At 42.8% G+C, this 144,179-nt stretch overlaps 3 protein-coding genes and 2 non-coding genes across 5 annotated transcripts; 4 read left to right on the top strand and 1 right to left on the bottom strand.

The window, feature by feature from the left end:
* The first annotated feature begins 35,638 nt into the window (after positions 1 to 35,638).
* Positions 35,639 to 64,224, top strand: SRPK3 (SRSF protein kinase 3). Its single transcript, XM_075184825.1, has 16 exons — positions 35,639 to 35,927; positions 36,967 to 37,087; positions 44,831 to 44,967; positions 46,021 to 46,129; positions 47,408 to 47,495; positions 47,642 to 47,729; positions 47,897 to 48,003; positions 48,336 to 48,501; positions 52,828 to 52,859; positions 54,309 to 54,519; positions 56,369 to 56,626; positions 56,743 to 56,843; positions 57,155 to 57,262; positions 57,410 to 57,479; positions 59,619 to 59,711; positions 61,445 to 64,224. Exons 1-16 carry the CDS (start codon positions 35,912 to 35,914, stop codon positions 61,627 to 61,629), a joined length of 1,890 nt encoding a protein of 629 aa, XP_075040926.1. The 5' UTR covers positions 35,639 to 35,911; the 3' UTR covers positions 61,630 to 64,224.
* Positions 64,225 to 71,057: 6,833 nt separating this feature from the next.
* Positions 71,058 to 80,811, bottom strand: IDH3G (isocitrate dehydrogenase (NAD(+)) 3 non-catalytic subunit gamma). Its single transcript, XM_075184826.1, has 13 exons — positions 80,690 to 80,811; positions 79,026 to 79,079; positions 77,546 to 77,643; positions 77,355 to 77,470; positions 77,216 to 77,276; positions 75,986 to 76,118; positions 74,219 to 74,352; positions 73,806 to 73,908; positions 73,411 to 73,557; positions 72,994 to 73,088; positions 72,790 to 72,850; positions 71,658 to 71,762; positions 71,058 to 71,364 (listed from the first exon to the last, which is right to left on the bottom strand). Exons 1-12 carry the CDS (start codon positions 80,765 to 80,767, stop codon positions 71,661 to 71,663), a joined length of 1,182 nt encoding a protein of 393 aa, XP_075040927.1. The 5' UTR covers positions 80,768 to 80,811; the 3' UTR covers positions 71,058 to 71,364; positions 71,658 to 71,660.
* A 381-nt stretch (positions 80,812 to 81,192) lies between these two features.
* Positions 81,193 to 87,356, top strand: SSR4 (signal sequence receptor subunit 4). The gene is made up of 6 exons (XM_075184828.1): positions 81,193 to 81,321; positions 82,210 to 82,328; positions 83,952 to 84,026; positions 84,632 to 84,721; positions 84,804 to 84,869; positions 87,178 to 87,356. The coding sequence occupies exons 1-6, from the start codon at positions 81,264 to 81,266 to the stop codon at positions 87,280 to 87,282; spliced, it is 513 nt and encodes a 170-aa protein (XP_075040929.1). The 5' UTR covers positions 81,193 to 81,263; the 3' UTR covers positions 87,283 to 87,356.
* LOC142102655 (small nucleolar RNA SNORA42/SNORA80 family) lies at positions 81,601 to 81,737 on the top strand. The gene has a single exon (XR_012679309.1). It is a non-coding gene; the product is annotated as a small nucleolar RNA SNORA42/SNORA80 family (small nucleolar RNA).
* Positions 82,370 to 82,505, top strand: LOC142102654 (small nucleolar RNA SNORA42/SNORA80 family). Its single transcript, XR_012679308.1, has one exon. It is a non-coding gene; the product is annotated as a small nucleolar RNA SNORA42/SNORA80 family (small nucleolar RNA).
* Positions 87,357 to 144,179: the final 56,823 nt, after the last annotated feature.

Here is a 144,179-nt window from a genome sequence, read left to right on the forward strand (position 1 = left end):
GTCACAAGTCCATTACAAGCTGCCAGAGGTCCAGAGGGTTTCCAGATCCCATCCAGAGAGAATGTAATAGTGAGCCAGGTACCAAAAATTGTCAGGGGGTCCATAATTCGTATGGGCGGCCATGCCCACACTTGCTGGATTCACATAGTTTATTATTTCCTGCACATATATTTCTTAAGATAGTCTGTAATAATCCATCAGGTTTAAATTTTATGTGGCCACAAGATGTTGATGGATATCCCCAGGTTTATATGTGGGCTGATCTTCAATTACATTCTAAATACTCTTGCGAACAGCTAGCCTAGTTAGTCTACCATGGAGGCTTGACAAAATGATTTGTACATGTTTGTTCATTTCTGCAGCCCTGTTTAGCAAGTGAGAGTAGTGATTTCCCAAATGGGATTGCTAATTAGAGTGAAGGTGTGAGAATTTTTCACACATAAAAAGATTTACTAATTACAACCACCCCTCCCCAGCCCCCAAACTGAGCTTCTTCCAATAGCTCCCTCGAAAAACTATAAGTTGGTTTTATCACTGGCTAACGGATGAAGATGTTTCCGTTCTGGAATTATACTGGACTCATATTTGCTGTGTCATATGTGTCTCTACTCAGATTTCTGTATGCTGCTGTCCAGAAGACCGGATGACTGCCTGGATCCTGGAAGTCTGCCCAAAGGGTTCTGGGTAGTCTCAAAAGACAGGTATCAACTTACACCTGAGAAATTCCACCAACAATCTGTGGCAGCCTGCCAGAGTTTAGTGCAATACAGGATACAGCATTATTAGCCATTAGACTCCTAGCTGCTGTGAGAGCGATGGAGACAAAGATACAAGAATAGATAACTACCTATTATTGGTAGAGATGCTCAGGCTCGGTTCCCCGAGAACCGAACTCACCCGAACTTAGCAGGCTCGGCTCGGTACTTTTGCACGCCCTTGAAATTGAAAACTAAGCAAAACGGCATCGTTACATCGTCGGATCTCGCAAGTTTTGGATTCTATAAGTACCGAGCTCAACGCCGACATCCCTCCTCCTTTCCCAATGTCATGGCTTATGGAGTAAGCGTGGATGGCTTTTCGCTGCTCATGTAGCTGCTGCAATCTCCTACATGCTGTTGCCGAATGCCGGATATGTCCAGATATTTTACGTCCCACAGACAGCATCTCCTGCATGTCCCTGTCATTTTTTAATAAGCTCTGCACCACCAAGTTTATTGTGTGAGCAAAACAGGGAATGTGATGGAATTCACCCAGCTGTAATGCTCTTACAATATTGGTGGCGTTATCAGAAATCACATATCCTGAGGAGAGTCCAAGTGGGATAAGCCATGTTGCAATGACATCCCTTCGTTTTTGTAACAGATTGTCAGCTGTATGCCTCTTACTGAAGCCGCTGATACACAGTGCAGCCTGCCTCTGACAAAGGTGACATACTTGGATACATGCTGCTGCTGCTGTTCCTGCTGGTGAAGGCGAATCACCAACCCAGTGGGCTGTCACAGTCATATAATCTTTAGTTTGCCCAGTTCCGCTTGTCCACATATCTGTGGTTAAGTGTACAGTGGGTAGAATGGCATTTTGTAGCCCAATAAGTACAGTTTTACGAACCTTCTGGTAGAGGTGAGGAATAGCTTTTCTAGGGAAATGGTGTCGTGATGGAATTTGGAAACGGGGACACAAGACCTCAAGTAACTGTCTGAAACCAGTTGCATTAATAGTGGATATTGGACGCAGATCTAATATGAGCATAGTCGCCATGGCGTCTGTGATCCGCTTTGTGATTGAGTGACAGCTTTCATACTTGCGTCCTCTTGTAAAGGATTGTTTAACAGTCAATTATTGTAAACTACTAGTAGTCTTCTTCTTGGACTGCCTCTGGAATGAAGATCCACCCCCAGCAGCAACAGCAGTGGGACTAACGCTCAAAAATTCTTCTGAGGAATGCAGGATAGTGGAAGAGTCATCTAGCCTTACTAACTTGGATGCAGGACTAACTCCAATTGCTGCTGAGGATATTTCTGAGGATGGTGTTGTAGGTGTAGATTGCAGGTGTCGGGATCTAGCTGAGAGAAGGGAACTTGCTTTTTGCTGTGAATTACAATGGCTCTATTTAGTGCATTGTCAGGCACCCTGGATTAGCCTTGGTCTGATAAAAGCACGCATCCCGGGGGAGGTCAGTGCTCGTCGCCATGTATTAGCTGTAGAATTACCACAGTTATCCAAGGAACGGGGGGAGTGATCAAATGAACCAAAACTGATTTCATGATCCAAGGACAATTCCATCTTGCACCACTTTTCTTTTCTGCCACTGCTGTGTGGCAATGTTTCTTAGATGTGCTAGGAACTGCCGTGTGTTTGTGTCATTGCTCTGTCGCTTAGCATCCAGCCAGGTCCCTGCAGTATTTGTCCGAAAGTGTATGAAAATAATAGTGACCTGTGAGGTGGACAAAATTGACTGAAAATGACTCGAAATTAGTGTTATTGAGGTTAATAATAATGTAGGGGAAAAAAAGCAAAAGTATGTGATTTTAGCAAAAAAAATAGGGATTTTAGAAGAAAATAGGGATCCAAATCCAAAACCAAAACACGCAAGGGCGGTTTTGCCAAAACCAAATCCAAAACCAAAACACAAAGTTAATCCAGATCCAAAACCAAAACCAGAACACGGGGGTCAGTGAACATCTCTAATTATAGGCAGACACTAATAATGTGCTGCATATAGGCTATACTTGGTATCAGATATGGGTCTGTATATAAACCTTCAAACCAGATATTGCTTTACTATAAGGCGTGACGTCAGATTTGAGTCAGCATATTACACATGGCACTCAATATGACCTGCATGTTTGACTTGCACTAGATTTGGCTCCACATATTAGACTTAGCACTGGATATGACTGCATTAATTAGACATGGCATGTCATGTGACATGATACCAGATAAGGCTTACAATATTATACGTTGCACTAATATATACATTTGTGGGTGTGTTACAATTTTTTCAGCAGAGTAAAAATATTCCTCTTAACATTTTAAGTATTTCTATCCATAGAGAAGAATATATCATTATCAGTAATTCAAGTCGAGGTAAATTGCCATAAGATCGCAATTTAAGTAGGGGAGCATTGTTATAAGTTATTTCAATGCTTTTAACCAATCTTGCATTAATTCATTCATTAATGGCTGTAGCAAATGGTTTTGATGATAGTATATATTTAATTTTAGCTTTTCTTTCCTTAATCTGAACTTCCTCCATCCTGCTCTCATTTTACTGTAGCATGGTGTGCTCTTTATGTGCAGTGCAGTTCGGTCCAATTGTCCTTGTCACCCTTGCCTTGCAATACGCCCACCTCGTACACTGTGATTTTCCTTTACATACACACATTTTGTTTTACTTCACACTCTTAATCTTCTGTTCTAGCAACTTCATTATATTTCTCTTCTTACTACCCCCTTTTTCTACTCTCAACAGATCTTGTTCTGTGCTCAATCAATTTTGGCTGCTTTTCAGCTCTCCTATGGTACTAGCGCCTCCTCTGGGATTTGGGAAAATGGTGCCTGAAGTCTACAGGCTGCGCTGTGCAAACCCATTGAGAACTCAACTCAATAGAACAAACTTCTATTGTGGTATCTTGCTTTCTCCAAGCTGAGAAGATATAGCAGTATTTTAAGGGAATGGGAAGGAATTGACCCTCGTACCTACATCTTACCCAAAGTAAACCGTCCAAATCCATACCTCCCAACTGTTCCGATTTATGCAGAAAAGTCCTGATTTGATATTTGAAATGTCTATTCTGCTGTCCAGATAGTCAGGACAACTGCCAGGAATGTTTGGAGGTATCCTCCACTTGGCATGGTGAATGGGTGCTGTGATTATCTGTCACTAGTGCGAATGGAAGTGCAAGGGTCTATATGGAAGGGGAGAGGGGTTGGGGAATGAAGTGCTAGGCACTCTTCTGTCATCTTTCTCTGCACACGTCTTTTAAGGCGCCGGATGAAGGGGGCAGTAAATGATCACAAACACTGTGGAGGAATGCCTGGACTTGATCCAGCTGAGCTGATTTATGTGAACATGAGAAATGACAAACGCGTTAAGCACGCATCCAGGGAATTTTGGCTTGCCCCCATCATGACACGACCACGCCTCTTCCGTGACCTATCATGGTCCATAGTGTGGAGGCCATGCTGCTCTCTCTTTGTGTCCCGATACCAAAAATTGGAATGTTAAGAGGTATGAAAACGTACAGACTGAGTTCAATGCATTAAGTGCGTGGCCTCATCCTGGTTTTAGGAACTGCCCCAGGAAAATAAATGGTTGCCTACATTTGTAGAATGTAGGGTATGACTGGACATGGTGGAAAGAGTGAAAATATCACTTCAAATTCCTGCCTACTAACTCTTTAGGGTCACCTTCTTTAATTCATGGTTCAGTTTTCCTTCAAAAATCAGTGGTGGCAGTGGGGGTGTATACGGTGGTAGCCCTACCACCACTTCTCCTAATGTCTTCATTGTAACACTATCACATTCCATTTACTTACATTTCCATTACATTTTCCATACCGTCACTACTAAATTTTGGAATTGATGACAAATGATAGGACGCTATGATATTATCTCCCTTGACTAGCAATCAGCTCAGTTCCTTCCCAGCACCCTCTGACACCCTCTCTTCATTCGATCCCACAAATGAAGAGGAAATGGGACCTCCTTGATCCCATATCCTCACAAATTGGCAGGTCGCTGTCTCCTGTGCTCATTCCACCTCTAACTGAAATCTGTAATCTAGCTCTTTCTACTGGTATTTTACCATCACTGTACAAGCATGCAGTGATTACTCCTATTCTGAAAAAAAAAAAAAAATCTGACCCAAACTCTCTCTCAAATTACCGCCTTACCTCTCAGCTCCGACGCCCCTCCAAGCTTCTCGAGATAATTGCCTACACTCGTCCCACACGTTTCCTTTCTGCAAACTACCTATTGGATCCTCTTCAATCAGGCTTTCGCTCTCAACACTCCACAGAGAATGTGCTGACCAAGGTTGTCAATGATCTGATCACTGCTAAAACTAAGGGCCATTACTCTCTTCTAATTCTCCTGGATCTCTCTGCTGCATTTGACACTGTTGACCACTCTCTCCTCATACAGAAGCTGCAATCTCTAGGTCTGCAAGACACTGTCCTATCCTGGGGCCTGATTCATTAGTGATCTTATCTGCCGTTTTTTGCTTATCTTAAGCAAATCCACTCTATGCATGCTCAGAAAAGGGAGTTAAGAAGCTAAATCCGCTGCGTAAGTGAAGAATTTCTTAAGTTAAGATGAAAATCCATCTTAACTTCACTCTTATCTCCCCGTTTCATCTTAAAAATAAGCATCTTAACTTTTGCACAAGATAAGATCACTAATGAATCAGGCTCCTGGTTCTCATCCTACCTATAATCGCTATTATTTCAGTGCTAATTTCTCTGGAACAACCTCCACTCCGCTTCCTTAATCAGTTGGAGTATCACAGGGCTCAATCTTAAATCCTTTGCTATTCTCTATCTACACCACTTCTCTTGGAAAACTAAGAAGCTCCTTTGGATTTCAGTATCATCTCTATGCGGATGATACACAAATTCATCTATCCTCTCCTGATCTCTCACCATCTGTATTGTCTCTCGTTACTGACTGTCTTTCTGCCATTTCAGCTTGGATTTCCTTTTGCCAACTTAAATTCATCTTTCAAAAACAGAATTAATAATATTCCCACCCACCAATAGAAGCTTCCTGACTGACATTTCTATTTCTGTTGACAACATGACGATAAATTTCACCTTGTAAGCTCGCTGCTTATGTGTAATCCTTGACTCACAACTATCCTTTGTTTCATGAACTCTATATTTACATCATGCTGCATACATCTAAAAAACATTTCCAGAATGCACACATATCTCACACAAGACACTGCAAAAACTTTAATTCATGCACTCATTATCTCCCGCATCGACTATTACAATTCCCTTCTTACTAATCTTCCCAAAATCAGACTCGAACCCCTATAATCTATTTTGAATACAGCTCATAGATTGATTTTTCTTTGCAAATCATTCTTCCTCTGCTGAGTCACTCTGTCAGTCTCTACATTGGTTGCCTGTTTTTCAACAAATCCAACCAGCCATCAACAAAATTGCACCAACATACATTTCCTCACTTGTTCTCAAAATATCTCCCAACTCGACACCTCCGTTCTGCTCAAGATCTGTGTCTCTCTTCCCATCATCATCACCATTTATTTATATAGCGCCACTGATTCCGCAGTGCCGTACAGAGAACTCACTCACATCAGTCCCTGCCCCATTGGAGCTTACAGTCTAAATTCCCTAACACACACACACACACATAGACAGAGAGAGGCTAGAGTCAATTTTGATAGCAGCCAATTAACCTACTAGAATATTTTTTGGAATGTGGGAGGAAACCGGAGCACCCGGAGGAAACCCACGCAAACATGGGGAGAACAGAAAAGGCCATGGTCGGGAATTGAACTCATGACCCCAGGGCTGTGAGGCAGAAGTGCTAACTACTTAGTAACCATGCTACACATCCTCCTATTCCCAGTTGCAGGACTTTTTTTGGGCTGCACCCGCTTTATGGAATTCACTCCCTCGCACCACAAGAATTTCCTCTAGTATTCCAGCCTTCAAGCGTTCTCTGAAAACCCACCTCTTCAGACAAGCTTATTATAGTCCTCAACCAGCATCCTAATCTCCCTAGGTTACCCTATTACCACCCTCTATTCAGCTAACACAAAACAACAACCCTCTGACCAACTGACTGAACATACAGGCCACTAAATAATTTTTTACCTTTGCATTCTAGCTGGAGAATTATGCAATATGATGTAGCATTTACCCTTGTGTGTCAAACCATTATCCCATTGTAAGCTTGCGAGCAGGGCCGTCTTACCTCTATGTATTACCCAGTATTGTTGTATAACTGTTTGCTCCCAATTGTAAAGTGCTACAGAATCTGCTAGCACTATATAAATAAATGTTGATGATGATGATGACTGCTTTGCTCACATGCGATTGCTCTGTGTATGTGATTGATGAGCATCACCCGAAATTTCTATTTACCACATATGTTAATGTTGACTCTATTGCTCTTACATTCCTTTTTTTCTCATAATTATAGATACAAACTATAGTCTTACTTATGTTCTTAAACAACAGCACATAACCAATATCTACTGTATAGCTATTATATTACTTATTATAGACTTCTAGGGTACAGTTGTAATAGCACATGAGTCCCTGCTAGCATAGTCCATGTCTGACACACATGATTATAGATTTCTATCTGTCTTTATTATACCCTTATTATCAGGTCACTCATCTGAGCGTCAAAGGAGCATTTTTCAGTGTCACTAGCTAGTAATTTAAGACTAACATACAAGTCATCTCATATCTATTTTATCATTATTTGTAAGGAGCGGCAGCTCACCGCTGCCAGCTCCTAAACTTCTGGGTCTCTGACATCACAACGACGTGCAGACCTGATGTACGTTCCTCCAATCAGGCTTAATCATGGGAATTACTCGTCTGCTACCAGAATGGTGTTTCTGTAGCTAAAGTAACAAATCACCTTGTCTGCATTTTGATTGATATGTGTATTAGCCAATCATTACCCATTAATCAAAATCGCAAAGGGTCTCACCTGGTTTCTTTCATTATAAGACTTGGGAATGAAGAATACAAGGGGCATATTCAATTAAGCGTGAAGTGCCTCCGGAACGAACCCGAAGGCACTTTGTGTTACTGCAACATTGCGGATTTCCCTTCTGGCCCCCCCATAGGGTTGCGAAGGAAATTCTGCAACGTAGCGGTGCCGTATTAACAAAAAAATGCGCATCCGCATGTAGCCGCTATTTTCGGGCTTAATCGAATATGCCTGTAAGAGTCTTTTAGATAGTAAATGGTCTTCGCTTGTGAAGATATTGTTATAGATTGACTTTTATGAAGTCATTGATGGGTGCATTAACATTTCTGAAATCATCTATGTGGTGTTTCTGAATGTTCTGCATTGTCAGGTGTGATTCAGCCCTTTCAATGTTCATTATAAGACCTAGAACAGCTGGGCCTTTTGTTTCGGTGACACAGAACTTCAGTTTCTTTGTCCATTGTTTGTATGTGCATTTCAACATACAGCTGCTGTTATTCTGCGTCTGTCTCCTCCATATCCCAATAGTCTTGGTCCTTCTGTTTCATTAAGAGCATATTCTTTCTGTAGATGATTTTCATGTTTATAAATGTGCAGCGGTATCCAATTTCCTAATGCATCTGTATCAAGCTTTATATTCAATGATATTTGCTTTTTACCAACTTTTATTACACAATATTGTCCATCTTTGCTATCTCTTATTTTTCAACTGCTCCTATCAATGCCATAATTGGGCAAGCACAGTGGCTTAGTGATTAGCACTTCTGCCTCACAGCACTGGGGTCATGAGTTCGATTCCTGACCATGGCCTTATCTGTGTGGTGCTTGTATGTTCTCCCCGTGTTTGTGTGGGTTTCCTCCCACACTCCAAAAATACTCTAGTAGGTTGATTGGCTGCTGTTAAATCATACTTGCCAACTCTCCCGGGAAGTCCGGGAGACTCCAGAAATTCGGGTCAGGCTCCCGGGCGAGCTGGCATTTCTCCCGCATCCCAGGTTTCACCGAGAATCGCGTCATTTGACGCGATTCTCGGTGATTCACGCCATTTTGGAGAGCGGGAGGGGGCGGGGCGAGACCAAACACGTCATTTTGACCCTGCCCCCGCGGGGTGGGGGAAAAATGACGCGATTGGCCTCACCCCGTCCTCCAGTCACGCCCCCTCTCCCGGGAGTTGGCAAGTATGTGTTAAATTGGTCTTTAGTCTCTCTCGGTGCGTGTTAGGGAACTTAGACTGTAAGCTTCAATGGGGCAGGGACTGATGTGAGTTCTCTGTACAGCGCCACGTAATTAGTGGTGCTATATAAATAGATGATGATTGCTTTGTCTCTAACCTTGCATCTTCACATACCAGCAAAATGTCCGTCTTTGACTTTTGTGTATAACACAAAATATTGTATAACACAAAATAAATATTTGTGCCCACAATTTCTGCAGTGTGTGCTTTTTGCCCTCTATATGTATCTTTTCTGTGTACTCTGTGTATGTCTGTGTGCAACAACATGTAATTCTTCTGTTGCAATGCCCAGCATTTTAATTTTTTAGTTTTGATGCTTTAAAGTTTGAGATCTTGTTTTTAAAAATGTGTCTATTAATATGTTTGGTTTTCCTTTGCTACAGGCAGCTCTCCACCATGGTCTGTAAATATGACACCCTTTCTGCCCTACGCATATAAGTGTGTATGCTGTCTTTCTCTGAAATGTTTCCTGTATCTAGGTCCAGTGGAGCAATGTGTTTACCATATGTTGTCATACTTTCTTACTTATGTTGTGTGAACACCACTCCTAGCACCATGTAATGTTTTGTGAATGTTCACAGACTGCAGTGTGTCTCTCTGCACTGAGCAACTTTTATTCTCTCTGCATTACATCAGTGCTTCTTTGTCAGACATTCATAATACAGCAATTACTGGCAAACAAGATGGCTCTATATATGTACTACCAAACTACGGAAGCCCTAGAGGCTCATAATGTGAAAGAACGTTAGCAACATAACATAATGATAGTGAGCTACATTCAAATATATTCTTAACTCCCATCTTTGCCTTCGCAGATATGAAAGTTGTTGTGACCTAGGTGCTACGCTGCCACTTAACCCCTGCTTTCCAAACACCCATTCATTGCCTATCGAACCAGTGGCACCTATTAACTGCCAACTTGCTGCTATTGAATGGAAGATATTTCCCAAATTAGTGACTAGTGGGACAAATCAAGACAGTTGGGAGGTGTATATATAATACTTGCCGAATCTCCCTGAATGTCAGGGAGACTCCCTGAAATAGGATTGATCTCCCTCACTCCCTGAAGAGTCTCCCTGATGCTGAGCCAGTAAAAGACGTGGTTGGCTTCACCATCTGTGGCATGATGACATTGTTCAGAAATTGTGTCCTATGTCCATGTATTGATGCCTGTTACGGTTGGCTTATGGGAAATTGATCCCTATGCTCTGCTGGACATGGCTTAGCCCACCCACAGGTGCAGAGTCTAACAGGCAGGTGGTTTTCACCAGGAACCCCCGCAAGGAGGTATGGATTTAGCGGCACCAAACCTGCAGGTCGCGGTCCTGTGAGTGGGTGAACAGCAGAACGGTGTGGAGGAGCCAGGTAACACGGGTAGAGACAAATGAGGCACAAGGAGAATAGATGTCCTGTGGTACAACAAGGAAAAGCAGAGGCTGTCACAATGGTGTATCCAATGGTGATTGGTAGAGATACTGGAACAGCGCGAGTACAGCACTGGAGTATGCTGAGCACACACAGGAAAGCAGAGGTAGCTGAGGGAGAACAGCCAATGAGTCACCAAGGCAGTTGCGGCTCACAGTGATAGCGGTTAGAGAACTGGAGCTGTCACGATGAAGTACATCAGAGATGGTATAGAAGTACTAGAACAGCAATAGTTCAGTACAGCAGGAGACTGAGAGTAAACTGATGTGGTGAAGGTAACAGCCGATGAGTCACAGTAGTAGTAGCGGCTCTGAGTGGTGGCGGTGAGAGAACTGGAGCTGTCACGATGAAGTACAGTTGAGATGGTTATATCAGTACTAGAGCAGCGATAGTTCAACACAGCCGGAGACTGAGAGCAGACTGAAGTAACAGAGGTAACCCGTAGTAACAGCTGATGCATCACAATAGTAGCAACGGCTCTGAGTGGTAGCGATGAGAGAACTGAAGCTGTCGCGATGCAGTACACTGGAGATGATAGTAGCAGTACTGGAGCAGCAATAGTTCAACACAGCAGGAGACTGAGAGCAGACTGGAACACAGACAAACCACAAGGAGAACAGGAGTCAGAACCACAGGCTACAGGAAGTGAGCTTGAAGAACAGGCATCAGACAGGTGAATCCAGGAGGTTTAAATAGTGCTCTAGAAGTGCTTAGCCAATGAAAAAGAGGGAGGAGGTCCTGAAGTGCAATAGGCTTGCACCCGCACAGATCTGAATATAGCTGAATGAATGAATGAAGTTAGTCTGATGCTGGAACATGGCAGCTTCCAGATAAATGAAATGCGGGTAACGGGACAGGTACTACTTGTGGGACCAAAGCATAGAGACCAAGATTTAATGAAAGACTGGCAGGTAAGACAACATGGTTTCAGTAATAGAGACTGAAATGTAAAAGAAACATCAGTCTCTAGAGATTCATTAGCTTTTCTTTAACGCATAGTTGCCTACTCTCCCAGAATGTCCAGGAGACTGCCGCATTTCTGGGCGACCTCCTGGGAGAGCAGGGCCACCTCCCGGTTCTCGCCCCCGCAATAGATAAGTGGTGGGGCTTAATGACACAAACATTGCATCATCTTAGCCCCTGTAATTGCCCAATATTGTGACAATCATTTAGGGGGCAGGGCCAAAATGATGCAATTCATCAAGCCGCCAACGCACGCCCACCTCCCCCGGGATCTCGCTGAAACCAACCAGGGAAAGTTGGCAAGTATGGTATATATCAGTACCATATTTATCCTGAAATGTAATTATGTAGTTTTCCAAAGTACAGGAATGCCAAATATATAAATATACTTTTAATCATGGACTGAAGGAGTTTTAGGAACAGAAACAGGTATATGATATTATATGTTTTTCTTTTCACAATTTTTTTAACCAGGAAATGTTTAAGACTATAGGGGGTAAATGTATCAATGTCCGGATTCTTCAACTCCGGCGAGATCGGCGTCTTCAGCGCTTAAATTTAAAGCGGCGCTGCCTTGTAAAGGGACGTTTCCCTTTACAAGACGCCGATCTCACCGGAGTTGAAGAATCCGGACATTGATACATTTACCCCTATAGGTCTCCTCTCCTTTATTACTAATAGGTCCAATGCAAACTGGATCTATTGCTAACAACAATAGCAGGTACTACTGGATCAATTTCAGCATGGTTCAAATTGTAATATCTCGCACAAAATAGCTGATCCAGCTGTCCCAAGCAAGGGCCCAAACCTTCCCGACCGGAAGAAATCCCTAATGCTGTCATATAGTGACGGTACTGGAACTTCTTGTAACAATGTGGTAACACTCTAGTCAGTTGCGGCCTGTGCTGGTATGATATACTGGCACTTCTTTACTCCCCTTCCTTGCAGACAGCCAGGGCCGGCTGAATGCTTGTCCACTGGCCCGGTAAATACTCATTTGGAGCCTGCAGCTGAGCCCGGTGCCCTCCTTCCCTCTTGCTCACTGTCGGGCGTGACGTTATCATGTCCTGGCACTGTCAAGGAGGAGCAGCGCAGAGAGGGGCCAGCACACTGACGAAAATAAAACAGAAAAGAAATAGAATAAAACTGAAGAAAAGAAGATCTACTTCATTACACTGCTGCCCCTTTCATCACTGTGCCCCTTCATTACTTTATTGTCCCACTACATCACTGTGCCCCCATCATTACACTTCTGCTCCCTTCATTACTGTGCTCCCTTAATCACACTGATGCACCCTTAACCACACTGGTGCCCCCTCCGTTCATTACTTACCTTTCTATGATCGGCCATGATGTAATGAAGAAGAGGGCACAGCGTGATTTAGAAGTGGGCACAATGTGATTTAGAAGGGGGCACAGTGTGATGAAGGGGTAAAAGTGTGATGGAGGAGTGGGCACAGTGTTATGAAGGAGGGAAAACAGTGATAAAAAGGCAATAGTGTGATGAAGGATGGAGCACACTGACAAAGGATGGGGCACAGTGTGATGAAGCTGGGGGCACAGTGTGATGAATGAATATGCAGTGAGATGATGGAGGGGCAAATGTGTGAATTCCCTATTGAGAGGCAATAATAGGAGCAGAGATTGGGATAGATATAGAGGATCAAAGAGTAAGAGAGGAGCGAGATTTGCAGGATGTAAGGCATGGGGGATGGCAGGTACGGAAGGAGAAAGGGGGGGGATACCTGCAATGAAGATAGTGGCACATGGGAACGGAGAAAGGAAACAGATAGGGGAACGATAAAGAGTGACATGGAAGATATAAGGTAGACATGAGGGAAATGTGGAGGAAGACATGAGGGAGAATTGGAGGAAAGATAATTGGACACAGGAGAGGTGTGAGAGGAAGAGAGTGGCACAATTTCTAGCCATTTACAAACACGATAATTATTTGTGCCACTGAGTGAGTGTACATTTCAGGACTCGCTAACATCACATAGCACCTTTTTACTTTAAGAGTACAGTCATGGCCAAAAGATTTGAGAATGACACAAGTATTGGTTTTCACAAAGTTTGCTGCTTCAGTGTTTTTAGACCTTTTTGTCAGATGTTGCTATGGTATTGTGACGACTATGTAGTATATCTAATGACTGATTGTTACTTTCTGTTGAATTCATGTATGACAATGTATATTGTATGTAACATTGTAATGTAATCTCAATGTGTACTTTGCTACATGACATGAGTTTGAACTTATGCAAGTGTCATTAATCTGTTGAAAATAGCCAGACCAGGGAGAGATTGGAGGAGTTTGAAGCTCCAAAGTTGTAAACCATCTAGCCAACCAGAACGAACAATGGTGGGAAATCAGGTCCTGTTAACATTCCTATCTCAGGACATCCCTAGCTCACTTCGTAAGGTCTGTGACATTTGGGAGATCAATCTGTCCTTATTGACAGCTAAACTTCAAAGGTAGAGGGTGAAAGCTATGTGAAAAAGGGTGTGTGCATTCTCATGAGGAGGTCTATCAAGACTGAAATGTCCCATTTCCTCAACTGTTTTCCTTCACACTCCAAAAGCTAAATGTATCAAGGTCCCGATTTTTCCAGCGTTTTAAAATCACGGGTGATAACCCGTGATTTTAGTCCCCAAATTGCCAGATGTATTAAACTGCGATTTTTACTTTGATCTTAAAAATCGCTGGTCATCTCTGGTGATTTGCTGTAATGTCAAACACTCCCGTGTTTAGCTAACTCTCCTGTGTTGTCCTCATCTAGCAGAGTGTTTACTAAACACATCACTGTTACACTGTTACACTGCCCCTGTCTATAGAGCCACAGGCACCCGTGGCTATTTAAACCTAGATAAAAGTAAACAAAACAAAAAAAGTGTGGGGTCCCCCCACCCAACCACTATTAACCCTAGTGCTGCCAGCCTACTGCTGGTTGCATGAAAATCAGGGGACAATTTGCATGGGGTCCCCCCGATTTTCACATAACCATCACTTGGCAAACCAGCCGGGGTGGGTGGCACTATAGCAGGGAGACGCGCACCAGGGGTCCCCTGCCATAATGACACACCAACCCCAGGCTGTTCAGCACTGAGCTGGATTCCCTAGGGAGTGGGGTCCACCCAAAAAAACAAACGGTTCCCCCCCTCTAGGGACACCCAGTTCAGTGCTGAAAGCACTAGGGCTCTTCCTACACCCCTGGGTGGTGGGTGTAGGGTAATAAGGGCAAAAGTAATGTAAAAAAAAACAGACACCATTTTGTTTTGTGGAACTACAAGTCTCAGGCAGCCCGGGTTGCCATAAACAGTGTGGGCATGCTGATGCTTGAATAACTACAAGCGCCAGCATACCCATGGCAGCCAGGGCATGCTGGCACTTGGAGAACCACAAATGCCAACATACTCTGACACTCAGGGCTGGCTGAGACCTGTAGTTCCACAAAAAAAATGTTAAAAAAAAACAACATCCTGTTTACAACCACACACTTTAAAAAAAAAAATAATAAAACCCCAATAAAAACAATACACACACTCATTCATACCATATATATTTATTAAAAATAATAAAACCCTAAAATACTCACCAATCAGAATTTTTCTTTCGTCAGCAGCTTTTAATCCAAAAATGCTTGAAAACCAAGCCAAATAAGTTTGTATTCCAAAAGTCCCTGCTTGAAAAGTCCATAAATAAATTTGTATTCCAGGTCCCTGCTTGAAAAAATCTTCAGTTCTTCTGGCCAGGAGGGCACCCTTGTTGATTGCAGTCTTTTTTTAGTAAGCCCAGGAGGGGCCCCATATTTGTAATCCACTCCGGAACATGCGTGATTAAAAAATATAAAAATTTGATAGGTGCTGCCAAACAGCTTGTACAGTGTACAAGCTCCGATACGCAATGAACTTAGCTCAGCCGTAATAGGGGTTGGTGTGTCATTATGGCAGGGGGACTCCTGCCACGTGTCCCCCTGCTATAGTGCCACCCACCCGGCTGGTTTGCCTAGTGCTGGTTATGTGAAAATCGGGGGGACTCAACACAAATTTTTAAAACCGATTTTCATGTATCCAGCAGTAGGCTGGCAGCATCAGGGTTAATAGTGCTCGCATGGGGGGACCCCACGCATTTTTATTTTAAAACCTTTATCTATTTTTAAACTTTTGTCAGCTGCTGGACCTCGGGCTGTATAGACAGTGTAACAGTGATGTGTTCACTAAGCACGCTGCTAGGATGCAGCATGTTGTATCTGGCGATTTTTGCAGCCAACTCAGGAGAGTTTGCTTAATCGCAGCTTCATACATTTGAGACTTGTATAGCTAGAGTGGCAAACAGTCGGGACATTGACCTCTATTGATTTTGGAAATGGCAGTTTTGACAGAAACACATCTCTGGCGATTTTACATGAAATCTCAGCGTCATCAGCGAGTTTCAACTCTTCTGAGAAAATCTCTAGATTTGCAAAATCGCACCTTGATATATTTACTCCTAGGTCTTAACTAGCGGTAACTAGTAGTAATTCTGATTTTATCTCCTATTTTATTTTCTGATACTTATTTGTGCAAATTTATTGTATGTCTTGTTATTAACTTGTTTTTGTAATTAAACCTTGGAAACATTTTTCAGATTAAATAAATTTAATTTAGTGTATTCTCCATGATTCTTTGTGGACTTACGAAGCCCAGGGAGGCTCATGCTACATGTGTATGTGATTTAAATGTGAAACATTAATAAGTGGTTTTGGTGAAAGTAAGGGCACCATAATAAATCTTTTGTGGTGGCAGAAAAGGTGCATTCATTGCTAAGTGACTAAGGTGACGCCAGTCACCGCCAGCTGTTTAGATTGCTGTATCTGGGACAGGCTGGGCGTTCGTGACAAACTGGTGGCAGCTTGGTGGGATTGATAATATTTTACATTTTATCATAGGAACTTAAGGGAATTATTCAGTCAGCATCCTAATTGACCGGAGATTACGCTCAAGGATTACAAAATTTTAAAAGAATTACTGCGCAAATAGTTTCTGTTCCCCCCTTTCTTGTTTTCCTACTATTTTTTATTTGGTGGAAGTGTGAGGTCCAGGATGGCCACTGACTATAAACAGATGAAAAAGGATGAGCTTTTGGCTTTGTGTGTCGAAAGAGGAATTGCTGTTGTCCCCGGCAGGAACCAAGAGCAACTGATTCAAGCGCTTATGGAGGCTGATCAGAAACTATGAGCCAGAGGAGACAGTGGTGAAAACCTCTCTGCTTCAGGAGAGCAGTCAGCACTGGACATTACCACAAATACCTCTGTTCAATCAAGTGAGGAGTCTACCCTAGACAGTTACCTTCATACTGCTCTCAAACAGCTGAAGGATGCTGACCCTGCAACCTTGCTGCAGCTGATCCAAAGACTGCCGAACGCCACGTTGCTGTAGACCGGGAGGCTGCCGAACGCCGCACAGACCGGGAAGCTGCAGAGAGACAAGCCACTGCAGACAGGGAGGTGGCAGAGCGACAATCTGAACTAGAACACCAGCTGGAGTTCGCCAGGCTCAGCAGCCTGTCGGTGGACCGAGGTTCGAGTAGGAAAAAACCCAGGCCCGACCAATTCCCTGTATTGGAAAACGATGGCAACCTTGATGCGTCCCTGAGGGGATTTGAAAGGACTTGCCTACAGTTTGAACTGGACCCCAGTGAGTGGGCCAGCTATTTAACCCCTGGACTGAGAGGGAAAACTTTGGAAGCGTTTGCAAACCTTCCCTGGGAACTGGACGTCGATTATGTCGCAATTAAGAAAGCTTTGCTAGTTCATTTCAACATAACTCCTGAGGCTTACCGGCGGAAATTCCAAGACTCAAGGTGCGGTCCCTCTGATAACTATGCCGGACTGTTAGTGCAATTATTATCCATGATGCATTAATGGATTGAGCGATTGCAGGTGCTGGACTATGATAAGCTAAAGGATCTTATTCCCCAGGAGTAGTTCCTCACACTATGCCCAGCTGAGATGAGGGAAAGGGTTGTGGATCGTGACCCTAAGACAGCGCAAGCGGCTGCTAGTCTGGGCGACAAGTACACAGTTACCAGGGCTCCTGTAACGAAGAAGAGTTGGCAAGTGCCAGGGCAAACCACCTGGAAAGAGAGGCAACCTGCCGAATCACCCCTGAGTTCCCCCATCAACCAAACCAGCTGTTGTTGCACCTTTTGGGGGGGGGGGGGAACCTGTTTTGGCATCAGGTGTTTTAGATGTGATGAAGTGGGGCACATCAGTGTCAATTGCCCCAGAAAGAAGAAAACAACTCCTTCTCCTTTGGGGGGGCCCAGCAGGAAAGCCAGTGCCGGCCGTCCTGTGTGTAGAAGAACCCCAAGAACACCCCAGAGACAATCTGCAGGCGGTTAAGGTAGGACACCAATTCGCACTTGGGTTGTTAGACTCTGGCCCAGACCTGACTTACATCCAGCTCTAGTGAACCCAGAGAACATTATTCCTGGAAAAGCAATTGCTGTGCGAGGAGTGGGAGGCCTACATTCTGCAGTACCCCTAGCCAGAGTGTATCTAGATTGGGGATCTGGCAATGGAATACGAGACGTTGGGGTGCTAGATAATCTGCCTGCCACGGTACTGTTGGGGACTGATATTGGAAGGATGGACGCTGCTTATATAAATGAAGGTGAGGTCATTTCTGATGAACTGGTGCAAACTAACCTTAATCTTTAACAGGTGAACTCTGCTGACCAGCATAAAATCAGTGCAAAAATATGTAATACAATTTCATGTACTGCTGAGAATACTCATGCAGATTTGCAGGTACCGGTGATGCAGAGAGAAGGCTTATGTGCCAATGTGTTTGATGATAATGCTCTTGTTGGAGAGACTAACACGTTAAATCCCCTTGGTTGTGAATCTGCTCAGGGCAAAATGTGTGAAATTATGCCTAAATATCATACCATGTCTGCTAATGTTCTAGGTAGTCAGATCGAGTTATATGTGCCCAGTTCTGAAGGTGACCCAGAGTGTGAAAATGTATCCAATGTTTTAGCAGTAGTGACCCGGAGAGCAGCACAGAGGGGATGTGCATTAACCCCTGAAAGTAGAGGGATGTTCACTAGAAACTAATCCCCCTCCACCTCCCTCCTTCACTGTAGGAGCTGCAGATTCGGGCAGTGATTTGAATTAACAACCACATGCTGTGTGCAACACTGACAAGCTCGGCAGTAACACTTTTAAAACAGAACAAAACACTGATCCCAGTTTATTGACAGTAAGGGGGAGGGTCAGTCAGGCCTGTCTGGAAAGTAAGGAAGATTTTTTGGGGAAAATGGCCTTTTGTACAGAGAGAAAATTGTCACGAGTATGCATCCAGATGTAATTGCTGACAGGCAACTAGTTGTACCTCAAACCTATAGGGAAGGGTGGCTGAGAGTAGACCATGAGATACTCCTAGCAGGACATTTGGGTGTTGCCAGAACTAAAGCTCGTTTGGTGCATAATTTTTACTGGCATGCTGACATAGCCAAGTACTGCCGCTCATGCCATGTGTGCCAGGTGATTGGGAAGTCTGATGATGTGGGGAGCGGGTTGCTGTGGCTATTGTGGGTCCCCTAGCCATCCCCAGTAGCTCAGGCATAGGGTACATTCTGACAGCAGTGGATTATGCTACCCAGAAGCAGTAGCTCTTTCCTCCATTCGCTCAGACAAAGTAGCAGATGCCCTTATAACTATTTTCTCCAGTGTGAGGTTCCCAAAAGAAATGTTTGCTGATCAAGGTGCCCAGTTCATGTCTAACCTCACGCAGAGTCTTTGAAAAAAAATCATTTAATAACTTCCCTGTATCACCCGCAGGCCAAGGGGCTGTGTAAACGCCTCAATGGCACCCTACAACAAATGCTTAGGCCTTTTGTGGAGTCGCAGGGAAGAGACTGGGAGAGGTTCCTGCCGCACCTCCTCTTTGCATCCTGTGAGGTACTACAGGAATCCCCTGGCTTCTCACCCTTTGAATTCTTGTACGGGTGCCGGGTGCTCGGCCCATTAGATTTGATTAGGGAAGAGTGGGAAGGGAAATTGATCACCCCAGGAAAGTCAGTGGTACAATAATTAGTGCAGTTCAGGGAAAAATTGCAGTCCTTAATGGGGATGGCACAGAGCAACCTGAAAGCTGCGCAGGTGAGAAGCTGTGGTATGACCGCTGTGAGGAAACAGGGTGCTACTGGACTGAGAACTTTGTGTTCATTACCCATTTCTCACAGTTTAATGTACTTTTTAAACCTTGGCCCAGTCAAAGTATATACACCAGAGCATCGGTGTATTATGTGCATTATTATTTCATGTTATTAAATTACCTGCAATATTGTATGTAGTAGAAATATAGAGAATATTGCCATACTGTGTGAAAATAACAGGTAAGCAGAAGTCATTTTACTTGTGTTAGCTAATGAAATTACCATTTGTCTCAAAAGTCCATTGCTATGAGGTGCGGCTTAGATTTGATTTGTAATCAGAACAATGTTTGAGTTAACTAGCTGGCAGCCCATGTTAATTAGCTAGGTCAACAGGTAATCTGAGAGGTAATTAGGTCATACTTGCCAACTCTCCCGGAATGTCCGGGAGACTCCCGAAATTCGGGTCGGTCTCCTGGGCTCCCAGGAGAGCTGGCAAATCTCCCGCATCCCGCTGCAGCCACCGCTAAATGACACAATTCAGCCAGAATCGCGGCATTTTGGCCCCGCCCCCGTGATGAAAATGATGCTTTGTCACGGGGGAGGGGCCAAAATGCCGCGATTTGTCTTGCCCTGCCCCCTCCCGCCCTCTAGTCACGCCCATCTCCCAGAAACAGAATACAGAAAGTAGGTAAGTATGAATTAGGTTAGAACTTATAGATGATATGCAATGTGCCTCCACAGTAATATACTGGCTGAAATAGCATTGGGAAATGTATCAAAATAAATGTTATTGTATCAAAATGTATCAGACTCAGCTGGCGTAACACTGCTGGTACGATTTATCAAAGTCTTGTTTCATGTAAGCGTGCAGTGTCATTCCCTGATGTAATATAGTAACCCCATGTTTAGTGTATGCAGTCAAAATAGCTAATTGAGTCAAACCATTCCATTGTGTAATCAAGGTAACAGGGACAGTATGTCTAGCATCTAAAGTGTCCACTGAGAGACCCCTGCTGTAAGGGGGAGGTTTGAGACATTTGACCCTACTTCCTGTGTATACGGCGAAGAATATAGGGAGAGGAGAATACCAAGGGATGTAGTCTAGCTTGGTGGATCCTGGTGTACAAGAGATTAGTGAAAAGGACTCTGGGCCAGGCATTGTGGTGAAGCTGGAGGAAACCCTAGCAGGACAGGGTCTGTGTGAGCCAGTAACCCAGGCTGAGCGACACCATAACGGTTTTGCTAATCGGTAGTGGTAATATTGCGGGAAGATAAGACTTTGAAAGAGACAGAGATTATTACTTTGGAGTGCTGTCTGCAAGAGGCTGCTGGAGGATACATGCTACCATTTACCCTGTAACTTGTGAATGCCTTGTGGTGTTGTGCTGTTGCAATAAAGTTGTATTTTGGATATATTCTGGTCTACATTGTTTGATGCTTATCCTATGCCTAGGATAGATGAACTACTAGATTAGCTTACCCAGGCACGCAACATCACTATCATGGATCTCAGTAGGGGGTACTGGCAGATCCCATTGTTACCCGAGGCACGTGAGCGCTCCGTATTTATCACACCATTTGGGCTTTTTGAGTTTTTGGTCATTCCCTTTGGAATGAAAAATACCTCTGCGTCCTTCCAGCACCTGGTCAATGACCAGCTAGAGCAGGGGTGTCCAACCTTTTAGCTTCCCTGGGCCACATTGGAAGACGACGAGTTGGTTTGGGCCGCACATAAGATACACTAACAATAACGATAGCTGATCATCCAAAAAAACCATACAAAACATAGTTAACATATATATATATATATATGAGAAAAAAAGTGATATATATATATATATATATATATATATATATATATATATATATATCACTTTTTTTTTTAAATCCCCCAATCTTTCAATCGCCCTGTTCAAAAAATCCTCTTTAGTTATTATACTATAATCACTTTTTGTATTGTTTCGATGCAATATCAAGTGCATTTAAGCCAGGCATTGTATATCAGGGTGCCCTGACCAGGCCTGCGGTACCTAACATTTACACCACTGTGACCCCAAAATGTGACCTGTTTTGTAAATTACACCTCTATGTTAGTTAAGGGATAACAACTTATAATGGACCAAAGAGAATAATATATAATGCCCCATTAGTATTACACGTAGAAGTAGCAGGGAGATAAGGTCCATGATGCTCCAGGACCAGGTGACTTTTATTCACTGGTCAGCGTCCCTTGAAATAATAAAAAAAATCCCCCTTAATTTACCTTTTAATCGGCTTGTTCTCCTGTCCTCTTCTCTTCTTTCCTCCAATTCTGTGCTGCTGATTGCTCTTCTTGCGCGGGTGACTCCTCTGTGCTGCGCTCCGCAATGGATGTTGGGCGTGATGACATCACGCCCGACATTCACTGCGAGCACCGCACGGAGGAGGAGACAAGGGAGGGAGCCGGAGTACCAGCTGACGTGACCGCAAGGTAAGTATTTTCTTTTCTTTTTGCAGGATTTTTTTTTCCATTAACAGTGCTGCCCCCTTGCCACAACCAAAACTCCTTCTGGGCCACATTTACAGGCGTGCTGGGCCGCATGCGGCCCGCGGGCCGCGGGTTGGACAACCCTGAGCTAGAGGGCTAGGAGGGACATGCAGTTGCCTACATGGACGACATTGCGGTGTTCAGCCAGACCTGGGAGGAGCACTTGATCCTTCTGAATAGTGTGTTACGCCGTATTACAGAGGCAGGTCTAACTATCAAGCCATAGAAATGCCAGCTTGGCATGTGTGAAGTGCAGTACTTGGGGCACCGTGTAGGGGGAGGTACCCTCCGCTCAGAGCCAGGCAGGCTATCACGGTGTGGCCGACACCTACTACAAAAAAAACAGGTCATGTCTTTCTTAGGTACAGCTGGGAATTATCGAATATTCGTGCCCCATTATAGCATTTTTCAGCATTTTCGTTCCCAGGTGTGCATTTTCATGAGGGGGGTCTATCAAGACTGAAATGTCTCATTTTCCTCAATTGTGTTCCCTCACACACCAGTTCTTAACTAGTAAGTAGTAATTCTGATTTTATTTTCTGATACTTATTTGTGCAAATGTATTGTATGTCAGCAGACAGTGCTGGGCGTTCGTGACAGGTATACTAAAATAAAATTACAAGCATTTCATAAGTGACAAAGGCTTTTATTGACAATTACATTAAGTTTATGCAAAGAGTCAATAATTGCAGTGTTGACCATTCTTTTTATGGATCTCTGCAATTTACCTTGGCATGCTGTCAATCAACTTCTGGGCCACATACTGACTGATGGCCGCCCATTCTTGCCTAATAAATGCTTGGAGTTTGTCAACAGAGGAAGAACAATGATTTCAAGCACCACCCTCCTTTTAAAGCTTCCGGACTGTTATTCTAACTCAGCATGACAGAGTGATCTCCAGCCTTGTCCGCGTCAACACTCTCACCTGTGTTAACAAGAGAATCACTGACCTGATGTCAGCTGGTCCCTTTGTGGCAGGGCTGAAATGCAGGGGAAACATTGTTTTGGGGATAATGTTCATTGTCATGGCAAAGAGGGACTTTGAAATTAATTGCAATTCATCTGATCACTCTTCATTCAGGAGTATATGTAAATTGCCATCATACAAACTGAGGCAGCAGACTTTAAAAAATAATATTTGTGTCATTCTCAAAACTTTTGGCCATGTCTGAATGTCAGTTATGGATGCAGCATATTTACCAACATTTTATGATCAATCCAGTCTTAGCATGTTTGGTATGATGCACCAAAGTATTGCATAACACTACACCATCCTATCACAATGATATAACCTGAATATTGCGTAGCAAAATCCTTGAGTGACATCCTTCTGTGCAAGCTATGTAAGAAATCCTTTTGGAAAGGCTTTATTGACTATTTAGTGTGAGTGCCAGTCTTCATGGGGGAGATTCAATTAGCCATTTTTACCGTTACAATGGTAAATTCTCTGCTGATTTTTTCCTCACACCTCTATGGTGTACGAGGAAAAAATTCCACGGCCACGATGTTCCTCAGAATATCGCGGCTAATTTAATCTCCCCCCAAATGATATATCATCATCATCATTTATTTATATAGCGCCAGCAAATTCCGTAGCGCTTTACAATTGGGAACATTAAAAAAACAATACCGGGTAATACAGACAGAGAGGTAAAAGAACCCTGCTCGCAAGCTTACAATCTATATATATATAGATATATATATATATATATATTCCTCCCACATTCCAAAAACCTATTAGTAGGTTAATTGGCTGCTATCAAATTGACCCTAGTCTCTCTGTCTCTCTGTGTCTGTGTGTGTGTGTGTGTGTGTGTGTGTGTCAGGGAATTTACACTGTAAGCTCCAATGGGGCAGGGACTGATGAGAGTGAGTTCTCTGTACAGTGCTGCGAAATTAGTGGCGTTATATGAATAGCTGATGATGATAATCTGGAGCATATTACACCATATTTGATTTCTACTCTGAGTTTCTAGCAGTGTTTGGATGGAAATCCTATGATTCAGAAAATATATTCAGGAAGACTGCCTTCATCATATGTATCAGATAAACACATCATTGGCACGGGTCCATTTGGCACTTATAATGTTACGATGAGTGGGACATAGATTTACACTACGTGTGGCACTCCTACTTTTATTGGAATATATATATCTATAATATAAAAGCCTAGTGGCGTGTGTTAGTCTGTGTGTGTGTGAAAAAATAAAACCAATCTGCAGCGCCACCTGCTGGGTGGAGTTATACACTGACTTACTAAATTCTTAGTGTGTGTGGGAAAAAAAAACTCAGAAAGGGCTGAAATTTGGTATACTAAGATGTTTTTAATTTGTTAATTTAATTTGTTAATTGTTAAAGATTTTTAAAAAAAATATATCTATTTCTTGAAGGAGAAGTGACAGTTGGGAGTGGTTGGTGGTTGCCGGGGTTGACAGTGGGGAGTGGTTGGTGGTTGAGGCCTGGGCTATGGCCCAAATGCATGGCAAGAACCTTTTTAACACCTTAAGCAGCTTGATTTGACTAGAATGCATGAGTATCATGCACGGGTTAACTTGTATGTATATATATATATATATATATAGTGGTGTTAAATATCTTCGTGTCAAAAAAGACAAAAGTATTATAGGAGTGATACCTTTATTGGCTAACCAAAAGAAATTATTATTATTATATTTGCTAGCTTTCAGAGCACAGAGACCCCTTCATCAGGCAAATGAATGACTTAGAAAACGGCACAACATTTAAGAGCTGTTACATCAAGAAATTTATACAGGGGGGGGGGGGGGTGTCATCCTGATGAAGGGGCCTCTGTGAACTGAAAGCTAGCAAATATAATCATTTCTTTTGGTTAGCCAATAAAGGTATCACTCCTATAATACTTTTATCTTTTTTGACACACAAGTATTTAACGTCACATAGATTTTTATGGTCAACACGGTATTGCAATAATAATAAAAATATATTTTTTTGATACACATTTTTTATATCTAGTGGTAGAAGTGGGCTGGCATATGTTGGTATTGCATACTTGCCAACTCTCCCGGAATGTCCAGGAGACTCCCGAAATTCAGGTAGGTCTCCCGGGATCCCAGGCAAATATCCCGCATATGGCATCTTGCTCCTCAAAATGACGTGCTTCGTGGTGAATCGCGTCATTTTGAGAAGCAAGATCCTCATCATGTACTGCAGCTGGCCCCCGCGACAAAAGCGGCATTTTGTCCCGGGGCGGAGCCAAAATGATACAAATTACCGCGTCCCCCCCTGCCTTGGATCTCCCGGAATTAACTTACCAAAGGTTGGCAAGTATGTGGTATTGTGGTTGTAAATTCCATTCACTTACATTTTCCATATTTTCTTTATAAATGCCGTGCCGACATTTCTAGATTTACACTTTGACCACTGTGTATTTATAGATTTTATAGATAGATAGATATGGGTAAATATAGATAGATCTATGGATATATATATATATATATAGTTAAATGCGTATTGTCGCTAACCAATAACGATTGTCGAACCTCGATTTGTGTTTCCAAAGCACAAAGATTTATTCGCAAAAAGTAGTATAATATATTCAAGCGAAGTGATAATAAGTACAGCCGTTACTTATCGCAGGCGCTCTGGATCCAGTGTGCAGTCATTCAATCCTGAAGTCTGGGGACAAGATGTCTGAACACTAGATGTGAAGCTGCTGCTTATATGCACATAGGAATACAGTAATACAATGGAGATGGTATAGCTTGCTTCTATTGGTCCAGGTTTCAGGAAGGTCCAAGGGGTTGTCAATCATTGGCTAGTTCATCCTAAAGAATCCAAAGGAGGGGGTCATCTCTCCAGGGGCTATGCTCTGCTCTTCCCGCCAAGATTCCTTAGTCTCAAGTAGTTTATAATTCCCTATCATTCATAACTTGCGTATGCACTCTGCGATTCCTTCGCAGAGTGAACCGAACAGTAGCAAATGTTAAGAGGTTTATTATGATACCACACATGATATGATTCCTTCAACCTGTTCCATATATTTCACTAATATGCATATAACTTTAATATAAAACATAAATACTACTATATTTCGACATAAATGACTATGTGTTGCAACTACCATTAATGTGTACTATTTTACAAGTGAGCGTGTTTGTGCGAATGTATGTAAAAAGACTAAATTCTGTGGGTGCCACGTGTTGTGGCTGCGTACGCCCTTTTACGTTGTAACGTGCCCTTTTACGCCGTAGCGTACCGTACGCATCTTTTCAGACAAAGACAACCAAGTTTGCTCGATTTTAATTGAAATGACTTTCTCCAATTTGCTGACTTCGACAGCTCCACCCTTTGATAACAAACTATCACCCAATCACCGTTTCAAGTTCAGGATTATACAATACTTCTTCACAGACCATGATCTCGGTATCTGGTACCACCCTTTCAGTCTCTTTCTCAGTGTTACTCCTATGAGACCTTTTTCCACACTTCAACACAGTAGGAACACATTTGACAACTAAACCAATTGCTAAGATGACACCCAGTATAAGGAGAAGGAGCTTACCTACACTAGCAACCATTTCCTGTACCCATTCCCCCAGACCAGAGAACCATTTCACAGGGTTCAACCATGAGAACCAACCTGCCACCTTTTCCCCGACCTAATATAATGAAGAATTATGGTTCTTTCGAAATTCCCATTTCAGTTGCAAAATTTCATCCATCTTCCGGTCTATAACCTCTTTAGGGTCATCCGTATTATTGGTGATGTACGTGCAACATTTGACACCGAACTGGGTGGCCAGTGTCACACAGTACCCACCAGTAATAGAGGTGAGATAATTTAGTACCAGCCTATGTTGCACCAACTCCTTCTTGTACGCTTGTAGCTCCCTTCCAGTATACCTGAAAGTGTCATCATACATCTCGGTGATATTATCTATTAATTTAGCTAGGTCTTGGATATATTTAAAGTTTAATGTTCCCCGAGCGGTCCTGGTGAGATCTAGAGCAACCATAACTTGAAAACCAGCAGTTTCACTAATCAATTTTGTAGCTATGGGTTCCTCACCAGGAATCATATTTCTCTTGCCACGGTGTTCATACTGTGTGTGTATGTATGGTGGTGATGTAGTCTTGTGAATACCAACCATTTCTTCATGAGTAATAGTCATGATTTCAGGAACCAGTTTAGCTAAGAAGCACAAGCCCTTGGAACTCGGAGTCACCCAGGAATAAGCTTTCCTTCCACAAACAAAATACACATCATCAGGGAGAACATAAGGAACAGTATGCCCATGAATTATATCACACAGAGTTTTGATAAAACTACCCATGCCTAGTGTCTCCATTTGCTCCAGACATGTGTCGGCATGGATGACATTCTTACAATTATCTATAGAGACTTTTCCAATGGCTACTTTCTTATGTTTGGTTATACGCCCTAGTTTGTGACTTCCATCAACATTCCTGCCTATTGGTGACCTTGTGAGTCTCCCTCTAAAATGAGTGTGGCGAGCCATTGTCTGATCTGATGGGTCAGCTTCCCAATTCTCCAGACGTTTTGCATGAGAGATATTTAGACACAGCAAAGATCTGTCTATGGAGTATTGTCGAAGCGTCAGACTAGGGGACCTAGTGTTATTGTACCTCCCGTCTATGGGCCTCCCACCCCTCAATTTGAGTACTTTGGATATGTTTAGAGGGAATGGCACTAGTCCTATATTATGCTGCCCTTGCGGCACGTGAGAGCACACCCAACACTCGGTTTGGTTTAGCACCTTACCCACCAGGGAGTGATAATCCTCCAAAGGATGCCTGCCTATATTCAGAGTACTGGGGGACTGGCATCGTTGGATGCATCTCTCTTCAACTAGGGAGTCGCAGAACTTGCAGATACAATACTCATCAGACAATAGCCCCTCACACTGCCTCCGATTTCCTGAGCTAGCAGACCTTTTCATAACCCCCGGACCAAGCTTGATAATGGGCTGCTCTGAGTATTCTAATAACTTTTCCTCTGCCTCCATCTCATCCGTATCACTACCAGAACTCTCCTCTGTCCTCCATCCTCCTTCACAAAAATAGAATGTCCTAGAAAGAGTAAAAACAAGGAAAATCGTGGAACAAAAGAAAAACAAAAACCGCCACTCCATCGCTGGAAAGATAGTTCTGGGTCAACGTCTCTGGTTCAGGTGTCTCGACTGCAGGCTTTAGGTCTCCCGGAACAGACTCACAAGTGACAGATCTATGTCGTCGGTCTCAGTTTTATCTTGCACTTTCTCCGGATTATGGACTCTCCTGCAGTGGGTGGAATGGACCCAAGTGTCTCTCTCTGCAACCTTCAGTGATGTAGTACTGGTCAGCAGCACTTGGTACGGGCCTTCCCAACGGTCTGTTAAACAACCTGAACGTAAGAAATTGCGGATCATAACATAGTCTCCAGGTTCAACATCATGACAGTTCGTTTCTGGCATACCAGGTGACAGCATTTTTAGTTTTTGTTGCTGTTGCTTTAGCTGTCTACTCATTCTTATAAGATATTGTACAGTCACTTTATTATTACACTTCAAGTCGTCTTGTGGACTCACGATCAAATGAGGTTGTCGTCTGAACAGTATCTCAAAGGGGGACAGATTAAGAGGAGGTCTAGGAGTGGTTCGAATGCTATGGAGGACCAATGGCAAAGCCTCTGGCCATGCCAACCCAGTTTCACCCATTACCTTACCCAGCTTGTTCTTTATAGTACCGTTTACTCTCTCCACCTTACCACTGGCTTGTGGTCGGTAAGAGGTGTGAAGTCTGCTACCGATTCCCATGAGTTTACACATATTTTGGAAGATATCACCAGTAAAGTGGGTACCTCTATCACTTTCAATGATTCTAGGGATACCACACCTACATACAAAATCTTGTACAATTTTCTTTGCAGTGAACACAGCAGTATTAGTGGCTGCCGGATATGCTTCTACCCAACCGGAAAACACATCAATACAAACTAACACATACTTTAGATTCCTGCACGGTGGTAATTGGATATAGTCAATTTGTATTACCTGAAAAGGTCCGTCTGTAGGAGGGATGTGGGATGGCTCAGTTGGAATAGTTTTCCCGACATTTTTCCTCAAACAAGTAAGACATGACATTGCCTTCTTACCAGCCTGAGAGGAAAATCCGGGAGCACACCAGTATGCTCTCACCAGTTTGCACATACCTTCTTTACCCAGGTGAGTCAGGCCGTGTGCTGCTTCAGCCAGGCTTGGATAGTACGTTCGGGGAGCTACATGCTTACCTTGTCCATCCCTCCAGAGTCCTGAGGACTCTTGACCACATCCCTTCACCTTCCAGACGGCCTTTTCCTGCAGGGAACACAAATTTTGCATTTCAATTAATTTCTGCATGTCTAATGTCTGAAAAACCATCATAGTCTCGGTCGATACAGTCATAGGTTGCCCTGCTGCCCATTTAGCAGCTTTGTCCGCCCTGTTGTTGCCCAATGACACTGGGTCTTCTTCAAAGGTATGAGCTTTGCACTTTATGATGGCTACTGTTCTGGGTAACTGTATTGCTGTCAGAAGTCCTTTTATGTGTTGTGAGTGTGCCACTGGCGTACCTGCTGCTGTCGTAAAATTTCTAAGACGCCAAAGGGCCCCAAAATCGTGCACTACCCCGAAGGCGTACCTAGAGTCAGTATATATATTGGCTGATTTACCCTCTGCCAACTCACACGCTCTCCTTAATGCTACTAGTTCCGCCACCTGGGCTGAGTGAGGTGGACCAAGGGGTTCAGCTTCCACCACATCCTGATCGTCTAAAACAGCGTAACCAGTACATAGCTCTCCCGTCTCTGTCTGTCTATGACAACTCCCGTCTGTATAAAACGTAAAATCTACATTTTCTAAGGGGTGTCACGTATGTCGGGCCTTGCAGTAAAGGTCTGATTCAGGTGTTCCATACAGTCATGCGTGTCAGTATTCTTGCCTAACTCATCATCAACCAGGGTCTCCTCACCTCCCACCCTTTGTGTCTCTAGAGACACATATGGAAGGTATGTAGCTGGATTTAAGGTGCTACATCGTTTGATGGTGATGTTTGAGGGTGCCATCAGGGCTAGTTCCCACTTTGTGAATCTAGCTGAAGAAACATGTCTGGTTTGGGCTGAATTTAACAGAGCTGATACAGCATGGGGTGTATAGACAGTTGAAATATGTCCTAATACTACGTCCTCGCTCTTACTTACCAGAAGAGCAGTTGCTGCTACACTTCTGAGACATGTTGGGAGTGATCTTGCCACAGTGTCCAATTGTGCACTGTAGTATGCTACCGGTCTGCTAGCATCACCATGTTTCTGTGTGAGGACACCTGCTGCACAACCATCAGCTTCTGTACAGTATAGCTCAAAAGGCTTTTCATAATCAGGTATTCCCAATGCAGGTGCTCTAGTCAGACTATCTTTAAGATTAAAGATCGCTTGCTCTGACTTTTCTGTGTGTACGACACGTTCTGGTTTTGAAGAAGAGACTAGCTCCTGCAATGGTAATGCCAGAATAGAAAAACCTGGGATCCAGGATCTACAGTATCCACACATCCCCAGGAAAGTACGAATCTGCTTCTGGCTCTGCGGCAGAGTCATGTGTTGTATGGTCTCAATCCTGTCGGTTGTCAAGTGTCTTAGCCCCTTTGTGAGGCAGTGTCCTAAGTATTTGACCTTAGTCTGACATGGCTGTAATTTATCCTTTGCCACCTTGTGCCCTGTGTGTGAAAGATGAAGTAACAACAATTTAGTATCATGTAAACATGACATAAAAGAATCAGAGCACAGCAACAAATCGTCCACATATTGAATAAGAACAGACCCATTGTGGGGTTGAAAGGATTGCAAACAGTCATGTAAGGCTTGGGAGAAAATACTGGGACTGTCTATGAACCCCTGGGGCAGTCTGGTCCATGTGTATTGCACTCCCTGGTAGGAGAATGCAAAACCGTATTGGCAGTCAGGGTGAAGAGGGACTGAGAAGAAAGCAGAACATAGATCAATGACAGTAAAGTGACTAGCAGACGGTGGAATCTGCATGAGGATGACAGCTGGATTCGGCACTACGGGGAATTGGCTCTCAACAACTTTATTAATTCCCCTTAAGTCCTGGACTAATCTATAGCCCCTCCCCCCACTCTTCTTCACAGGGAAAATGGGACTATTTGCTGTACTGGCTGTACGAATTAAAATCCCTTGTTGTAACAGCCTCTCAATAACAGGATATACCCCTAGTTCCACCTCCGGTTTTAATGGATACTGTGGGATTTTTGGAGCTATCCTACCACTTTTTAGATTGACCATGACAGGGGCTACGTTTGCCATCAGTCCAGTGTCCTGTCCATCTCTGGTCTATAGTGAACCTGGTATTTCCAGCAACATCCCCCTTACTTGAGATGGACTTTGTTCTATAACAGGAGAGTGTAACATTAACCTTTGAGGGGTGTCCAATATATTCTGTACTTCATGTGCGACCTTCTCCGGTATATCTAAGACCACACCATCTGAAGTACAGTATATGACACATCCCATTTTACATAACAAGTCTCTTCCCAGCAAGTTAGTAGGAGCCGCCGCAGCCAAGAGAAACGAATGCTTGGTATGCAGGGGCCCGATAGTAACTTCAGCAGGTTTAGTTAGTGGATAATGTAACACTCTTCCCATTACTCCCATAGCTGGAATAGTTTTACTGGTCACCTGTAGATTGAAATGAGAGGTTATCACAGATCGGGCCGCCCCTGTATCTACAAGAAAGATTTGTTTCCTACCAGCTATGTCAACTATCATTGTTGGTTCTTCACTCTGACTCTCAGTTAACCTCACTGGCTGTAGATTACAGGTATGACCTGACCCCTAGCGCTGACTATCATTTTCCCACGCAATATTTGCTTTTATAATATGTGCGGGTAGATGTGAGTCTTCTATTCTATGTGAGTTCTTCCTTGGAGGATATCTATGTGTCCCACCTCTAGGGTTGTATTGGTCTTTTTTACAATCCCTCCTAACGTGTCCTTCTTCATTACAATTGAAACATCTGATCACTCTATGTTTCTTATTATGTGGGTTGTATACTGGTGGTCGTGTATGCATCCCCTCTAGAGCCTGTATACTCACCGTCATTAACCTATCACTTTTCTCCTCCTTCTTTCTAAAAAGGTTTTGTCATGCTCCACAGCAGACTCCCTGAGAGAATCTACTGTGATGCCTCTCCAATTAGGTAATGTGGTTTGTACTCTGGTTTTTAAATTTTCTCTAAGGCCATCCATTAATACTCCTACAGCTACTTCCCTATGATGTGGGTCCTCCCCTATGTTTGATATCCCAGTGAACCGTGCTATCGCTGCTATAGCTCTAATGAAGTAATCTGCTGCTGTCTCACTATCTTTCTGCTTGATGGTGAAAATTTTACTCCAATTCATTACTACTGGAAAATAGATGGCTAAGTGTTTAACAATTTGTTCTATATTCTCTTGGCTAATCTCATCCGTCAAGGTGTCATCTTCCTCCAACGAACAATCTTTGATGAATTGTTGTACGTTAGTATTGGGAGGAAGACACGCCCTCAACACTACCCGCCAATCCTTATCGGTTGGTTCGTGTGCATTTCCTAAGTCTTTAACAAACTTCTGACATTTAGCCAACTCTTTTCTAGGATCTGGGAATTCAGTCATAATGGAACGTAATTCTGATCTAGTCCAGGGACAATGCATTGTAACATTTCTTAAAGGAACTACACCATCCTTATCCGGTTTCCCATTGGGAACTGATATTGTGCGGACTGGGTACGCACCCACTGGTTCACTGTTTTCTGAAGTCACTACCGGATCCGCTGTTTCAAGATTTAGAACGCTATCACTCCTAGTGATCACACTACTCTCACCTATCTCAGCCATTGCTCCTTTCCCATACTTACGCTGAACCTCTAGCATATTAACAGCATGAGCAATGGCCGAAATCACAGTGGGTTCATCTTCATCTTCTGATACACTTGTTTTAAACTGGCTTAAAACAGGATACAATTTAGCAATTTCTCTTTTTTCAGTTTTAATAACGGCTGTACTTACGCCTCCCGCCACATAAGGTGGCGGGGGCGTGCTTGCGCTGAGTACATCACGCTTCTCGATGGCTACTTCCGCTCTGCGCGCGCTTTTCGCCACGCCTACTTCCGCTGTGCATTCGCTGCTCTGCCACGTGTTACCTTCCATTTGCCACAATTTTAAACAATCATTATGTCTATTTCTCTTTTTCGTTGACTTAATCAACCATACTTTATCTTTTACAGTATTTAGTACCTCTGCATTAAAACTCCCTATTGTTGGGAAAGGCCTATCACAATCTTTGGTCATCTTGACCCACGTGTAGCAATACGCAGTATGCACCATATTTCTTACACATGAGAAATCTCGCTGAACCAATAGGACCTTCCTTAGGCAGTACACTGGCCATCTCTAGCGTATGCTTAGCACCCATGTTGAACAACACCAATCTATGCAGAACACTTTCAACAATTTGCTACAAACACTCTACCGCTAGAGATCTCTTACTGGCCGTGGACGTATTTGCTCAAGCCGCGTCCACTCGCTTCCTCTTGTACTAAACAAGGACCCCTAACACAGACAATATCACTGTGGGACCCAAGGGCTATCAGCTCCTCGATACCCTGGCTAAACCACAAAAATCTGTTGAGTTTATTATAACTGGGAGAACAAAGTCGATACAATCAACCAGCCTTTCCAATATAATTCCTCCTAGCTGCTTCACCAATTCGCACTAACGGTTGTCGTGCGGTTAGATCGCACTGCCTACCAATACTAGTTATTAGCAAACCTTGCGATCTATTGGTAGCGCTTTGCGAAAACCCGGTTTTCGCCTTCGGTATACCTGCCCTGTGTACCGTCCTTCAGTTGGGCAACCCGCCTCGTCAGACAGCAACTGACCACAATGAATAATAAACAGTGTATCTACGTTACAAAATCACACACTATACACCTTTTCTGCGCAGAAAATCAAAAGTTCCCAACAACAGTACTAATGTCTCAGAGGCTTTCACAAGTAATTATACTATGCACATATAATAACTATCAAGACGATTGTTTAACCACGTGGCAAATCTACCGGAAGTTCGCGTACGCACAGCAGGAAATACACATACGCTATGCAATGCAATACAGTTAAAACGCACAATGACAGTAAAAAGAAACAGTTTTCTCTTTTGTCTCTAGGTTCTAGTTAGCGTGCCCTAGATAATGCAAAACGGACATTCGGTTTCACAACACAGAGTAAAATTCAGGTTTTGAACACATTGCGTTCTTACCCGTTTATGACGCGTCTCCACCCTTTGTTGCGGAACCGAAATCCGTTGGTCTTGCGTATCATCGGCAACGAAACCTCCAAAGCTGACGATTGTTAAATGCGTATTGTCGCTAACCAATAACGATTGTCGAACCTCGATTTGTGTTTTTAACGCACAAAGATTTATTCGCAAAAAGTAGTATAATATATTCAAGCGAAGTGATAATAAGTACAGCTGTTACTTATCGCAGGCGCTCTGGATCCAGTGTGCAGTCATTCAATCCTGAAGTCTGGGGACAAGATGTCTGAACACTAGATGTGAAGCTGCTGCTTATATGCACATAGGAATACAGTAATACAATGGAGATGGTATAGCTTGCTTCTATTGGTCCAGGTTTCAGGAAGGTCGAAGGGGTTGTCAATCATTGGCTAGTTCATCCTAAAGAATCCAAAGGAGGGGGTCATCTCTCCAGGGGCTATGCTCTGCTCTTCCCGCCAAGATTCCTTAGTCTTAAGTAGTTCATAATTCCCTATCATTCATAACTTGCGTATGCACTCTGCGATTCCTTCGCAGAGTGAACCGAACAGTAGCAAATGTTAAGAGGTTTATTATGATACCACACATGATATGATTCCTTCAACCTGTTCCATATATTTCACTAATATGCATATAACTTTAATATAAAACATAAGTACTACTATATTTCGACATAAATGACTATGTGTTGCAACTACCATTAATGTGTACTATTTTACAAGTGAGCGTGTTTGTGCGAATGTATTTAAAAAGACTAAATTCTGTGGGTGCCACGTGTTGTGGCTGTGTACGCCCTTTTACGTTGTAACGTGCCCTTTTACGCCGTAGCGTACCGTACGCATCTTTTCAGACAAAGACAACCAAGTTTGCTCGATTTTAACTGAAATGACTTTATCCAATTTGCTGACTTCGACAATATATATATATATATATATATAGATCTCTCTCTATTTATATAGACCTATATCTATATATATAGATCTATATATATATATATATATATATATATATATATATATATATATATATATATATATATATATATATATATATATATATATATATATATATATATATATATATATATATATATATATAGATCTATCTATAGACAGATAATAAATATTAAAAGAAACATCCAGTGATGTAATGTATGCCTATCAGCAGAGATGAGAAGCCAGCTGCAGTACATGATGAGGATCTGTAGGATACATGTACCATGTGCACTGTGTATGGCCATGTCCCCTGGGCTCACAGCTTCCTCCTCCCATCATTATGACGCTCTGCTCCTCCCTGGCTGTGACATCGCCTCTCTCCTCCCTGATACTCTATGCCTGTCTCTCACCATCAGCTTTCATCTCCCTCCGTCCTGACATTGGACGTCTGCTCCTGCACTGAACGTGATCGCGTCCCCTCCCCGTGTGTCTCTCCCTTGTACACTGCCATCTCCTCCTTCTCCTGCAGCTGTCTCTTCCCCCTCAGCGACCCTGCTTACAGCTGTCTCTCTCCCTCCCCTCCCCTCTGTCCCCCTGTCTCTCCTCTCTCAGTATGTCTCCTCTCCTCCCCACTGCCTCTCCAACTCTGTCATGAGCTCCAAGAAAGGTGAGGACCCCAAGACATGACATTTCCACTGCAAGTGGGGGGCACACAGTTAATCCACTCAAATCAGCTGGGGGTTCTGTTTTTTAGGGGTATTTGTAGACTACAACCTCTAACTAACACCCATCCTGCCTGGAAGCCAATGAGTTAAAGAGTATAAAGCTATGCTGTACATTGTTATCCTATTTGGTTGAGCACTTATGTGTCATCCTGCAGTAACTGGGCTGATTTCTATACTTATACACAGAATATACAATATATTCAGGCTACAATCATTTGGACCATGTATTTAATATAAAGGTTTTCTTTTCCATATTGGTGTGTGTATTTTTAGAGCTAACCATTTGTTGCAGCACTTACCAGCCTACAAAACAGTAGATGTAGTTTGTTTTGTATAGACTCATTTCTTAAAGTAATTTTAATTCTCCAGTAAAAATATGTCTGAAGAAGGACCATATGTGACTTGAGCCCTATCTTGCATTTGCTTTATTCATTTAATGCATACTGACATATTTAGGCCTATTTAAATACTCAGATGGTTGGCTGCCAGGGATAAGTTAATAATTAGGTCTTCCATAGTTTGTCGACTTTTAATGTATTGTGTGTATATATATAGATAGATAGATAGATAGATAGATAGATAGATAGATCTTGGTGTATTGTGTTGGAGCTATTTCCAAAATGTTGTTCATCAGTGCCACAAGTTAAATCAAGTATTTCCAAATTGAAGTTGGAATTTGCTGTCCCAAACAGTACAGTCTAGCACTATGCATTATTAATGTGTTGTTTAGCTGCTAACACCATATAGGCTTAATTGTTTCTGTTGGGCTTATTCCCAACATTGCATTTACAATTTTAGAATGTGGCCACGCACACTACCAGCAACATAGATTGTATTGGTAATTGAATAGAAAGCTCATGGAAAACACATTAAAAAATGCATTAACAAAACATGTCTAATGCGCAGGTTAGGTTTCATGTATTTTTACCCATTTTCCCAGCGCATGCGTCTGAACGAGCCATTTACCTCTGCCCATTTTAGTTTCAGGTAACAGTCAAGGAAAGAAGACTAAGAAGAAGCAAAGAAGGCAGAAGAAGGCTGTTGAGCGAGAGATACCGGGGCTTCCTGAACCTCGCAGCCCTAGTATAGAGAGCCAGCCCGGGTAAGTACCGAGGCCCTGTGACCAGTTACTTGGAACGTTGCCTATCTCTTGCTGCGTGAGAGCTGATACCATGACTGTGAGCATCTCGCTGATCATTCCACATGTATGATTGTATGTATCAGTCAAAAAGTCCAGGGTTCTTTTTATATTCAGCATGGAAAGGATAGTACAGTATAGATTATGGTGCTTTGTCGTCATAAGTATATACAATTATAGTAGAGAACTGCACTGCATAATTATGTGGCAATCTATATTCATGTATACATGTGTTTTGTACTTGGTCAAACCAATATAGATAGTTAATATCATTATCACTCAGAAAACCTTAGATCATCACTTATTTATATAGCACCACTAATTCCGCAGCGCTGTACAGAGAACTCACTTACATCAGTCCCTGCCCCCATTGGAGCTTACAGTCTAAATTCCCTAATATAGACACACACTCACAGACAGAGAGGGAGCAGACACTATGGTCAATTTTTGATATCAGCCAATTAACCTACCAGTATGTTTTTGGAGTGTGGGAGGAAACCAGAGCACCCGGAGGAAACCCACACAAACATAGGGAGAACATACAAACTCCACACAGATAAGGCCATGGTCAGGAATCGAACTCATGACCCCAGTGCTGTGAGGCAGAAGTGCTAACCACTAAGCCACTGTGCTTGCCCAATTATTTTTTGGCTAAGTATGCTAATAATTATTATTGGGCAATTATTTGGTGGTTTAAAATGCTAACCCCATATTTCCCAGTTATTGCCATGCAAATGTCTTATTGCGAGGAATTTTGCATATCAGGCCAGATAGTGATATTGTCCCATTACTGACTCTATCCATGACTGCACGTGGTAGCTTGAAGCCTTCCCCTACTTGGTGCCTGAGAAGTGGTTGCTGGTGATACTCACTAGAGCTCTGCACTGTATACCAACCCCCCACAGGCCGGCAGCTGCTGTGTATTTATAACCCTGATGCCGCTGCCAGTCTATCTGTGAGCTGTGAAATCATCACAGACCCATTCAAAGCCAGAGGGCCAGGGAATATATTGCAGTTCCAGTACTGTATATATGTATATATATATATATATCAGGTCACTGTATGCTACAAGATCATGTGCAAGTAATGGGAGCACAGTGGTTATTTAGAGCGTGCAGCTGGGGAGGATTGTTCGTGTTATGTGGCTGTCATTGTATTTGCCAGTGCTGTGCTTTTTTCGGGATGTGCAGGGTACTGTTGGTGAGGCTGGCTGCAGTGTGTTAGTAAAAAAATCCTGAATTCAGGAACCTCTAATAGTGGATCATAGTATTCAATGAACAACAAGCTTGACAAAGTTGCCACTGTCAAATTCATTATTTTTAATGCAAATTTAATGGGGGGGGATAAGTCCCGTATTTACTGTAAAATCATTTGCCATTTTTTTAAATGCTGTTAACTGCAAAAGGTGATAGGTTAGGAATGTAAAGCAGTGAATTGCTCTACCTTTGCATCTTACCTATAGAGTATGTTGGTGATGGGCTATTAGGGATCCTGTCATTACCTCTACCAGTTGGTTGCACGTGTTAAAAAAATGCCACAAGCCGTTCGTTCTGCTGCTAGATTTGATTTCACATTTTTAAGCCAACAGACGAAACTCTGCTAGCGGATAGGCCAACAATTTATCACAGATTTCAAAGTATGCTTAATGGTACTGCAAAAACACTGTGTCAAAAGCCAATTTTAAAAACTGATACTTAATGTAATAAACAGCCCTGAATTGTATAGAGTAATATGCAGTCTCTGGAAAAGAATTGTTTAAAAACAAAATAGAAGATATAGCACGGTGGCTCAGTGGTTAGCACTTCTGCCTCACAGCACTGGGGTCAAGAGTTAGATTCCTGACCATGGCCTTATCTGTGAGGAGTTTGTATGTTCTCCCCGTGTTTGCGTGGGTTTCCTCCGGGTGCTCCGGTTTCCTCCCACACTCCAAAAACATAGTGGTAGGTAAATTGACACACAACAAATAGTCTGTGTGTATATGTGTGTGAGTGTGTGTGTGTGTGTGTGTGTGTGCTAGGGAATTTACAGTGTAAGCTCCAATGGGGCAGGGACTGATGTGAGTGAGTTCTCTGTACAGCGCTGCGGAATTAGTGGCGCTATATAACTAAATGGTAATAATAATAATACAATATCACCTCTGGTATTGTGTATAATAATTTCACTGGCATTGAACACAGACAGTTCCACTCTGATCATGTGATGACACATGAAGTACTAAGAGGGGGAAACTGTTGTATGCTCAGTTCCTCTCTGGGTATATCTGGAGGAGCAGCACGGCTGTTAAGGGTTAATAATGGAGGGGATAATAATAATAATGCACAATGGAAGGCTTGACAATGATTCATGCAAGGGTTAATCATGGAAGATTGGGGTTAATGAGGATTCATTGTGGAGGGGTTAATAATGGCTGTGGTTTGGGTGGGCAAATGAGGATGAGGGAGTTAGTGATGACTGTGGATGGAGGGGGTAATTATTAGGATTAAAGTAATGAAGGGGTGATGATGGGGGCATGGTGATGATGATAAGGCAGAATAGCAATAGTGAGGAAGGAACATGTTGATAGAGGATGAGGAGGAGGGGGACAAGGGATGTGGAGGGGGATTGAGTGGGCAGTGAAGATACCGGGGAGAGGGGTGAATAGATTTGAGGAGCTAGAGGGAGCATAGAATAGGATTGGGGTGGGGATCAAGATTGGCTATGATGTGTGTGCAGCATGGTGGCTCAGTGGTTAGGACTTCTGCCTCACAGCACTGGGGTCATGTCATGGCCTTATGTGTGTGTAGTTTGTATGTTCTCCCCATGTTTACGTGGGTTTCCTTCAGGTGCTCCAGTTTCATCCCAAACTCCAAAAAACATACTAGTAGGTTACTTTTTAGACTGTAAGTCCCAATGGGGAAGGGTCTGATGGGAGGGAGTTGTCTGTACGCGCTGCAGAATTAGTGGCGTTATATAAATAACTGGTGATGATGGATTGAAGGGGGTATAATGTCTGTAAGAGAGGAGACTTGTGTGTAAAGGGAGTGTATAGTCTATTATTTATTAGCGCATACCATATAAAAATGTTTAAAGATCTGGCTTCTACATTTTTGGGCTGTCTCCTAGTTTCTAAATATCTATTGAACCCTATTACACAGTCTGACCCAACACTGGTACCCATAGTAGCTACAGGTCCGAAATATCTTCACATTAACCACACACCATCATCACCCCTCGTCTAACATCCAAAATATGTCTGTTTGTAGGCAGTAACTTCACCCCCTTGTTGGCTCCTCTTACTGTGTAAAGTGACCTAAATTAAAATATGCTGCAAATCAAACCTTTGAAACAAAACTTGTATAACTCAACATATATGTGGAAGTGGAACCGAAATTTCTTTTAACGTGATGAATTAAAGTTCAAGCAATACATTTAATCAAAATTAGAGATACCTATCTGTAATAACATACAAGCAGGTAATGTAAGGTAAATAAGTGTTACAAACTATACCAAACACATCTGACGGTAAAGAAGGAAGCGGCTCGGTGGGCAGCCTGTAGCCTATCACTGCTTGCTTGTGTCGTATCCCATAGCAACCAGATGTTTGCTGTCATTTTTGGATGTCTCGATTTTGTTAGAGTTCAAGATTTTGGACCTGATTCATTAAGGATCTTAACTTGAGAAACTTCTTATTTCAGTCTCCTGGACAAAACCATGTTACAATGCAAGAGGTGCAAAGTAGTATTCTGTTTTGCACAGAAGTTAAATATTGGCTGTTTTTACATGTAGCACACAAATATCAACTTTAAATTTCAGTGTACAAATAAGCTATCAAGTATTTGTGTGCTACATGAAAAAACAGTCAATATTTAACTTATGTGCAAAACAGAATACTACTTTGCACCCCTTGCATTGTAACATGGTTTTGTCCAGGAGACTGAAATAAGAAGTTTCTCAAGTTAAGATGCTTAATGAATCAGGCCCTTTGTTTTTATTTAGATTCATATCATAGTCTTCCTGCATCAGTTTAATTGGAACCTAGCATCACTTCTGCGTGCTATTGTGTGTCCTTGCTCCTGAAATACTTTGTGCAGCTGCAAACATTACCATTGACAACAAGTTATTCCACCCTTGCCTACCTTAAACCTGGGTACGAGGAAGAGAGCAGGTGATGAGGAATAAATACAAAACGGTACTGCGACCCTAGCCAAAGGCACCTTCAAAATAACGCAAACAACTGATTGGTTGCTACGGGTTACACTACAGAACACCTGTGTATGTTGTGCACGTCAATGAATAATCGCTTCACAGTGTTAGCAGGTACTCAGAATAGAGTGTTAAGACAAGAAAAATGTACCTGTCGGTTTATTCCTTCCAGTGCGCATAGCGTTAAAGGAGATAAAGTGACATGAGCTCCCTTGTTATCTTCGTGCGGTGTTTTGAAAGTTATTTTAGACTTCTGCTATATCTAAATATGCAGCTCAGACAACAAAGAACCTAGCATTTAAAGTGGAAACAAATCCAAGTGCCTATTTATAAACTGTGTAAGAGGCACCTGAGTCATACCAGTGGGATAACTGGCTAATACGTGCTGGGGGGACATTTATAGAGCAAGTCTACAAATGAATTGATATGTAGAGATGGTGATTGAAGGTGGATCACATTCCTAATAAGTGGGATAATGACTGAAAATGTACTGTACACTGCTATCATCAACATCTATTTATATAGCGCCACTGATTCCGCAGCGCTGTACAGAGAACTCGCTCACATCAGTCCCTGCCCCATTGGAGCTTACAGTCTAAATTTTGACAGCAGCCAATCAACCTATTTGGAGTGTGGGAGGAAACCCACGCAAACACAGGGAGAACATACAAACTCCACACAGATAAGGCCATGGTTGGGAATCGAACTCATGACCCCAGTGCTGTGAGGCAGAAGTGCTAACCACTAGGCCACCATGCTGCCCAAATGCTATACAATGCTATGTATTGACATCAAAGAAAATTTACCGTTTTTAGTTATATTTAAAATGATAAATAAGGTAATAAAAAGTTAGAAGTAGCATACATTGCTGCAAAGAAGAGCTTTATATTTATAAATCCAAGATGGGTAGTGATGATGGATGGAATTTCACAGATATATGGTAATATTTAGTGGACAACTGTGGAATGAAGAGCAGTTGCAGTATATGTTAATACACTCTAGTACAACATCCATGAATCATCTTTGTGAAAACTGAAATAACTTCTTTGCTATACCTACAAATAAAAATAATATTATACTTGACAGCTCAATGTTTAATAAGTGTGGCAGAAGTATTCACCCCCTTTGTTTTTAATACTTGGTGGAAGTACCTTTAGCTGCAGTTACAGCTGTGAGTCTATTTGTTAAGTATCTGCCAGCTTTGGATACCTGAGCACTGTGGGTCTGATTCAAGTCCGAATGCAACGTGCACGGAATTTTCATTTAAAAAAAGAGCACATAACTTGTGTGAAAGTTCTAACCGTATTCAAATCCAAGCTGGAACTTGCGACAAACACAGGCCTTGAATCGTCCGCATCTGAGTTGGAACGCTCTTAACGCACATGACCCGCGTTAATCTGCACCTTTCCTCCCCCGTTCCACCTCTGAAGTCGTAGAGAGTCAAAGTGTCATTTGCGTTCAGACACGAGTTGCATGCAGTTTCGTTCATTGGCACAATGTTCGTTTCTGGGCGTGCTAAGACCTATTTCACGTACGATACGCTACGTAGAACCCAACATGCATCAGACCCTGCATGTCTCTGCCGTTCTTCTTTGCAATATTACTTGTGTTCCATCAGGTTGGATGAAGACTGCTGGTACTCAGCAATTTTCGAATTCTTTCAAAGATGCTCGATGGAATTGAGGTCTGGTCCTTAACTGGGCCACTCATATTTTTGTCAAATATGCATGAGCTATCTGGACGCGAGAAGTTGTTTTCAGCGTTTATCCTTACCTGTGTACATTTGTTTATATCTAGCGCAAAAGAAAATATTGTGGTAAATCCTGTTGCCCAAGAGTTTCCGCAGCAGAGCAGTAATCAACGTGTGCAATGCGTACCTGCCATGCTTGCTTACAGCAATGCATGGGAGTTTTAAAGCTTCTTACAGAGGTAGGATAGCTGCACAGAAATGTGTGTCTACAGATCCGTCAAATCTTGGAACAGTGACCTGCAGTGCTAGATCAGCACTAGATTTGCCAGACAGCTATTTATATATGAAAAATAATGACTACAATGGGGGAAATCATAAACAGGTGGGGTAGGAGAAAATATTCATTTGACTGATGAACTCAGTAAATGATTATTAGTTCAAAAATTATTACTCGGCAGTGTCAAACAAGGCATGGTATTTTTTTTTAGGTTAATTTGGAAATTGGATGGGTATTGTTCCATTCGAGTCAATAGCTTTTATTACAATTTATTTTGCTATAACATAATTCAACAGCTCCAACTGGCCACTCGTTCTGGATTTGTCCACCCATGTGTACTTATCACTGCTAGAACCATGCGATCATCCTTGTTTACCAGCACTAGAATGTTTGACGCTACAGACCTGATTCCTCAAGATACGTCAAGTTACTTGTTTTTCTGCCGTATCTCTTGCTCCAGCTACAGGGCCATTCTAAGTCCTGGTCAGTAGTGATGACAGTCTCATATGCATGTTATCATCATCATCATTAGTAATTTATATAGCGCCACTAATTCCGCAGCGCTGTACAGAGAACTCATTCACATCAGTCCCTGCGCCATTGGGGTTTACAGTCTAAATTCCCTAACACACATACTCACAGAAACACAGAGAGAGAGAGAGAGAGAGAGACTAGAGTCAATTTTGATAGCAGCCAATTAACCTACTAGTATGTTTGTGGAGTGGGAGGAAACCCGAGCACTCGGAGGAAACCCAAGCAAACACGGGGAGAACATACAAACTCCACACAGATAAGTCCATGGCCGGGAATCAAACTCATGACCCCAGTGCTGTGAGGAAGAAGTGCTAACCACTAAGCCACCCGTGCTGCCCGTATAACAAGTGTTTGCAAACAGGAACAACTGTAAAAAAAAAAAATTATGTTCAGTAGACACGAAGGGCATCCTAATAAATGTATTTCATGGGGATAAAAAAACTTAAAAAAAACCCTTTTCCTTTTTTTTACCGTTTTATCAAGAATGCTTTTATTTACTGGTGACATTAATTCTGTATATTTTTTTTCCTGTGCATTCTTTTGTGAATTTATAATCCATATGACTTCGAATTTATAATCATAGGCTTTGGACGTATCCTGCAGCGTCTTGTGTATTAGAGCGCAGCAGACCTACGCCCAAACTCAACAGCGCGCGTATCTTGAGATCCGTTCCTTGATGAATTCGGGAGTGCGCAGAGCTGATTTACAGTTTGCACTCAGTATGCGTTCCTTCATCAATCAGGGCCGACAACTGTAACTTACATTTTGGAAGTGTAAAATCCTCTGGTTTCTCACATGTTATTCACACTGGCGATCATGTTCTATAAGGAAATAGTTCAGGGGGTGTTCTGGGCTATTTTACAGCTGTTGAAATATACAAATTACAGATATCTAAGAAAATTCCGTTACAATAACCTTTGCTTAGGGATATAGTAAGTTTTAATTTTAGATTTCCGTGCTGTTACTGGAGAGCCCATTCTCGTCCTCTTACACAGGGTGATGATGTGCTGTTTTTCTCCCTTAGCTTTCCAGATCTCGGCCTACAGGATGTGCCTCCATCTCCAGGGCCCCCTGCTACGCCCCCCACACCAGTGTTACCCCCACCTGGCCCCCTGGGCTCTGACAACGAGGAGCAGGAAGATCCCGGAGATTATTGCCGAGGTAAGAAAGGTTACGTAGATTTACTAAAGCTTCTAAAAGCAGTGCGAAGTTGTTGCCCATAGCAACCAATCAGCCTTCTTTTACCTAGTGCTTTCTAGAAAGATAGCCAGAATATGATTGGTTGCTATGGGCAACACCTCCACTTTTCCTTTTAAGACGTTATAGTAAATCTAACCGTTACAATACACCTTAAGGCTGTTGTTGAAACCAGATGTGTCTAAATTGAGCACAACACTGGTTTTTTTTTTAAGTGAGCCAAGTTTATGAATATTTGTTGATCATCCAAAGATTCCATATTCCGTTCCAGATACATCACCTGAGCAAGGTTACTTATATTGGTTATTAACAGAACACTAAACTTAAAATATACATTGAGCCTATATAAAAAGCATCTTGTAACATCTACAAATGTTAATGTAACAGCTCCCTTACAGTAGTATAAACTTATGGATGGGTCTAGAGATGGGCATAGGGCATTGTCCTGAGCATGAATGTAGCATTAACAGAGCTTTGGGCATAGACCAATAGACCACTATGAGGACCACACTGTCCGTACTTACCTACCTACTAAGGAAGTACTGTTAGTACCCCCTTGTTTAGAGGTCTGTTGATTCTTCAATGAGTGCAGCATTATGTAACTTACCCCTGGCAGTGCTTCAACTGTTCATGAGTATGTGCTGTAAAGCTGGTCACACCCGCTTATATGGGTCAGTCGGCCTGATATTTATGAGTGTGTTGCCTCAAAACTAATTCTAGGCTTAAGAATATGATTGGAAGATGACCACAGCCAACCGGTGTGTGCCCGTCTGCTGACGCAGGTGGAGAAAGGTTGTTTGAATGCTCTTTAATACTGATCCTCCTCTCTCGATCACACCATTATCTTATCAAAATAACATTAATATTTGAATTATGATATTCATATAATTATTGTTATGTTATGAGGCATGCATATAGGAAGAATAAAGATCCTTAAGTTTTTGAAATGGATATGTTATTCAAATTGACAGAAATGTTGAAGTTGCTACCCCCCCCCTCCGTATTTATGTCTTCCAGGAGGGTATTACCCAGTCAAAATCGGCGACCTCTTTAATGGCAGATACCATGTAGTGCGCAAGCTGGGCTGGGGCCACTTCTCCACGGTCTGGCTTTGCTGGGATCTTCAGTAAGTGGTTTTGTTGTAATATTTATAATAATGGAATTTTCATAGTGCCTCTAACTAAACAGCGGTGTAATATAGTTATAAACATTATGGGTCTGAGTCAGAGTGAGATGTACGTCTTTATGCGTCAATCGTTTGTAGTGTCTGACAGTTGCTTGTACGGTGGACAGTAACCAGTTAGAGTATCGGGTGTTGTGTTTTGGTTGTAAATGCTAAAAAATCCGCCAAGAGCCATGGGTAATCGCTGGCTTTTCCCTCACAAAATGCCAGTCCTCCTTTCAGGGTTATATTTAACACATACTTGCCTACTTTCAGGCAGTGCAATCCGGGAGAGGGGCGTGACTAGAGGGCGGGGTTAATCGCGTCATTTTGACCCCGCCCCCCGCAACGGAAATGACGTTTTCTCACAGGGGCCAAAATGACGCGATTCACCGCAAATCGCGTTATTTTGGCCAGGGAAACTTGCCTGCTCTCCCGGGAGTGCGGGAGACCGACCCGGATTTTGGGAGTCTCCCGGACGTTCCGGGAGAGTTGGCAAGTATGATTTAACATATTAGAGTATTAAGGGGTGCATGCCTACTGTGGCAGCTAAATGGGGACAGGTCAGGAGGTGATTTTACTTAATTCTTTTCTGTTTTTTATTTGTGCCACCAATGATCAGTACCCACACCTACACTCCTGGGTATTTTCTGTGCAAGTAATACAAGTCCTACACGGTTTAGCACCGACAGGCTCCATGGCCGGCCTATTGTAATTGACGTCCAGCAGACACTTAAAACTAATTAACCAATTTATGCAGTTTGTGGCTTCTTTGACTTTTCTCCAGTCCATTGGTCCTAGGGCAGCAGCGGGCAACAGGCGGCCCACCGAGCCTTCTCTTGCAACCCCTCACCCCCCCAGCTGGCTGCTCCCGATCTTATCAGAAGGGGGGCACTGTGCTCTCCCTCTTTCCTCTGTGCGGCCCCTTTGTGGGCACGTTACAACGCCCCTTGCCACTTCCATCCCACTTCTCCAGGCGCAAGCGAGAATAAGTGCCAGAATCCCACTAATCTGCACAGGCGCATCTATGTGCAGCCACTTTTCTGGGCATGCGCAGAGCGTTTGCACGCAAGATATGCTGCGCAAACCCGCATAGTGCTCGCTTTGCAGCAGCCCTGATGCGTTCAACAATGACCTGAAACTAACATATCGTGTGTTTGTTTACTTAGTATTTAGAAGTTGATGGTTCGTTTTCGGTTAAACTTGTACTTGATACTGATTGTGGTGTTTTTCTGAGTTTAGGAGGAAGCGTTTTGGAGCGCTGAAAGTGGTGAAGAGCGCTGTGCATTACACAGAAACAGCCATAGATGAGATTAAACTGCTGAAATGTGTAAGTCCCACTTCTATCAGGCTCTGTTACTGATACACTGCTGACCCGGTATACCCTCCGCTAGTTCAGATCGGAGTCACAGAACTCCGTTTCATATCTCACCTCAGGGCACAGCAATCAGTCACTCTGTCACCTCCTCCCCTCAGGTTAGGGACAGTGACCCGAGCGACCCCAAACGGGAGATGATCGTGCAACTTATTGATGACTTCAAGATATCCGGTGTGAATGGTGTACGTATCCTTTACCGAGGAAGGACAAGCGGAGCAGGTGGCCGAGATGAGGGATTTATTAGGTGGGATACTGTGGAGGGGCTGCGGATCTGGTTGTGGTAGGGATTTGGGGGTATTAGTATCATATAAAGCAGGGATGTGGTACTCTGCGTGTTTCCTTAGCTCTCCTAGATATCTGCATGGTATTGGAAGTGCTCGGACACCAGTTGCTCAAGTGGATCATTAAATCCAATTATGAAGGACTCCCTCTGCTGTGCGTCAAGGCCATATTGCGTCAGGTAAGTGTTACCTAGTGTATATGTATTTGTGTGCATATATATATGGATATATAGATATATCATTTATTATAACATGTAAAAAACAAGTCCTGTTGTGGGTTAATGAAGGGCCTGTAGCTGTCTGCAAACCAGGAAATCTTCTTTTAACGTCTCTTCCCAGAAAATGAAATCTCGTTTTCTCTGTGTGGATATAATATGAGCTTCACACGTGCGCCTAGTCTGCACTTAGCTATCGGCAACTCCAATTCGCCCACTTCCTTCCTTCATAACATGCTATCTTGCCCCGGAGTAGACAATCACACTCTTAATGTTCTCTAATATTTTGGTCTCAGGTATTACAGGGACTGGATTATCTGCACACCAAATGCAAAATCATCCACACAGATATTAAACCTGAAAACATATTAATGTGTGTGGGGGAGGGGTACATCCGGCGGCTGGCTGCAGAGGCAACTATGTGGCAGCAATCTGGAGAGCCTCCTCCCTCTGGATCTGCTGGTAAGTATCGCACCCTGCACACTATGGTTATTCCATTACTTCAATCACATATATCTGACTGTACCTTGAGCTTAGTTCCTAATGCACTCTATGGTTATTCCATTACTTCAATCAAATATATCTGACTGCACTTGAGCTTAGTTCCTAATGCACTCTATGGTATTCAATTACTTCAATCACATATATCTGACTGCACCTTGAGCTTAGTTCCTAATGCACTCTATGGGTATTCCATTACTTCAATCACATATATCTGACTGCACCTTGAGCTTAGTTCCTAATGCACTCTATAGTTATTCCATTACTTCAATCACATATATCTGACTGTACCTTGAGCTTAGTTCCTAATACACTCTATGGTTATTCCATTACTTCAATCACATATATCTGACTGCACTTGAGCTTAGTTCCTAATGCACTCTATGGTATCCCATTACTTCAATCACATAAATCTGACTGCATCTTGAGCTTAGTTCCTAATGTACTCTATGGTTATTCCATTACTTCCATCACCTATAACTGACTACACCTTGAGCTTAGTTCCTAATGCACTCTATAGTTATTCCATTACTTCAATCACATATATCTGACTGCACCTTGAGCTTAGTTCCTAATGCACTCTATAGTTATTCCATTACTTCAATCACATATATCTGACTGCACTTGAGCTTAGTTCCTAATGCACTCTATGGTATCCCATTACTTCAATCACATAAATCTGACTGCATCTTGAGCTTAGTTCCTAATGTACTCTATGGTTATTCCATTACTTCCATCACCTATAACTGACTACACCTTGAGCTTAGTTCCTAATGCACTCTATAGTTATTCCATTGCTTCAATCACATATATCTGACTGCACCTTGAGCTTAGTTCCTAATGCACTCTATAGTTATTCCATTACTTCAATCACATATATCTGACTGTACCTTGAGCTTAGTTCTTAATACACTCTATGGTTATTCCATTACTTCAATCACCTATATCTGACTGTACCTTGGGCTTAGTTCCTAATGCACTCTATGGTTATTCCATTACTTCAATCACCTATATCTGACTGTACCTTGAGCTTAGTTCCTAATACACTCTATGGTTATTCCATTACTTCAATCACCTATATCTGACTGTACCTTGAGCTTAGTTCCTAATGCACTCTATGGTTATTCCATTACTTCAATCACCTATATCTGACTGCACTTGAGCTTAGTTCCTAATACACTCTATGGTATTCAATTACTTCAATCACATATATCTGACTGCACCTTGAGCTTAGTTCCTAATGCACTCTATGGTTATTCCATTACTTCAATCACATATATCTGACTGTACCTTGAGCTTAGTTCCTAATGCAATCTATGGTTATTCCATTACTTCAATCACATATGTCTGACTGCACCTTAGCTTAGTTCCTAATGCACTCTATGATATTCCATAACTTCAATCACATATATCTGACTGCACCTTGAGCTTAGTTCCTAATGCACTCTATGGTTATACCATTACTTCCATCACCTATATCTGACTACACCTTGAGCTTAGTTCCTAATGCACTCTATAGTTTTTCCATTACTTCAATCACATATATCTGACTGTACCTTGAGCTTAGTTCCTAATACACTCTATGGTTATTCCATTACTTCAATCACATATATCTGACTGCACTTGAGCTTAGTTCCTAATGCACTCTATGGTATCCCATTACTTCAATCACATATATCTGACTGCATCTTGAGCTTAGTTCCTAATGTACTCTATGGTTATTCCATTACTTCCATCACCTATAACTGACTACACCTTGAGCTTAGTTCCTAATGCACTCTATAGTTATTCCATTACTTCAATCACATATATCTGACTGTACCTTGAGCTTAGTTCCTAATACACTCTATGGTTATTCCATTACTTCAATCACCTATATCTGACTGTACCTTGGGCTTAGTTCCTAATGCGCTCTATGGTTATTCCATTACTTCAATCACATATATATGACTGTACCTTGAGCTTAGTTCCTAATGCACTCTATGGTTATTCCATTACTTCAATCACCTATATCTGACTGCACTTGAGCTTAGTTCCTAATACACTCTATGGTATTCAATTACTTCAATCACATATATCTGACTGCACCTTGAGCTTAGTTCCTAATGCACTCTATGGTTATTCCATTACTTCAATCACATATATCTGACTGTACCTTGAGCTTAGTTCCTAATGCACTCTATGGTTGTTCCATTACTTCAATCACCTATATCTGACTGTACCTTGAGCTTAGTTCCTAATGCACTCTATGGTTATTCCATTACTTCAATCACATATATCTGACTGCACCTTAGCTTAGTTCCTAATGCACTCTATGGTATTCCATAACTTCAATCACATATATCTGACTGCACCTTGAGCTTAGTTCCTAATGCACTCTATGGTATTCCATTACTTCAATCACATATATCTAACTGTACCTTGAGCTTAGTTCCTAATGCACTCTATGGTATTCAATTACTTCAATCACATATATCTGACTGCACCTTGAGCTTAGTTCCTAATGCACTCTATGGTTATTCCATTACTTCAATCACATATATCTAAATGCACCTTGAGCTTAGTTCCTAATGCACTCTATAGTTATTCCATTACTTCAATCACATATATCTGACTGTACCTTGAGCTTAGTTCCTAATACACTCTATGGTTATTCCATTACTTCAATCACCTATATCTGACTGTACCTTGAGCTTAGTTCCTAATGCACTCTATGGTTATTCCATTACTTCAATCACATATATCTGACTGCACTTGAGCTTAGTTCCTAATGCAATCTGTGGTTATTCCATTACTTCAATCACATATATCTGACTGCACCTTAGCTTAGTTCCTAATGCACTCTATGATATTCCATAACTTCAATCACATATATCTGACTGCACCTTGAGCTTAGTTCCTAATACACTCTATGGTTATTCCATTACTTTAATCACTTATATCTGACTGTAGATTGAGCTTAGTTCCTAATGCACTCTATTGTTATTCCATTACTTCAATCACATATATCTGACTGTACCTTGAGCTTAGTTCCTAATGCACTCTATGGTTATTCCATTACTTCAATCACATATATCTGACTGCACTTGAGCTTAGTTCCTAATGCAATCTATGGTTATTCCATTACTTCAGTCACATATATCTGACTGCACCTTAGCTTAGTTCCTAATGCACTCTATGATATTCCATAACTTCAATCACATATATCTGACTGCACCTTGAGCTTAGTTCCTAATGCACTCTATGGTTATACCATTACTTCCATCACCTATATCTGACTACACCTTGAGCTTAGTTCCTAATGCACTCTATAGTTATTCCATTACTTCAATCACATATATCTGACTGTACCTTGAGCTTAGTTCCTAATACACTCTATGGTTATTCCATTACTTCAATCAGCTATATCTGACTGCACTTGAGCTTAGTTCCTAATGCACTCTATAGTTATTCCATTACTTCAGTCACATATATCTGACTGCACTTGAGCTTAGTTCCTAATGCACTTTATGGTTATTCCATTACTTCAATCACATATATCTGACTGCACCTTGGGCTTAGTTCCTAATGCACTCTATGGTTATTCCATTACTTCAATCACATATATCTGACTGCACCTTGGGCTTAGTTCCTAATGCACTCTATGGTTATTCCATTACTTCAATCACATATATCTGACTGCACTTGAGCTTAGTTCCTAATGCACTCTATGGTATCCCATTACTTCAATCACATATATCTGACTGCATCTTGAGCTTAGTTCCTAATGTACTCTATGGTTATTCCATTACTTCCATCACCTATAACTGACTACACCTTGAGCTTAGTTCCTAATGCACTCTATAGTTATTCCATTACTTCAATCACATATATCTGACTGCACTTGAGCTTAGTTCCTAATGCACTCTATGGTTATTCCATTACTTCAATCACATATATCTGACTGCACCTTGAGCTTAGTTCCTAATGTACTCTATAGTATTCCATTACTTCAATCACATATATCTGACTGCAACTTGAGCTTAGTTCCTAATGCACTCTATGGTATGCCATTACTTTAATCACATATCTCCTAACGCTGTCTTAATACTAATCCCACAGAGCTGCTGTATATCACCCTCTGCTATTCTAGCACTGACTCAATGACACTGCATACTCTCCCTTTCTTCAATACCAGGATATTAATGTGTTATTCTCTTCAAAATTGTGGCTAAGGCTGTATTTCTTTGTGTTTTCTTAAATCTTGCTCCCCTCTGCTCTCCTGTCCCTTTCGCTGGGTGTAATCAGTCAGCTCTGCACCCCCTTCACACCTCAACTTGGTAAGTGCACAGGCTGGACCTCCTCAATGGTTCCTTGGGTTTCACACAAACTGGACTATCTCTTTATGGACAAGCAGCTGCCGCATCAGCATAATCCTATCGAATAAATACCAAAAACATTCTTTGTATTAACTATATGTAACAAGGTTGCCCAAATCAGCCCCAGAATCCATTCAGAGTTTTAAGATTTCAGTAAAATGAATAATTGATAGCCCATAAGAGAGCACTAGAAAGTGCACAAAGCAGATCAAAAATGCACCTGAGATATATAGACCATGGGGTATATTTACTAAACGTCAGGTTTGAAAAAGTGGGGATTGTTGCCTATAGCAACCAATCAGATTCTAGTTATCATGTATTTAGTACATTCTACAAAATGACAGCTAGAATCTGATTGGTTGCTATAGGCAAACATCTCCACTTTTTCAAACCCGCAGTTTAGTAAATATTCCCCCAAGTCTGTGAAAAAATTAAAGTAATTTTCATAATTAAAGAACCATAAAATACAATTTTGTATATTCCGTGAAGAGGAAACGGTAATATATGTGAAGCCCTAAAGCCACAAATGACATTAACTGATGCTGTGCATGAGGAAATGTATGTCCTACTGTACATTATAAGGTTGTTAGAAGTCTCCAAGGATTTTTTTGACTATATATACATGCTGAGACGAGAATAAAAAATACTGCTTGCGCTACGGCCAATCACACCAAAAATGTATTCGTTGATAAATAAACCTTGACTCAGCTAGTCCTAATTGGGAGAAGTTGCTGAATCCCCAAAGAATTGCAAAACAAAAGATTAGAACAGTGATTAGCACAGTGAAAGGTAAAAATATGAATATATATATATATATATATATATATATATATATATATATATATATAGTCACAAAACAATTGTTTCAGGCTTATAAACAAACTATAATTTGAAGTAAAATGCTGGCCCACAAAGAGGTTGCTCAGTTTGTGACAGACGTAGTGTATTGTAGTTTGTGATCCTGTTCTTTGTTATTGTTTACTTCTCTGTTTGTATAACTGCTCATGTGTGTTTTATTACCTCATGAAATGTGTGTATCTCATTTTATATCTTGTATTTATCCTCTCTGGATGTGCCTTATTTTTATCATGTGGTCTTTGCTTTTATGGCTTCCTTTACTTCATTCTTTTACTAATATTGCTGTGTGGCTGTGGTTTCTCAGTCATGTTTGGAAGGCATTTGTGAAAACTTCTCCACGGGTTACTGTAGAAAAGGTGATATTGCTAAGAGCAGCCAATTGGGCATCTGCTTTCATTCTTCAAGCTGTAATAGATAAATGAAAGCTAGAATCTGATTGGTTGATATCGGCAACACCGCCATTTCTGCACAAACCTGTGGAACCGTTTTCAGGAATGTCCCCCCAATGCATTTGCTCTTAAAGACTTACCATAACTCATTCATTTCCCATAGAATGGGAAAGTTTCTAAAAACAAGAAGAAAAAGTTAAAAAGGCAACAAAAGCGTCAACAGAAACTGCTAGAAGAGCGACTGAGGGACATTCACAACATGGAGGAGCTGGGAACTAGCAATGGTGGTGGTGGAAGCCCTGTCCTAGACCAGAGAAACCATGAGCAGTCCTGGAGCTGCGAGACAAACCATGACACTGCTGGCAAGAGGGAGAGTGAGTATCTGTCGCTGTTACTATTATCCATTACAGTTTGTAACCTTATTGGCGAAATTAGTTTATGTGTATATGTTGAGCCATTTTGGAGGTGGCTTACATACCTAAATGTATAATTTGTTCTATTAAATTTACATTTGTATTGATTCTGACTTTCAAATAAGTTGGTTATTTTGGCACAAAGTATTGAGTACCATGTCAAATCAAAATAAATATTACAAAACCTTTCAACAAATTGGTAAAAAGGAAAATAAAAAATGTAATTGTAAGCTCAAATTTGCACAGGTGCAATACATTACCTCAAAAGTCACATTATCGGCCTGATTCATCAAGGAAAGTAAGTCAAAAAAATCATTACGTTTTCTGCTGGACAAAACCATGTTACAATGCAAGGGGTGCAAATTAGTTTATTATTTTGCACATAAGATAAATACTGTCTGTTTTTTCATGTAGCACACAAATACCTGTTAGCTTTATTTGTACACTGAAATTTAAAGTTGATCTAGAACATGCCTACCCCAACTAAAAATTTATCCCCGCATTTTAAATTTGCCTCCCCCACCAATGCAACATGGTTTTGCCCAGGTGCAAAGATACTCATTTGTTTTGCTTTACTTTCCTTAATAAATCAGGGCCCTAGGTGTATATTTTGTACTGTACCGCAATGCCATTCTGTGAGTGTAACACCCACAGTAAAATATATACAAACTTTATCATAATAAGCACAGATAGAGCCACTTAAAAAATCAACAAAGATCAGTTTATTTAAAATGTCTGTTCCAATGTGAATATTCTAATTAATATTTGCATGAGCTTTATATAGGAAAAATGCACAAGGCGTTTTTGTTTTATAATTATGTCAGTGTTGTCTGCAGCTATACAGACATCTGAGCTGGGAATAGATAAAGTTGTTGCAATATTAATGTCAGTACACGAACTGTACTAAATTGTGAGGAAGGGAAAAGGGAAGGGGACAGGGAGCAAAAGTGGAGGTCAAAGGTAAGAAGGTGAAAAAATGTCTTCTCTAAAGGAAGAAAAGAGAGAGGTTTAAAAGATAAGAAAATTAACTTGTGTTGCTGACATAATTACTAAACCTACAAGCAGGCATGCAGTAATAATATGATTATATATACATTTCTTTATAACTCTTTTAGATAAATTTTATTGGGAACTGTAAACAATGGCATGATGCAGAGGACATGCTATTCAAGTGTCTGCACACAATGGAGGCAGCCATTTTTGTGTTGACTCATTGTTCATCTTATCAATTCACTAAAAACCAGTGCTTTATGAAACCTGCTCAGTGTGTTTCGCTGAAGGTCATACTGTCCTGTGAGGTAATCTCTGAGTTCATAGCCAACGTCTTTTCTCCTTGGCTGCCAAAGGTTCTGCTTATATATAAAGGAGTCAGCACTTCCTGATGATCAAATATTGAAGTGCACTTGATTAGCAGCATCAGGCTCAAACGATCTACTGTATTGATATGGAAGCAGTAAGGGTCTATATACTTTTTAAAATCTATTCTGTGTCATATGTCACATGAGATTAGATGTTTCACGTTTTAAGACTTGGCGAGGACTGGATGATTGTTAATGATGTGAAAAACACAGTCTTGAAAGAGTTTGTATTTTTTTTTCATATGACTATATATGGAAAAATTGAACCCTTAAATTTGTCATTACAGTGTCATTGTACACCTCACCCTTCCCCAATTTTCCACTATTTCAGTACAGTGTCAGCTGATACAAACCTGATCTTTGTAGGGTTACTGCTGATTTTGTTTCATGGATCTGCGAGTTCTACACTATAAAATCCTTTTTTTTCACTTTATTTTTAATACCACAATCAGATCCTATCCCGTCCATTCCTGGGGACAGCGAGGGGGCGGACTCCTCCTTAGGTAGCGGGGGAACAACCTTTCTTGCACAGAGCCCTCAATCCTCCAGCATGTATGAGAACTGCAACGGTTTCAACGGCGGTCCTCGCTGTGTTAGTCCGGACACCCACACCTCTGGCTTCTCCAGTTCGGCCTTCTCTGTCACCTCAGGCTCTGCCGTATCTGGGTTCTCCGGAGAACGCGAGAGAGGAGGAGTTCTGTCTCTGGACTGTAAGTATAGTGCAGACACAACCAGCCAAAGTGCATGCAGTGTGTGATAACAACAGTGTCCATAAACACTGCTAATTAAATACTAATGCAGAAATACATCTCCCCATCCTCTACAGTGTCATTCAAATCAGCTGATTTCCTGGTAAACCCTCTGGATCCACAAAATGCTGACAAAATTGAAGTCAAGATTGCAGATCTGGGGAATGCATGTTGGGTGGTGAGTATCTTGGTGAAGTACATAAAGGATGCATAAGAAGCAAGGGGGTAAATGTATCAAGCTGCAGGTTTTCGGCGGGTTTGAAAAATGGAGATGTTGCCTATAGCAACCAATCAGATTCTAGCTGTCATTTATTTAGTACATTCTACAGCATGACAGCTAGTATCTGATTGGTTGCTATAGGCAACATCTCCACTTTTCAAACCCGCAGCTTGATACGTTTACCCCAAGGTATCTTTATGTATATTTTATATGACAAATCAGAGAGTATATAAATAAGAAGTGCAGTGTGTTACTCTATCTGTTTGTAGCACAAACATTTCACTGACGACATTCAGACACGGCAGTACCGAGCCTTGGAGGTTCTAATTGGCGGTGGTTACGGAACCCCTGCTGATATTTGGAGCACGGCTTGTATGGTAAGTTATTTTATATTAGCAGAAGGGGAGATAAATGCTCTGCGGAGCTAAGCCTGGATAGGCGCTTCTGCTGCAGAGCTTCCCAGGAAATGGGGAAACAATGTGTTATCCCAGTGACACAGACTTATACGTGTGTTCCTTACACAGGCGTTTGAGTTGGCGACAGGAGATTACCTGTTCGAACCTCACTCAGGAGAAGATTACACACGTGATGAAGGTATGTCCGTAGCAAAAATATTATATGTAATATAATTATAGTCTTGTATAAAGCTTTGGTATAATAGAACTTCATATTTATTCAGAAATATTCTTATGAAATTAAAAGTGAATACAATGTGCAAATATAATAATATGTATAAATAGTATGTCAAACACCAGTAGGGCTAATAATGATTGAAAAAAAGATGTGTGCGCAAGAATGAAGACAAAATAAACTTACAGTGGCGTAGTGGTTAGCACTTCTGCCTCACAGCGCTGGGGTCATGAGTTCAATTCCGACCATGGCCTTATCTGTGAGGAGTTTGTATGTTCTCCCCATGTTTGTGTGGGTTTCCTCCGGGTGCTCCGGTTTCCTCCCACACTCCAAAAACATACTGGGAGGTTAATTGGCTGCTATTAAATTGCACTTAGTCTATCTCGGTCTGTGTGTGTATGTTAGGGGATTTAGATTGTAAGCTCCAATGGGGCAGGGACTGATGTGAATGAGTTCTCTGTACAGCGCTGCGGAATTAGTGGCGCTATATAAATAGATGATGATGATGATGATTGCCTAAACATATCTTCTTTATCCTAATGATCGGACAATGACAATAGAAGGATTCCCAGGAGTAGTTTGGTGGAACGTCCGTTGGGTGCATCAGTGTGACGCAACTAGTGGCCACTCAACACTTAGTGACGCGATGCGAATGTGATCACCGCGAGCTTAGGGCTTACGGTGTTGTAAAACGTCACAAGTGAATACCAGCAATAATCCAGGGATGGGATATAGAGTAACACAAATTGAAATGACATCACAGTTTGTTTTTTAATGAGAAAAGCTGCATTAGAGGCAGAGCATTATTTTGTATCTAACCTCAGACAATTACTGCTTGCAAAAGAATAATTAGATGGAAAGAAGCATATTGTGCAATTAGCATTTGAAGACGTTTTGTTTTGTAATGGGAGACTAGAGTGGGAATTCACCTGAACATTTGTAAGAACATACAATAGGCTGGATACTAATGAGTGGGGTGTGAGTGTTATCTTTGCAATTTGAGCATAAACATTAAAATAGCATTCTAAAATATCAAACAAATGGGGGTGGCTCCATAGTGCATTAACCACATTTTATTGTTAAAAATCAAACAGAACCTTTGCACGTACCAGAGATCCTCTGAAAGTAAGCATAGCATGTATAAATCACAGGATTACTCTTGTAAAGCAGTTTGGAGCAGACCTCACAGATAGTACTCCTCATCCAACCCTCTACGCATTTCGTCTTGAGCGACTTCGTCAAGACAGTCGCCTATTTTCAATCTGTGATTGGACCTTGGTGATGACGGATGCCAGCCTTCAGGGTTGGGGAGCTGTATGTCTTTCAAGCTCGCTTTCAGGGTCTTTGGAACTTAGAGAAATCTAAACTTCCAATCATTGTGTTGGAGCTGTGAATGACAGTGCCAACCTCAATCAGCAGGGCGGCACCAGGAGTCCTCTAGGTTCTTGGGCGATCTCGTTGGATGCCATGTCCGCTACACCTGGTGTATCTGTTCCCCCCTGGTGACCATGCTGCCGAGGAATCTGAAGAAGGTGTAGAGAAGGGGCGTCCTGGTCATTTTGGTGGCTTTAGATTGGCCTTGAAGGGGCTGGTAAAATCCCTTATCATATAAAGAATGTATTCAAATGATCATGAATAACCAAGCCAAATACAACAAAGCAGCAGGAAAAGGATTGGAATATGAGCTGTTAATAGTCAAAAAAGGGGTACATCAACCTAAAAAGTAACATTCACTTCTTCATAGTTAGCAGAACCATGGTGGCCAGGTAACCCCATGGGTAGGGTGACTTAATCGCTGGTAGCACTACAATGCCACTTTTGACACAGAGAATAGTAGGTTGAAAGAGTATTGTGTCTGTTTCTAGCACAGACGCAACAGTAGATGTCATATCGCTATCAGCCGTGACTTACTGCTGATTTTGCTATGCAGCCTGCAATGCATTATGAAAATAGCACAATGCTGTAAATTTGTTCTGGCTTTTACCAAAGTAAATCACAGGAGCTTCTACAATCATCATTTTCTTCAGAACGTTTATATTTGTGCAGTAGTATCATACAGGTTAATTAAAACATTATATTTTGACAAATCTGTTCCTGTTGCAGATCACATTGCACACATCATTGAGCTTCTAGGAGATATCCCTCCACATTTTGCACTGTCAGGACGTTATTCCCGGGAGTACTTCACAAGAAGAGGTGAGTGTCTGGATATACCTGAAACATATTATTTTACATAGTTCCCTCGAGTCTTCAGTGTCACCCCATGGCTTTCGCTGTACCCCAATTCCTCACCTAAATAATCAGAGATCATTTAAATCTCTTGTAATTAGTGGCTCCATGTGTCTAGCTCCAGACAGTTTTCTCGGAATTGCGTGATTTTAGTAATATGACCCTCACTTATTTCTTTGTGGAACTACAAATCCCACAATCCTTTTGCAACTCCCAGTTAATCCACAGCTGACTGAGGACTGTAGGAATAGTAGTTCTGATGTATCCGAAAAGTCAAGGGTTGTTTTCATTATACCTTCAATCCTTTATATTTGCCTGTCAAATGTCATATTAAAAACAGCCAAATCCTAAAACTGAAATTTTCGTACATGAATTAGGAAGATAAAATGCACTGTTTGGTCTTATCCCAGGTTTCCACCTTAGTCACGAAGATGTTAATTCTGATAGTATTTCCTTCCCCTCCTTAAGTTGACAATAAGTTGCTTAGTGGTTAGCACTTCTGCCTCACAGCACTGGGGTCATGAGTTTGATTCCGATTATGGCCTTATCTGTGTGGAGTTTGTATGTTCTCCCCGTGTTTGCGTGGGTTTCTTCTGGGTGCTCTGGTTTCTTCCCACACTCCAAAAACATACTGGTAGGTTAATTGGCTGCTATCAGATTAACCTGTGTGTGTATTTATGAATTTAGACTGTAAGCTCCAATGGGGCAGAGACTGATGTGAGTGAGCTCCCTGTACAGCGCTGCGGGATTAGTGGCGCTATATACATAGCTGCTGATGACTTGCTGTGATAGCACTGGCTGTATTCCTGTGTGAGAGGCCACCAATCAGTCCTGAAAGTTCCTCAGAATCAGGCTTTTGTAGTGAAAGAACCCTTCTCCCCTTTCCAGAGTGATGTAAGATGTAGAAGCTATGCCTCATATCCTTCGGTATTTTCTATTTAATATCTCCAGTCTTTTAAGTGTGATAGTATGCGGGAAAGATTCACAAACGGTTTGTTAAATATGGATTACCTCTAGTTGGTGATTTCTCCTTACAAGGAATTCAGGAGTCTAAAGGTGACGCGTGTCAACCATGATGGTCAATTTGGCTGATTTAGACCAATTTGGTCTGGAACCGGTTTACATGCACGCGTCTACTACATTAAACATGCCTGGATTTCAATCGTTTCCAGACAAAATTGCAGTCGGAATGTGGCCCCTATAGCTGTGTTTGTGTGAGAGATCATCGGCTGACCACATTAATGAGGCCCCGTGGCGTCCAGCTGTTTGACCTTTGAATTTCTCCCCTTTGGCCGGAAGTTTAACCAAGATTTCTGCCACGGTCTTTCTGGCAGTGTTTCTGTTTCGGTAATGTCACTAAAGGGGTATATTCAATAAACGGTGGGTTTGAAAAAGTGGAGATGTTGCCTATAGCAACCAATCATATTCTAGCTATCATTTATTTAGTGCATTCTACAAAATGAAAGCTAGAATCTGATTGGTTGCTATAGGCAACATCTCCACTTCTTCAAACCTGCAGTTTAGTAAATCTAGCCCTAAGTCTTATTGTATTGGATTCTGGTTCAGTCCACAACATGGCTGACTCTTGTGTGTGCGCGTGCGTGCGTGCGTAGACGATGGGTTAATTTTATCCCGTTATATTTTTACCTGTGCATACTGGAATTGTGGCCCTTAACACTAAACTCTTTCCCGTTTCACAGGGGATCTTCGGCACATACAAAACTTAAAGCACTGGGGCCTGTTTGAGGTCCTGGTGGAGAAGTACGAGTGGTCCCTGGAAGAAGCCACCCAGTTTTCTGACTTTCTAATGCCCATGTTGGAGTTTATTCCAGAAAAGAGGGCCACAGCCGCTCAGTGCCTGCAGCACCCCTGGCTTAGCTCCTAACCACTACTGAGCATCTTCTCTGTGGGAGGTCACCCATGGACATCCATCATATAAAGGACCTGATTCTACAGATGAGAAATACTGTTTTATTGATTTGGACGAGACTCCTGGTTAGTGGACGAAGGTTAAACAGTATGAACCTAAACAAATGAATCTGCCACCAGTCCGTCATCCCGGACACCAACAATAGGAATGGCTGAATGATGTTGTAAGTGATAGAGAAATGTTGGGCAATACAAACGCTGAGAGGGGTCTTTATTTTTTCACGTAGCGCTTCCCAACCTTGTATTTCCAGAAAGTTCCAGACAAGTTCTGTTTTTTTAACGGGGTGTTGATTTTAAAGCGTACCTCTTGCCAACACATAGCGGAGGCAGCCATTTTGTCAGCTAAACCAATATTCAGGAGAATATGGTCTATCAATTCAGTGCGAATTAGAGACCTCACTGACTTGTGAGGCACTTTGAACCTCATGCCTCAGGTAAGTCACTCCTTCCTACCGAATTGTTAAACTGAACATTGGTTCAGTCCATGAAATCACTTCCTCCACTGTGTGCAGGAATATATAGACTTCAAAGTGGAACTGTCGTCCTCACACAGGCATCCATATTGTAACCTGAATTAATATTGATGTGAATGTAGCTTATCAGTTTACTAAAAAAACAGTACCTCATGCCGTGCCTCAGTGATATCACTGTTTAGTAGCTGTGTATAGCTGCCAGGTCCACTTTAGTTGTTACATTTGGTAGAGGCATACATTGCGGTACTCCTGACAAGTTGTAGTTGTGTTGTCTGGTCTACCATCGCTAGAGCACACCTGCCACCTCCTGTACCTAAACTGAAAGTCACTGTTATTAAAAAGTTCTACTTAACAGTACTGATAAAGAACAGTATCTGCTAAGAGCAGCATTTTTATATGAGAACCAGTTATATATGAATATATGTATGAATATAAATACATTACTCAAAATGACTGAGCTAATGGTTAGTCCACCTATGTTCTCACAGTTTAGGGAAGACTACTGCAGGTCCTCCACCTCCCGTCGTGTACAGGTGACAGTTCTATTGGTCGGAACATTGAGCGAAATAGTCTATCAGAGATGTTGTTCTATTTTTTATGTTGTGACATTATTTTCTTATCTAACAAAAGTTTGTTGTGCGCTATAAGTGAACAAGTTGAGAGTTTGCCAAGCTCCTGACCACAAAGTGGACTTGCTACTGGCACATAGTGACGTTATGTGACCTACACCATTATTCACTGGAAACTAGGGAGATCATTAGCTCCTAGTGCAGTGTTGGCTAACCTGTGAAACTCCAGGTGTTGTGAAACTACAAGTCCCAGCATACCCTTCCAGCAATAAGCTGCTATATATTGGCAAAGCATGCTGGGACTTGTAGTTTCACAACACCTGGAGTGTCACAGGTTAGCCAACACTGTCCTAGTGAATTGCATTATCGTGTGTGTTGGTTCAGCCCACCTACTGGCTGCTTCCACTGTGTACAGGACAGTTCCACTTAAGTGACAGGTGTAGCACTGCATCTATACTCATACATAATGCAAGTTTTGCAGACTGAAACTGGGAAACGAGGAGGTTAGTGAAAAGTACTAAGGAAGCCTTATGATTTTTTATGTAGAGACTGGAATATGCTGGATTTTTCCTATTGAGGATCCAATTCACCTTAATGTATTATGTGTAACCATATCCGGCACCTAATTTTCACCACTGATGTCAGTGACACGAGTCCTATTAGTCATCTGTCAGTAATTAGGAGTTGACCTATTGCCTAGAACACGGCACGTTAGACTGGACAAATTCTATCACGTAGACAGATAGGTCTAGTCATTTACAGCATAGCTATTTTATACAAGTGAGAGGCGATTACGGACACTGATATATTTTATACAGAAGGCGTAGCATGTGTGTGACGCACAATATAAAACGCTGATCAGAGGCGGCTCAGCGTAACGTGTGGTTGACAGCGTATGGACTTCTCAGAAAATAAAAAATATACATATATGTATTTAGTGTGTGAGCGAATGTGTACCTGTGTGCACAGCAGCATTTAAAGGGGTCTTTGGACAAACCATGCTCTGTAAATCCTATCCCCCTCCAGTGTAGAAAATTAGGATGGTTCCCTCCTTGCCATCCTCAACAATCCATCCACTGATTCATAATAGATCAATAGAAGCTTTCTGTGTAGCTCTATAGAATGGGACAGCTGCCTTAATACACATATTGCAGTCTGGCCGCAGAGAATGGGGCATTGTCTAGACTGGACATTGAACCCCTATACGCAATGCTGGAGTGCCACTAAAATAGGCAGAGAAGACTTCAAACATAACACAAACATTATATTACAGGGAACTGTGTGTCATCCACTGCCAAACACAGGGAAATATTGCAGTACTTACATTTGCATTTGATTTGGATATGGAATAGTGGCTCATGTATGGAATGTAAAGAATAATACCTTCTATTAATACACACCGACCCAAACAATGTAAAACAACAACATACATTTCAGGGGACTTTTCCATTAGTATATTAATGCATAAAGTTTGTGTGTTGGTCTCCTTGATGTTACACCGTTAACCTACCCAATAGTATATAGTAAATTATTTATGACTGGTAGCAGTGATTAAACTAGTTTCATATTACAAGAACATTTATTGGGTTTGGTCTGACATGGACCATTGTTGCCTTCTCATGTTGATATCATGCTGGTTGTCACGATACTGGTGCACCTGCAGGCTATACCGGCAGAGCATGTACCTGGGACTAACCTGCAGAGACTTCCACTCCAAATCATTTACTGATCTCCGAGAAACCAACCCTGTTCTATCCACTTTAGGCTTGATCTGTAGTACCAAGACTCCTTTCCTGTTACTGCCAACAAGGCAGTGGTCCTGCTTCACTGCCCCCCCCCCTGATTTTGACGGAGAAAGGAAGAGGATTGTCAGTCCAGCTGAAACCGTAACCCCCTCACCAGTCCTTCAGAGCTTCGCATACACCAAAGGGTATATTTATAAAACTGCGAGTTTGGAAAAGTGGAGATGTTGCCTATAGCAACTAATCAGATTCTAGCTGTCAATTTGTAGAATGCACTAAATAAATGAAAGCTTGAATCTGATTGGTTGCTATAGGCAACATCTCCAGTTTTCCAAACCCGCAGTTTAGTAAATCTAGCCTCAAGTCTCTCTTCTCCAGACACAGCGCTTTAACTGGTACTCATCCTTCAGAGTGACACTCCTTTCTGGCTCCCCGATTCAATGATCTTATCCCTCGTGGCTCTTATCTCCTGGGTGCTGGAGCGTATGTCAGACAGTGCCCCTCTCGCTTTCAGACCCCCTGGAAGCATACAGATAAACCTGGAAGGAATATGTGAAAGAGAGTTGGTCCCTGTAGGCTCAGCCTTTATTATACATGCTGGTGTCCACTTCTCCTTGAACCTGGGGGGGTAAAAGTAAAAAAATAGTCCTGGCCAACGTCAGTGCTATCTAAAACTCATAAGCGGGGTACACTGCAATGTCTGTGTTAACTGGGTATTAATACAATGATACTTTGTATATTTTAAACCCTTGGAAAAATTCACAAATTACAAGCAAATTTAGGTTGTGCAATGTCCCCTTGTATATGGTTGTGGATGATGGGACAGTCCCTTATTTTCTCATTGCAACTTTGTAATGGAGTATAATTTAGGACGGCATTCCTGTAATAACACAAAATTAGGTTCTGATAGAAAACCATTCTGTTTGCAAACATTTATTTACACAGCATAAGTTTTAAAGACAATATTTTTTTTTCTTAACACTCAGGTATTCAGCTCCGTCTCACCACATCTGCCAACAAAGATCATATTACAAACAGACACCAATACACCTGTGATTCTTCACACTCCTTATATGCAAGTTACGGATCATCCCATCATCATCATCATCATCATCATTTATTTATATAGCGCCAGCAAATTCCCAAGCGTTTTACAATTGGGAACAAACATTAATAAAACAATACTGGGTATTACATACAGACAGAGAGGTAAGAGATCCCTGCTCGCAAGCTTACAATCTATGGGACAATGGGAGTTAGAAACACAAGGGCACGTGCTAGATCATATTGCACAATGGACCTGCTAGAATGCAAAGGTAAAAGTATTGAGTGGGCTGTGTGTGTAGCAGTGTTGGTCAGAGGGTTGTTGTCTTGTGTTAGCTGTGTACAGGGTGGTAATAGGGTAACCTAGGGAGATTAAGATGGTGGTTGAGGAATATAATAAGCTTGACTGAAGAGCTGGGTTTTCAGAGAACGCTTGAAGGTTTGAAGACTAGAGGAAAGTATTACTGTGCGAGGGAGGGAATTCCACAAAGTAGGTGCAGCCCGAAAAAAGTCCTGTAACCGGGAAAGGGAGGAAGTGATGAGAGTGGAAGAGAGACGCAGATATTGTGCAGAACAGAGGTGTCGAGTCGGGAGATATTTTGAGACAAGTGAGGAGATGTATGTCGGTGCAATTTTGTTGACGGCCTTGTATGTTAGTAGAATTCCTATAAACTCGCACAAAGGAATATTCTAATTCACTCCTTCACATGACTTCTATATCCCCTTGAACTAGGTTATGCACTGTGGATACATCTCTTAAATGTGCCTGCATGACTTCTGCCCTGTCCCACCGCTTGGTTTCTGCTCACCCAGTTGCACATGTATGTTAATGCCAGCTCATCCCTTGACAGCCCCATGGAGTAGTTGTCAGCCACTAGCTGTCGGTTACAATACAGCTACGAAGGGGGTAGAGGTGATAACTGCCTCATGAAGACAGCCTGCTAGTAAGCTGCAAAATAACTGCAAATATAAAATACATTAACACCACTTAATTCCTACACGGCATTTGGAAAGCAGGTAATGTAGCAGTCTCAAGAATAAATAAAAGGGAATGGATTCAGGTAACATTTGATGGTAGAGCATGAACAGAAAGGATAATTAGGTGATCAGCAATACCACCAGAACATCTGGTGATGGGAAAATGTATACAAATTAAATTTCATTGTAGATTTAGGTAGATTAAGATTAGTAATGTACATGGTATTTTTAACAGTCCCACATAACTCCCTCATTCATACACCCTCATTGGTCATAACACACCATTGTTATCCCCTTTTCCTGTTGACTGTCGATCCGTGTGTCTGGACACTTACCGATAAACCATTTTCTTCCCGGGTGGTTGCATTGTGTCTGTGTGGTTCAGAACTGTTTAGAAATATATGCCTCTGGATTTGCGTTATTTTCAGTGTGTATGTTGACATTAAATTGATATAAAAAAAAAAAAAAAGAGAGTTCATTATGTGGTATCATTTCCATGTGGACAAAAGGGGATATTAAATAGCAGATACCAAATATTGGCATTTACCCAGTATATTCTTTATCAGCTGCATAATTTGGCTTCATCAGAGACCTTGGCAGGGTCTAGCTTAATAAGGGAAACCCTGCCATGACCAGTATAGATCCCAAGAGCATGGATAATGAATATATTTAAAGTGACTGGGTTTATGTTCATACTCATTGGCGCCAAATGGGAGTCATTGTACAATATGAAGAAAGTGCCAACGGTACACACAAGTGTTCAGAGTAAAGCTGGACAAGCGATGAATGTAAGAAAATACGATATGATGCAGCCAAGTCTAAAACTCCAAGGGCTAGATTTACTAAACTGCAGGTTTGAAAAAGTGGAGATGTTGCCTATAGGAACCAATCAGATTCTAGCTATCATTTACTTAGTACATTCTACAAAATGACAGCTAGAATCTGATTGGTTGCTATAGGCAACATCTCCACTTTTACAAACCCGCAGTTTAGTAAATACACCCCCAAAACGAAACTTTCAGGTATGAGCCACAAATGTAAAACACATTGTTCAATGTTAACATGACATTCCACTACCGTTCTGTTATAAAGTAAAGTATTCTCTCATTACTCTATTAGAGAGCTGCCCCCACGATTAGGACAGTATGACAATGGATCAACCAGCCACACCATGAATTTCTGCAAAGCTATTCTCAAGATAGTCTGTTTAGCTAGAGAAGCACCTTGTTCTAACATAGTAACTTGCCGTTGAGCATGATGGTTACATGTGGTTAAACCCTTCTGTTATTTCATGCACATTACTCAGCCCAGTATTACAAAACATCTGATATATATTGTCAAGTAGTGATTTTATTTGCTCTTTAAGCTGTGTTTTTCAAGCTTAGTCAATGTAGCACAAACATAGGTAAAGACACTGTGGGCTAGATTTACTAAGCTGCGAGTTACTAAGCTGTCATTTTGCAGAAGGTACTAAATAAATGAGAGCTAGAATCTGATTGGTTGCTATAGGCAACATCCCCACTTTTTCAAACCCGCAGCTTAGTAAATCTAGCCCTGTGTGTATTACCCATTAGCGTTGGTTTTGCCGAATTGTCTAGCTCCTACATCCTTCCAATCCTCTGCCTCCGACATGGTCATATAACTCAGTTACTTTCAAAATGAGCCAGATGCCTACGGAATTATGTACTAATTAAGTTATTTAAACAGCGCTGACATATTACACAGCACTTTACAGAGAATATTGAATCATTCATGAGCATAAAGAGGTCTGTGAGTCTGATGACTAATGGTTGTTGGTAGACATATCCGATCCTGTTGTCACTCGGTCTCCTTGCCATAATGGCTCTGTTTCAATAAAGAAATGTACACTGCTGTCAGCGGTGAGTGCCATGGTATTTCCTCTTCCAACTGGATGTCACTGGACAGCACTGCACATCTCTGTGTGTGCCCTGCTGTGAAACTTGCAGCAGAATCAGGTGTTAAGCACTGCATACACACCACACTCCAGATCAAGGTTAAAAGTTGTGCTGTGTATTTCCATTTCTATACATTGTATGGATGCTGCTATTATGAGTCAACCACTATTCCATTAAGCATATGTTAAATGTTTAAGTTAAACTTGCCACTCTGATAGAACTTATGAGCTTCCAAGCTAGTGTTTTGCATTACTGGACATTCCAGAGAAGAGGTGACCATGCATTTTGCAATCGTGCCATCAAATTAGATTGTTTTGGACCTAACAAGCCACAAACAACAGCATGTACAAGACCACTGATCCCGATCAAATACTTATTGGTTGCGAGGATACTGATTTGCCAGCTGGTTGGTTTGCCTGTAGGCATACTGAAACCAGTTGTCCTGCTGCCAGGCAATAACTGAAGACTTGCCAGGTGGAACAGGTGATGGAGGATCCATTTCTTATTGTCTGGAGAGCCCATCTGCATTTCCATGATCCCAGCCCTTTTTTCAAAGTCAATGCAATTCAAACAAACAATGCGCATACAGGGCGCTTGGGACATAGGGACTAAATTGGGCCAGACTAGGATGATGGAAGCCTATGAACTTTCTGCTTATCCACCCAAACTGGCAGCAGTTGCACTCCCATGTTAGCCGGGGTGGCACTGCCCATACTTCAGTTTGGTAGGAACGAGGCTCCTGGGACAATTCCGTTGCATGTGCCCAGCTGATTGCACTGACAAGTAGTGTAGATGGTCTGGCAGGCTCTGGAGCCCAGCTTGATGGTAACCTACTAGATAATGTTGGCACAGATGGGCCAAAATATCTTTGGGTATTAATTGAGGGCAACATCTCAGGACCTCGGATATAGCTGCTGTTGTCGGTGTTCCTTCTGCAGTTGTGAGGATACCGTGAATATTTAAATATTTTGCCTTGTCGCTGATGTACCCGTAGGCAGCCTTAATAAACAAGCCTGCTATACCCCATACCTCTAATGGATAAGAAATCACAAACATTTGGAAAACCATAATGGTTATCCACAACTAGTCCGTCAGGAGCCGTGCTACTGGTGGGGTGATGCCTCCTTTTATTCCTGTCCTGATTTCCCCGGTGGTAAGGTTTCAGCTGGACAGGCACTAGATAGTTCTCACTCAGGATTGGCACCTGCTTATCAGAGGGGCTGTCACCTAGCCTCCCTCTATTCCTAACGTAGCAGCAGGCACCCTGCAGTGTTCAGCTCTGGCCAGTCTAGCAGGCCTAGATATTAAGACAATGGGCACCAGCTTAACCAGACAAAAGTGTCTGATCAATTTAGTATCTGGGTGTCTTGAGCCATGCCCCAGTTTAATAATTTATAGTCTTTTTAGGTGAACTCATACTCTGGAATGACACCTCTGGGCAGACCACAAATGGAGAAGGTACTGTAAAGTATTGTGCCAGCGTCTCAGGATGCCACCGGTCGGCTGGGTACCATGGGTATCAGGGGACATGTTAGAGAATCTAGCAGTATCTACAGAACCCAACTGGCGAGTTAAGAACAGGGTATTCACAACCATTAAAACACATATAGCAATATACCTAACAATATCACTGTTTCTGGCAAGAAGGAATGCCAAGCGGACTTAACCTATATTTTCAATTGACCTGGCACCCTGTTCTTGCCACATCACGACCTGGGAAAACACAGGCAAAAACCACATCTAACAGTGTACACGGTAAAGTCACAGTGTACTAAGCTGTGTCCTGTAGGATCCAACCAATGTTTAGCCCCACACAGGTATTGCCAAACTGACCATATCTGCCCATGGACACCTTAACAGTGTCTTGCAATGTATTACTCTCTATATATGAATACACACAAGATTAGGTTGGAATAATGAAATCAGAGTAAATATATTATAATACAAGTTAACCCGTGCATGAGTATCATGCTTTCTAGTCAAATCAAGCTACTTAAGGTCTTAAAAAGGTTCTTGTCATGCATTTGGGCCTAGCCCAGGCCTCCTCAGGGGAAGAGCGTTACTTCCCGACGCAAGCGGCGTTTTTAATGTGTGTTCATGAGGTAAAATTACCTCACGAAAATGAGTTTGAGCCCTCAACTCGTAAATTTAGCCTTTACTACCCCTCCCACGGGGGGATGATGGAAGTTAACTGACTTGACTATTCTAATTTTTTTGTCAAATAATGTCAGTATACCAAATTTCAGGTCAATTGGATGAGCCCTTTCTGAGAAAATAGTTTTTTACACACACACACACACACACACACACTAACGCACGCCTCTACACATGTGTGTTCATGAGGTAAAATTACCTCCCGAAAATGAGTTTGAGCCCTACCAAATTTCAGCCCTTTTTGAATTTTTTTCCCCACACACACTAAGAATTTAGTAGGTCAGTGTATAACTCCGCCCAGCAGGTGGCGCTGCAGCTTGTTTTTTTTTTTTCCACACACACACACAGACGCCACTAAGCATTTATATAGTAGATATAAGGATGAACACAGGAGAACTTGAGGAAATATCTGTCTAATGTATCGCAATAGCAGATAAGCCATAAGCGATTTTCTAGTTGTCATACCATCACCATTTCTGTCTTCATACCCAATTAATCACGCTATGTATTGGTTTGTGTGTCACTTTATTTTGAGCCGCTATAAAGATGACAATACAAGAACAAAACAAACTTACAAACACAACAGAGCTCAGTTACAGCACAACTGACCCAAGAGCATAAATAGATTGCTGCAACCATAAGTCATAGCGAATTGGTTTTAACCCTCATCAATGCTGAAGACCTCCAGCACATCACTGTCTAACCGTAATGAAACACCTTCATTGCCAGTTACATATAAAAAAAAGCAGAACAGGGCGTTGGATGAAGATCCAGTAGTAATAGTGCAGGAAGAGAGTCCACTTCATGACAGCGTCCTGCAGGAATGAAATGGGATATTTAGTCCACATATATACATTGCGGATGGACACGTCACCTACACACAGAGTATTTGTGGACTAAACCAATATTCAGTATATATAAAATACATCAATACCTAGGAACTAGTGACATCATTAAGGCTTACACCTTAAGCCTCAGTGATGTCACTAGTTCCTAGTAAATTGATCGGCTGCAACCTCCTGAATGTTGATTGCCTCCACTGTGTGTAAGTGACCGATATGTCACCATTATAATGTATTACACCATGCCACATTCCAAATGATCTCACCTCTCAAACAGTTACTGCTCGGCCATTCTTGATAATGATTTGCCTGCAAATGGACTGCACAACTTCTGTGGTGGTACCCTGTCCTCCAATATCTGGTGTATGCATCTATCAGGAAGAGAGGAATATAAGAACAATCACAGGGAAACAATATAAACACTTTGCAAGAAGCAGAGACATGGTAAGTTGGGAATCTTTACACTATACAATGGGATGGACAGTGCTAGAAGGCAGACAGATGGGCTCCCTGATATAGTATAAAATTCAGTCATTCATCAAACCTCTCCACCAATCACAGCTTTCTGAAACTAGAAACTTTTGCATACATATAATATCTTAGAATGTTATTTTAACTTGTATTTTAGGTGGATTTAAGCTAAGATGCAGTTTGCGTACCTCCCAATTGTCCCCACTCAGGAGATGCAGTCCCGATTTTAGGGGAAAGTAACGCCGTGCTGTCAGTCAGGACCTTTGTCCCAAATGCCTGTGTGTCCCACTCACCAGTGCCAGCAACAACGCAAGGGTGGTTTTTATTATTAGAGGGCCCAAGTGGCACTTACACAATTAAGATGTTGGTCGGTACGAGTCTGGATAATTTACAATATCTATAGGAAAAGCAGCTTCAGATTCTTGAGGATCTGCAGCAGTTGTAATTTTTGTTGTGCCTGGATCGGGCAAGTGACATGATCTGTAAACAATGGTCTGCAATGAGACTTGCTAGAGTTACTGTTTGTGGACTGTTGTATGTTACAGTGCTGGTAGTATTCCACTATAATGTGCTACCACATAAAAGGGTATTGGAGGCAGGAAACATGGGTCTAGACGTGTCCAATGGTTTTTTCTCAGGCTGGAGCAGGGGGAGCTGAACAGTATGTACACTATTTGAATCACTGGCTAGGTTAGTACAAAAATTTACCAATATCGGTGTATAGGGGAAGTCTATATTTGCACGTAAACATTAGTGTATGTTTACAAGCTCACTCTGATGACCACGGAACACTGTGTCTCAGCACCGGCAAGAGAATGAATCAGTTAAGTGATAACTCCCCAGCAGAGCGGAACACATCCAGCTGTCATCACAGAGCCGTGAATTCAAGCTGTCCAGCCGCACATCAGACTGAGCCGCTTAACTTACCCGGTGTTCATTCATGCTGCCCAGAATAGCTTTACGAATGGAGGCGGCGTAATTGTGCAACCTGCCAAAACATAGGGAGGACAGTGCAAGCTTAGTTACATTAATATGTGCTGAATGGGGAGAGAGAGCAGAGTCACTCATGAGGAGTCTTTCACAAAGTATAGCATGCAAAGGGGAAGAGGAGTTATTAGTGAATGAACATACTTCAGATGGTCTAACATCATGCAGCCGGCCAATAGCATTGCAGTGGGGTTTGCAATGTTCTTGTTGGCGATGCTTTTGCCTGTGTTTCTGGTGGCCTGTAAAAAAAGAGAGAGAAACTCAGGAAAGACAGTTCTTCTGTAAGGTTATCTATGTTATAATTATTTCAGAAGAAAATAAAAATAGAAATCAGCATCAGAGTGGACTAGCCAGGCATCTATTCCTGTATGCAGCTTTACAGTGCCCACCTCCTAAAGTACTAGTCTACATTTATAGGCTAACACTTACCATATTTAATAATAAATATCTGTGCGTGGTAATACCAAGATGTTGTATTGCCGGATATTTATAATGTCTTCATTTTTTTAATGTTAGAAAAATAAAGTAAAGAAAGCCTACCAAGCTATACAAACACCTTACCGTTTCAAATACAGCGTACACACTGCCGTAGTTGGCACCAGGTACGAGTCCTGGGCCACCAACTAGTCCAGCGCAGACATTGTTCACTATGTTCCCATAAAGGTTGGGCATCACCATGAGGTCAAACTGCTGGGGTTTGGACACAAGCTGCAACCAAAGAGAGGTGGCTCAATTAACGGGAAATATGTGCAGTTAAGGAACATAATGAACTTCATCTCTGGTTGTTAGAAATGACACTAACAGGCATCTAAACGCAACACCTACACCATTCTATATCAACTGAGGCCTTGTGTCAAGCAAAATAATACAAAAAAGAGGCAGACTTGGGCAAATTGTTGCACTCCGCCATCAAATTATAAAGAGACCCCAAGTGAATGCAGAGCTGTTCCACTTACCTGCATTGTGGTGTTATCAACAATCATACTCTCGAAGGTGATGTCTGGGTACCCAGAAGCTACCTCCTTGCAGCACTGAAGAAAGAGCCCATCCCCCAGCTTCCTGTAGAGACAATCAACATATCAGATGTTCTGTTCATCTCCCACCATCCCACAACCCGGTCTGTATATACAATATAGGAAACATAGTCTCATGGCTAGGACAGCACAGGTCAACAGACGGCATAGAAATTGTTAGCTTTATTTCCTTTTACATTTTCTTTCCTTGCTACTTCGTCTTTAACAACCAGCTATTTTCCCCAGTAACAACAATTATGTTAAATTCTTTACGAATTTAAGGCATATTCACAAACAATGTCAAAGGCAGCATCAATTTAAGGAGGGTCCTGCCCAATACTATTACTGTATCATACATGATGTTGGCCTTGTGTACGGCTGTGATCTTCTTTCTCCCTTTCTCTCGCGCCAGTTTAAAGGTGTAATCTGCGATGCGCAGCGAGTTCACTCGGGTGATGATCTTCAGACTTTCCACCACTCCGGACACACTCTACAAAAGCAAAATGCACAATAATGTACTTTATCATTCTAGAATGGACTTTTGGAAATAAAAGAGACAATACGTTTTTGTAGGTCAGTCTCTTTTTGGGCAACCTTCTTGGGCTGCGCACCAAAATCCCGGCAAAATGTGGTAAAACAAAGGTTGAGGCCTGGTGGATCCCCTCCTCTATGGTTGAAGCTTTTTGCATCAATAGGTCACAGACACAGCTTGCTTAACTCACAAAAAGCTAATTTCATCCTTACCACTTTGTCTATACCATTTGTTATCAATATATAATTAACTGGGACCCCATCCTTACCTACCTACCCAATTCAGCATTGGCCTCTATGTGAATTAGCAGGGGAGAGCACGGGACCTTTACCCCTCCCACTGCCTAACAATGTGACAGCATTACAGTGGGGTTTGCAATGTTCAATGTGCGAAATACAATTGTTGCATTTTGCTTGCTCCACCGTTTCCCACAATGCCATGCCACACTGTATTTATAAATCATCATGTTGTGGCAGTACATGAAGAGCTAGAACAACGATTGTCAATTTGCTCTGCTGTGTGGTGTGACTGGGGTAGGATTGGAAACACTTAAGTGAAAATTCTATTGGTGAAACGCGCTAACCTTTGCTACCAAATGTGGAATAATGTTTCCAAGAACAGTTTTTAAATTAAATCCCCATAAACTGGGAGTGCGATAACAAGATAAGATTTTATTTCCAGTACAGTAGGTGTATATTCATAACCCACGTATCCGATTTGCTATATAACTATGTTATTTTATAAGCTTTGGTTGTTTGATGTATCCCAGGCCATGCCACTAACACTTTTTTCACTTTTAATTTGGAGTTCAGAAGTCTGCAACAATTTCCTAGTGATATACTCACATTTACTATGTAAATTGTACAGTTGTATATCAACTGACCATCGATTCTAGAAATATAGTCCAAATAACTAGATGATCTACCTAAAAAAATTCTACCTTAAAACCCTAAATAAATTGAAAATAAAATTCTTCTTATAATAAGGGCAAAATGGACGTAATCTGTCTATGGAGGAGAAACTCCAGCGTGCACACGGCCATCTTTCCAAACCGGATGATGGAACAGGGATCAGTGAATGAAGAACAGTTTCCACCTCGTCCCACCCCAGACCAGTCATCCTCCTTGCTAAGACGGCCATGTACACACTTGTGTCTTTCTGCAGAGATCAATAATCCATTCCTCTGTCAAATACAGAATTGAGGGGTGCTGTGTTTCTATATGTGGCCTTATGCAAGGTTGTTGTTGCACATCTCACTTATTTATAACAGTGCACAAAAAGCAAACAGAGAAAACAAATAAAACAGACAGCAAAGAGGGTAAAGGGCATCCGGAACAGTCGTGTAACATCGCAGATTTCTCCTCACACCCCACAGAGGTCCGCAGGAAATTCTGCGATGTTGGGATACCGTAGTACCCAGAAATGTTGCGCAGCCGCAACGTTCGGCGGCACATATCACACAACTGAATTATATATTACAAGTGGCTCATTAATAAATGTAACTATAAAGTAGCCACAACATAAAACTGTGGTCTACAATATATTCAGTAACATAGAAGGTGGGAGCAGGATATCCCTGCAGATGTCGGACCTCGTGCTCCAGGCTGCTGTACTCCCCTTCCGTGTTCTCGCGCACTATCAGGATGTCAATGTCTTTATGCCGCGTCTGCACCCCCGGCAGGCTCTGACAGTGGATAACATTAGCGTAAAGGTCTAAGCTCGTGCTGGAAATATAAAAGACAGATCGCATGCTTCATTTCAAACTGTGTTCATTGGGACTACAGTACGATGTTTATGAAGGGTTCAGGTGTCTTTAATGTATTGGTTTATACATATGCGCTCCAGGCTTTACTAAATATCTTGCTTTAGCTTTCTGTGCCTTTCAGTAAAGTCATTATATCATCAAGCAGAGCTGTTATTTTTGTTGTAATTGGATATCACACAGCTCTGATGTGCTCTCTGCACAGGATACAACTGTATATAGACAGCAGCCGTGGTGTCATATAATGCCACCTCTGGAGATACAAAGGTTAAAAGCACTTTAGGTAACCAGAAAGATAAAAAAATTAATTTAGTAAAATATACAGGAGGGTATTTGAAAGCCAATAAATTCAAGTCAACTGCTTTTACGGAAACCCGATGAAACATAAAAGAAACAGAAGTATGTGTAAACGTGGGGGATGCCTGGCTAGCATCACTCACCATACTGCTGCTTAAGGTCACTGATTGGCTGCAAGAACGACACTCCTGTCACATAATCATACCTCAAGTGAACCGGGGTAGCAGCATGGTGTATGATACCAGGAACATCCCCTACTCTGTCTGCCGCTTGCATGAGTGGTGGGGGATGGGAAAGAATGAATTTTCGGGTCTGTGGGTGGGGGTGACTTACAAAGGACTCTGGGGGAGAAATGAATTATGGAGGAGAGAATGTTGGAACATTAAATTAATAATGGGGAGGAGGAGACAGGTGAAGGATATGTAAAGAACAGGGAAGGGGGTATAAGTGCTGGTGGTGGGAAGTGCCATAAAGGGCAGACTTTCATTAAATGGAAGATATAAAGTTTACATTTTGGAAGACGAAAACAATTGTTTGGGGGACCAAAATGTAAACACGCTACTGGGAGTCCACTCAAAAAAATGATTGCATGTCCTGTTATATGGATGGTGTCTATGGTTTATTTTTATGCCATGGCTCAACAATCAGATAATAAAGAAGAGGCTGAAGTTTATGCTTTTTTTCCACCACAAGCGTCACAATGTATACAACAAGAGCCTATTCTCTGTATAACAGACTACATAAAGTTATATGGTCACTTACCGGAGCAAATTATTTCGAGATAGGTGAGATGGTGGCATGTTATGGTTTGTCTCAATGTTACCTGGTGGGAAAACACAAATCCATATTTAAAGTTTCTGGACTGTACAAAGGTTCTAGAAGACTTGAAACAGGGCAATACCTTTCAGTGCCACCCTGTTCCTCCGGATGGCAGTAATGGCGTTCTGGATGTTATCTTCATCTGTAGCCGTAGAGTCAACATTCACCACCTCAAAATCCACAGGCACACAGGCATGTCTGAAACAGTACCAGGATCACTGTATCAGCAACCATATATATATATACCATTCTATCCGAACAGGAGCCACTCACCTGAAAACCTCTTTAACATGCAGCATCAGTTCTGGTCCAATGCCATCTCCAGGGATCATGGTCACCGTGTGCCTTCCTCCATACTTCGCAGGTGGGGGCTATGACCAGACATGTAAGAAAGACATTATGTCTCAGGGAAAGGTAATGAGCATTGGTAAACAACACTGGTTATCCAGCACCAAGATTGACAGTCGCCATGCACACCAACTACATCTATATTCAATATCTTAAACGGTGGCGTAGTGGTTAGCATTTCTGCCGCACAGCACTGGGGTCATGAGTTAGATTCCTGAACATTGCCTTATCTGTCTGGAGTTTGTATGTTCTCCCCGCGTTTGCGTGGGTTTCCTCCGGGTGCTCTGGTTTCCTCCCACATTCCAAAAACTTACTAGTAGGTTAATTGGCTGCTAACAAATTGACACTAGTCTCTGTTGGTCTGTGTGTGTGTGTGTTAGAGAATTTAGACTGTAAGCTCAATGAAGCAGGGACTGATGTGAGTGAGTTCTCTGTACAGCGCTGCAGAATTAATGGGACTAAATAAATATCTGATGATGATGATTATGCCACAATTCACTACAAGAATAATTATCACTTGAAATGATTATTTGTGTGATTGGCCCTAGTCATGAGAACAGACCAGATTGCTGGGGAATGGTGAAAAATATGCCACATTTTTAGAAACATGACCACCAAAGAATAATAATTATTTAATAAAATGGTGCAACACTACAAGCACATTAGTAATGTAACATACATAAAAAGCACACATAGGAAAAGCAAAGACAAATAAAGTGTACATACTTACTATGATTTGCTTCTGTTAAGAGAAAGAGAAAGAAACAGTCACAAATTTAGAAGAACTGAAAAGGACTTGGTTGCTGGATTCTTTATCTATTTGTACCAAATGAATGCAAGTTATTTATTAATGAAAAGGTAAAACCTGGGAAAATGTTCTAAACTCTTGTTCTGCAATGAATGTTTTACTTTATAAATGGCCTCTACTAAACACAAAAGAGTGGAATGCTTACTCCTTGCGGTATAGTTACTCAACTGCGGGTTTGAAAAAGTGGAGATGTTGCCTATAGCAACCAATCAGATTCTAGCTGTCATTTTGTAGAATGTACTAAATAAATGATAACTAGAATCTGATTGGTTCCTATAGGCTACATCTCCATTTTTTTTAAACCAGCAGTTTAGTAAATATACCCCCTACTAACACTGCATTTAGGTGCTTGGCCTGTGCAGACATATCACTATCGGCTGACATTACTGTCCATTACTGCTGGCAGAAGAATCTTATGACTGCATTTTCCAGTATGTAATATAGTGATCCAGTTAATTTTAACTGCCTTATTGTTAGGCTTGTCTTATGTTTATACCAAGCACTTTTACATTGCGTACCAGTAGCGACAATATAATAAGAGTGCTTTGGCTCTTTGAAGGAGCGTGGTTACATAACAAATACTGTAGGATGAGACACAATGACACTTACCGATGAATAGTCCCTGTGCTGAGCCCACGCAGCAGGCAAAGCCTAGAAGGGAAAGAAATGGGAGAAATTGGTTTCTTCATTTTAAAAATAGTGTGGGCATTTATGAAAACCGGTGCACGGGTAATGCTGCATTCATGTTTTGCTTTCTAAAATGTACACAGTGGCCTAGTGGTTAGCACTTCTGCCTCACAGCACTGGGGTCATGAGTTCAATTCCCGACCATGGCCTTATCTGTGTGGAGTTTGTATGTTCTCCCTGTGTTTGCATGGGTTTCCTCTGGGTGCTCTGGTTTCCTCCCACACTCCAAAAACATACTAGTAGGTTAATTGACTGCTATCAAAATTGACCCTAGTCTCTCCCTGTCTGTCTTTGTGTGAGTCTATATTAGGGAATTTAGACTGTAAGCCCCACTGGGGCAGGAACTGATGTGAATGAGTTCTCTGTACAGCGCTGCGTAATTAGTGGCGCTATATAAATGATGATGATGATACTAGAAAAAAAGAAAGAGAGTAACTGGTTGCCTTGGGTTACAGACCCTTTTTAGCAGTTACTTAGGCCCCAATTTTTATAAGTGCCCCCTATATGTTTAGCTCAGCCTTTCTGATTGAAGAAAAGCAGGGAACTTCTGTGCCTGAATAATCATCTTGTTCAAAGATTGCTCCTTGGAAACCATTAAGCTAGCATTTTACCATAACATTTTCCCACTTGAAGAACAGTTCTATTGGCATTTATGGATATTTTCCTTTTTTTTCTACATCAGTCGAGTAAGCCATTCATGATAGAAATTGTAAACCTGTCGATAAATGAAGTTCTCAATGTCTTACATGTCTGTGTAATTCTGGACGGTTTGTAATCTGGTAATAGAAAACAGGTCAAAACTGGGCAGTACTGCATTCCAACATACTTGCATTAACAGAAAGCAAGATTTGGGCCCTAAGGCAGCTGCTTTGTAAACTGAACCAATATTAAGCCCACAAACTGGCCACCTTCCCTATGTGTAGGTGACAGGTACACTACAAGACTGCAGTAAGACGTGTCAATCCCTTCTACAAAATCTTGTTTAATATATAAATGAAACAGTATACAAACACATGGCTACAGCTACTTACAAGGTATCTAGCACTGTGACACTGTAATTTTTTAGTGCATAGAAATCTAAGCAGGAGTTCCCTCAGGTGTACTCCCAGGTAGCTATGAACACCTCTGCATTCAGAAATATAATGAGAGAGGAAGGTATTGCAGATTTGTTCATAACTGAGTACATAGGGAAGTCTGCATGAGAAACAATAATGTCATAACCACAAAATTGCTATTCTTATTCACCTGAGCTTCCCTCTTCCCACCACCCATATCTCAGCAAATACCCCAGTGAGAAGCATGACAGGATCTGCCAACCACCAGCTCTTCACTTAGGTACGCGAGAAGGAATAATAAACATACCAGTTAATTGTGTCACCCTGACTATATTTCATACAATTGTGGCATCTTCTCAATTTTAATGGGTCTGTTTTGACATTGCAAGAACAGTTATTTTTTATATATATATATATATATATATATATATATATATATATATATATATATACACATTTCCGCCATAAAATGCGGTTCTATTTTACAGTGAGTTACAAGTCTGAGGCTCTGAGCACTACCTGTTGTGTAATGCCGGCCCTCACAGGCAGACTGGACAGAAGACCCCGGAAAGCTGCGGACACTGTGCGGGCAGCCATGTTGGAGGATGGAATGTTGCAGCCAGCCTGACAGATGAACAATCTGCGCATGTGCAGAAGACTACTGCGTCTAGATTCACGCTACCGCCATTGCGCATGCGTGAAGATTTAACTTCCTAGTAATTACTACGCATGCGTCAATCGAAACGACGTGTTCAAAAGACTGTGACGATACCTTCCGCCCACACTGTCAAGTTGCCCTGTCAGAATTATTTAGACCGATAGCATAGGTTAATGCAAAATATATAAATTGAATGTCGACATTTTGTATTTTCTTTGAGGTTTAAAGTAATCCTCTCTGCACAAAATATATAGTTTAATTAAATTATTGCAGACTCCGGTTTGTTTTGGTGATGCCCACACTAAATATGGCGCCGGCTAGAACGCATCCCAGTGTGCATTGCGTTTCTAGCTGAGGTGGCCCAGTGTGACTCCTCCCTCCTCCTTGAAGCCTTAGTATAGCGGCTGGTCTCCGTGTCGTGTCTTAGTTGGAGCTATGGCAGGAGTGGTGCGTGTATTAGTGGCTGTGTTGTTGGCTTTGGCGGGTTGTACTGGTAGGTGCAGTCTCTATGTGCTTTATATATAACTTGTAGAGCATAGATCACGTTATATGTATGTACCGAAAAGCTGCCGTTACCCAGCAGTACTGTATCCAATAGCACAGGCCATTGTAATGAATGGGCGACTTTTCATGTGCTGCTGGAGAGAGCTGTGATTCCAGCTGAGGCGGTGGCTCAGTGGTTAGCTGCTCTGACTTTGGAGCAGTTACCTGCCGACAGCCCCCGGTTCGAATCCCAGGAACAGCCAGTGGTATTTGCTGGCCTTAAAATGCTGCATGGTCATGGATTTATGGTGGGGTTTGTTCAGTGATCCCCTCATAGTGTAAACCATGCTAGAGAGAAGCGCTGCTCCCAACCATTGGCAGGTCGGTATACCTGTGGGCCTGACCACTGAAGTGAGCTGCACAAACACCAATGTGTGTATTTTATCTCTAAGCGTGGTAAATTAGGAAGCCAAAGAATTTAATGTATAGAGTTCCATGATTAAAGAAAACTTCACAAGCAAACATATTTTATGATGACTCCATTAGAACTTGCCTTAAGGCCCTGGATGCTGTTACGAATGTATTGTCATGATTTTATGGAACTATATGTAGATACATTTAACTTTTGTTCAAGGTGGTACAATCATCATTTTATTTTGCATCTGACTAATTGTAGTATAGCTGGTCATGGTTAATGCTGGCCATGAACCAATTAAAAAATTTGTGAGGGAGAGAAAAAATAGAAGTTTATAGTTGAATGCCATTGGCACATATGTATTATATTTAATGCTGTCGTCTACTGCCTCCTAGTGGTCCTGAAGGGCCAATGAAGCTCTGTATCTTATCCTTCTTTGACTAATGGCTCATTTTACATGTCCAACCTGTCTTTCCTCCACAGCGGAGACCTGCACAGATCCTGTCATTGTTCCGTCCTACTACACTACCTCAGATGCAGTCATCTCCTCTGAAGTGGTTTTTATTGTAGAGATCTCTCTGACATGCACAAATGGGGCACAGGTGAGTTAGTACACAGCGGAGCAAAACCATTCCTCATCCTAGCATGGCAATGGATTTATGGTGGGGTCCAAATAATGATCTCCCCATAGTGTGTTCCATGCAAGAGAAAACTGCTACTCCGAACCATTGGCAGGTCTGTCCCAGTAGGCCTTGACCACTGAAGTGAGTTGTACATGTGCTTTTATGTTCTTTACATTTTCAGCTTTGGATGGGTGGGGCATGGTTGTCAATATTCCCCCCCAATGACTCCGATAGCAGGTCTAATAAAACCATCAGTTTTCCTACACAATCTCTTCTACCTCCTCTCACGCACGTATCCAAGACTTCTCCCGCGCCGCTCCCCTCCATTGGAACAAGCTCCCCCGCTCCATCAGAACTTCCCCTAATCTGTCCTCTTTCAAACGAACATTAAAAACCCACCTTTTCCTTAAAGCCTTCCAGTCTCATGCCTAACCTCCCACCGGTCGGCTACCTCTCTTTCTCATCCCTTCTTCCCTTCTCCCCCTTCCTCCCGTCTCTCCGTCTCATCCATGTGTCTGTCTGTCTTCCAATCCCTTTAGATTGTTCGCTCCTTTGAGCAGGGCTCTCCTACCTTCTGTTTCCATCACTTTTAACTGCGCTCTCCAGCTACTCAGCTCACCTCCTCTCCGTCCCTCTGCCCTCTGTCTCCTCTCGCTTCTCTCCGCTCCCCTCAGTGACTCAACCTGTCATCCGTGCCCACCCTCTTGGGCCATAGTTACCTGACTGTACTCACTTTTCCCCTCCCTCCCTCTCTTTCATGCTGTGCCTGAGCCCCCAGAGTTATAGTGCTTACTGTTACTTGTACTGTGCTGTTTCACCTTGTACTGTGCCATTGTTTGTCCTTGTACGGCGCTACGGATACTTTGTGGCGCACTATAAATAAAAATTAATAATAATAATAATACTTTCTTCTTAAAAATGGTTGCTTGGCTATTGGTTAAAGCTCCACTCCCAGATAGCCACAGAAGTTACTTCTGCTCACTACTTTTAATTGGGTACAGAAGTGTGTATGAGTAGAAAGACCAATCGGATACTGCATTCACAGAGATTGTGGATTCTTATTGGTCCTCCTGCTTACAGCCGCCCAGCAGTGTCACGAAGCCCTGGTTTGCGGGTGAAGCTGTGAGGCGAGCCATGGGGCCAGAGGCACAGAGATACCCCTTGAGATGTAGTGAATTGTGGCTTGGATAGAGTGAATTTTTTCGCTCTAGCCAAGAGGGCTTTCTGTTGGCACTGATGCTATATTTTTCCCATGAAAGTACTGGAAGAGTAATCACTACAGCACAGAAAGGGATAGACAGCCAATGTGTATTGCTTTGACCATACTTCAAAATATATATTTTTATTTATTTTATTATACTACCCACAAGTAATGTTATTGTACCTCCATAAATTGTAAGCTTCCGAGTAGGGCCCTCTTACCTCTCTGTCTGTATGTATTACACAGTATTGTCTTATAAATGTTTGTTCCCAATTGTAAAGGGCTACGGAATTTGCTGGCTCTATATAAATAAATGATGATGATGGTAGGCTGTTATTGGTTTGCACTATCAACTGCCATTAATTACCCGTCATACTGCTTTTTCTTCTCCCCTGCTGTAGAATGTTGCTCTGTATGCTGATGTCAATGGAAAGCAGTTTCCTGTCACCAGAGGCCAGGACATTGGGAGATATCAGGTAGGAACTTTATCTGAACATTCTTATGTAACGTTTGATTAACATGCCTATCTTTTCCCGATCATTATTTATATAATTTAAATTCAGTGTTTTATTGCTGGTTTTTATAATGGCAGGCCAGGTCACTGACATAAGCATCACATTTCTTTAGCGCTATACTGTTGAGCGGCTGAACCCAGTAAAGTCATGACTGCAGCGATCTGAGACGACAATGTTAACCACTATGCCACCGTGCTGCCCTGTTAGTTAGTATGTTGATTAGAAATTCTTGCCAATGTACATAACAAAGGACCAATGCTTTGCTGATTCCTGTTTTCCCAAATGACTCCATAAAGTTGGGCGTCAAGTAAATTTTGAGGCACCTTGACCACTTGCCTCATTAGATTTGGTCAGTCTTTGATCACTTACATTTTTAATTTAGTATGTCTGTTGTCCGGAAGGCTTCTTGAATTAACACACACAAAAATCAAATTCCACTGCAAAAATCTGGTTATGCTAGTTTTAATGCTAGATTTCTTATGTGGATGTTTTTGTGCATTACTACTTAAAATAGTTTTGTGTAGCTTTTATGTCGTTGATAATCGTGTTTACTGATCTCACATTAGGTCTCCTGGAGCCTGGAACACAAGAACGCTCGCTCTGGGACCTATGAAGTCAAGTTCTTTGATGAAGAGTCATACAGTCTACTGAGAAAGGTCAGCAGCCAAGGGAGGTCTACGATCTGTGTACTTTCAACATAATGTATCGAGTATACTAATTATTACCTTTAATCTATAGGCCCAGAGAAACAATGAAGATATATCTGCTATCAAGCCTCTCTTCACTGTTAATGTTGATCACAGGGTAAGTTTACCAAAAGTAGCACCTTATGGATAGTCTGTCAGTATTGAAAGTAAACCACTTAATTGTAAAGATCCCTTGAGTATAACAGTGTATAATAAATATATATATATATATATATTATATATATATATATATATATATATATATATATATATATATATATATATATATGTGTGTGTGTGGGTCATTTCTTGTTACTGCGCATGTCAGTCTTCTTGCCTTTAAGGCTGCTGAAGGACCCAAAGCAACTTGCAATTTAGTTCTGAAGAGACAGTAATCTAAAATGTTTTATTCCCTTAATTATGGGAATGTATTCTCTCCCTGTGCAGGCTTTGAGCAAACTGTGTTGTCTGTCACCTATTTGCTTTCTCTGTCATATCTTCTGTCCTTTCTGCACCTGATAGAGCATCATTCATACATAATTTATATATTGTCTCTCTTATGGCACATTTTGTGCAGAAGTATCGTCCTTAATAAATTTATAATGCACTAAAAGTAGAGTTATGGTTTAGTGCAGCAGTTACAGAATTGGGGCCTGAGCAGTCACCCTCCCAAAATACCTGTAATGGCAGTACTGTTAGTATACATGCTGTCGTAGCTTTGCCGAAATATTTTACAGATGGGAGGAATGGTGTTTTGTCAGTCAGCTGACTTTCTTGACTTGGTTAATTCATCTTATGTTCTATCTGTTTAAGGGTTATACAGGGTATAGGATGCATTAGCCCAGCCTCTACACCAGTCTAATAAGATGTAGACAGACTGAATCCGTTTTAGTAGCAAAGCCTGATTAATTAAAATGGGGCTATACATGAAATGGGTACATCTTGCTTATACATGTGATTATTAGAGATGCTCAGGCTCGGTTCCCCGAGACCTGAACACACCCGAGCTTAGCAGATCCGAGTACCGAGCCAGGTCAGTACTTTCTCACTCTTTCTGAATTGAAAACAAGGCAAAACGTCATCGTTACGTAGTCTGATCTCACGAGTTTTGGATTCTATAAGTACCGCCCTCCACGGCGACCTAGCGTCATTTCACAGAGGGACACAGAAGGGGTAGCACAGTCTGTAGAGCAGTTGGACAGTGTCATAGGTAAAATAGAAAAAGGAGGGGTAGCAGTGTTCTTCAAAGTCTACAGTGACATTCAGGAGAGCTCCATTGCTTATTGTCATTGCTTAAATACAAATAATAGGTCTGGCAGGCTTGGTCTTCTAAATCTGCAGTCTTTGTTTGATAGTGTATGAAAATATTGTGACCTGTGAGGTGATCAAAATTGACTGCAAATGACTTAAAATTAGTGTTATTGAGGTTAATAATGTAGGGGGCAAAAAATAGATTTTTTTAGAAAAAAAACCGGGTTCCATAACACGCAAGGACAATTTTGCCAAAACCAAAGCACAAAGTTAATCCAGAACCAGAACACGGGGTTCAGTGAACATCTCTGGTTATTATACCAGCACTTCACCTTCATCATTATTTAATCAAATGGCCCATTTCCCCATCACCCACTCTGCACACTTTCCATTGCAGATTACTTTGCAAAATCCTCAAATTGCATAGGTGCTTTGTCAACATGTGTGTTCCTGCCCAGATCTCTTAATTACACAGACAGTTCCCCGTTATCTGCCAGTAGATCAGCCTACAGGCAGAGTGCTGCGGTGATATGTGCATTGTCTGTAAGGATTTCTTGCCTGGAACCTCCAGTGACTCTTCATAGCAGAGACAGATGATAGTGCGTTCACCTAGAATCTGCAGACAGTACATGGGCATAGGGGTTCTGGGAAGACCGTACTGAAAACCGCTGGTGTTGCATGATGGTCTGTAACCTGGTAAAGGACATACTGATTTCATCTAACACTGGACCACATTGCATGGTCTGGATTATGGATGTATAGGATGACTGCACCAACACCACTGCATGTCTGTGGCTATCCGCTTTCCTCCATTCCCCTCCTCATATCACACTGCCCTCAAAAACACAAGCATCCGAGTGGACAGTTTACTGCTCTGAAAAGATTATAGCGCACTCATGCCCCGAAACATTCTGTGCTGCTGTGAACAATCAGATCTCCTTGAATACAGGTTGCTGTATCTCTGATTAGTTTAAACCAGGGAACACACAGATAGGCAGATGAGGCTCCTGTCGAACTGATTCTGAAGTCTGGTCAAGCGCTACTCTATATAAAACAGATTTCATACATATGACTTGTTCATATGATGCAGAAGTATTTATTGTTGTGTGTGGAATTTGTGTGGGTTTTTTGTGTCTTAGATAAAAGATAACTTTGGATTTTCCACTTCTTTTCAGGGAGCATGGAACGGCCCTTGGGTATCCACAGAAGTGCTGGCGGCTTTGATTGGTATCTTACTATACTACACAGCATACACCGCAAAGAGTAGCATCCAAGCATAGACAGAAGACTGACTTGTCCTAGTGTACAAAATTATGTGTTGTCATTAATGCCGAATTAAAACTTTTCTACACAATCTTTGCAAATCTTTTTCTATTTAGTTCAGTGTAAAGCTGGAAAGTCATAATTGTCTTTGATAAATTGATTCTTTTAATAACAGGGAAGTTTGAAAGAAATCTAACCTCCAGGTCTGTTTATTAAAGGTTCTGTAAAAGCGATAGTGGTAGCCTAAATACTATTGCTATTTAATATTACACCTAGAAATCGGACAATATCACAATGTGCTAATGTTCCGTTTCTGTTGTTTCTTCCCACTGACCACATGCAATCTGGGAACTGTCACGAGCCGCGGCGGTACGCCGCATCCTGGCGTGAGGTAGTAGCCAAGCCGTGCATTCGTTACAATGCACTGTTATCTTTGTGGCATAGAGTAGGAGGGTGTAGGAACATCCTCCAACGCCAGGGGGAGCTCTTGCATGATTCTATCTATCATTTATATTTTCATACATGTTCCTGGTTTGTGATATGACCTATGCTAGTTCTAAGCTAGGAATTAATTAGCAGCCACCTGAGGCTGATTGTCAGCTCTGTCCTCCTCCTTTCTGATTTGTCAATCAAAGTATTTAAGGCAGTGAGGACTGGGCCTCACTGCCGGTTATAGTCCCTGCTCCCAAGCATACTTCTCCTGCTGTTTTCTGTATCGCCATTGCTGACCCCTGGCCTGGATTCTGACACTGCTGAATTGCCTGTGACCCTGGATACTTGACACTGTTATTTCATCAGTTACCCAGCTCCTTTGCCTGGATTCAGACACAGATCTCCCGTGTGTTCAGTCCATCAAGCCTGGGCCTTGTAGTGCTGCAAGACTGTACACTACCTTTTGCCAGAAGTTCCTCTTTGTAATCACCTGCGCTACGATCTCAGGTTATCGGCTCCTACTACTAGAGAACAAGACCTGGGGGCATTCGAGTACCTGTGAGCAAGTTCAGCTCTATGGGAAAGGTGGCTGCTACAGGCGAAGACCTCTGAAGTGGTTCTAGGAGTTGATACCTGGGGCGTGAGCCATAACAGGAACAATGTGTATTGACATGAGTTACAAAATTCAGTCTGGGTTTTTGCAATGGGAGAAAACAGGAGCACATTTTTTTTTTTTTAAGCCTGAAAATGTTTGCTTGTCTTATATAGTGATGTATATTTGTGTAAATGTTACAATTTACGTGATGTAAAGAATCCATTCTTGAACCATCCAGTCCCTCCTTAGACAGAAGATTGATTATAGAATAGAAAATGCTATTCCTGGAGAAAACGCTTCTCTAATCCATCAATGACAATTAACTGGTGTTTAGTGGGACGTGTATCAGTTATAGGTAAATAAGCTCATAACGGGAAATCCATATTGATTCATCTCTATAGGGAATGCTAGTCTGAACATTCTCCAATTAAATATTTGCTGATCATTAGTCAACTATTGGCTGCTGTCACAAAATTGACTTGGATTTGCCTTAGTCTTGCTACTGTAACACCAAGTTTTATTTTTCCTTTTGTATTTAATGTAAAAATTAAGGGGTTACTGTGTCCAATAATATGAATTGCCTAATGAGTTGTGATAATGATTAAGTCTGCTTGAAGAGCAGACATTCAGTACAGATACCAGTGTTTCACTTCTCTTCCTCATAGTCCTTTATCTCATCCCAGAGCTCTTCTGTCAGTCTTAAGATGTGATAATATAACAGCTTGGCCTAATGGAAAATAATTTCTATATGTGACTTAATTGGCGGCATGGTAAGCTGCATAATTGCCTGCAACCTGTTGAATTTCCAGTGTAAGAAGTAGCAGGCGTAACCCTTTGAGTTTGTTCATTGCCTGCACAGAAGAATGGCATAAAGGTGACAAATACATTCCTCATACTAGACACAATGATAAACCAGCCACTCTTAATTGTATTTGTGAATCACAAATGCAGCAAACTGCTTTTGTGTATTTCGTTATTAGTATATATAATGCAATATATAATGCTGCAAACATTTTACCATTAAGAATGGAGCAGTATGTTAGTGAATACTATTGACTTAAACTTCTAAAGTTTGGCTCTTATATCTCCCTCTACTAATTTCAAGGCTTACCAGCTCTCGCAAAGCTGAATTAGTGCATGTGATGGAAGCCTGTCCTTTGAGCAGTGGTGGGGACCACTGAGCCTTTGCCTGCGGACCCCCAGCTGGCTGCTTATCAGAATGGGTGCAGCCGACCTCTGAGTCTAGTGACTGGGAACTTGCGTAACATACCCCCGAGGAGGAAGGAGGGCTGTGTACCCCCGAGGAGGAAGGAGGGCTGTGTGCTCATTCTCTGTGCGGCCCCTTTGAAGGCTGGAGGATTGTGGCCCTCCAGCTATTACATATTGCTCCTCACTGCCTAAAAGACTGGACTGAAGAGAGAGATGACTATTAGTGTGCTGGATGCAGCCATTTTTGTAAGCCCCTCCTTTTGAACTTGTGGCACAATGCTTATCAAAATAGAACTTTTCTTTAGAATGCTAAAATTAAATATTGAATCTGCTTTACACTGCACTTGCACATGTTTGTAAAATCTGGTGATGGTTTTAAATCGCTATTAAAACTTGATACATTCTGACTGATGGCTAAATAACATGCAATATTTCCTGTTGCCTGTAGGAAATCTGCTGTTTTCAAAGCCATATGTAAAATCACAACAAAAAAAAAAAATCACTCGATTTTGCAAAACTGCACTTTAATGTTTGATTCCCTTATACCCTGTTTTTAATTATTATATTTGATACAATACTGCTTTGTTATAATTATCCACATGTCCTTACGAGTTTTGTTGGCTTCTGTGGCTCTGAAACAAAATATTCAGTCTCGAAACGAAGTATTCCATCTACAGCACTCTCTGCATTTAGTCACCAGGACATGTTCATTGCCGGCATCGGCTGAAAAGACCATGGGGGGATGTTGCCTATAGCAACCAATCAGATTCTAGCTATCATTTTGTAGAAAGTACTAAATAAATGAAAGCTAGAATCTGATTGGTTGCTATAGGCAACATCCCCACTTTTTCAAACCCGCAGCTTAGTAAATCTAGCCCCATGACTGTAAACTTTGAGATTGTGAATGTAAGTGTATACACTGCACCATCGTCGGGTGAATGGAGCGAGATTATTAAACAGTACAACCAACCAAATGAAATGACAAATCGGGACTTTGGAACGATTGCCGTTCATCGTGTGATTGTACACTGTGACATGTGGCCGAGCGGTCGTTTATCAGGTGATTGGCTAAAAAAAACCTCCAGTATGTACCTAGCCTTAGACCGTATAAAATCACAAGGCCTCAAACTTTTATACTGCACATAGAACATGGCTAATATCAAACAGGTGTAGCACATGTAAATCATACTTGCCAACATTTGCTTTTCTTCTTCCGGGAGATGCCGGCTGGGACGTGGGCGTGCAGGGGGCGCCCCTGTACTTCCAATAAGCAGGCCTCTGCTGATCACCTTTGGTAATCATCTGGAAGGAGTGTGCAGGTGCACTGCTGCGAATAACAGCCGACGCCTGACTTATATGTCCCTGCAGTCCTCCATTCAGAAGTCAGCAGTCATTTATGTACTTGAGTACCCGCCATCAGTTTTAGGAGTTGGTTCCTATGTCCCCTAGTTTCAGATATAGGGACATTAGAAGGGCTCCAGGGCTAGTGTAAAGGCTCCAGACAGTTGGCTTTTTATGGTCACTAAACAGCTGTATATTAAAGCAGTGGATGCTTTAACCCATGTATCTTCTCTTCCTCCTAATAGTATAGGTGTTATCTATTCATATTATATGATCTATAAGTCAGTCTGTATGATAAGTTGTTTTCCCTCCGTAACACTGCTTAATATAATGCTTATGTATTCCAGTATTTCTGATTGGAAAATTAGGCTATGGGCTTGACTATACCCTAACCCAGTGTTCCCCAACCCAGTCCACAGGTACCCCTAACAGTGCAGGTTTTCCATATCTCTGGAGCACAGGTGTATTCATTACTGACCGACACATTGTAACAGATCCAGGGCCGGATTAAGGGAATGGAGGCCCCTGGGCTAAGGGGCCCTCCATTCCCTGCGAGGCCCCCAATGTGAGCCGTCTGCCGCCCCCCGCGAGGACCCCCCCAAGCACTTACCTGTCAGTGCAGTCCTCCGTCCCGGCGCGCTGTAAGCTCCTTACTGAGGAGATCTCGCGAGAGTTCATGAACTCTCGTGAGATATCCTCAGTAAGCAGACTACAGCGCGCCGGGACGGAGGACTGCACTGACAGTACTCAGCAGCATCGATCGGGCCGGGGGCGCCCGCGCCCCCGACCGATCAATAATGCTGCTGAGGAGTTTGAAGGGCCCCCTGGATGCCCAGTTAGACCTCGGGTTAATCCGGCCCTGAACAGATCCATAGGTGGTATATCACATGTGACCTGGAAAACCTGCACTGTTAGGGGGCTCTGAGGACTGGGTTTGGGAAACACTGCCCTAACCCAACACAGATCTGCCCATACCAAACCTCTATCCAAGAAAGGACAGTTGGGGGGGTATGCAAATTGGGATCAGTTATCTAAATCTACTGTCAGGGACAGACTGGGATGGGGGGGGCATCTGCCCCCTGGGCCGGTCCCATAGTGGTCTACCTTGGGCTGGGTCACTTGCATTTTTTTCCCTTTAAAATAGGCTGTTGAGTAGAGTCATGTTCCTCAGGCTACTGTAGATTTGACTCTACTGAACGTGAGAGCCAGCAAAGAATTGGAAGCAGGTGGGAACTGACTGGATGAGTTAAAATACAACTGTTACCCCATGTAACGCAGGATATGCAAATCCATTCACTGCTGTGATGATCGGGGGATACAGCGGTTTGTGGTCCACTGTTGTAATAAGTGTTAATGCTCAGTATTCAGCATTCTGTGCCCTGGTGGGAAATGACTGCTGTATTGTCATCTAAAGCAGGAAAGGGAATGGATTTCACACTGAGAATTTCCTTTTGTGCCATAAATTAACAGTTAATGACCTCTGTCTGTGCTCCATCATAATAGATAATGAGGACTGTACTTTTTTCAACTACTACAATATGTTCCTAATTAAGGGTCTTATTAGCTTGATGGAATCTTGTCTTGTCTGACATAGATGCATTTTATTACAAGATAAATTTTATATTTATGAGTATCATTCCTGTTTTATTTTAGGGCTGATGCCACTGTTCGGAATCAAAATGAACTATGGTTTTTTTTTTCTAAAAGTCAATATTGCCCAAGTAAAGTTTTTAAAATAATATATATGAAATTTACATAGACGTTCCGTCACCATATAGAGGCACAAGACTGTATATGGAGAGTGCATTTATACAGGTCACGGATCTCCTCGGTGACTTCTAATAGCTGTAATTATTTACGGAGTTATTAACAGGGGAGTGCATTATTCTTTATAACAGACAAGCTTTCATAAGAAACACTGACATGATGACATCAGAGCTTATCAATTATAAGTGACAATGTTAGAATTAGAAATATCCAGTGCTTAATTTAGTGGTTCCCAAACTGTGTGCCTAGGTCTCACAGGGGTGCCTCGGCCAGGGCAGGTGGTAAGCAAGACGGGGGACTACTTGGTAAATATTTTGGCTTACGGGTGTCTTGAACTGAAAAAGTTTGTAATCCACTGGCTTAATTAGTTGATTACAAATAAGTGGAACTCAGATAACAAGAGAAGTGGAGCTTACATTAAAAGCTGTGTATCCAAAAGAAGTGCTGGACCTACCATCCTGTACATTCCAGGGCAGAGCTTCCATATCTTGAATCATTCTGGGGTATTGCAAAAGCCTGAGTCTGAGACTGGGCTAGATTTACTAAACTGTGGGTTTGAAAAAGTGGAGATGTTGCCTATAGCAACCAATCAGATTCTAGCTGTCATTTGTTTAGTACATTCTACAAAATGACAGCTAGAATCTGGTTGCTATAGGCAACATCTCCACTTTTTCAAACCTACAGTTTAGTAAATATACCCCTCTAAATGACTAGATTGTAGTGTTGCAGGAATGATTTGTACAGATTGGTGGATTTTCACACCCAAGGTTATAGATAGTGATACCACAGCAAGCTTGAAAGGAAATAACTCACATCCTGTGCTTTGCATTTCAGCTTTTTGTCCTATATCAGTAGTATTTTGTTTACAATGCAGTAGATTGGAATATTCCACTAATGATTTTTAGCAAAACTGCCGTAAAAGTCAAGGTAAAACCACACAGAGTATTTTACCATTACATTTCAATGATGGCATTTACCATTATAAAGGTTATGTTGTTTATTAATGATGTCAGATATACAAATATATACAGTAAATTGTGCTTGTAATACATGTCTAGAAGAAAACCAGTGGTTTAAATAACTTAATCTTGTATTTGGTTTTTACAACAAGGGACATATTCATTTTAAAAGCCTGATGTCAGAGTTTATATTGATTGGTGCTTGTTTGTTAATCTAATAACTGATGCATTAACCTTTCAAAGAGAGAACCAAACCCCATAAATTTACTTGTCTTTAATTGAACAATTGTTTGAGCCTTTACTTTTGCTCTTTTTCCTGCGCTCCAGTCTGTGGTTTTGTGCCTTTTATTTCTTCCATTAAACTAAAACTTCATTATTTTAAAAGCTTAATGAATAGGTATTCGCGTGTGTTATACTGTTGTTTTCTCCCTGGCTGCATCATTTTCCATTTCCCCTAATCGTTATAGCTCATAGCAATTCCCGATACTTCTCAATGCTTTGCTTATTGTCCACCCTTTTTTAATATAATGATGCCTAAACGAATTCCCGGATGTTCATTTATTTAAGGTTAGACTTTGTTTATTCATGTATATTCCTGATGAAAGTTTATTAAAACTGAAGCGCTGTACCTTTATTGTGTTCAAATCTTTCCGGGCCGTCTCCCTTTCCAGTAATATGTAGAACCAGTGACCACTTTATTAGGGACACCTGCATACCTGCACGTTAATACAAATATCTTATCGGCCAATCATCTTGCAGCAACCGAATGCATAAAAGCAGGCAGATATGGTCAAGAGGTCCAGATGTTGTTAAGCCTAAATACCAGAATGGAGAAGAAATGGGATCTAAGTGACTTTGAACGGAGAATGATTGTTGGTGCCAGATATTGTGGTTTGCGGATCTCAGAAACTGCCGAAACAGTATGTAGAGTTTACAGAGAATGTTACGTAATCCAAATGGAGCGGCAGTTCTGTGGGTGAAAATGCCTTGAGAGAAGTCAGAGAAGAATGGCCAGACTGGTTTATGCTGACAGACAGGTGACAGTAACTGAATTAGCCATGTGTTACAACAGTGGTATGCAGAAGAGCATCTAGTTGCAGCACGTTGAGCCTTGAAGTGGATGGGCTACAGCAGCAGAAGACCACACTGGGTTCCTCTTCTATCAGCTAAGAACAGGAACCTGAGGCTACAATGAGTACAAGCTCACCACAACTCACTTGCTGATTGGAAAATCGTTGCCTGGTCTGACGAATCTCGATTTCTCCCGTAACATACAGATGGTATGGTCAGAATTTGGCATACACACCGTTATGGCACTTGGCCAACATTAGTATGCCCCTTCCTTACCCCATCCCACCTTTCCAGACGCAGGTGGGTGTAAGTGCCAGAATCGCGCCAATCTCCGTAGATGCTTATGCGCATATCCACTTTCTAGGCATCCGCAGAGAAATATTACACCTAACTGTTTCATCAAGACAAAATTCAACAACCTTTAAGATGATATATCCTTCTGTGTGTTCATTAAGCAATTAAAATCACAACCCCATGCTACATGTCAATTCTTTAAGTGTAGCTGTGAATTAAAGGGCTTGTTCTAGATACATTTGGGGTGAAGTTTATAATATGTAGTTTGTCACTTTGTATCTTACAGATAATGACTCTGATTTGACCTCCGTCTTCTGCATGTGACACATTAAAAGCTTTCTATTAGTGTCAGCTTTTTCCACTGGTTATCAGGAATGAATAGTAAACATATATTGGCAACCCTAGCATGTTAATGCATTGTCGGAATATTTGTAATCCAATTTTCTTCCATGATGAGCCAGTGGAGGCTGATTATCCTGGGATTATGTTATTGTAAGTGATGAGCGAATATACGGCTCATAGGCAGATGATATAAAGTCATACTTGGCTTAGAGCCAACATTTGTTACTGGAATATAATTATTTGATACAGTTTCTTGAAAGTAGCTCATAATATGGGTAAGCACATTGTTCTGGAGCTATCAGCAAGCTGGATAAGAGATGTTTAACTGTATTATGTTTAACACATTAAGTTGGCTACATTCGATGCAATATCTCTGGAGCTATCTGGCAGTTGGTTAGATGTTGTTGTGCATCTCGCTCCAAATGAGCACGATAATGATCCAGTAATTATTTGGAACATATTGGACATTGCGGTAGATCTGGATGGAAGGGTCTGTCTTAGTAGTTGCTTTTAATATCAACATATAATTTGTGGGTATGTTTAAATCCTTTGGGCTACTTCTAAGGCACCCATTGGAGAAGAGCATGTCTCAGAATTTAGAGTATGCCATTTATGTAACATAACTTACTACTAGATGTATTAATATTCATTTTGTCTATGGTTTGCTTTTTGTTATGATTTAGGTGTTCATCCACACTAACCAGATTGTTGGGCACAGAGGCGGAACGAGCGAGCTGTGGGCCCCGATGCAGGGAGGCGGGAACCAGGGCCCCCAACCCTCTGCATCTGCCATGCAGCAAGCCCCATTATCTCCATGGGCCCCGGTGCACAGCACCTGCCGCACCAATGGTAGTTCCGCCCAGGGCCCGATTAAGGGTTCCGGCCGCCCTAGGCAATTTCAGCAGTAGCGCCCCCCCTCCAGCAACCTCACCTTCCCCCTTTAGCCTGCTCACCTGCCCCCTTCAGCCACCTCACGTGCCCCTTTCAGCCTGCTCACCTGCCCCCTTTGGCCACCTCACCTGCCCCCTACAGCCTGCTCACCTGCCCTCTTTGGCCACCTCACCTGCCCCCTACAGCCTGCTCACCTGCCCCCTTTGGCCACCTCACCTGCCCCCTACAGCCTGCTCACCTGCCCTCTTTGGCCACCTCACCTGCCCCCTACAGCCTGCTCACCTGCCCCCTTTGGCCACCTCACGTGCCCATCTGCCACCCCTCCCCGAGACAATAGAATGGACTTACGTGCTGTGGAATCCTCTCTTCAGCGCTGTGTATGACACAGGCAGTCTGGCAGCAATCGCTGCTAGCTGCCTGTCAGTGCGGCCGCGGGCACTTGTTACTCTGGTCACATGAGATGTGGAAATCCTGATGTCACGTGACCAGAGTAAGAAGCGCCCGCGGCCACACTGACAGCCAGATAGCAGTGATCGCTGCCAGACTGCCTGTCATGTGATAGTGACAGTCGGGACCGCTCATTTAGACCAGGAGCGGTCCTGATGACTCCAACTGGCACATTTAGAAGAAAAACAACGAAAAAAAAAAAAACACCTCTGCGATGCTGCGCCCCCCTGGCTCCAGCACCCCAGACTGTAGCCTGGTCAGCCTATTGGCTGACCAGGCCCTGGTTCCGCCAGTGATTGGGCATACTTTCTGATGCCATATTACAAAGCTTTCCTACTGATGTGTTTTGTGTTGTTTTATGGTTAAATCGGCTGGAAAGCTGATTTACCACTTCCCTAATCAAGTCCCTTCCCCCGCCTAGAATTACAGAAGATGTTCATCCCTTGCGACCCATTCTCTTACAAATGTCACTTAAGTTATAATGAAGCAGGAGCCACTATCTCTGAGGCTTTCAAGGGTTGGAGTGACTAATAGTCAACAAGTTATAAACAGGATATGTGGACTCTGAGGGGGGAATTCAATGAGCCACAAGGTGCGGCCGGACATTGCCTCCATGTCCAGCTGCGCACATTGCCAGAAAATATGATAACAAATCTCCACTTCTTTCCTCCTCGCATCTCTATGGGACGTGAGGGAATGTGAGTGGAGATTTGAGTAAAAACATATGTCAATGTGTCTCCACGGACAGTTCCGTAGGCACATCGTGGCATCTCGCACCGAATTGAGCTCCCTCCTGAAAGTGGTACCCAAGTGAGATCACCACAGCACAAGGGTTCTGTTTTCGGTGCACAATCCCTTTTAAATCTTACCCACCAACCCACTGCCTCTCCAGTGTCTGCGGGTCTCAGAAGATAACTATAGCTTCGGTTCAAACAGAAATTATTATAGAACAATGGGGCCCAGAAGAAGACCCCAAAAGAGTTTCTTCTGCAGGGGAGCCTAACAAAAGGTGAGTGGAGTCAGTTTTCAAATTAAATTAGCTTTAACATTAATTGAGCACAATAAAACGATAGGTGTAATTTATCAGATGGTTTTCAGCTTTAATTTTCCTTCAGTAACTTTTCTGGCTAGACTGGGCGCTGAAACAAAGGAATTTTACCTCACAAAGGCTGCAGAATGCAGGACTCTGGAAGGAAGGCAAATTGACATTTTAATGGAAAGACACAGTCTTTGCTGAGACAGTTTCTATTTTGGTCTCTGACATCAGTGATGCTGAACAATGAGTGACTCACTGAGAACCGTGAGGTGAGCTTTCAATAAAGCGCTAAGAAATGTAACATCTCAGCTATATTTAAAGGTCTTACAGAAATGCACATTTCCTATCAAGAACCCTCATACCTAAAAATTACTGAAAGACGTCATATCCTAGTCCCAATGGTGATAGATGCGTCGTGTTTCTGGGTAGAGGGGATCAACAGGAGGTATTGAGAATATACATAAATGATACATTTTATACAATGAATGATGCTAACACATTTTCCTGACAACAAATACACAATTAGTGCATGATTTAGAGTTGAAAACAAGTTAATTTGGTCATCGTAAACATCTGCATGCACTGTACATGCACCCAACAGAGAGACGGATGAGGATATGTAAGTTTGGATACATCTTGACATACATTAGCTTATAGATGTGTCGCAATCCGTGGCGGCTCCCTGCTTACTTGCGGGCCTCTTCCCGGGCCTTTGACATGACGACCGTGATGTCACTTCCAACTCGTCCCGGCTGTCACCAGGGCAACGGCTGGGATGCTCACTGAATCAGTGCCGCGTCACGGCATTAAGAGAGAGTCGGGCGCATGCGCAATAAGAATTAATTAATTATTAGCCTCCTGTGGTTAACTGCAGTCCTGGTGCCCTGTTCTCTGATTAGTCCATTCCAGTATTTAAGGCAGGGAGGGCTTAGCCTCCCTGCCGGTTGTAGCGTTGAGACTCTCAGTTGCTGACCTGGGGCCTGATTCATTAAGGATATTAACTTAAGAAACTTCTTATTTCAGTCTCCTGGACAAAACCATGTTACAATGCCAGGGGTGCAAATTAGTATTCTGTTTTGCACATAAGTTAAATACTGACTGTTTATTCATGTAGCACACAAATATCAACTTTAAATTTCAGTGTACAAATAAGCTATCAAGTATTTGTGTGCTACATGAAAAAACAGTCAGTATTTAACTTATGTGCAAAACAGAATACTAATTTGCACCCCTTGCATTGTAACATGGTTTTGTCCAGGAGACTGCAATAAGAAGTTTCTTAAGTTATGAATCAGGCCCCTGCTCTTTATCCTGTGGCTAGTCTGTCTGTCTGCTGATTGGTTTCTGTTGTGACCCCTGGCTTATTTCTGGACCCTGATCTTTGCCTTTGTTATTTGAATATCCCTGCTCGCTGCCAGCCCTGACCCTTTGGCCTGTCCCTGATTATGTGGCTTGCTTGGACCCCTGACCCCGGGCTGATCCTGACCATCCGGTCCTGTCTTGGCTACCGCCTCCTATCTACCTGCAGCGGTATTGTATATAAGCTTCCACTACGCTAAGAGTTAAGACCAGCGGCCATCCAAGCACCTGTGAGCGCAACAAGCTCTACGGGAAAGGCAGCTGCTATAGGGGAAGACCTCTGCCGTCTGTTCTGGAAGCTTATGTTAATAGCCGTTAGCCGTATCAAGACGTAAAATTGAGGCAGGTGTAGGTTGATGATAATGATGACTTGTATGTGAACCCAGAGGCATTTATACACTTTGTCTTAAGTTAGACATATCGTAAGGTACGTCCAACTCAAAATACAGATGCAAAAATGCAAGTGTTTTTGCATCTACGTTTGAGATGTATTTTTGTGGCAAACTGTAAATCAAGACCTTAATGTTTGTTCAACAGATAATGTTTTTATGTTAAAATTATATTACTTTAACATGCACTTTTGAGAACACACGTAATTAATAAATTCCCTGTGAAAGCACCTATGCCCTTGTCCAAGCAAAAGATTCCTTCTGCAGATCTCTCATCTCTTCTGTGTCCACTAATCACTGATATCGGCACCACAATCACAATCCTTGATGTCTTCAGTACTGATAAGCTCCTTATTTGTTTTAAAAAGCAAACTTAGTGGCCCTTTCAAGTCATACAAAATGTGTGGTAGCCAAGCAGAGGACATGGTCTAGGAATTGATTTGCTGTGCTAGGAGGGATTGTAGAGATAGGGAATGGAAGCGTAATTTAAAATTTATTGAAGCATTTCATAGCATGTAATTATGATAATGTCTGGTTATAGTGTCACATTGGGGGAGGGGACGGTGTGACTCCGTCTGCTTAGAGGGCATCTCGTGACATGCATAAATTAATAATTTTATCTATCCCATTGCAATGTGCCCTTAGAAATTGTAATCCCAGCTGAGAAATATGCTACATGGTTTCAGGATTTCTTTGATTCCTAAATGCCTGTTTTTTTATGTCCAGTTGGAAAATATATCTAATCGAGTGGAGTTTTTCCAGGTATGCCCTCACATATGGTTCTCCTCAGCAGACTTATGTTCACTTTCTCTTCCTACTGATTCTGATGTCACAAGTGAGCACAGTACTGTGTCACACAGTCTATATAGCAAATTAGTCTGTGATTGGATAGTGATGTCTTCTTACCAGATTGAATAGCCAACCACACTTTGAGCTGTGTGAAAAAGTCATGCTTATGTTCTGATCTCATAATGTGATCCAACACTTCTCCCCAGAAGTTATTTACAGTCCCTTTGTAAGTCCAAAGGCCATTTGTGAGGCCCCCCAAAATATAATTTTGCTTGCTGATAGCACAGGGTACTGTCACAGTAACACATTGGTCTGTACAGTGTGCCTTGATGTTCTGTGGCAGAAAAAGGCATCATCACCATCACCATTTATTTCCGCAGCACTGTACAGAGAACTCATTCAAATCAGTCCCTTCCCCATTGGAGCTTACAGTCATTCCCTAACAAACACACACACACACACACACACACACACACACACACACACACACACACACACACACACACACACACACACACACACACAGCCAGAGACAGACTAGGGTTAATTTTGAAAGCAGCCAATTAACCTAATAGTATGTTTTTGAAGTGTGGGAGGAAACCGGAGCACCCGGAGGAAACCCACGCAAACACGGAGAGAACATACAAACTCCACACAGATAAGGCCATGGTCGGGAATTGAACTCATGACCCCCAGTGCTGTGAGGCAGAAGTGCTAACCACTGAGCCACAGTGCTGCCCAATGATGCCCAAGGTATCCTACCCATTTAATACCACCCCTTTTAATTAAATACAGTTTTCAGTTTTTCTTTTAAAATACTGCACTGTTAGTCCTATTTAAGACTTAAATAATAATGTGAGTGATTTATTTAAGCCATAAGACAGTAATTGTAACTGTTTTTATTACAGGTCACTTTGTGTGTATGAAGAATTTCATTATGTTGCTTGGAGTGCAACATAGAGTTGAAATTTGGGTCCCATGAATCTGGCTGATTCCTGGAATATTAAAACCCTGGTCATGATTTCACAGTGCTGGTTTTGTTTAAAGTAATAAATAAATAAATAAATAAATACGTAAATAAATGGCAAGTTTCTCTTCCCAGATCCTCAGCCAGGCTAGTTGTACACTTCCCCTATAGCAGCCACCTTTCCCTTAGAACACATCATTCTCACCGAGACACAGTTATTATTATTATTATTATTATTAATTTTTATTATTATTAATTTTTATTTATAAGGCGCCACAAGGCGTCCGCAGCGCCGTACAGAGACAAACAAATTGCAATACAATGGGAGACAGCACAGCAGGGCCATCTTTTCCATTGGGCACGATGGGTAGCTGCCTGGGGGCCCCACGGGCAAGGGGGCCCCATAGGCACGGCTCTTAATAAGAATAAATAATCCTGCAAAAGAAGAAAACCTGAAAAAAAACCCTACAAGGGTCACTGAGCAAGTACATCTATCTATCTCTTTCTCTATATATCTATATCTGTTTCTGTATACATCTAAATATCTATATCTATATCTATATCTATATCTAGGGGCCCCGGTGCACTGCTTTGCCCGGGGGCCCATAATGTTGTTAAGATGGCCCTGCAGCACAGTACAGTAAACCGTAAACACAGTAACTCAGTAAGCTCAATGCACAGCTAGAGAGGGCGGGGAAGGGGGAGGGAGGATCCGCAAATGATGGGGCCCAAGAAGGAGGGCGTAGAAGACAGGGAGACCCCCAGGGGGGGGGGGAGGGAGCGAGAGTGGAGGTGGGGAGGAGGACCCTCGAGGAGGAGGCTAAGTAGCTGGAGAGCAGAGTTAGAAGTGGTGGAAACAGGAGGAGAGATGGCCCTGCTCAGAGGAGTGTACAATCTAAGGGGAGGGGTGAACAGACAGAGAGACGCAGGGGAAAGAGGGAGAGTAGGGGGACGGAGGCAGAAGATAAGGTAGGAAGTTAAGTGGGAGACAGAAAGGCTTTAAGAAAAAGGTGGGTTTTTAGGGCCCGTTTGAAACTGGACAGATTAGGGGAAGTTCTGATGGAGGGAGGGAGCTTGTTCCAGTGGAGGGGGGCAGCGCGGGTGAAGTCTTGGATATGCGTATGGGAGGAGATTATAAGGGGGGAAGAGAGGCGACGGTCAGAGGCAGAACGGAGAGGGCGGGATGGAGCATGAATAGAGAGGAGGGTGGAGATGTAGGGCAGTATTGCCAGTTGTCCCTAGGTGCAGGCAGTCATAGAGGCTTATTCTGAGATAGACGATGGGACCAGAAATATTGGAGGGAGCAACCAAACCATACAGGGAAATGAATTTGCCCGGTAACATGGACATCCAGTATATAGGAAAGGACACATTTCAGTCTGACAGTCCTGATTCCCAAACCTCAAATGGAAACTACACCAAACGTGGGAGTGTTTCGACTGGTAGGGAGCTGGGTTTTGGGTGGATGGGGTTTGTGGCTTATTTTGTCCTGGGTTTGCATTTATAAATGTCGGGAGGTATGGATTTGCATTGCAGAATGGCCATTGTGCCTTTGAATTACCTTCTAGAAGTGCAGAAACACAGGCAGACAAACACCCACATTCATACTAATACTTATTTAGATTTAATGTCCTTTGGGACAGTAATCTATAATCAAATGTGAATACTATCATTTTAATGTTGGGGCTGGAGTAAGGCCTAATTTTAAAACGTGGGTGTTATATTGATTTAACACCGCTGCTGGTGGGAGTTTTCTAAATTTCATGTAACCATTTTTTTTTCTCCAAATAGGACCCCCAACATTCCAGGATCCAGACAAGCAGCAACTGATCTAAAGACACCAGCAGCCACAAGTGGAGACAATGACAAGACAGGTAAGAGAGACCAGGACATTCTGACAACTATCCTGAATTTGGTGGGTGACTGTCCCACTTAGTCAGGACTTGGTCTGACTACAAGGACAGTTGGGAGGTATGTCTGCTTCACACTGTACTACTTGTGAAGGCAGAACTGTGTGCACCTAATAGTAGTGCTCACAGTATTGCCTGTGTATTTGTTGAAAATGTGTCTAATAACCATATTACATCATAGGAGCCCCCATGTCTTAAGTGCCTAGGGCCCCCCGAGCCTTAATCCAGCTCTGGTTAGCAGAAGGGAGCGGATAGCTACTCCCAGTTCCTGGATAGGACACAGCCTGCAGAGCAAGCCGAGGAGCTCTAAGTCTCATGAGATTTATTAATCTTGTGAGACTAAGAGCTTCCTGCTCACTCTACAGCAGGGGTCAGGGAACTTTTTTACCTTTTACCCCAAAATATATTTAGATACGCCGACGTTACCCCCTTGATTTGAAAGGAAGGAAATCATATATTATTAATTATTGAATTAAAATTTTTATTTAATCTATTAAATTTTTCTTTGAAAGCTTCAACTTCAAAACTTCAGGTTTTGGAGAAATGATGTTGCTTCACTTTTGACATGAGAGCATCAATATTGGGGCATTTTGACGTCAGAGCTATTTGGATACAGTCTTCAGCGTCCAATCGATTTCTCTGCTTTGTTTTTATTTTCGTTAGAGGGGAAAATCCTTGTTCGCAAAGGTAGGTTGTTGTAAAAGGCAGCACCTTTTTGACGGCCTCCTCATGTGCGATTTTGATGCTTTTGCAGCTGTTGACATCCAAAAATATGTGTCACGGGCACTAGGAGTCTTTACCCAGGGATCACCAGGTGATAGGCTTACCAGAGCAGTATAGGTGGTAATATGGTACTCTGGTAGCAGGGTGATCACGGAACAGGAAATAGCAGATGATGATGAGATGCTCAGGACAGCCTATGACTAGCAGCACTGGCAATATGGAGGTAATAATACACGAGGAACTGTATGGACAAAGGACACGTGAAGGGAGTCAGTGGTCTGCGTTAGCAAGTTGTACCACTGCTATGTGAGAGGATACTGGAACAGGTGAAACTGTAAACAGGAGTCAGTGGTCTGCCACTAGCAAGTTGTACCACTGAATATATATGTGAGGAGGTGCACGGGGAGAGACTGCAACACAATATATACACGGGCACCTTGACTTTGATCCACAGTAATATGCACAATATAAATGTATAAATGACTGAACAACACTGCCAATATAGAAAGTCTCTTGAAGTAATCCGGCATGAGATAACACAGTCAATGATGGCAGTAGAGTCAGCAGATAGTACACTCCAGAGGAGAACCAACACAGTCCAGCAAGGTATGCAATACACAGCACAGTCAATGGGAAGTATGCATACCGTGGTTCAGGAGAAGGCAGTCAGACAGGAGTGCAGAGATACCTGAAGGGCAGGAGGCCAGCAGGATACAAGTCCCTGGATGGGTGAAGCGGGGGTCTAGCAGGTGCAGCGCACAGGTAGGTAGACCAGCAGGGAACACAGGAAGGCGTGGAGAGCGGATCAGCAGTAGATGGATGAGTAGCGCTGAGAAGTAACAGCAGCGGGTCTCTGCGGGAACACGGAGGTAACCAATAGCAACCAGCAGGTGCAGTAACGATGGGACACCGGAGCAGAGTTGAACTGGAACAGATGATCACGGAGAGTAGCGGGTAGCAATAGTGGCAGCAGACTCAAGGAAACACGGTAGAGTTGACAAGGACTGAAGACTGAAGCGCACAGAGGCAGCGGATAGGAATCAGCTAAACAGTCACGATGAAACACAGACGGGTTGCAGGTTGAAGACTGTAGTGCATGGAGGCAGCGGATAGGAATCAGCTAGCAGTCACGATGATGAAACACAGACGAGTTGCAGGTTGAAGACTGTAGTGCACGGAGGCAGCGGATAGGAATCAGCCAAACAGTCACGATGATGAAACACAGACGAGTTGCAGGTTGAAGCCTGTAGTGCACGGAGGCAGCGGATAGGAATCAGCTGGCAGTCACAATCATGAACAGGTGAGTGGATGTGGTTGAAGCCTGTAGTGCACGGAGGCAGCGGATAGGCATCAGCTAACAGTCCCAATGATACATGGTAGAGTTGAAGTGATTAGAAGACTGTAGTGCACGGAGGCAGCGGATAGGAATCAGCTCACAGTCACGATGATACAGTAGATGGTAGAAGTGGTATGGGAACCACAGTAGTAGAAGTGGTTTGGAAACCACAGAGGTAGAAGTGGTTTGGAAACCACAGGAATCAGCTGGGCTGAATAAACAAGGAAACACAGGAACACCTTCAGAGACTCATGGGGAATGAGACTCCAAGATCAGGCAACGTGGTGTTGACCACAGGTGCTTAATATAGGGAGGTTGCCTGATCTGCCAATTAAGTTAAAGGAACATACACTGGAGGTATGGAAAGGGCTGCGCATGCGCAGTCCCTCAGGATGGAGGACGGCCACGGTTCCTAAATGTCCGGGAAGAAGCACTCACAGTCCGGTGAGTGACAGTACCCCCCCTTTTAAAGGTGGGCACAGAACGCCTGGAACCGGGCTTGTCCGGATTTTTGGAATAAAACTTCTTCAGAAGGGCAGGAGCATTAAGATCTTCAGCTTTGATCCATGAACGCTCTTCAGGACCAAAGCCCTTCCAATGAACGAGGAAACGGAGGACTCCTCGCGAAATTTTTGCATCCAATACCTCAGTAATCTCGAAATCCTCCTCCTGATGAACTTGAACTGGCTGCGGTGCTGAGGAAGGAGTCGAGAAACGGTTGATGATGAGAGGTTTGAGCAAGGACACATGGAAGGCATTGGAAATCCGAAGATTCTTAGGAAGAAGAAGTTTAACACATACTGGATTGATAACTTGAATGATCCTATATGGACCAATAAAACGAGGGGCGAATTTCATAGATGGAACCTTCAAACGAATATTTTTGGTGGATAACCAGACACGATCTCCAATTTTTAGTGGTGGAATAGCCCGCCTCTTCTTATCTGCGAAAGACTTATATTTGTTAGATGTCTTCTTTAAACAGGTTTTGACCTGAGACCAGATATTTTTGAAGGTCTGACAAGCAGTCTCCACAGCAGGAACTTGGGTGGGCGGGAGGGCAGGAAATTCCGGAAAAGACGGATGGTGACCGTAGACCACAAAGAATGGAGTTTTGGATGATGACTCATGGTACATGTTGTTATGGGCGAATTCAGCCCAAGGAAGCAATTCTACCCAGTTGTCTTGGTTGGCTGAAGAGAACATCCTAATAAAGGTCTCAAGATCTTGATTGACTCGTTCCGTTTGTCCGTTAGATTGCGGATGGTAAGAAGATGAGAGTGCTAATCGTATGCCCAAGGTTTTACAAAGGGCCCGCCAGAATCTGGAAACGAATTGTACTCCTCTATCCGACACAATCTCAGACGGACATCCATGGATACGGAAGATTTCTTTAATGAAATGTTCAGCCAGAGTAGACGAGGAAGGTAAACCGGACAGAGGGACGAAATGGGCCATCTTCGAAAATCTGTCTACCACTACCCAAATAGTATTGTGATTCTTACTTGGTGGCAAATCAGTAACGAAATCCATACTAATATGGGTCCAAGGCTTGGACGGAATGGGTAGTGGTCGCAGCAACCCTGCTGGAGTTCTGCGGGAGGATTTGAACTGAGAACATAAATCACAGGAAGCAACAAACTCTTTGACGTCTCTCCTCATTGAAGGCCACCAGTAACTACGAGAAAGAATCTCAAAGGTCTTGTGTTCACCGGCGTGTCCAGAAAAACGAGAGGCATGGAACCACGAAAGGATTTTCCTCCTCAGAGTAGGAGGCACAAGGGTTTTCCCAAATGGTAGCATTTTGGTGGATGAAGCAGCCAGAGAAATACATTTGGGGTCTAGTATAGCATGGTTGGGAACCTCTTCTACATCAGAGGACGTCACAAAAGCTCGAGATAGAGCGTCAGCTTTCTTGTTCTTAGCAGCTGGTTTGAAGGTTATAATTAATTCAAAACGGGAAAAGAAAAGAGACCATCTTGCTTGACGAGGGTTCAAGCATTGAGCAGATTGCAAATATGACAAGTTCTTATGATCCGTGAAGATCGTCACCGGATGGCGAGCTCCTTCCAACAAGTATCTCCATTCCTCTAATGCAGCTTTGATGGCCAGCAACTCCTTGTCCCCGATAGTATAGTTTTTCTCTGCGGGCAGAAGACCCCGAGAGTAGAAGGCACAAGGATGTAATTTTTGTTGCTCCGAGCGTTGGGAGAGAATAGCTCCTAAGCCCACATTAGAGGCATCTACTTCTAGGAAGAAGGGGAGTGTCACATCAGGTTGTCGCAGAATGGGAGCAGACGAGAAGGACTCTTTGAGGATTTGAAAGGCTTGGAGAGCCTCAGATGACCATTGCTTAGTATTAGCCCCTTTCCGAGTTAAGGCCACAATGGGAGATGCAATGGATGAAAAGTCTTGAATGAAGCGTCTATAGTAATTGGCAAAACCTAAAAAACGCTGGATGGCACGAAGAGTAGTTGGCTGAGGCCAATGTAGTACAGCATTTACTTTGTCTGGATCCATCTTCAGGCCAACTCCGGAAACTATATACCCCAAGAATGGAATCTGGGGTAACTCGAATGAACATTTTTCCAATTTACAGAACAACGAGTTTTTCCGTAGTCTGGAGAGGACCTCTGCCACATGTTGGTGATGAGAAGGCAGGTCCTGTGAGAAGATCAATATGTCGTCCAGGTAGACAACGACACATACATATAATAAGTCCCGAAAGATCTCATTGATGAAACCCTGGAAAACCGCGGGGGCATTACACAGCCCGAAGGGCATTACTAAATATTCGTAATGCCCATCTCTGGTGTTAAACGCGGTCTTCCATTCGTCACCGGAACGGATTCTAATTAAATTGTAGGCACCACGAAGATCCAACTTAGTAAATATCCGAGCTCCCTTGATGCGATCAAATAGCTCAGTGATCAGCGGAATGGGATACCGATTCTTGATAGTAATGGCGTTGAGTCCACGAAAATCTATACAAGGGCGTAATGATCCATCCTTCTTTTTGACGAAGAAGAACCCAGCTCCAGCGGGAGAGGTGGAAGGTCGAATGAACCCACGCTGGAGATTCTCCTGTATGTACTCAGATGTGGCTTGAGTTTCAGGTAACGAGAGAGGATAGACCCGACCCCTGGGAGGAGTCTTGCCAGGTAGAAGGTCGATCGGACAATCCCAAGAACGATGAGGAGGAAGACGTTCAGACTGAGCTTTATCAAACACATCGGCAAATGAAGCATACTGAGGAGGGAGTCCCGGGGAGGAAGATGAGATGGAAGATTGCTGTACTTTAAGAGGAATAACTTGAGAGAGACAACGATGGTGACATTCAGACCCCCAAGACGTAACTTGAGGGGTGCGCCAGTCAATCTGGGGAGAGTGACATTGAAGCCATGGAAGGCCTAAGACAATCGGACTTGTCGTAACTGGAAGAATTAAAAACGAAATTTCTTCATGGTGTAGTACACCAATCTGAAGGGTTACTGGAGACGTACTCTGGGTGATGAGACCATTGATGAGACGTGATCCATCTATAGCCGTCACAGTAATGGGTGTTTTTAAAGTGATCACTGGTAGGGACCATTGATTCACTAGTGATTTAGAAATGAAATTTCCTGCTGCTCCGGAATCAATCAATGCCTGTGACTCAAAGGATTTGGTAGCAAAGGAAATCGTAACATCGAAAGCGCAGACTTTAGATTTCATAGACAATGGAGAGGACTCCAGGGACCCTAACTTCACCTCTCCAGAACTAGTTAGGGCCTGGCATTTCCCGATTTCTTAGGGCAAGAACTGAGCATATGTGTGGAATCAGCACAATAGATACAGAGTCTATTCTTTACTCTTCGTTTCCTCTCTTCTAAAGATAATTTGGAACGTCCTATCTCCATGGGAATCACAGAAGGTGAAACTGGACGAAATTGAGGGTTTAAACGAAGAGGTGCTTTAGCAGAAGTTGTTTTCTCAGATTCTCTTTCACGAAATCTCATGTCTACACGATGGCAAAGAGAGATCAAATCTTCTAATGACGAAGGAAGCTCTTGGGTAGTCAGTGCATCTTTAATTTTATCGGAGAGCCCCTGCCAGAAGGCGGCAACTAATGCTTCAGTGTTCCACTGAAGTTCAGAGGCTAAGATCCTAAATTGAATGACATACTGTCCTACTGTATGGGAGCCTTGTCGCAAACGAAGAATGCTGGAAGCAGCGGAGGTCACACGACCTGGTTCATCGAACACACTTCGGAACGTGGAAATGAATTTGGCACTATCTTGTAGAATTGGATCGTTTCTTTCCCACAGAGGGGAGGCCCAAGCCAGAGCTTGTCCAGAAAACAATGAGATAAGATAGGCCACTCTGGAACGATGGGTAGAAAAATTTTGAGGTTGGAGTTCAAAATGGACTGAACATTGGTTAAGGAAACCTCTACAAGTTTTGGGGTCCCCGTCATATTTTGACGGAGTAGGCAGGTGAAGCGTAGGAGCTGTAGACACCTGGGATGGCACTGGGGAAACGGAGGAAAGCACAGGAGCTTCAATACTAGCTGTAACAGTCTGTCCAGATGTTCCTTGGGAGGTTAACGATTGGTAACATTGAAGTAACAGCTGTTGGCGAGCATCCTGTTGCTCCACACGGCTGACCAGATGCTGCAGCATCTCTTTAGCAGTAGGTTCCGTATCTGGGTCTGTCATGGCCTGATCTTACTGTCACGGGCACTAGGAGTCTTTACCCAGGGATCACCAGGTGATAGGCTTACCAGAGCAGTATAGGTGGTAATATGGTACTCTGGTAGCAGGGTGATCACGGAACAGGAAATAGCAGATGATGATGAGATGCTCAGGACAGCCTATGACTAGCAGCACTGGCAATATGGAGGTAATAATACACGAGGAACTGTATGGACAAAGGACACGTGAAGGGAGTCAGTGGTCTGCGTTAGCAAGTTGTACCACTGCTATGTGAGAGGATACTGGAACAGGTGAAACTGTAAACAGGAGTCAGTGGTCTGCCACTAGCAAGTTGTACCACTGAATATATATGTGAGGAGGTGCACGGGGAGAGACTGCAACACAATATATACACGGGCACCTTGACTTTGATCCACAGTAATATGCACAATATAAATGTATAAATGACTGAACAACACTGCCAATATAGAAAGTCTCTTGAAGTAATCCGGCATGAGATAACACAGTCAATGATGGCAGTAGAGTCAGCAGATAGTACACTCCAGAGGAGAACCAACACAGTCCAGCAAGGTATGCAATACACAGCACAGTCAATGGGAAGTATGCATACCGTGGTTCAGGAGAAGGCAGTCAGACAGGAGTGCAGAGATACCTGAAGGGCAGGAGGCCAGCAGGATACAAGTCCCTGGATGGGTGAAGCGGGGGTCTAGCAGGTGCAGCGCACAGGTAGGTAGACCAGCAGGGAACACAGGAAGGCGTGGAGAGCGGATCAGCAGTAGATGGATGAGTAGCGCTGAGAAGTAACAGCAGCGGGTCTCTGCGGGAACACGGAGGTAACCAATAGCAACCAGCAGGTGCAGTAACGATGGGACACCGGAGCAGAGTTGAACTGGAACAGATGATCACGGAGAGTAGCGGGTAGCAATAGTGGCAGCAGACTCAAGGAAACACGGTAGAGTTGACAAGGACTGAAGACTGAAGCGCACAGAGGCAGCGGATAGGAATCAGCTAAACAGTCACGATGAAACACAGACGGGTTGCAGGTTGAAGACTGTAGTGCATGGAGGCAGCGGATAGGAATCAGCTAGCAGTCACGATGATGAAACACAGACGAGTTGCAGGTTGAAGACTGTAGTGCACGGAGGCAGCGGATAGGAATCAGCCAAACAGTCACGATGATGAAACACAGACGAGTTGCAGGTTGAAGCCTGTAGTGCACGGAGGCAGCGGATAGGAATCAGCTGGCAGTCACAATCATGAACAGGTGAGTGGATGTGGTTGAAGCCTGTAGTGCACGGAGGCAGCGGATAGGCATCAGCTAACAGTCCCAATGATACATGGTAGAGTTGAAGTGATTAGAAGACTGTAGTGCACGGAGGCAGCGGATAGGAATCAGCTCACAGTCACGATGATACAGTAGATGGTAGAAGTGGTATGGGAACCACAGTAGTAGAAGTGGTTTGGAAACCACAGAGGTAGAAGTGGTTTGGAAACCACAGGAATCAGCTGGGCTGAATAAACAAGGAAACACAGGAACACCTTCAGAGACTCATGGGGAATGAGACTCCAAGATCAGGCAACGTGGTGTTGACCACAGGTGCTTAATATAGGGAGGTTGCCTGATCTGCCAATTAAGTTAAAGGAACATACACTGGAGGTATGGAAAGGGCTGCGCATGCGCAGTCCCTCAGGATGGAGGACGGCCACGGTTCCTAAATGTCCGGGAAGAAGCACTCACAGTCCGGTGAGTGACAATATGACAGATCTGCTTTGTTTTCAAATGCAATACATGCTTCATTATTGCATCAAAGCTCAAGAAGTGCCTCTGCCAACCCTTGTGGCTCTTCTGGTACAACAGCAATTTCACATTTAAAGAGGTCTACAATCTAACTGACAGCATGTGAATCGGCAGCATTACCCCCAGGAATTTCATTTTTACCCCATTTGGGGTAATTTACCCCTGTTCCCTGACCACTGCTCTACAGGAAGTTCCCACCCTGATGGATGTCAGCAGCATCAGAAGCATAGATAAGTGCAGTGGGCTGGGGGTGTTGTAATGTGTATTTGGGGTGGGGGGTGGCATGATAGGGAGGGCCTGATAAATGTAATGTTTTATTATAATGTATGTATGAATGCCCCATGTTGACCACGCCCCAACATAATGGCGTTTTGTCCTGCTCATCAACAGAGATGAGCCTGTATGCTTGAAATGCCAGGGCTGATTTTTAGTCCCAGTCCGGCCCTAAGTGCCAATACCTGCAAGTAACCTTCAGTCCAAATAGTTCTGTGATAAAATCATTGGTGTCAGACTAGGCTATAAAATGTTCTTTTGAGCATGTATTTCAGAGTATTGTTTACAGCAGAAGTAGTAAACCTCACTACCCCAGAGGCTTTGGAGATATAAGTCATGCTGACTTCCACACCAGCTGCTGAGCCAAAACTTAAATACTTTAGTCGTAAGAAACATTCCTGGTTTTAAAGCATGAGTTGTCTGCAAAATATGGGGGGACATTTATGAATACTGGTACACAAGAAAGTTCTGTAACCCAGAGCGACCAATCAGGCAGATTCTGTCATTGTCTAGCACAGGGTATTGGTTACAGCACCTTCTTTTTGTACACCAATTTTCAGAAATGTCTGTGGAACCTGAAAGTGTGGGAACTGGAGCAGAGCAATCTTCTGAAGTTCTCTAGAGATGTTAGTAAACTAGCAATATGCAATTTAATAGGTACAAATGCTAAGTGGGAACTCTGCAAAAGAGTTAACGAGGTTAAAGATGTTATAAGTCTACAGGTCAATACATTCAGTGCCTGTAACAGGAAAAAATACTTGAACTGTGTTGCAGGACCAGAGAATAGTGCATAACTGATACATTTAAAACTATGGGGAAGAAAAGAGAGCTAGGGGGGAAAGAGAGCTATAGAGAGAAAAGAGAGCTATGGGGAGAAAAGAGAGCAAGGGAGAAGAAACGAGTGCTAGGGGGGAGAGAGCGAGGGAGAATAAAAGTAAGCTGAGGGACAAAAGAGGGCTAGTGGGAGAAAGAGAGCTGGCGGGAGGAAAGAGAGCTGGCGGGAGGAAAGAGAGCTGGCGGGAGGAAAGAGCTAGGGAGACAAAAGAGTGCTAGTGAAGAAAGAGAGCTGGCTAAAAAGAGAGCTAGGGTGATAAAAGAGAGTCTACAGGTAAATACATTCAGTGCCTGTAACAGGAAAAAATACTTGAAATGTGTTGCAGGACCAGAGAATAGTGCATAACTGTTACATTTAAAACTAGGGGGAAGAAAAGAGAACTAGGGGGGAGAAAGGAGGGCTGGGGGGAGAGTGATTTTGATGACTTATGAAGGTTACTGTTAGAGAGAACACTTAACTTAGGGCTCTATTCATCTATTTATTTAGGGCAAAATAGGTGCATTAGAGCTTCTCCCTAAACATCAGGAGGGTAACTCTAGTGTTAAGATTCTCTCTGCCCATAGCTCCCTATAAAAATAATTGGGAAGCCTATCTAACAAAGATCACATTCCTTGTACTGCTAGCGGCATCTCAAGATAACGATGACAGAACAAAATAATAGAAAAATTCTTACATATATATATATATTGTGGCAAAAAGGGGAGTCTTCTACGACTTGTGCTGAAAGACTGATAGTCTTTGAGAGAGTCTGCATCCAGGTACATACAGCAGAGAGACAGCTAGATACCTAGGTTAGAACAGCAGGAGAGAGGTCAGGGGAGGAAAGACAGATTTGTGTGTCATCAGCATAAGTGGTTTTGGAGGCCACATGATTGAATGAGTTCACCAAGAGAGGTGGTGTAGAGAGAGGAGAGCAGAGGGCCAAGGACAGAGCCTTGTGGGACTCCAGTAAAAAAAGGAAATGGGGGTGAAGAATCAGAAGCAGACACACTAAAAGAGTGGCCAGAGAGGTAGGATGCAAACCTGGATAGAGCTGTTTTGCGAAGACCTAGGGAGTGAAGGGTGGTGAGAAGAAGAGAATGATCAACGGTGTTAAAAGCAGCAGAGAGGTTGAGGAGTACGAGAAGGGAGAAGTGGCCATTGGACTTAGCTGAGAGTAAGTCATTTGTTACTTTAATGAGGGCCGTTTCAGTTGAGTGAAGGGGGTGGAGGCCAGACTGGAAAGGGTCAAAAAGAGACTGGGAAGAGAGAAAGTGGGTCAGACGATTGAAGACAAGTCCTTTTGAGAATTTTAGAAGCAAAGGGAAGCAGAGATAAGGGGCAATAGTTGGAGAGAGGATGGGTCTAGGGAAGGTTTCTTGAGAATATGAGAGATGAGAGCATGCTTGAAGGCCGAGGGGAAGATACCAGTGGAGAGAGAGAGGTTAAAGAGGTGAGCAAGGTGACCACAGGCATTGGAAGAGATTGAGCGAAGTAACTTGGAGGGGACAGGATCGAGAAGACATGTTGTAGATGAAGAAGAGGAGTGAAGACAGAGGATCTCAGGCATATTTACAGGTGGGTAGGAGCCAAGGGTGGCAGAGTGAGTGATAGAGAGGACAGTTGGCGGGAGGCAAGTCTGATGAGAACAGAAATCATTGTGTATAGAGCCATTTTTGTCTTTGAAGTAGGTGGCAAAGTCAAGAGCGGTTATGCATGAGGGGGAGGATACAGTAGAGAATTAACGATAGAAAAGAGACGTCGGGGTTTATTGGACAGAGAGGAGATGAAGGATGTGAAATAGGTTTGTTTGGCAAGAGAGAGGGCAGAATAGTAGGACGGAAGGATGAATTTATAGTGGGTGAAGTCAATAATGGAGCGGGATTTAATCCATTGGCGTTCAGAGGAGCGGGAGCACTTTTGGAGGAGACGAGTAAGAGGGGAGTGCCAGGGTTGGGGTTTAGATTGGCGGGGTCAAAGGAGGTGGCAGGGGCTGCAGTATCAAGGGCAACAAAGAGTGTGGTGTTGTTAAGAGAGACAGCAGTGTTGGGACATGATAGGGAAGAGGTGGTAGTAAGTAAGGGTTCAAGAAAGGACGCAAAGTTTAAGGGGTCAATGCTGTTGATGGGACACAGTGTGCGAGCGACTTTGGGTGGGAGAGGTGGGGCAAGGGGTAAAGAAACAGTAAAGGAAAGAACATTGCGGTCAGAGAGGGGGAAGACAGAATTGAAAAAATTGGTAGTAATAAGAGAGTCGATTGGGATATTGAAATCCCCAATGTTAATAGAGGAAAGATCAGAAGAAAGAAAATGGGAAAGCCAGGCGGCAAATTTATCAAGAAATTGAAAGGATGGGTCAGGGGAATGACAGATGACCGCAACTTGAAGGTGGGGAGAAGAGGCGGATGGAGTAAACCTCAAAGGAGGAGAAGGAGAGGGAGGGTTCAAGGGAAAGGCACTGAAGGTGTAGCCAGGAGACAGTAGAAGCCCTACACCACCTCCTTAGCAGTCACCAAGATGGGGAGTGTGGGGAAAGGAGAGCTCCCTGTGGGAGAGTGCAGCAGGGGAAGAAGTGTCAGAAGAGGTGAGCAAAAGACAAATCAGAGTATGGCAGAATGTAAGGACTTTTACCGCTTACAAGTGAGGTAAGGAAAAAAAGAACAGGACAGGTGAGTAAAGTAAAAGATTGTAGAAGTAGTAGGAGAGTGAAGAGGAAGATAAGATATAAAAGGATTATCAAGGGAATGGGAAGTAGTTAGGACAGTAGACATAAGGGATGAATAAGGCTGGGTACACACTAGAGCATTTTCGTCCAATAATCGGGCAAGTCAGCCGACATACGACCGTTCGGTCGGAAGTTGTTCAAAACTGTCGATTGTCGGCTCACTTGGTTGGTTGTACTGTTTAATATTTTCTGACCAATCATCGACCGATCATGTAGTGTGTATGCACTCATGCTCACGATCCCCATAGAGTTAACAGAGTCGGGCTCTTTTCAGCCGATGCTAGCGATTAATGTCCCGGTGAATAAATGTAGAGAGTGCTGTAGAAGGAAAAATTCATTTGTTAGTTCTGAGACAGAATGCTTTGCTTCAGAGTCACAGAAGCTAACGAAATTCGTTAGGTCATGTGTATAGCCGCAACAAGGCGGTTATAATCAGTGTGACAATAATGAATGAATGGATATTGTGCTGTCATTCTCTGAAGAGTAGAGGACCAGATGAAGAGCATAGATCTGAATGTAAATCGTGTCAGTGTGTATGGATGAATCGTCAGACTGATCGGACCTTCAGTCGTAGGTACAATCGTTTGAGATAACACGTCGGTCGGAAAATTCTTCAGTGTGCACCTAGCTTAAGAAACAATTAGACAAGACAGTGACATAGGGCAGGAGTGTAAAGAGATTATAAAACATTAGCCAGAGTGGAAGGTGCACTGAGGTAGCTGTGTATGAACAGTGTGCAAGGGGGAGCAGGGGCGCCACCTAAGGAATCTGTGTAAGTGGAGCAACAAGTGTGTTTTGAAAGTGGGAATACAAGCAACAGCATAAGTGACACCAACAAGTCATAATAAAACAGCAGATGCAAGAATTAAGTTGGGAAACAGATCAACAGGGTGTGTGCAGACTAGAGATGAGCGGGCTCGGTTTCCTGAGATCCGAATTCAAACTAATTTAGGGTATCCGAGTACTGAGCCGAGCAGGCTCGGTACTCTCCCACCCGTTCGGTTTCGAAATTGAGGCAAAACGTCATCGTGACGTATTCGTTTTTCTGAGCTTGGATCTCGCGAGATTTAAAAAGCATAAATACCGGCCTCCACAGCAATCTATCGCCATTTGACAGGGAGAGAGCAGGGTTAGGTCACACTGGCTATATCAGCGCAGGGACAGTGATTGATTGGATTAAACAGCATTGAAAGCTTAATACCAGATTGTTACAGCAGTAAGAGGAGAAGAGAGGAGGGTTTTTTGTTCAGTTTCTGGCATTCCAAGTGCTTTTGGGGTGTCCCCCATTCTTTTGCAGAAATGTATCTGGCTGTGAAAAAAGTACTATATTGCAGCACTTTAATAGTAAATATATTTATATATTTAGCACTTCCATTTGCTTTTGGGGTGTCCTCCATTATTTTGCAGAAATTTTTCTGGCTGTGAAAAAAGTACTATATTGCAGCACTTTAATAATAAATATATTTAGCACTTCCATTTGCTTTTGGGGTGTCCCCCATTCTTTTGCAGAAATGTATCTGGCTGTGAAAAAAGTACTATATTGCAGCAGTGTCAAAAACAATTTGTAGCACTACAAGTTCTTTGGGCTCAGAATGGATTCAAAAGCAGTTCACATATGAGCAAAATGAGCAACCAGGTTCTGTCACCAGTCCTGATGGTAGTGTTCCTAGTATGTCATCTGGTAAAGCCTATGTAAAAGTACATAGTTTTTTTAAATCAGGGAAAAAAAACACACACTGAGGAAAAGTTAACTGCCGATATAAAAAAAATTGCCAACATGCCATTTTACACACGCAGTGGCAAAGAAAGAATGAGGCCTTCGCCTTTCTCTATTAGTGGCATATCAGAAAATGTTACTGAGCCTTCTTTTTGCACGGTCACTCGTGACCAAGCAAGACCAAGTAATTTGGAGTCTAAAAGTGGTGCACAAGTACTGTTACGCATCAAAGCCGAGCTGCAAGAAAACAGTAAGTCATTAGAGGATAATGTTTGCTCAGAATCAGAAATGACACCAATCCCTGTGGAGAGTCCACCCACCAGTGGTATGTCTAATCGTGAGCATTCTGTTAGTGTACCCATAAAGAAGGGCCCTTTCAGCAGTTCTGCTGATGTGTGCCTGAACAGCCCAAGTGTAGCCGGTGATACACCAAGTGAGGATTCTACAGTCTATAACGGCTAAATAGTTTTATATTTGACTACTAGTTGAGAGGGTGTCTGATGCAGACAGATACCAAACTACCGTATTCCATTTATTTTTACATTCTAATTCCACAGTCTATGCAGGCTGCTTTTTTTTTATTCAACTACAAGTGGAGGGTGTAATATACACCCAAAGACGATGACTACATTGCCAATAATCAGAGATGGAGGAGGTAGACAACCAGGTTTATCTGTATAATTTGCAGGCAAGTGTTCGCATTAAGGATGGCCTACCAGGGATTAAACTGTTTTTTGGATAATTTATTAGCTTTAGAATTACCTCACTTATCCAAGAACCTTGTTGAGCACTAAATTAGGTTATTTTAGACCAAAAAATTGTATTTTTCTCAAAAATGGCAAAACAAAGCCAAACAAAACCAAAACCAAAACACGCAATGGCGGTTTTGCAAAACCAAAACCAAAACCAAAACACGACGTTAATCCAGATCCAAAACCCAATACAAAACCAAAACACGGGGGTCACTGACCATTTCTAGTGCAGACAGTGCACAATGCAGGTAGTCACATAAACGCAGCAAAAGAAGGAAAACGATGGACTTATCTTGTACGTTTTATTCACCATTGAAAGGCACTGTATAAAAGCTAAAGTCTAGCTGTGGAAGGCTAAATAGCATGTTAAAACATAAAGGGCACCTCCGCCCAAAATATATACTTTGATAATTAGTGTGTGTGTGGCGGGTACAGAGAACCATGAATTAAGTGTAGCTCCAATCTCAATCTATTACTATTGTACAGCACCTGTGGTCAGAGGACCCTAACTAAACTCTTATCCTGCTATTGTGTAGGCTGAACCAATGTTTGTGAGAATATAGCCTGTCAATTAGCTAAAATAGTCACGAGGCACATACAGTGTTTAATAGAAAGAGCATCATTTTAAAATCAGCATTTTTCTTCTGATTCACTCAAATCAGTACACATAGATCCATCCAAATGTAACTTTGTGCATAATATATATATATATATATATATATATATATATATATATATATATATATATTCTTTTTTCATATCTATAGCAAGCACAGCTGGTGTAGATATTGGTCTAATTTGTACATTTTTCTTTTTTAAGAATACAAACACCTGAGAACCAAACCTGAGGAGGAGCAGCAGGGGTCACTGGGGGTACCCAGTCATATAAAGAGCCGTGCTCGCTCAGTGAGCTATCACACAGCAATAGTGGTGTCACACGCTAACATTCTCTGTATGTATCATGTTGTGTTACAGAAACATTGAAGACGTTTGTTTAAAATGCTCAGTGTTAATACCTTGACACAACTTTATTACCTTCCTTGTTAAATTCTTCACTATACTTAAATAAAATAACCACACGGACACAGTATGTATATTTGGTAAAGAGGTCGCAGTTTATTAATAACATTTTTGAACTGTCATGGCGGAGAGAGCAACGCAGTCAGCTAACAACTAATCTTGAAACCAATACAGTTGTAAACCTCACTTACCACTGTTCCAAGACTTTACGAGTCCCAAGTCTTTACATTGGCCGGAGCTAAACTTGGCGTCAACGCTACTGCCCCCCTCTGGACTCACAATAACGCGCCCGCTCAAGGCGCGCCAAGGGACCCTCCGTTCAAGAGGACCAAGAGTCGGGTTGCTGCGAAAGGGTCAGCAACGTGCGGCCATTAAACGGTAGCACCTTCGATTAGTCACTGACTGCACCACTCTCCTACCAAACTGCGCCTTGTCATAAGAAAAAGAATTAAACAGGAACATAAATACAACCGTTCAGGGCGGGAGGGGGGTATCCGCAGACCAGGAACCAAGAGAGAGCCAGCCCACCCACACAGTGGGATTTATCTCTTTATCAGCCCCTCCCCCTTCTAACTACGATTGGCTGGCAATGATAATAATTTAACTCTTCAGGGCTCGTGTTGTCAACTATAACACAATATTTTAATTGCCCTCAGCTGAAGGCTTCACTTTAACTAACGTGACACCTGAGTATTTAGGTAAAAACTTCCCCATAACAGAAGAAATATAGGGGGAAATGTACCCAATCCTGTTGCCCCTAGCAACGCACCAGGAAGTAGCTTCCATCTCCTGCAGGATAATGCACTGACAGGAGGTGTCTGGTTGCTATGGTTACTGCACTGGGCATGTCCCTATGTTAGAAAATAGCCCCAGTAATATCTCCTCAGGAATGACTCTTGTCCTGTTACAAATGGGGCAAGTATTAAAAAACCCCACATAATTTGCTGTATTAAATGCCCCCCTTGCCCTGCCGCTAGAACACCCCGCTCCTGCTAGTCCTAGGGGGGCTGAGAGAGGGGGTCCCGCTCCCCACTTAATCCACCCCTGACTACATCCCAATATTTTGCCTGGGACACATGCTCTAATACCTTTTAAGAAAGTTAATGGACTATTGAATTAATCTGGTCTGAGTTAAGTAAATGAGAGTAAAAAATAAATAAATCTAATAAAAAGGAATGTGTTTATTTACTAGGGAAATTTATGTGAAAATTGTTTTTACAATTTGTCTCAGGTGAAATTCATGATGGATTTCGTACAGAATGATAACTCTCTAACATTCTTTATTATATATACTGTAAAAATAATGTTGGACCCCAGAGGCCCCCTCCCTGATTTACTGCGCTATATACATACTGTATGCATACTGTACAGTGTATTGCTGGGCGACCAATCATAACAGGCCTTTGACATTCTAAATTCTATGATGTCATAGAGCAGGATTATTCCCTCACAGATAATACAGCTGGCTATAAATAGCAGTGACGCCCCAGGTCTGACAGTTATTGTGCTGATAGATAGCAGCTAATAAGAGGTCATTAATGACTGGTAAAGGAGAAGACTGTTCTATGGACAAGACTGCATCATGCAAAACCGGGGTCCTGTGCCCAGCTGAACATGTTCACCATATGCCCAGAGAGGGCCGTTACACCAAGAGAATCGCAGCAGATGCTACGGTGTATTTGGCAGCTGTCGTGGAATATCTGACTGCAGAGATTTTGGAGAAAGCAGGTACCGCAGCACAGAACAATGGTGAAGCGCGGATCACCCCCAGGCACCTGCGGCTGGCGCTGCGCAGTGACGAAGAGCTGAACCAGCCGCTCAGAGGTGGCCGTCGCCGGCCAGGGAGGTCTCCTGCTGCCCAAAATCCTGCTGCAGCCGAAAGAAGACCCCCAGCCCCTCTTCCACCACCAGCAAAAAGAGCTCGGAGGAGCAAGGAGCCGGCAGACCCTGAGACATATCCAACAGGATGATATCTGATGCCAAAGTTTACATGGCTTCAGTGTAGCATTAATCTGCTTTTATGGTGACTGACAAATAAAAGCATTTTTATTACAGATTGGAATATTGTCGAATCTTTATTTTCCAGTTACTGAAGTAGAATACACTATAATACAATGTACAGGTGCAGAAGATCCTAAACTCGCATTGGTAGCTGGATAAATTGGTTGTACAGAAACTTAAGACAAAGCTATGGAGGCTTAGATTGGATATATTATTTTATATATGAATCATATAATGCTATTGGGTTCTTAATAATAATAACAAAATTATTGTGATATATTTGGTGTTTCATTATGTGGGTCAGATAAACCAATTATTATAATATTATATGTTGGTCAATATGTGAATGCGGCAGCAGCCAGAAAAAATATAGGCATATGCCAGCACGGTGGCTCAGTGGTTAGCACTTCTGTCTCACAGCACTGGGGTCATGAGTTTGATTTCTGACCATGGCCGTATCTATGTGGAGTTTGTATGTTCTCCCCTCTCCTGGAGTAGAGGTAAAAAAAAGTCTGCAGGCATGTTGCAGATTAATTGCTAAAATAACTAATTTTGAGACAATTTAATACAAAATGTGTTCACAGAACAGGTAAGACTGGTGCCAATTTGCCTATCAAGCAGAGTCTAACTAAGACCCCATGGGGCCCCATGAAGAAACAGGTTTGGGTCTCATCCATCCCTCCATTTGTCAGACAAAGGTAGCAGGTTCCAGTAATCCAGGCTCACTAATCCTTGAGCAATGTTACACTCGCCCAGGGTCGGACTGGCCCGCTGGGGGACAGGTCTATACCCCGGTAGGCCCTGACCCTAAATCGCTCCCCTCTTTGTTGGTGGGGTGAGTGAGAAACTTTAAAATAACCAAAAAACAAATCACGTGACACCGGCGCCGGCTTCGTTCGCACTGAATGTCGGGCGTGACGTCATCACGCCCGACATTCAGTGAGGAGCGCCGGCAAGACAGAAGAAAAGAAAAGGATGAAGCAGATAGAAAAAGTAAGTCATAGGGGAGCATGGCAGAGTGAAGGGGGAGCATGGCAGAGTGAAGGGGGAGCATGGCAGAGTGAAGGGGAGCATGGCAGAGTGAAGGGGAGCATGGCAGAGAAGGGGGAGCATGGCAGAGTGAAGGGGGAGCATGGCAGAGTGAAGTAGGAGCATGGCAGAGTGAAGGGGAGCAAGGCAGAGTGAAGGGGGAGCATGGCAGAGTGAAGGGGGAGCATGGCAGAGTGAAGGGAGAGAATGGCAGAGTGAAGGCGGGGCACAGACAGCATGGCAGAGTGTGAAGAGGGGCCAGGAGAAGGGGGGGCAAAAGCAGCATGGAGGGCGCAGTGTGATCATAAGGAGGCACAGCATGGTGATGAAGGGGCACAGTAATGTATTTGATGGCACAACGGGCTTGTGGCAATGTAAGGTGTGTGTGGTAGGTGGTGGCTAAATAATGGGTGCTATTTTCTTTGTAGGGTGAAGATGGGGCAATTTAATTTTATAGTGGGGACTATTAATTTAAGATGGGGTGGTTTGGGCGCTATTAATTGAATGTGGGGCTGAGTTTGAGGAGCATGAGGTATATTTATTAAACGTAAATATGAATTATTTAATGGCAGTGACGGTTGCGGGAAATAGGTATATTTATTATACGGAAATGTGATTAATTTATTGCAGGGGCTGTCTGGAGGGAAGGAAAAAGGTTTATTAAATGGGAATACTATTACTTTTATGTTGGGGCTGGAGGAAGGCCTAAGTATTAATTGTGGGTCCTATTGATTTAACATCGGGGCTGGTTGGAATTTTCTAAATGTACCCATTATTTTTTTCCAAATAGGGCCCTCAACATTACAGGATCCAGACAAGCCGCAACTAAAGAATCCAGCAGCCACAGGTGGTAAAAGTGACAAGAACAGGTAGGACAGTCTGTCAAATGTTTTGAGTCTAGTGCAGGCTTGGCTAACCTGTGGCACTCCAGGTTTTGTAAATCTACAAGTCCCAGCATACCCTTCTAGCAATAGACTGCTATATGTTGGCAAAGCATGCTGAGGCTTGTAGTTTAACAACATCTGGAGTGCCACAGGTTAGCCAAGCCTGGTCTAGTGGGATAATCCCAATTTTTGGTGACTGTTCTGACAAATCTAAGGTGCAGGTCAAGCCTGTGTACTCTATACACACACTGCATTCTTTATATACTACACTATGGTGCTACCTGTCCTATGTGGGCTGACCAGTCCCCCTCTAGTGTCTGGTCTCGCCTCTGTGATGGTTGGCCACACCTCCTCTGGTGGGCCCCTAGCGTTGCAGTCCCCCGGTGGGCCTTCATGCCCCAGTCCGATACTGCGCTCACCTGCCATACAATGGAGGGCAATGCACCAGAGCTGGTTGTATACCCACACATGAGTATCTACCATTTAGTAAAATTTTGTTATGTGCTCTCCACTAGTCACAGTTTATATCATCATAATCATCTATTTATATAGTGCCACTAAATTCCATTGTGCTGTACAGAGAACTCACTCACATCAGTCCCTGCCCCATTGGAGCTTACAATCGAAATTCCCTAACCTCCAAACACTGAAAGAGACTAAGGTCAATTTTGTCAGAGCCAATTAACCTATTAGTATAGGAGCCAATTAACCTATTAGTGTGGGAGGAAACCGGCACACCAGGAGTAAACCCACGCAAACACAGGGAGAACATACAAACTCCACACAGATAAGGCCATGGTCATGAGCTCATGACTCCAGTGCTGTGAAGCAGAACTGCTAACTACTAAGCCACCGTGCTGTCCATATGTTATAGCAGTAATACTGACACATCACCTCCTTCTAATTGAGATGGGACAGATCAGGAAGCCATTTGGGCACTAGAGGCTTCCTGGTACTTTTGTGCAGGATGCCCCCTTGACATATCTGCTTTGTTTGGTCGGAGTCAGCAGTGCTCCTGCCACATTTTTTTTTTACTCACAGTTGCCGGAAAAATGGACATCCAGTATCCTGGTGGAGGTCAGAGCAGGCAGATATACAGGGAAGGACACATTTCAGTGCGACAGTCCTGATTCCCAAACCTCAAATGGGAACTTCACCAAAACATGGGAGTGTTTGGACTGGTTGGGGGGTGGGTTTTGGGTGGATCGGGTTTGTGGCTTATTTTGTCCTTGGTTTGCATTTATAAATGTCAGGAGGTATGGATGTGTACTGCAGAGTGGCCATTGTGTCTTTGAATGATCTCCTAGAAGTGCATAAACACAGGCAGACAAACACCCACATTCATACTAATACTTATTTAGATTTAATGTCCTTTGGGACAGTAATCTATAATAATGTTTTGTTTTCTCTTATTGCTCTTCATTATTATTATTATCCCATTATGTATAGTTTGTTTTTTGAAATGTTGTAAATCATTGTATAGACTAGAGATGGTCACTGACCCTCGTGTTTTGGTTTTGGTTTTGGACCTGGATTACCTTTGGGATTTGGTTTTGGCAAAACCGCCCTTGCGTGTTTTGGTTTTGGTTTTGTTTTGCAATTTTGTTTAAAAATAAAAAAAATTTGGCCTAAATTTAACCTAATTTAGTTCTCCACCTGTTTCTTGGGTAAGTAAGGTAATTCTAAAGCTAATAAATTATGAAAAAAACAGTTTAATCCCTGGTAGGCCGTCCTTGATTCTGCCCACAAACCTGATTGTCTTCCTCTCCATCTTAGCCTATTGGCAATGCAGCCATCGTCTTTGGGTGTGTATTACACCCTACACTTATAGTTAAATAAATAAAGAAATGGACAAAGGCAGTTTGGTTTCTGTCTGCATCAGCCCCCCCTCCACTTGTAGCTAAATATAAAAAAAGCAGCCTGCATAAACTGTACAATAAAAATAGAAATGTACAAAGGCAGTTTGGTTTCTGTCTGTATAGCCACTCCCCCCCCCCTCCACTTGTAGTTACATAGAAAAGAACCAGCCTGCAAAGACTGTACAATATAAAACAAAATGGACAAAGGTAGTTAAGTGGCTGTCTATGAGCCCCCCCTCCACTTGTAGTTAAATAGAAAAGAAGCAGCCTGCATAGACTGAACAATATAAAAAAAAATGGACAAAGGCAGTTTGGTTTCTGTCTGCATCAGACCCTCTGTCCACCAGTAGTAAAATAGAAAACAATTCAGAAGGTCTAGACTGTAGAATATAAATAGAAATAGACAAAGGCAGTTTGGTGTCATTCTGTATAAGACCCCCCTCTCCACTAGTAGTAAAATAGAAAACAATTCAGCCGGTATAGACTGTACAATATAAATAGAAATGGACAAAGGCAGTTTGGTTTTTGTCTGTGTATGACACCCTACCCTTATTGTGAAATTGACAAAACAGCCTTCTAAGACTGTACGTGATATAGAAATGCCCCAAGTCCCTTTCCTATTTGGGGGTAGATTGCACCCTACACTTATACTTATACTTATTTTTTTTTGGGTGTGTTTTTTTCCCTGATTTAAAAAGACTATGTACTTTTACAAAGGCTTTACCAGAGGACGTACAGGGAAGACTACCATCTGGACTGGTGCCAGCACCTGCTTGCTGATCCTGCTCATATGTGGACTGCTTTGAATCCATTTTAATGAGCCCAAAGCACTTGCAGTGTAAAATATTAAATAGATAGTGATGCTAGATAATACTTTCTGCAGCCAGAAAAATTGTTGTTTCACACTCTGGAATATGGGACACCCCAAAGCTCTTGTAGTGCAAAATATTCAATAGATAGTGCTGCTAGATAATACTTTCTGCAGCCAGAAAATAGTTTCTGTAGGAGGGAATATGACACCCCAAACAGTTGGTAATGTTTGCAAAAATGCCTCAATCCTCCTCTCTTACTGCTATAACAATTGCTGGAAGAATTGCTAGAAGAATTGAAATAAGAATTGCAAGAATAATTGCTCTGTCCCTGCTTTAATGTTCCCTGCTCTAATGTTGCCTGCCACCTAACCTTGCTCTCTCCCTCTGTCAAATGGTGATGGATTGCTGTGGAGGCGGGTATTTATGGATTTCAAATATCGCGAGAACCGAGCTCCGAGATCCGATGGTGTCACAATGAAGTTTTGCCTCGATTTGAATCCGAATTGGCGCAAGAGTACCAAGCCTGCTCGGCTCGGCACTCGGATAGGTGAAGTTCGGGCGGGTTCGGATCTCAGGGAGCCAAGCCCGCCCATCTCTACTTATTACTTCGCTAGTGGCTAACTTAGAGGGCTGCGACCTGCACGTCTCCTGCAGCAAACCTCCGAATCCCTTGTGGGGGTCCCTGGCAAAGACCAGAGGTGTGTTAAACTCCGCGCCTCCTAGCTTAGTAGCGCCCATACCCGCAAGTAACCTTCAGTCCAAATAATTTTATGACAAAATCATTGGTGTCAGACTAGGCTATAAAATGTTCTTTTGAGCATGTATTTCAGAGTATTTTTTAAAGCAGAAGTAGTAAACCTCACTACCCCAGAGGCTGTGGAGATACAAGTCATGCTGACTTTCACACCAGCTGCTGAGCCAAAACTTAAATACTTTAGTCTTAAGAAACATTCCTGGTTTTAAAGCATGAGTTGTCTACAAAACATGGGGGGACATTTATGAATACTGGTACACAAGAAAGTTCTGTAACCCAGAGCGACCAATCAGGCAGATTCTGTCATTGTCTAGCACAGGGTACAGGTTACAGCACCTTTTTCTTGTACACCAATTTTCAGAAATGTCTGTGGAACCTGAAAGTGTGGAAGCTGGAGCAGAGCAATCTTCTGAAGTTCTCTAGAGATGTTAGTAAACTAGCACTATGCAATTTAATAGGTACAAATGCTAAGTGGGAACTCTGCAAAAGAGGAAATGAGGTTAAAGATGTTATAAGTCTACAGGTCAATACATTCAGTGCCTGTAACAGGTACTTACAGCAGAGAGACAGCTACATACCTGGGTTAGAACAGGGTCAGAGGAGGAAAGACAGAGAGAGGTCAGGGGATGAAAGACAGATTTGTGTGTCATCAGCATAGAGGTGGTTGTGGAGGCCAAATGATTGAATCAGTTCACCAAGAGAGTTGGTGTAGAGAGTGGAGAGCAGAGGGTCAAGGACAGAGCCTTGTGGGACTCTAGTAAAAAAGGGAACGGGGGTGAAGAGTCAGAAGCAAACACACTAAAAGAGTGGCCAGAGAGGTAGGAGGCAAACCTGGATAGAGCTGTTTCGCGAAGACCTAGGGAGTGAAGGGTGGTGAGAAGAAGAGAATGATCGACGGTGTGAAAAGCAGCAGAGAGGTTGAGGAGTATGAAAAGGGAGAAGTGACCATTGGACTTACCTGAGAGTAAGTCATTTGTTACTTTAATGAGGGCAGTTTCAGTTGAGTGAAGGGGGTGGAGGCCAGACTGGAGAGGGTCAAAAAGAGACTGGGAAGAGAGAAAGTGGGTCAGACGATTGAAGACAAGTCCTTTGAGAATTTTAGATGCAAAGGGAAGCAGAGATAAGGGGCGATAATTGGAGAGAGGATGGGTCAAGGGAAGGTTTCTTGAGAATATGAGAGATGAGAACATGCTTGAAGGTCGAGGGGAAGATACCAGTGGAGACAGAGAGGTTAAAGAGGTGAGCAAGGTGACCACAGGCATTGGAAGAGAGGGAGTGGAGGAACTTAGAGGGGACAGGATCGAGAAGACAGGTTGTAGATGAAGAGGAGGAGAGAAGACAGAGGATCTCAGGCAAAGTTACAGGTGGGTAGGAGCCAAGGGTGGCAGAGTGAGTGATAGAGTGGACAGTTGGGGGGAGGCAAGTCTGATGAAAACAGAAATCTATGTGTATAGAGCCAGTTTTGTCTTTTAAGTAGGTGGCAAAGTCAAGAGCGGTGATGGACGAGGGAGAGGAGGTGTCAGAGGATACAGTAGAGAATTAAGAGGCGTCGGGGTTTATTGGACAGAGAGGAGATGAAGGATGTGAAAAAAGTTTGTTTGGCAAGAGAGAGGGCAGAATAGTAGGAGGAAAGGATGAATTTATAGTGGGTGAAGTCAGCAATGGAGTGGGATTTAATCCATTGGCGTTCAGAGGAGCGGGAGCACTTTTGGAGGAGATGAGTAAGAATGGAGTGCCAGGGTTAGGGTTTAGATTGGCGGGGTCAAAGGAGGTGGCAGGGGCTGCAGTATCAAGGGCAACAAAGAGTGTGGTGTTGTAAAGAGAGACAGCAGTGTTGGGACATGTTAGGGAAGAGGTGGGAGTAAGTAACGGTTCAAGAGAGGACGCAGAGTAGATGGGGTCAATGCTGTTGATGGGACACAGTGTGCGAGCGACATTGGGTGGGAGAGGTGGGGCAAGGGGTAAAGAGAGGGTAAAGGAAAGGAGATTGCGGTCAGAGAGGGGGAGGACAGAATTGGAGAAGTTGGAGATGTCACAGAGATAGGAGAACACTAGGTTCAGGGAGTGACCATCATGGTGGGTGGCGGAAATTGTCCATTGGGAGAGGCCATGGAAGGAAGTGAGAGTGAGGAATGTGGAGGCAGCGGTAGTAATAAGAGAGTCGATTGGGATATTAAAATCCCCAATGTTAATAGTGGGAAGATCAGAAGAGAGGAAATGGGAAAGCCAGGCGGCAAAGTTATCAAGAAATTGAAAGGATGGAAATGACAGATGACCGCAACTTGAAGGTGGAGAAAGGAGAAGAGGTGGATGGAGTGAACCTCAAAGGAGGAGAAGGAGAGGGAGGGTTCAAAGGGAAGGCACTGAAGGTGTAGCCAGGAGACAGTAGGAGCCATACACCACCTCCTTAGCAGTCACCAAGATGGGGAGTGTGGGGGAAGGAGAGCCCCCTGTGGGAGAGTGCAGCAGGGGAAGTAGTATCAGAGGAGGAGAGCAACGTTTCCGTAAGGGCCAGGAGACCAAAGGAATGGGAGAGGAAGAGTTCATGAATGGGAGTGAGTTTGTTGCACACAGATCTTGCATTCCAGAATGCACAGGACAGGGGAAGGTAAGTAAGAGGAAGGATGGGAATAAGGTTGACGGGATTGGATGTTCAGGGGAGACAGGGTGATATGCGATGAAGGGGGAGCCACAGGGTATAGAGGGGATAGGCTTGAGTCAGTAGTATGGAGTAGTGATGTGGGGAGCCATGAGGGGAATGGGTGGAAGTCCTGAATGCTGAGTAAAAAGGTACAGGAGATGTAGTAATTGAGACCTTGAACGTCGGAAGTAGTTCAAAACTGTCGATTGTCGGCTCACTTGGTTGGGTGTATTGTTTAATATTTTCTGACCAATCATCGACTGATCATGTAGTGTGTATGCACTCATGCTCACGATCCCCATAGAGTTTACAGAGTCGGGCTCATTTCAGCCGATGCTAGTGATGAATGTCCCGGTGACTAAATGTAGAGAGTGCTGTAGAAGGAATAATTCATTTGTTAGTTCTGAGACAGAATGTTTCGCTTCAGAGTCACAGAAGCTAACGAAATTCGTTAGGTCATGTGTATAACTACAACAAGGCGGATATAATCAGTGTGACTATAATGAATGAATGGATATTGTGCTGTCATTCTCTGAAGAGTAGAGGACCAGATGAAGAGCACAAATCTGAATGTAAATCGTGTCAGTGTGTATGGATGAATCGTCAGACTGATCGGACCTTCAGTCGTAGGTTCAATCGTTTGAGATAACACATCGGTCGGAAAATTCTTCAGTGTGCACCTAGCTTAACAAACATTTAGACAAGACAGTGACATAGGGCAAGAGTGGAAAGAGATTATAAAACATTAGACACGGCGGAAGGCGCACTGAGGTAGCTGTGTATGAACAGTGTGCAAGGGGGAGCAGGGGCGCAGCCTAAGGAATCTGGGTAAGTGGAGCAACAAGTGTGTTTTGAAGGTGGGAATACAAGCAACAGCATAAGTGAATCCAACAAGTCCTAATAAAACAGCAGATGCAAGAATTAAGGTTGAGAAACAGATCCACAGGGTGTGTGCAGACAGTGCACAATGCAGGTAGTCACATGAAAGCAGCAAAAGAAGGAAAACGATGTACTTATCTTGTACGTTTTATTTACCATTGAAAGGCACTGTATAAAAGCCAAAGTCTAGCTGTAGAAGGCTAAATAGCATGTTAAAACATAAAGGGTACCTCCACCCAAAATATATACTTTGATAATTAGTGTGTGTGTGGAGGGTACAGAGAACCATGAATTAAGTGTAGCTCCAATCTCAATCTATTACTGGTGTACAGCACCTGTGGTCAGAGGACCCTAAATCAATTCTTATCCTGCTATTGTGTAGGCTGAACCAATGTTTGTGAGAATATTGCCTGTCAATTAGCTAAAATAGTCAGGAGGCACATACAGTGTTTAATAGAAAGAGCATCATTTGAAAATCAGCATTTTTCTTCTGATTCACTCAAATCGGTACACATAGAGCCATCCAAATCTAACTTTGTGCATAATATATATATACATATATATATATATATATATATATATATATATATATATTCTTTTTTCATATCTATAGCAAGCAGAGCTGGTGTAGATATTGGTCTATTTTGTAAATTTTTCTTTTTAAGAATACAAACACCTGAGAAAACCAAACCTGAGGGGAAGTAGCAGGGGTCACTGGGGTACCCCGTCATATAAAGAGGCGTGTTAGCTCAGTGAGCTATCACACAGCATTAGTATTGTCACACGCTAACATTCTCTGTATGTATCATATTGTGTTACAGAAACATTGAAGACGTTTGTTTAACGTGACCCCTGAGTATTTTGGTAATACTTTCCCATAACAGAAGAAATATAGGGGGAAATGTGCCCAGTCCTGTTGCCCATAGCAACGCACCAGGAAGTATCTTCCTGCAGGATAATGCACTGACAGGAGGTGTCTGGTTGCTATGGTTACTGCACTGGGCATGTCCTCAGGAATGACTCTTGTCCTGTTACAAATGTGGCTAGTATTAAAAAAGAACATAATTTGCTGTATTAAATGCCCACCTTGCCCTGCCGCTAGCACACCCCGCTCCTGCTAGTCCTAGGGGCGGAGGGGGGGGCTGAGAGAGGGGGTCCCGCTCCCCACTTAATCCAGCCCTGATTACATCCCAATATTTTGCCTGATACACATGCTCTAATACCTTTTAAGAAAGTTAATTGACTATTGAATTAATCTGGTCTGAGTTAAGTAAATGAGAGTAAAAAATAAATAAATCTAATAAAAAAGAGTGTGTTTATTCACTAGGGAAATTTATGTGAAAATTTTTTTTACAGAACAATTTTTGTCTCAGGTGAAATTAATGATGGATTTCGTACAGAATGATAACTCTCTAACATTCTTTATTATATATACTGTAAAAATAATGTTGGACCCCAGAGGCCTACTCCCTGATTTACTGCACTATGTACATACTGTATACATACTGTACAGTGTATTGCTGGGCGACCAATCATAACAGGCCTTTGACATTCTAAATTCTATGATGTCATAGAGCAGGATTATTCCCTCACAGATAATACAGCTGGCTATAAATAGCAGTGAACCCCCAGGTCTGACAGTTATTGTGCTGATAGATAGCAGATAATAAGAGGTCATTAATGACTGGTAAAGGAGAAGACTATTCTATGGACAATACTGCATCATGCAGAGCCGGGGTCCTGTGCCCAACAGAACATGTTCACCATATGCCCAGAGAGGGCCGTTACACCAAGAGAATCGCAGCAGACGCTACGGTGTATTTGGCAGCTGTCGTGGAATATCTGACTGCAGAGATTTTGGAGAAAGCAGGTACCGCAGCGCGGAACAATGGCGAAGTGCGGATCACCCCCAGGCACCTGCGGCTGGCGCTGCGCAGTGACGAAAAGCTGAACCAGCCGCTCAGAGGTGGCCGTCGCCGGCCAGGGAGGTCTCCTGCTGCCCAAAATCCTGCTGCAGCTGAAAGAAGAGCCCCGGCACCACTCCCACAACCAGCAAAACGAGCTCGGAGGAGCGAGGATCTGGCGGACCCTGAGACATATCCAACAGGATGATCTCTGATGCCAAAGTTTACATGGCTTCAGTGTAGCATTAATCTGCTTTTATGGTGACTGACAAATAAAAGCATTTTTATTACAGATTGGAATATTGTTGAATCTTTATTTTCCAGTTACTGAAGTAGAATACACTATAATACAATGTACAGGTGCAGAAGATCCTAAACTCGCATTGGTAGCTGGATAAATTGGTTGTACAGAAACTTAAAACAAAGCTATGGAGGCTTAGATTGGATATATTATTTTATATATGAATCATATAATGCTATTGGGTTCTTAATAATAATAACAAAATTATTGTGATATATTTGGTGTTTCATTAGTTGGGTCAGATAAACCAAATAGTATAATATTATATGTTTGTCATTATGTGAATGCGGCAGCAGCCAGAAAAATTATAGGCATATGCCAGCACGGTGGCTCAGTGGTTAGCACTTCTGTCTCACAGCACTGGGGTCATGAGTTTGATTTCTGACCATGGCCTTATCTATGTGGAGTTTGTATGTTCTCCCCTCTCCTAAAGTAGAGGTAAAAAAAAGTCTGCAGTCATGTTGCAGATTTTTTGCTAAAATTACTACTTTTGAGACAATTTAATACAAAATGTGTTCACAGAACAGGTAAGACTGGTGCCAATTTGCCTATCAAGCAGAGTCTAACTAAGACCCCATGGGGCCCCATGAAGAAACCGGTTTGGATCTCATCCACCTCTCCGTTTGTCAGACAAAGGAAACAGGTTCCAGTAATTCAGGCTCACTGGTCCTTGAGCAAGGTTACACTCGCCCAGGGTCGGAGGTCGGACTCACCAGCCGGGGGACCGGGCTATCCCCCAGTAGGCCCTGACCCTGAATCGCTCCCCTCTTCGTTGGTGGGGGGAGCGAGAAACTTTAAAAAAAACCAATATAAACTCACGTGACCACGGCAGTGGCTCCGTTCGCACTGAATGTCGGGCATGACGTCATCATGCCCGACGTTCAGTGAGGAGCGCCGGCAAGACAGATGAGAGGAAAAAGAAGAAGCAGATAGAAAAGGTAAGTGATAGGGCAGCATGGCAGAGTGAAGGCAGGGGCGCACGCAAGATTGTCAGGGGGGTGTTTCCCCCCTGACCCAAAAAAAACCAAACCACGCAAGAGAGCTGCAGCTCCGTTTCGGCAGCGCTGTCCTATACAGCAGCCGCAGCGCTGTCAAAGAGGTGTCCACTGCGGAGCTTATTTGACAGCGCCGCGGCTGCTGTATAGGACAGTGACACTATGGTGGGCACTTATTGAGCGGAGGGGGGGGGTTTCTGGAGACCCAGATACCCCCTCTGCGTGCGCCACTGGAAGGTAGAGCATGGCCATTGTGCCTTTGAATGACCTGCTAGAAGTGCAGAAACACAGGCAGACAAACACCCACATTCATACTAATACTTATTTAGATTCAGGGGTAAATGTATTAATGTCCGGATTCTTCAACTCGGGCGTGTTCAGCGTCTTCGGCGATTAAATTTAAAGTGGCGCTGCATTGTAAAGGGAAGTTTCTCTTTACAATTCAGGGCCGCTTTAAATTTAATCGCCGAAGACGCTGAACGCACCGGAGTTGAAGAATCCGGACATTAATACATTTACCCCTTAATGTCCTTTGGGACAGTAATCTATAATAATGTTTTGTTTTCTCTTATTGCTCTTCATTATTATTATTATCTCAATATGTATTGTTTGATTGCTGAAATGTTGTAAGTCACTGTATAGACTAGAGATGGTCACTGACTCCGGTGTTTTGGTTTCGGTTTTGGATCTGGATTACCTTTGGGACTTGGTTTTGGCAAAACTGCCCTTGCGTGATTTGGTTTTGGTTTTATTTTGCAATTTTGTTTAAAAATCAATTTTTTTTGGCCTAAATTTAACCTAATTTAGTGCTCCACCTGTTTCTTGGATAAGTAAGGTAATTCTAAAGCTAATAAATTATGAAAAAATAAGTTTAATCCCTGGTAGGCTGTCCTTAATTCTGCACACAAACCTGATTGTCTTCCTCTCCATCTTAGCCTATTGGCAATGCAGCCATCGTCTTTGGGTATTTATTACACCCTACACTTATAGTTAAATATATAAAGAAATGGACAAAGGCAGTTTGGTTTCTGTCTGCATCAGCCTCCCCCTCCACTTGTAGCTAAATATAAAAAAAGCAGCCTGCATAAACTGTACAATAAAAATAGAAATGTACAAAGGCAGTTTGGTGGCTGTCTTTATAGCTACCCCCCTCCATTTGTAGTTAAATAGAAAAGAACCAGCCTGCATAGACTGTACAATATAAAACAAAATGGACAAAGGTAGTTTGGTTTTTGTCTGCATCAGACCCCCTTTCCACTAGTAGTAAAATGGAAAAAAATTCAGCCGGTATAGACTGTAGAATATAAAAAGAAATGGACAAAGGCAGTTTGGTTTCTGTCTCTATCAGAGCCCCCCTCCACTTGTAGTTAAATAGAAAAAAATTCAGCCGGTATAGACTGTAGAATATAAATAGAAATGGACAAAGGCAGTTTGGTGTCTGTCTGTGTATGACACCCTACCCTTATCGTGTAAATGACAAAACCTATTTGGGGTAGATTGCTCCCTACACTTATACTTATACTTATTTTTTTGAGGGTGTGTTTTTTCCCCTGATTTAAAAAGACTATGTACTTTTACATAGGCTTTACCAGAGGACGTACAGGGAAGACTACCATCAGGACTGGTGTCAGCACCTGCTTGCTGATCCTGCTCATATGTGGACTGCTTTGAATCCATTTTAATGAGCCCAAAGCACTTGCAGTGTAAAATATTAAATAGATAGTGCTGCTAGATAATACTTTCTGCAGCCAGAAAAATTGTTGTTTCACACTGGGGAATACGGGACACCCCAATGCTCTTGTAGTGCAAAATATTCAAGAGATAGTGCTGCTAGATAATACTTTCTGCAGCCAGAAAATAGTTTCTGTAGGAGGGAATATGATACCCCAAACAGTTGGTAATGTTTGCAAAATGCCTCTATCCTCCTCTCTTACTGCTAAAACAATTGCTAGAAGAATTGCAATAAGAATTGCAAGAATAATTGCTCTGACCCTGCTCTAATGTTGCCTGCGACCTAACCCTGCTCTCTCCCTCTGTCAAATGGCGATGGATTGCTGTGGAGGCAGGTATTTATGGATTTCAAATATCGCGAGAACCGAGCTCCGAGATCCGATGACGTCACGATGACGTTTTGCCTCGATTTTGAATCCGAATTGGCGCGAGAGTGGCGCTGTACTCGGATAGGTGAAGTTCCGGCGGGTTCGGATCTCGGGAACCGAGACCACCCATCTCTACTTATTGCTTCACTAGTGGCTAACTTGGAGGGCTGCGACCTGCACGTCTCCTGCAGCAAACCTCAGATTCCCTTGTGGGGGTCCCTAGAGAAGATCAGAGGTGTGTTAGACTCCGCGCCTCATAGCTTAGCAGCGCCAATACCCGCAAGTAACCTTCAGTCCAAATAATTCTGTGACAAAATCATTGGTGTCAGTATAGTCTATAAAATGTTCTTTTGAGCATGTATTTCAGAGTATTGTTTAAAGCAGAAGTAGTAAACCTCACTACCCCAGAGGCTGTGGAGATATAAGTCATGCTGACGTCCACACCAGCTGCTGAGCCAAAACTTAAAAACTTTAGTCTTAAGAAACGTTCCTGGTTTTAAAGCATGAGTTGTCTGCAAAATATGGGGGGACATTTATGAATACTGGTACATAAGAAAGTTCTGTAACCCAGAGCGACCAATCAGGCAGATTCTGTCATTGTCTAGCACAGGGTACAGGTTACAGCACCTTCTTCTTGTACACCAATTTTCAGAAATGTCTGTGGAACCTGAAAGTGTGGGAGCTGGAGCAGAGCAATATTCTGAAGTTCTCTAGAGATGTTAGTAAACTAGCAATATGCAATTTAATAGGTACAAATGCTAAGTGGGAACTCTGCAAAAGAGGAAATGAGGTTAAAGATGTTATAAGACTACAGGTCAATACATTCAGTGCCTGTAACAGGAAAAAATACTTGAACTGTGTTGCAGGACCAGAGAATAGTGCATAACTGTTACATTTAAAACTAGGGGGAAGAACAGAGCTAGTGGATAAAAGATAGCTAGGGGATAAAAGACCTAGGGGGAGAAAAAAAAGTTAGGAGGAAGAAAAGTGATCTGTGGGAAGAAAAGGGAGCTACGGAGAAAAGAGAGCTAGGGGGAGAAAAGAGAACTATGTGGAGAAAAGAGAGCAAGGCAGAAGAAACGAGGGCTAAGGGGGAAAGAGCTAGGAAAAATAAAAGTAAGCTGAGGGACAAAAGAGGGCTTGTGGGAGAAAGATAGCTGGTGGGAGGAAAGAGAGCTAGGGGGAGGAAGGGAGCTGGCGGGAGGAAGGGAGCTGGCGGGAGGAAGAGAGCTGTCAGGAGGAAAGAGCTAGGGGGACAAAAGGGTGCTAGGGAAGAAAGAGAGCTGGCTAAAAAGAGAGCTAGGGAGATAAAAGAGAGCTAGGAGAGAAAGGAGAGCTAGGGGGAGAAAAGAGAGCTGGGGGAGAAAAGAGAGCTAGGGAGATAAAAGAGAGCTAGGAGACAAAAGGAGAGCTAGGGGGAGAAAAGAGAGCTATGGAAGAAATAATAGAGCTAAGGGGAAAAAAGAGAGCTGGGGGAGAGTGATTTTGATGACTTATGAAGTTTACTGTTGGAGAGAAGATTTAGGGCTCTATTCATCTATTTATTTAGGGAAAAATAGGTGCAATAGAGCTTCTCCCTAAACATCAGGAGGGTAACTCTAGTGTTAAGATTCTCGCTGCCCATAGCTCCCTTTAAAAAGGATTGGGAAGCCTAACTAAGATCACAATCCTTGTTCTGTTAGCGGCATCTCAGGATAATGATGACAGAACAAAATAATAGAAAAATGCTTTATTCTTTTTCAATGTGTAAAAATTCAAATATATATATATTGTGGCAAAAAAGGGGAGTCTTCTACGACTTGTGCTGAAAGACTGATAGTCTTCGAGAGAGTCTGCAGGCTCATGCTGCAGGCAGGGTTAACCACTTGGACTCCTCTGCACACAAGCACAGAGATGGAAGACATGGGTATTATTAATTAAATAGTGCTGATGGGGAAGAGTAAATAGTTGTAATGTTGAGTTTCAGGAAGCGCTGTGACATCCAGGTACATACAGCAGAGAGACAGCTAGATACCTGGGTTAGAACAGCAGGAGAGAGGTCAGGGGAGGAAAGACAGATTTGTGTGTCATCAGCATAAGTGGTTTTGGAGGCCACATGATTGAATGAGTTCACCAAGAGAGGTGGTGTAGAGAGAAGAGAGCAGAGGGTCAAGGACAGAGCCTTGTGGGACTCCAGTAAAAAAAGGAAATGGGGGTGAAGAATCAGAAGCAGACACACTAAAAGAGTGGCCAGAGAGGTAGGAGGCAAACCTGGAGAGAGCTGTTTCGCAAAGACCTAGGGAGTGAAGGGTGGTGAGAAGAAGAGAATGATCAACGGTGTTAAAAGCAGCAGAGAGGTTGAGGAGTACGAGAAGGGAGAAGTGGCCATTGGACTTAGCTGAGAGTAAGTCATTTGTTACTTTAATGAGGGCCGTTTCAGTTGAGTGAAGGGGGTGGAGGCCAGACTGGAAAGGGTCAAAAAGAGACTGGGAAGAGAGAAAGTGGGTCAGACGATTGAAGACAAGTCCTTTGAGAATTTTAGAAGCAAAGGGAAGCAGAGATAAGGGGCAATAGTTGTAAAGAGGATGGGTCTAGGGAAGGTTTCTTGAGAATATGAGAGATGAGAACATGCTTGAAGGCCGAGGGGAAGATACCAGTTGAGAGAGAGAGGTTAAAGAGGTGAGCAAGGTGACCACAGGCATTGGGAGAGGAGTGGAGGAACAGGGGACAGGATCGAGAGGACAGGTTGTAGATGAAGAGGAGGAGAGAAGACAGAGGATCGCAGGCATAATTACAGGTGGGTAGGAGCCAAGGGTGGCAGAGTGAGTGATAGAGAGGACAGTTGGGGGGAGGCAAGTCTGATGAGAACAGAAATCATTGTGTATAGAGCCATTTTTGTCTTTGAAGTAGATGGCAAAGTCAAGAGTGGTGATGGACGAGGGGGAGGAGGTGGGGGAGGATACAGTAGAGAATTACTGATAAAAAAGAGGCGGCGGGGTTTATTGGACAGAGAGGAGATGAAGGATGTGAAATAGGTTTGTTTGGCAAGAAAGAGGGCAGAATGGTAGAAAGAAAGGAAGAATTTATAGTGGGTGAAGTCAGCAATGGAGCGGGATTTAATCCATTGGCGTACAGAAGAGCGGGGAGCACTTTTGGAGGAGACGAGTAAGAGGGGAGTGCCAGGGTTGGGGTTTAGATTGGCGGGGTCAAAGTGGGTGGCAGGGGCTGCAGTTTCAAGGCATACAAAGAGTGTGATGTTGTAAAGAGAGACAGCAGTGTTAGGACATGATAGGGAAGAGGTGGGAGTAAGTAAGGTTTCGAGAGAGGACGCAAAGTCAATGGGGTCAATGCTGTTGATGGGACACAGTGTGCGAGCGACTTTGGGTGGGAGAGGTGGGGCAAGGGGTAAAGAGAGGGTAAAGGAAAGAAGATTGCGGTCAGAGAGGGGGAGGACAGAATTGGAGAAGTTGGAGATGTCACAGAGATAGGAGAACACTAGGTAGAGGGAGTGACCATCACGGTGGGTGGCGGAAATTGTTCATTGGGAGAGGCTATAGGAGGAAGTGAGAGTGAGGAATGTGGAGGCAGCAGTAGTAATAAGAGAGCCGATTGGGATATTAAAATCCCATATGTTAATAGTGGGAAGATCAGAAGAGAGGAAATGGGAAAGACAGGCGGCAAATTTATCAAGAAATTGAAAGGATGGGTCAGGGGAATGACAGATGACCGCAGCTTGAAGGTGGAGAGGGGAGAAGAGGCGGATGGAGTGAACCTCAAAGGAGGAGAAGGAGAGGGAGGGTTCAAGGGGAAGGCACTGAAGGTGTAGCCAGGAGACAGTACGAGCCCCACACCACCTCCTTAGCAGTCACCAAGTCGGGGAGTGTGGGGGAAGGAGAGCCCCCTGTGGGAGAGTGCAGCAGGGGAAGAAGTATCAGAGGAGGAGAGCAACATTTCTGTAAGGGCAAGGAGACCAAAGGAATGGGAGAGGAAGAGGTCATGAATTGGAGTGAGTTTGTTGCACACAGATCTTGCATTGCAGAATGCACAGGACAGGGAAAGGTGAGTAAGAGGAAGGATGGGAATAAAGTTGGCGGGATTGGATGTTCAGGGGAGACAGGGTGATATGCGGTGGAGGGGGAGCGACAGGGTATAGAGGGGATAGGCTTGGGTCAGTAGTATGAAGTAGTGATGTGGGGAGCCATGAGGGGAAATGGGTAGAAGTCCTGAATGGAGAGTAAAAAAGTACAGGAGATGTAGTAATTGAGACTTTGCAGAGTCATGAATTAGGAGAGAAATCAAATTGGGTAGAAAAGACAAATCAGAGTATGGCAGAAGGTAAGGACTTTAACCGCTTACAAGTGAGGTGAGGAAAAGAGAACAGGACATGTGAGTAAAGTAAGAGACTGTAGAGTAGTAGGAGAGTGAAGAGGAAGATAAGATATAAAAGGATCATTAAGGGAATGGGAAGTAGTTAGGGCAGTAGACATAAGGGATGAGTAAGGCTGGGTACACACTAGAGCATTTTTATGTCCAATAATCTGGCAAGTCGGCCAACATACGACCGTTCAGTCGGAAGTCGTTCAAAACTGTCGATTGTCGGCTCAATTGGTTGGTCGTACTGTTTAATATTTTCTGACCAATCATTGACCGATCATGTAGTGTGTATGCACTCATGCTCACGATCCCCATAGAGTTTACAGAGTTGGGCTGTCATTCTCTGAAGAGTAGAGGACCAGATGAAGAGCACAAATCTGAATGTAAATCGTGTCAGTGTGTATGGATGAATCGTCAGACTGATCGGACCTTCAGTCGTAGGTACAATCATTTGAGATAACACATCGGTCGGAAAATTCTTCAGTGTGCACCTAGCTTAAGAAACAATTAGACAAGACAATGACATAGGGCAGGAGTGGAAAGATATTATAAAACATTAGACACAGTGGAAGGTGCACTAAGGTAGCTGTGTATGAACAGTGTAGAAGGGGGAGCAGGGGCGCCACCTAAGGAATCTGGGTAAGTGGAGCAACAAGTGTGTTTTGAAGGTGGGAATACAAGCAACAGCATAAGTGAAACCAACAAGTCATAATAAAACAGCAGATGCAAGAATTAAGGTTGAGAAACAGATCCACAGGGTGTGTGCAGACAGTGCACAATGCAGGTAGTCACATGAACGCAGCAAAAGAAGGAAAACGATGGACTTATCTTGTACGTTTTATTCACCATTGAAAGGCACTGTATAAAAGCCAAAGTCTAGCTGTAGAAGGCTAAATAGCATGTTAAAACATAAAGGGTACCTCCACCCAAAATATATACTTTGATAATTAGTGTGTGTGTGTGTGGAGGGGGTAAAGTTGATACAGAGAACCATGAATTAAGTGTAGCTCCAATCTTAATCTATTACTCGTATACAGCACCTGTGGTCAGAGGACCCTAAATTAATTCTTATCCTGCTATTGTGTAGGCTGAACCAATGTTTGTGAGAATATAGCCTGTCAATTAGCAAGAATAGTCACGAGGCACATACAGTGTTTAATAGAAAGAGCATCATTTTAAAATCAGCATTTTCTTTCTGATTCACTCAAATCGGTACACATAGAGCCATCCAAATTTAACTTTGTGCATAATATATATATATATATATATATATATATATATATATTCTTTTTTCATATCTATAGCAAGCAGAGCTGGTGTAGATATTGGTCTATTTCAGGGTTTCCCAAACCCGGTCCTCAGGGCTCCCTAACAGTGCAGGTTTTCCAGATCACATGTGACATAATTAGGACCACCTGTGGATCTGTTACAATGTGTCAGTCAGTAATGAATACACCTGTGCTCCAGCAAGGAGATATGGAAAACCTGCACTATTAGGGAGCCCTGAGGTAAATATTTCTTTTGAAGAATACAAACACCTGAGAAAACCAAACCTGAGGAGGAGCAGCAGGGGTCACTGGTGGTACCCGTCATATAAAGAGCCGTGCTCGCTCAGTGAGCTATCACACAGCAATAAAGGTGTCACACGCTAACATTCTCTGTATGTATCATATTGTGTTACAGAAACATTGAAGACGTTTGTTTAACATGACACCTGAGTATTGTGGTAAAGAAATATGGGGGGAAATGTGCCCAGTCCTGTTGCCCCTAGCAACACACCAGGAAGTAGCTTCCATCTCCTGCAGGATAATGGACTGACAGGAGGTGTCTGGTTGCTATGGTTACAGCACTGGGCATGTCCCTATGTTAGAAAATAGCCCCAGTAATATCCCCTCAGGAATGACTCCTGTGCTGTTACAAATGGGGCTATTATTAAAAAAGAACATAATTTGCTGTATTAAATGCCCCCCTTGCCCTGCCGCTAGCACACCCTGCTCCTGCTAGTCCTAGGGGGGGGGATGGGGGGCTGAGAGAGGGGGTCCCGCTCCCCACTTAATCCAGCCCTGACTACATCCAAATATTTTGCCTGATACACATGCTCTAATACCTTTTAAGAAAGTTAATTGACTATTGAATTAATCTTGTCTTAGTTAAGTAAATGAGAGTAAAAAAATAAATAAATCTAATAAAAAAGAATGTGTTTATTCACTAGGGAAATTTATGTGAAAATTGTTTTTACAGAACAATTTTTGTCTCAGGTGAAATTCATGATGGATTTCGTACAGAATGATAACTCTCTAACATTCTTTATTATATATACTGTAAAAATAAGGTTGGACCCCAGAGGCCCCCTCCCTGATTTACTGCACTATGTACATACTGTATGCATACTGTACAGTGTATTGCTGGGCGACCAATCATAACAGGCCTTTGACATTCTAAATTCTATGATGTCATAGAGCAGGATTATTCCCTCACAGATAATACAGCTGGCTATAAATAGCAGTGACCCCCCAGGTCTGACAGTTATTGTGCTGATAGATAGCAGCTAATAAGAGGTCATTAATGACTGGTAAAGGAGAAGACTGTTCCATGGACAAGACTGCATCATGCAGAGCCGAGGTCCTGTGCCCAGCTGAACATGTTCACCATATGCCCAGAGAGGGCCGTTACACCAAGAGAATCGCAGCAGACGCTACGGTGTATTTGGCAGCTGTCGTGGAATATCTGACTGCAGAGATTTTGTTGAAAGCAGGTACCGCAGCGCGGAACAACGGCGAAGCGCGGATCACCCCCAGGCACCTGCGGCTGGCACTGCGCAGTGACGAAAAGCTGAACCAGCCGCTCAGAGGTTGCCGTCGCCGGCCAGGGAGGTCTCCTGCTGCCCAAAATCCTGCTGCAGCCGAAAGAAGAGCCCCGGCCCCTCTCCCACAACCAGCAAAACGAGCTCGGAGGAGCGAGGAGCCGGCAGACCCTGAGACGTATCCAACAGGATGATATCTGATGCCAAAGTTTACATGGCTTCAGTGTAGCATTAATCTGCTTTTATGGTGACTGACAAATAAAAGCATTTTTATTACAGATTGGAATATTGTCGAATCTTTATTTTCCAGTTACTGAAGTAGAATACACTATAATACAATGTACAGGTACAGAAGATCCTAAACTCTCATTGGTAGCTGGATAAATTGGTTGTACAGAAACTTAAAATAAAGCTATGGAGGCTTAGATTGGATATATTATTTTATATATGAATCATATAATGCTATTGGGTTCTTAATAATAATAACAACAAAATTATTGTGATATATTTGGTGTTTCATTATGTGGGTCAGATAAACCAATTATTATAATATTATATGTTGGTCATAATGTGAATACGGCAGGAGGCAGAAAAAATATAGGCATATGCCAGCACGGTGGCTCAGTGGTTAGCACTTCTGTCTCACAGCACTGGGGTCATGAGTTTGATTTCTGACCATGGTCTTATCTATGTGGAGTTTGTATGTTCTCCCCTCTCCTGGAGTAGAGGTAAAAAAAAGTCTGCAGCCTTGTTGCAGATTTATTGCTAAATTTACTAATTTTGATATAATGATTTAATACAAAATGTGTTCACAGAACAGGTAAGACTGGTGCCAATTTGCCTATCAAGCAGAGTCTAACTAAGACCCCATGGGGCCCCATGAAGAAACCAGTTTGGGTCTCATCCACCCCTCCATTTGTCAGACAAAGGAAACAGGTTCCAGTAATCCAGGCTCACTGGTCCTTGAGCAAGGTTACACTCGCCCAGGGCCGGACTGGCCCACCGGGGGACCGGGCTATCCCCCGGTAGGCCCCGACCCTGAATCGCTCCCCTCTTCGTTGGTAGGGGAAGCGAGAAACTTAAAAAAAGAACCGTCATCACGCCCGACGTACAGTGAGGAGCGCCGGCAAGACAGAAGAGAAGAAAAAGAAGAAGCAGATAAAAAAGGTAAGTGATAGGGGAGCATGGTAGAGTGAAGGGGGAGCATGGCAGAGAAGGGGGAGCATGGCAGAGAAGAGGGAGCATAGCAAAGTGAAGGGGGAGCATGGCAGAGTGAAGGGGGAGCATGGCAGAGTGAAGGGGGAGCATGGCAAAGTGAAGGGAGAGCATATCAGAGTGAAGGGGGAGCATGGCAGAGAGAACTGGGAGCATGGCAGAGAGAACTGGGAGTATGGCAGAGAGAACTGGGAGCATGGCAGAGTGAAGGGAGAGCATATCAGAGTGAAGGGGGAGCATGGCAGAGAGAACTGGGAGCATGGCAGAGAGAACTGGGAGCATGGCAGAGTGAAGGGAGAGCATATCAGAGTGAAGAGGGAGCATGGCAGAGACAACTGGGAGCATGGCAGAGAGAACTGGGAGCATGGCAGAGTGAAGGAAGAGCATATCAGAGTGAAGAGGGAGCATGGCAGAGACAACTGGGAGCATTGCAGAGAGAACTGGGAGCATGGCAGAGTGAAGGGGGAGCATGGCAGAGTGAAGGGGGAGCACAGACAGCATGGCAGAATGTGAAGGGGGGCCAGGAGAGGGGGGGAGCAAAAGCTGCAAGGCACAGGGTGATGAAGGGGGAGCAAAAGCAGCATGGAGGGCGCAGTGTGATCATAAGGAGGCACAGCATAGTGATGAAGGGGCACAGTAATGTGTGTGTGATGGCACAACGGGCTTGTGGCAATGTAATGTGTGTGTGGTAGGTGGTGGCTAAATAATGGGTGCTATTTTCTTTGTAGGGTGAAGA

This window comes from Mixophyes fleayi, chromosome 9 (assembly GCF_038048845.1).
Source record: "Mixophyes fleayi isolate aMixFle1 chromosome 9, aMixFle1.hap1, whole genome shotgun sequence".
Classification (NCBI taxonomy): domain Eukaryota; kingdom Metazoa; phylum Chordata; class Amphibia; order Anura; family Limnodynastidae; genus Mixophyes; species Mixophyes fleayi.

Coding starts and splice junctions, on each gene's coding strand:
- SRPK3 (XM_075184825.1), top strand. Junction 56,844..57,154: donor TGGGGAATGCATGTTGGGTG/GTGAGTATCTTG, acceptor ATCTGTTTGTAG/CACAAACATTTCACTGACGA. Junction 57,263..57,409: donor TTTGGAGCACGGCTTGTATG/GTAAGTTATTTT, acceptor TTCCTTACACAG/GCGTTTGAGTTGGCGACAGG.
- IDH3G (XM_075184826.1), bottom strand. CDS start 80,767: ATGGCTGCCCGCACAGTGTCCGCAGCTTTCCGGGGTCTTCTGTCCAGT. Junction 77,644..79,025: donor ATTCATCGGTAAGTGTCATT/GTGTCTCATCCT, acceptor GTCTGGTCATAG/CCCCCACCTGCGAAGTATGG. Junction 73,558..73,805: donor TTGATAACACCACAATGCAG/GTAAGTGGAACA, acceptor CTTTGGTTGCAG/CTTGTGTCCAAACCCCAGCA.
- SSR4 (XM_075184828.1), top strand. CDS start 81,264: ATGGCAGGAGTGGTGCGTGTATTAGTGGCTGTGTTGTTGGCTTTGGCG. Junction 84,722..84,803: donor CATACAGTCTACTGAGAAAG/GTCAGCAGCCAA, acceptor TTTAATCTATAG/GCCCAGAGAAACAATGAAGA. Junction 84,870..87,177: donor CTGTTAATGTTGATCACAGG/GTAAGTTTACCA, acceptor ACTTCTTTTCAG/GGAGCATGGAACGGCCCTTG.